Source organism: Zalophus californianus, chromosome 9, assembly GCF_009762305.2.
Source record: "Zalophus californianus isolate mZalCal1 chromosome 9, mZalCal1.pri.v2, whole genome shotgun sequence".
Lineage (NCBI taxonomy): Eukaryota > Metazoa > Chordata > Mammalia > Carnivora > Otariidae > Zalophus > Zalophus californianus.
In genome coordinates, this window is record NC_045603.1 from 96,696,055 (window position 1) to 96,840,233 (window position 144,179).

The following is a 144,179-nucleotide window of genomic DNA, read 5'->3' on the forward strand; positions in this document are numbered from 1 at the left end:
TACCTCTTACACCTGTCCTGTGGGACTCCCTCCTTAGCATCAGTCTTCTGGTAGGCAGTGTCCCTTTCAAGAGGGACTGCTAGAGTAGATGACCTGGGGAGGCCTAGAAAGCAACACTGTCATGACGGGCCAAATCCAAACCCTCTCATATGGTTATATGTATGGCTTCCCTACTCCTCATCAGCTTGTCAGTCAAGCCAGTACCAGCAAGACCTTCTCACCACCACGGACAGCTCCCAATCGTGCCTCTCAGACATTCTCAAGCTGAAGTCAGGTGCCAGTCCCTGTCTATTTCCAAACACAAAAGTCAAGCTCTATGAGGGACTATATGAGATAATCTCTTCACTTGACTGGGACTGACAAAGGGGCAAACCTTTCTTCCAGCAGAGTGAGAGACTGGTGTGTGGGATGGGGAAGGCTAGCACAGCCCAGCACCCACTCTCTTTAGAGAAATTTGATGACCTTTCTTGATCATTCTCTTTGCCTCAGATACACTTCAAGTGAGTGATAAGCTACTAATAGCAAAATCTGTTTCATAATCTCTTAGCATGTTTTACACAGAGCATCCTGTTCATAGTTTTGGGGGCCTCTAATAAAACTCCAAAGAAAGAAAGAAAGGAAAAGAAAAATCAGATTTGCATCTGATTACAATGTATATAGCATTACACCTTTAAATTTGCCACCTGAAAATGTTTTCACAAAATCTGTCACACATTCCAGACAAGTTTAGATTCCCTTTGATTTCATGTGCGCAAATGAGTACATAGAATTAACATTAAACACTAAAACTGCATACAGAGTACAATTCTGACACCAGTTCTGATGGGTGGGATTTTCCCCCCACACCAAGCAATTCTCTGAACACCAGATGGTTGTCCTATAATTCAACTTAATTCTGACACCATCTACCCAGATGTAGCATCTGATTCCACAAGTTAAGGACTCAGTCCCATAAGTCTGCCCCTCTTGCTAATGTCAATCACAAATCCAGGTTGTTACTTAAGCTTCTGAGGAACTGGCTACAAAAAGAGGCTCCCACGACCTCCTTTTTGGGTTCGATTAATTTGCTGGAGTAGCTCATAAAACTCAGAAAACCGCTTTATTTATTAGATTACTGGTTTATTACAAAGGATATTAAAGGATACAAATCAACAGCCAGAAGAGGAAATACAGATGGCAAGGCCCCAGATAAAGGAGCTTCTGTCCAATGGGTTTGGGGGCCAACACAGTGGCACGTGGTATGTTCTGGTTCACCAACCTGGAAGCTCGCCAAAACCTGTCTTTTAGGGTTTTTATGGATGCCTCATCACATAGGCATGATTGATTAAATCATTGGTCATTGATAATTGAACCAAATACTTACCATCTAAAATAACAAGCTGAAAGTAATTTTAACAATGTTTTAATTTGAGGGCATCTGGGTGGCTCAGTTGGGTAAGCGACTGCCTTCGGCTCAGGTCATGATCCTGGAGTCCCAGGATCGAGTCCCACATTGGGCTCCCTGCTTGGCAGGGAGTCTGTTTCTCCCTCTAACCCTACCCCCTCTTGTGCTCTCTTTCTCACGCTCTCTCTCTCTCAAATAAATACATTTTAGAAAATGATATTAATTTGAGCATAGTTGGCTTTTATTTTTTTAAAGATTTATTTATTTATTTGAGAGAGAGGGAGAGAGAACACATAGTGGGGAGGGGGAGAGGGAGAGGAACCCTCAAGCAGACTCCCTGCTGAGCGGGGAGCCAGTCTCGGGGCTCAATCCCAGGACCTTGAGATCATGATCTGAGTGAAAATCAAGAGTCCATCACTCAACTGACTGTGTCACCCAGGTGCCCCCCCAATTTTTTTATTTTTTTAAATTTATTTTTATTTTTATTTTAAGATTTTATTTATTTATTTGACAGAGTGAGACACAGAGAGAGCGGGAACACAAGCAGGGGGAGTGGGAGAGGGAGAAGAAGGCCTCCCGCCGAGCAGGGAGCCCGATGCGGGGCTCGATCCCAGGATCCCAGGATCACGATGCCAGCCGAAGACAGACACCCAACTACTGAGCCACCCAGGCGCCCCCCCCAATTTTTTTTTTAAGTGAACTATGCTATGGGGCAGACTCTCAACCAATTGAGCCACCCAGGCCCCTTGACATCAATATTTCTTTATTTTGGGGTGCCTGGGTGGCTCAGTCGTTAAGCGTCTGCCTCTAGCTCAGGTCATGGTCCCAGGGTCCTGGGATCGAGCCCAGCATCTGGCTCCCTGCTTGGCGGGAAGCCTGCTTCTCCCTCTCCCACTCCCCCTGCTTGTGTTCCCTCTCTCGCTGTGTCTCTCCCTGTCAAATAAATAAACAAAATCTTTAAAATATATATATATTTCTTTATTTTATTTTTTTATATTTCTCTAATATCTAAATTGTAATCCTGCTCTTCACATTTTTATTCCTCTCAATAAATAAATTCCTTTTCCTGGAAATCTCATCTGGGTATCAAATGTCCCACTTCTGACATTTTCCTAAGCTGGAAATAACCGTTGCCTTTAGTGAGAGAAAATACAGTGTAATCTTAAAAGCATAGGCACTGAAAGTAGACAGCTTGTCCTGAGGCCAACTCCATCACTTGCTCTCTATGTGATTTGAGTAAGTTACTCAATTTTTTTTTAAATTTAAATTCAATTAATTAACATATCATGTATTATTTGTTTCAGGGGTACAGGTCTGTGGTAAGTTACTCAATTTTTCTAAACCCTAGTTTACTCGTGTAAAATGGGTATAATGTCAGCCCACTGGGGATAATGTCAGCACAATGGGGATAATGTCACCAAGGGGCATATTAAATCCAAACTCTTAACTATGATGCTGGTGCCTACTAATGACTAAATATGATAATACTATTAATATGATAATTATTATAAACTTACCTTTGAATTATTTCCCAGAGATCAGAAAGTTTAGAGTTTCCATATTTCTCTGAGAGAATTCAGAAACAATAAAAGTCATTTAATTCCTACAGTCTTTACAGTGTGAGATTGGGTGGACTTCTGGAGGATTGTTTCTTCAAGCCAATGACCTGTGTGAACTCTATTCTATCCCTATAACCAATTCTTTCTGGATAGTTCCAATTCTTGATGCCTATTCTTCATAGAATAAACTTTTTTTTTCTTTTATTTTAAGTTTCAAATTTTCTCAGAAATATAGCCTAAGAATATCTTTATTTAAACACAGCACCCACGTCAGATACTTTCTCTTGATGTTTTAGGATTTGCTCTGTTGTAGGGAGGTTTAAAAATAGAATTCCAATTCTTACTCCAGATTTACTGAATAAGAATCTCTAAATTTAGGCACTCAACACCACTATCTTCTTCTTTTGACATTAATTCATGTTGTGGAGAAGTCTGGAATTATCATGAATTTAGCACCTTTTTAAAGTTAATTTAAATTTAATTTATATCTTTTTCCCATCAAAGATGTATTCCTAATTCTGCCCATTTTCTTGAATTTTAAGAATTCACCAGAATAGGGGCGCCAGGCTGACTCAGTCAGTAGAGCATGTGACTCTTGCTCTCAGGATCATGAGTTCGAGCCCCAGGTCGAGTGTAGAGATTACTTAAAAATAAATTAATTAATTGATCAAATAATTTTAAAAAAGAATTCACCAGAATATATATCAGCATAGATTATGTACCATTTTTTTTAAATGCACTGTAGCGGCAAATAACATAAACAAGAGCAAAAAATGTCTCATGATTTCACACGAGCTTTATCATCCCATTGTCCAAAGTGTAAAACTTTCAACTCTCTTTGCACTGTCAAATAATCTATACATCAGACACTCACTCTCCTTCCTTGTCTGAAACTTCTTACATAAGTACTATACTCCCAACACTATTTTTTTCTTTTCATTTGCTCAAGAAAAGAGAGGATGACATTAATTCCCAACGTTTACTTCACCTGGGCAGAGCGTACCAAACAGTTCACACTTACTATTTTTTAAATATATCAAACAGGCATAGATCCTTTATGAGAACCAGATTTATACCTGCCAAGAATTGTGTGCTGATAGAATCATCATTCTCAACACCTGTCTGTGATTTAATCGAAAGAGGATAGATGAGTGGAAGGCTGCGGTCATTCTTGATTGCACATTGGGATCACCTGAAGTACTTTATAAACTACTAATGCCTGAGCCCTGCTCTGATTAAATTGCTCTAAGATGTAGCCAAGCTCTCCCAGGTGATTCTAATGTGCATCAGGGGTTGAGAACCGCTGGTGTAAAGATGGTTTGTTGCTATAGGTGGGCGTCTAGGGTGGATATGAGGGAGTGGCTGTTGCTTGCATTACCCAGAAAGTCACTAGATAATTTGCACTAATGTTCACTGGATAATTTGTACAATGGCTGCATCTCCAATCAATACACTTTAAGAAGCTTCTGAGATTTCCGTACCACACAAAACAACTTAATTATATCCTTTGCTGGGAAACTAAGCTAAAGAAAAATCTAGGGGTGCCTGGGTGACACAGTCATTAGGCATCTGCCTTCGGCTCAGGTCACAGTCCCGGGGTCCTGGGATCGAGCCCCACATCGGGGTCCCTGCTCCGCAGGAAGCCTGCTTCTCCTTCCCCCACTCCCCCTGCTTGTGTCCCCTCTCTCGCTGTGCATCTCTCTGTCAAATGACCAAATAAAATCTTAAAAAGAAATCTAATCCTAGATAGTATTTTCATTCCTTGCCTTAAAATTCTCCAAGAATTAGATAAGTGGGTACGCTGGGTGGCCTAAATGTGTAGTATATTCTTTCTATTTATTTTTATTATACCAGTGGTCCTGCACATTACAGAAATTTTAATAACTAGAAACAAGCAAAACAAAAAAAAAATTAAAAGAATCACTTCCAGGGGCTCCTGCGTGGCTCAGTTGGTTAAGCATCTGACTCTTGGTTTTGGCTCAGGTCGTGATCTCATGGGTCCTGGGATCAAGCCCCGTGTCGGGCTCTCTGCTCAGCGGGAAGCCTGCTTCTCCCTCTGCCTCTGCTGCTCCCCCTGCTTGTACTCTCTCTCTCTCTCTCTCTCTATAATAAATAAATAAAATCTTTTATTTATTTTTTTAAAGATTTATTCATTTATTTATTTGAGAGAGCGAGAGAGTACATGAAATGGGGGAGGGTTAGAGGGAGAAGCAGGCTCCTCGCTGAGCAGGGAGCCCGATGTGGGACTCGATCCCGGGACTCCAGGATCATGACCCGAGCTGAAGGCAGTCCCTTAACCAACTGAGCCACCCAGGCGCCCCAAATAAATAAAATCTTTTTTAAAAAAAGCTAGATATATTTCATAACTCTCCTTTTGTCTTTGCCCTTCCCACCCCGTAGGCTGCTTCCAACATAGCAGAGTAGCCCTTTGAAATATAAATTAGATAATAACATTCCATTACTCAAAAGTTGACAATATCTATTCTTTTCAGAGTAAAAGCCAAAGACTTTACAATGGCTTACAAAATCCTGTAGGATTTGATCTCTGGCTACCTTTTGGATTTCTGCTAACACTTCCCTTCACTCTCTTTGCTCCATTCCCTCTGGTTGCCAGGCTTTTTAGTAAACAAGCCAATCACCGTTCCACTTTAGGGACTTTGCCTGTGCTACTTCCTCTGTCTAGAAACTTATTTCTCCAGATAAACGCATGGCTTGTTCTCTTACGTTCAGTTTACTCTCCACATCTCCAAGTACATTTATTGGTGAGGCAGTGACCAGCACTGGGGTTTGAGTCAGTATTTGATGAGATTAGGGTTTTTGGATTAGGGTCCAAGGGTAAATGGAAACTACAGGGAGTTTTAATCTGGGTTGTGATCAGGTAAAATTTCAATTGGAAAATTGGCGTGAGCCAAGCTACTCATGCTGTTTGACAAAGTCCAAGGATGAGGGACAATCCTGAAAATCAGGAGACTCCACAGCTGGCTCCTGCTACTTCCTTTTATTTTATTTGCGGCCATCTTTATAATCATGGGATTTTTTCTGGGGTTTCATGATAAAATGATTTATAAATTTAGTTATGCCTATGCAAGCAATCATAAAGAAACTGATTCCAAAAAGGCTGACGATGGGCCAAGAAGTAAAAATACCCAATGTCCTCCAATCTGTAAGGGAGCTGTTGGATCCAGGCCCAGTAAAAAAATTCCTATTGATGAGATTCCTCAGGCACCTCTGAAACATCAGGATTCTAGGAAAGGAAAATCTCATGTCATTCCCACAGTACAAGGACCTCCTTATGTTGCATACAAAATAGGAGGCCACCTTTGGTATGCCCCTCGAGGCAAGCCCTGGTGTACGAGTAACTTCCTTACCCCTACTCCTCCCATTCCTTGTAATGGAGTTGATAATGAGGACATGAACAAATAGTATAAGATTAAAGGAAAAAAGGGTGCGGGCATCATCTGTCAGCCTCTGGTTAAAGAATAAGAGGAGTAATCCTCCGTGGTGTCTATGGTAGGACAAGAGACATATAGAAATGGAATGAGTACTTTGATAAGATAGGGTGCACCCATTGTAAGCTGCCTTTGGAGAAAGAGTAAACTTTAGGTAAACCTTTAAGCAAGAGTAAAAATATACCTTCTTCGCTTTAGCACACAATAGTAGATAGGTCAGGCTTTGTCTCGCACTGTCACGCTCTGTTTAGCACCTTTGTTTTTAAATCCGGAATGGTTGCAATAAAATGTAAAAAACAAAATCACATGTTATGAAAGAATGGAAAAACAAGGGGATATTCTAATGAATAAAGAAAGTCCCTCCCAGGCTATCATGGGGGAGATGCTTACAACCCGATCCTGTGTCTGTGTCTCCTCACTCACCAACGCCATCCTTTCCTTCAAGGACCCTTTCCCCGCTGGAGCTGGACTCCGGCAAGTGGCGCCCGAACAGGGACCTGAAGGTAAGCCTTTCTACAGGGACCGATAGGACTCTGCTCGTGGGTACTGCAGGCCCCTCTGTGAAGGAATACAGAGTAAGAGTGGGCAGAAAGACAGAACTTTAGAGAAGCTATGGGCCATAACGAGTCGAAGGAACGACGACTCTTTATTGATATCATTAAGCATATGATAGAGAAAAGGTTGCCCCTGGTTTTCGAGAGATGGTAGTCTCGATATTAGAACATGGAACAAAATAGGAGAGGAAATGAGGCTGTATTAGTCTAACCATGGGCCTGAGAATGTGCCCGTAGAGGCATTCTCATTGTGGGCACTGCTGAGAGATATGTTAGACCCTTTACCCAGTTCACAAGTTTTAAATAAAAAATTAATGGAAACGCATGGTGCCACTCCAACTGAGGAAACTCCCGTACTGCGTAAATCAGCCTCCCCGGTGCTTGCCGTGGAGGAAATAGAATCAGAAAGTGAGGACAAAGATAATAGAAAGGTTGAAAATAGAGATGATCAACTTTCCTCCGAGGATAAGGCAGTTCTTGAGGAGGAAGCTGCTAAATATCATGAACAAGATTGGGACCTTTGGCAAATGCCAAGGCCCCTGATTATGGCTCTTTAACAAATCTACATAAACCGCAAAAAAACCCACAGAAGAAAACCTTTGCTCATAAAAAACCCTTACCGCCCGTTAAGAGTATTGGTTTTAAAGGAGCAATACAAGACGCCCTGCGAGATGGGGATCTAACCTTTAAATGCTTTCCTGTTACATTTGGTGATGAATGGGATGAACCTCAGTGGGAGCCACTTCCCTATACGGTTTTAAAAGAACTCAAAAAGGCAGTATCAGATTATGGTCCTACTTCCCCATCTACTATGCAATTAGTCGAGGCACTTGCCAGTCGGTGGATGACTCCTTATGATTGGCATCAGACTGCCAAATCCTGTCTTCCCGCAGGGATATACTTCTTTGGAAAACTGAATATGAGGAGTTGGCTAAACAACAGATTGCTATGAACAGAAAATCAGGACATCGCTCCATAACATTTGACGTGCTGATGGGTCTAGAGGAATGGTCGCAGGCCCGCGATCAGTTAAATCTATCCAAAGAGGCCTTAAGCCAGTATTCTAGCCTGGCTGTTAATGCATGGAGACACCTGCCCGCTGGTGAGATGAGAACTACAGGCTTGAATAACATTAAACAAAATCCAGAAGAATCTTATCAAGATTTTCTGGCAAAGCTTATTGATGCAGTTGAGAAGACCATAAAAAAACAATTGGCTTTTGAGAATGCTAATGTGGCCTGCCAAACTTTAATAAGACCCATTAGGAAAACTGGTACACTTAATGATTTCGTTAAAGTTTGCTCAGAAATCACACCATCCTATTTACAGGGCATAGCCATAGCAGCCGCCCTCCAAGGGCAAACAAATACTCAGTTCCTTGCCAATATAAACAACCCAAAGCCTCCTAAACCTAATGGGCCTAATACTGCTGCCTGTTTTTCCTGCGGACAAACGGGTCATCTCAGCAGAAACTGCCCCCAAAAGTTAGGGACTATCTCTGGTAGCACAATTCCTATCACTACTGTAGTGCCTCCTCGAACCTTATGCCCTCGCTGTAATAAGGATTTTCATTGGAGCAAGGAGTGCCGATCCAAATATCACAAGAATGGAAACTTGCTGCCACCTAATGGACAGAGATCCGAGAATAATCCTCCCAAACTACAGCCTATAATTCAAAATCATTCGGGAAACTAGGTAGGGGGCCCGCCTCAGGCCCCACAAATAACCGGGAACTCCAACAATCCATTCAACGCCGGAGGACGGTGTCAGACCTCTCAAAAGCCACCCGTGGGAGTGCAGGACTGGACCTGTGTTCCACCTCCTCAGCAATATTAACCCCTGATCAATCATACTCAACAGTAACCACAGGAATTTATGGGCCACTTCCGAATGGCACTGTGGGACTTATCTTAGGGAGAAGTTCCACTTCTTTACGAGGAATAAAAGTTATACCCGGTGTTGATTCTGACTATACAGGGGAAATTAAAATCATGTTGGAACCACCTATTAAAACCATTCAAATCCATCCAGGCCAAAGGATAGCACAGCTGCTCTTATTGCCTTCGATTTCTCTCAATAATCCTATGGCAACCGACGCCCCTAGAGGTGAAGCAGGATTTGGGTCCAGTGATATGGCCTTCTGGGTCCAAAAGGTAAAAACATCACGCCCCACCAAAACTCTTAAGATACAAGGGAAGCTCATTGAGGGACTATTGGATACTGGGGCAGATGTAACCTGCATTGCAGGCAAAGATTGGCCTAGTGCCTGGCCAACTACGAATACTCCCTCAACCTTGGTGGGCTTGGGGTCTGCTAGCAACGTAGCAAAAAGCTCCCAGACATTAATTTGGAATGATGAGGAGTCATCGGGGACTTGCCATCCATATGTCATTCCCTCCCTACCAATGACTCTATGGGGGAGACATCTTAGCTCAAATGGGAGTGGTACTCTTTAGCCCCAGTGATAAGGTAACTGCACAGATGCTACAAATGGGCTTAATCCCGGGAAGGTTTGGGCTGTCAAACTTATCTTAGGGGCCATTGCTAAGGTTACAGCCGATCCAATAGTTTGGAAGGATGATAACCCAGTATGGGTAGAGCAATGGCCCTTAACTGAAGACAAAAAAACAGGCTGTAACCGAATTAGTACAAGAACAGCTGACTAAGGGTCATATAGAACCCACAAATAGCCCCCTGGAATACTCCTATTTTTGTCATTAAAAAGAAATCTGGAAAATGGAGATTATTACAAGATCTGAGGGCTATAACTATTACCATGAAAACTATGGGAAGTCTACAACCAGGGTTGCCATCCCCTGTTGCTGTTCCCAAAGGAGATCATGTTATAGTCATAGATTTACAAGACTGTTTCTTTACCATTCCCTTGGCTTCCCAAGATTGCAAGAGATTTGCCTTTAGTATCCCTTCTCCAAATTTTAAACATCCCTATCAAAGATTTCAACGGATAGTACTGCCACAGGGAATGAAGAATAGCCCCACTTTATGTCAAAAATTTGTGGATCTGGCTTTATCCAGTTTCAGAGAAATGTATCCTCAGGTGTATTGCATTCATTATATGGATGATATATTGATAAGTCACTCTCAATATTCCCTGCTTGAAAAAGCCTTGAATACTTTAACTATGTCCTTACAAAAATTTTGGACTCATTATTGCACCAGAAAAAATCCAAGTTGATCCTCCAATAAATTATTTAGGACACATCATTAATACCTCATCCATATCTCCTCAACAACTACAATTACGAACTGATTCCCTATGTACTTTAAATGATTTTCAGAAGTTGTTGGGAGACATTAATTCGGTGAGACCCTACTTAAAACTAACTACCCATGATCTCCAGCCACTGTTTAATGTTCTGCGTGGAGATTCAAACCCTAACTCTATCAGGCAATTAACCCCCGAGGCTATGGAAGCTCTTTCTAAGGTAGAAATGGCTATTAACAATCAACAGTTGCAATGGTTAGACTATGCTGAAGTCTGGGAATTTATAATTTTACCTACTGCTCATACTCCAACTGGAGTGTTGTGGCAGGAAGGACTTTTGGAGTGGATTCATCTCCCAGTAGCCACAAAGAAAGTTGTCTGTGCTTATACCACCTTGGTAGCTCTCTTAATCATTAAGGGAAGAACTAGGAGTATTGAGCTGTTTGGAAAAGAGTTTTATTCATTAACCCTGCCATATAAAAAGAAACAACTCGGTCACCTACTCCAGTTGGATGATGACTGGCAAATTGCTATTCAGTCTTTTGCCGGGACTATTAAATATCATCTACCTTCCAACCCCTTGCTGCAGTTCATAAAAGAGCACTCATTCATCTTTCCCAAAATAGTCAACTCCTCTCCCTTATTTCACCCAGCCGCTCTCGTGTTTACAGACGGTTCCTCAACCGGAAAGGCTGCGTACATCATCAATGACCATAAAACAGTTGTTCAAACCGCAGAAACCTCAGCACAAAAAACTGAACTCTTTGCTGTAATTGAAGTCTTTAAAACTTTACATGACCAACCATTCAATCTTTTTACTGATTCTCGGTATGTGGCCAGGCTATTTCCGGTTATTGAAACTGCCATTATAGCTCAAAATAAAACTACTATTGCTCCTCGATTACAAGAGCTACAAGAGTTAGTAAGAACAAGGATACATAAAGTTTCTGTAGGTCATATTCGTGGCCATTCCAAATTGCCAGGACCTTTGGCAGTAGGAAATAGTATGGCTGATTTATTAACTAGAGAGACAGTTTTCACGATTGAGGAAGCCACTGCTAATCATGCTCTTCATCATCAAAATGCAGCTTCCTTGAGAAGGCAGTTTCACATAACAAGAGAAGCGGCTAGGGAAATAGTTCGAAAATGTTCTATATGTCTAACCACACAGCCCTCTCTGCCTATGGGAGTTAACCCTCGAGGCCTTAGACCTAATGATCTTTGGCAAATGGATGTGACTCATGTTCCTAGCTTTGGTAAGCTTAGCTATGTGCATGTCTCTGTAGATACTTTTACTCACTTAATCATGGCAAGAGCCTGTACAGGGGAAGCCTTTAAAGATGTATCTCAACATTAATGTTTTGCTTTGCTTATGCAGGAATGCCTAAAGCTATCAAAACAGACAATGCACCTGCGTACACCTCCTCTGCATTCAGAAAATTTTGTAATTCATTCAAAATCTCACATAGCACAGGAATTCCCTACAACCTGCAGGGACAAGCTATAGTGGAAAGAGCTCATCAAACCTTAAAGACTCAAATTTCCAAATTAAAAAACTCAGAGTACAGGTATAGCTCTGCACATCATGTGTTGAATCATGCGCTATCTGTCATCAACTACTTGAATTGTGAATCTCATGAAATTTCTCCCGTTATGAAACATCGTGAAACTGATGAATCCAAGCCTAAACCACTGCTTATGTGGAAGGATCTCTTGTCAGGATCTTGGAAAGGGTCAGATGCGTTATTAACGTGTGGGCAAAGCTATGCTTGTGTCTTTCCACAGGATGCTGACTCACCTATCTGGATCCCTGACAGACTAATTCGGCATCATGTCTCACGGATATCCTCCACTCCCACGAACAACACGTAGACCTTTACCCCCTTTAAATATTCCACTTAGAGAAAGTTCTGCCCAGTCTCCAGAAGCCGCTAATGCCCTGGTTCCACCCTTACGCCGGCTTGTGCCTTGAAGAACCACAGACCAGTCCTGTCGTGTCACCTACCCCTACTACACTGCGTAGCAACCTACCAACTTGGGAACAGCTGAAACAACTCTCCAATCAAGCACAGCGAGTCGTGGAGGGACAAGGTGTTAACGTAACTCCTGAGAACATGTTTGTGGCTATGCTTGCGATCATCTCATGTCAGGTGATATGTGTTTCTGCTTCTCAATATTGGGCTTATATTCCAGGCCCCCCAATATTACATCATCCTACACCTTGGGGGTCTTCTTCTATTCGTGTGTTCACTAACAATTCAGATCTTTTAGGAGGGGAGTCAAATTCATTTATCCTACATAAAACAGATTTAAACTTTTCCTTTCATGGAAGACTTGATAATCCTATTTGTTTCAGTACTAAAACAACAAATTTACCTGATGGTTGTCTTCCACTTAATTATAGGAGTCTATTAACCGATTCTCCTAATAGAAATCTGAAAACTAGGAATCTTTGGGTACTTAACTTGCAATATATTGGGAGTTATAATTACAAGGATACTGTGGTCCATGATAATCCACCTACGTCTATTCCTCTATGTGAGGCTTTATTAGGGAATTTAAATGATGCTTGGAATAATGTTGATAGATTTAAAGAATTTCCTCTGTGGCATGAATGTATGTTTCAATCTAAAGGATTACAATTTTTGGACACCTGGGTGGCTCAGGTGGTTGGGCGACTGCCTTCGGCTCAGGTCATGATCCTGGAGTCCCGGGATCGAGTCCCACATTGGGCTCCCTGCTCAGCGGGGAGTCTGCTTCTCCCTCTGATCCTCTTCCCTCTTGTGCTCTCTATCTCTCATTCTCTCTCTCTCAAATAAATAAATAAATAATCTTAAAAAAAATAAAGGATTACAATTTTCACCTCATAACTCCCATTTATCCGTTTTTGATTTTTCAATATCTAGTCCAGACTATGATTACAGAGAATACCTAAATAATCAATCAACAAGATATCACTGGAATGATAACCTAATAACTAAACCAGAAAAGGTGAACAGATGGTTTTCGCTAGGATGGGTTAGCCCTATATTCATTACTAAATCTCATAATGGTACTCAGATATGTCCTGAATTGTATAGGTTACTGGCTGCCATGGGAATGATATTTCTAAAAAGACCAAGGCATCCTGACCACATGGACGTAGTCACAGCTTGTGTGGGCCCCCCTCATGCCCTTTTAATACAGGGCCAAGGGCAGTTACATGTAAATAGAATCAATCATACCTATTATATATCTTTTTCAAGATGCATTTTAACTAACTGCACTGACCCAACTATCGATCCTACTGTCTTTATGATTGTCCATCAGCCTCCTTATGTGGTTCTGCCTGTGAATTTGGAAGAACAATGGTATGATGATCCTGGCATGTATGCAATTCAGCTTGTAGATAATGCTTTACGTCGACCAAAAAGATTTATTGCTGCTCTTGTTCTAGGCATTACTGCTCTTATAGTAATAATAAGTTCTTTTGCTATATCTACTACTGCCTTAGTACAAGAAATACATACTGCAAATCATGTAGATAAATTAACACAAAACATTTCCGCTGCATTATATTTACAAGAACAGATAGATAAAAAATTTGAAGCACGGTTAAATGTTCTTGAGGAAACTGTATTATATGTAGGTAACCAAATTCAAAATCTTAAAACCCGTTTGACTACTAGATGTCATGCACATTTTAAGTGGATCTGTGTAACCCCCCACCTCTATGATTCCTCATCTGTCCCTTGGGACAATGTCAAAAGCCATTTATTCGGAGTATGGGACAATAATAATGTGTCCCTAGATTTAGGTTCCTTACAACAAAAAATCAAAGAAATCAGTTTGGCACATGTTTCCTCTTCTACTGCTTCGGAGGTTGCCGATTCCTTTATTTCTACCTTACAAGGATATACTTCTACCACTGCCTGTTTCCCCTCCCTTATCAATCTGGGTATATCAGCACTAATTATAATTTCCCCTTTATTTCTCTTTCCAGTCTTCGTCAAATAACTAAATAAGGGAATAAAACAAACTCACTTGGAATTGAAGACCCTACAATTGAAGGCCAAAAATAGAAAAGGGGGAGATGGCGCGAGCCAAGCTACTCATGCTGTTTGACAAAGTCCAAGGATGAGGGACAATCCTGAAAATCAGGAGACTCCACAGCTGGCTCCTGCTACTTCCTTTTATTTTATTTGCGGCCATCTTTATAATCATGGGATTTTTTCTGGGGTTTCATGATAAAATGATTTATAAATTTAGTTATGCCTATGCAAGCAATCATAAAGAAACTGATTCCAAAAAGGCTGACGATGGGCCAAGAAGTAAAAATACCCAATGTCCTCCAATCTGTAAGGGAGCTGTTGGATCCAGGCCCAGTAAAAATTCCTATTGATGAGATTCCTCAGGCACCTCTGAAACATCAGGATTCTAGGAAAGGAAAATCTCATGTCATTCCCACAGTACAAGGACCTCCCTATGTTGCATACAAAATAGGAGGCCACCTTTGGTATGCCCCTCGAGGCAAGCCCCGGTGTACGAGTAACTTCCTTACCCCTACTCCTCCCATTCCTTGTAATGGAGTTGATAATGAGGACATGAACAAATAGTATAAGAAAGGAAAAAAGGGTGCGGGCATCATCTGTCAGCCTCTGGTTAAAGAATAAGAGGAGTAATCCTCCGTGGTGTCTATGGAGCAAGGACAAGAGACATATAGAAATGGAACGAGTACTTTGATAAGATAGGGTGCACCCATTGTAAGCTGCCTTTGGAGAAAGAGTAAACTTTAGGTAAACCTTTAAGCAAGAGTAAAAATATACCTTCTTCGCTTTAGCACACAATAGTAGATAGGTCAGGCTTTGTCTCGCACTGTCACGCTCTGTTTAGCACCTTTGTTTTTAAATCCGGAATGGTTGCAATAAAATGTAAAAAACAAAATCACATGTTATGAAAGAATGGAAAAACAAGGAGATATTCTAATGAATAAATAAAGTCCCTCCGAGGCTATCAGGCAGGAGATGCTTACAACCCGATCCTGTGTCTGTGTCTCCACTCGCCCACGCCGTCCTTTCCTTCGAGGAACACTTTCCTGCTGGAGCTGGACTCTGGCAACTTAAAGATTGGGTTTATTAGGTAGAGTGAAACAATGTAAAGAAGAGAGCAGCAGGAACAGACTTACAGGAGTATTAAGTGAAAACAGGTGAATGCCTCTCGGTTTGGATACACTCGAGTAAACATGAATAGACAATGGGTGAAGGGTAAAAACAGTGATAAATCAATAACCAATCTGACGATCCAACCAGCGATGAATCAATAATAAATTTGATAATGCCACATTTGATGTGTACACTCTGCCTGAAAATTGAGGGGCAGCGAAGTCTATAATAATACTCATGACAATTGTCGCTTCCTCCTTACCCTGACAGGTCAGCAAAATCTGATGCAAAGTTAGGACACCTGTGCTCTTAAAAGATCATGTTGCCTAACGTGCATTTCTTACCTTTAAGTGAGGAATAAATCTTTTCGGAAAAATATTTTTCATTTTTAATATTTAGCTTTTTTTCTTCTCCTTTCTGGCTGATGCTCCTAGGAAAACAAAATCTAAAATCACTTTTGCATGGGGCGCCTGGGTGGCTCAGTCATTAAGCGTATGCCTTCGGCTCAGGTCATGATCCCAGGGTCCTGGGATCGAGCCCCACATCGGGCTCCCTGCTCCGCGGGAAGCCTGCTTCTCCCTCTCCCACTCACCCTGCTTGTGTTCCCTCTCTCGCTGTGTCTCTCTCTGTCAAATAAATAAATAAAATCTTAAAAAAATAAAATAAAATCACTTTTGCAGTTGCAGCCCTGGACTCTAAGCACCTTGTAACACACCCCTCCTCCACCCACAGAGTCCACACCCCAACAAATCCAGGGTCTCAGACACCTTCCTAAGCATTCTCTCAACCTTATTCAAATTGCTTTCCAGGGCAAAGAATGTAGTAAGTTTGCCTTCTAGCTACCAGCCCCCTTCCCTTTGGTCTTCCACTCCAGAGGCTCTGACCCTAGATACAATGAGACACAGGTGGGGGATGGGGGAGAATTTGGCCCAGGTTTTCAGGCAAAGACCCCCATCAGCAAAGAACAAAGCCTCTGATACCTGCGGTCTAGAGAGCGGGCAAACTAAGGTCTTTGGTGGCCTTGACTGCACTCATTTACCAACTGTGCCAACTGAAAGCCAGGAAGTCAAGTTTTCTGCTTTTTAATTTACTTTTCCCCCAGTTTTATTGAGAAGTAATTGACATATGGCACTGTATTAGTTTAAGGTGCGCCAACACAATGGACTGATAGACGGAGATGTTGCAAAAGGATTACCACAGTAAGTTTAGTTCACTCCATCCATCACTCACGTTCTCCCTTTAAAGGACTCATACTCTGTAATGAGACGGAGACGGTCGGCCTGAGCGCAATGTATTTCCACCCACCTCTTCCTTGACACTCGTGTTCCTACTCTTTTCCCTTCCGGAATGATGGTCTGAGAAGACAAAGAAAAGACTACAAAGAATCGATCTCTGTGCTTTGGTCCCGGCAATCCTCCTATGCTCACGGATTGGCATCCTTAAGAACGAATATCTCTTTTCTAGAAGCAAAGCCAGCAGTTCTAGGTGGAGACCCAAGGAGCAGAGTGCATGGAGGATTAGTCAGGCTTGCATCTCCGGAAAATACACCGTTGGAATGTGCTAAGGGTTTACTTGGAGGAGTGGGAGACTGGAAAAGAGGAAGAAATCTTAGGTTTCTCGGATATTGAATTTGAGAGTGGGGAGGAAAATGGAAAGCTGCAGACTGTTATCTTTGTCTATACATACGTTCATGCTGAAACCAAACCATAAAAACTGGTCCTTTGGAAAACATACAGAAAAAAACAAAAACAAAAAACCAAATCTGAGAGCGGGGATGGAGTAGGGTTGCAGGACATGACAGAAATGCCAGGCCAGAGAAAGAAAAGTCGATTTAAAAGAGAGCCAGGTGGGGGTGGGGGAAGAAAGGCCAGAAGAAGAGGTTTGCTTAGGAAGAAGAGAGAGGAGGGCCCAACACGGATTCTAAAAGGAACTTGTCACAAACGCTTTGGCAAGACCCTTTACAGGAGTATCATTTGCTTAGGGGATGTTCTTCTTGACCTCCCTCTTTTCAACTGGGTTGGTTTACAGGTCAAGAAATTTCATTATTTTACATCTAGGAATGTCCCAGATAAAATTAGAAGGGGGTGCTCTCAATCTATCATGTTGTTCACTGGATTAAAATAGTAATCACAACAAAAGGCAATTTCAAACTTAGAGATCGTGAACGTAGGATAAAGAGACTTTTTCTTAACGGCCCTCATTTGTAGATCACTGGTGTTGTCAACTATTATGAGGATTTAGTCTTTATTTTCTTTACTTTTTAGAGCCACGCAGAAAGAGGTACAGATGAGGAAACTGAGCCAAGAGTCTATCCAGCAATGGGTATATAGAAACTACTAACAAATTTCCCATACTGATGGCAGAAGCATAGTTACCTGCAGGGCACAAAGTCAGCAGGTCAGCAGGCTGCCGCTCCTTTCCTCTGGCTTTTCTTAAAAAGGAGACCACAGTCCTGGGGGAAAGTCTTGTCTGTCTGTCTCTCTGAAAACTAAAAAACAGTAAGAGGATCTTGAAAACAAGTACTAGTTTTGATATCAACTGACACCTTAGCAACATACAACATGTGTCTTATTGTGACCTTAGGGGGACTTGAAGAGGAAAACAGAGCTACTGGTTCAAGTTTCCGCCAGCACCAGCTCAATTTTGAGACCCTAAGGGGACTTAAATCAAGAAATTAATTGTTCTAGTGGAAGGTTCAATCACCTGAGGTAGTCTCAGGTGCATCTTTGATTTGAAAAGATGGAAATGCAGTGAACCCAGAAATATGTAATTGTTGGGTTTACCTTTTCTTAAGGTTCTGTGGCCCCCGTTTCCCCGTTCCCCACCCAGTCTGGACTACCCGGCAGCTACCTTTTACATTACAATGGCCTTGGTGAGACTGGCAGACAGGATTAACTGAGAATTCCCAAGGGTGTGTGTGGGCATGGGGCTGCCAGGAGGGGCGGTCTGAGGATGGTGGAGCCTTCCTTATAAATCTAGAGCCTCCAAAATTTTCTCCTCTGGCTCCATTGGGCTGGTTGGCTCTTACTGTTGCAGTGGTGACGCACTTCATCCTGTCTTTCTCAGACTCCTAACATCTAGAGGTCTTCCTACTGTCCTCAGCTCTTCCACCTAGATCCATATGCCTGGGCCTTTCTTGCAATCTCGCTCTTTTTTTTTTTTTTTTTTTTCCCCCGTCTACCCTCAACTCACCAACATGAGTGCAGATCCAGCTCTGCCCCAATGCACGCCTGGCCCCAAAGCACCCAGTTCAAGGGACTCTTCTCCAATGCCTGAGATTTATGGGCCTGAAGAAAATTATGCGTCCCTGCAAATGTCATCTGTTCAGACACCCCACGCGGAGACCGATAAGGGGAAAGGAATCCTCAAAAAGCTGCTTTCCTTGAGGGAAAGTGAAAGGCGAAGGAGGGTCAGGGTCCTTCGTTTCCCTCGTGAGCAATTATAGTCCATTAATACGAGCGGGTGTCCTCAGTTAACCCTCTCAGCACCTGTCTCGGTTGTAAGTTGGTGGCGGGTGCCCGTTCACCTGTCCCAGATGTCAGTCAAGAGACAAGGGCCCCAGGATGCGGGCATTTCGGCTGTTCACTGGGTATGGGAGGGCTTACGTGCACAGGCGCTGTGGAAACGCAAATGTGATGTGATAAATGAGCTGATGTCTAAATCTTCACGCAGTGCTGAGGACACGGTAACGGTGTTAAGTGCTAAGCCAGAAATCCTAGCATCACAGCTGGCGTGGGGGATGCAGTGAGCATCCCCTTTTTGATTAGTCTTTTTTCACGGAATGCCAGAAATGGCGTGGCTAGTGATGAATCTCACCTTACTGAAACGTTTTGCCTTTGTACGACAGTAGTAACCGGCTCTGCTCCCACTCCTTGGCTCTGTGGGTGTTACTCACTGGGGCAGTTCTGAGTTTCTGGGAGCCTCCTATGCCCACGTCTCTCCTACATCCTGGGGAAATGTTCGTCCCATTTTATGGTAGATAATTCTAGAAGGTTTAATCTGCTGACACTCAAAGGGGCTAGAGCCCAAATTTGTGAAACCCAGTTTGGCTTCTAAATGGTAACCACAGGTGGGGGGTGGGGTGGGTGCTCAGGACACTGTAAAGGCAGTATATTTTTGTAAATCCGTCAGGCAGCAGTTGTTAAAAATGAAAATGTAAATTTAACCATTTCTTAAGATTTGTGGTAACTTTCATTTTTTTAAGATTTATGATAAAGATAAAGACTTAATTGTTTACATGATGATTACCTCTAAAACTAAGCTGTGGGGAAGGACTAAGTAAGCATCTACTTTATTGGAATGTTAGATTTTAATGTTACCCTGTTTTCCTAAACTTCATATTGATGGCCTTTCTTAATTTCAAACCTTGAATAATCAGCGCTGGATTGTGAGAAGTAGCTTGGGTATGAGCAAGTAGGCATAAGCAAGTGGGCACGCCCTCCTTAGCAAGCCAAGTGCAAGTTTTGTAGAGATCATTTTTAGGAGATGCTCCACTGTACTCCTTGGTCTAGCCCCATTTTCTTTCCTTCTAGGTCTACTCACAAGAAGCATAAAATTGTGAATTTTTGCCACGGAATACAGACTAGGGGAGAGCTGAAGTTGAGCGCGGGAAATAAATACCTCAGTGCTATTAAGAGTTTAAGTGGCTACCAAATCTAGGCAATATACAGAAAATGAATTTTTTTATTTTTTGTTTTTTATTTTTATATTTTTGTAGGAAATTAATTTTTAGTTAGACGGTAAATACGTGCCAGGTCCTGTGCTAGACAACTTTCTCTGTCACTTTGCTTTAATCAGTGAAGGAACTCCCTCTGTGAGGGAGAGAAATACTTTTGGAAACGGGGTCCCACAGCTAGTAAAGACAGAGTCTGAAACGAAAGCCTATCGGAATTCCCAGTTCGTGCTACTCCTGGTATTTGGAACTGGGCAGTAGTCAGCCGTGGATTTTAAAGGGTCCCCAGAATCTGATGTAGGTGAGGATTAATTTTACAAAAAGGAGTCCAGTGATCATTCCCACCTTTCTGAGCAGCCACAGTGTAGGCTCTTGAGCATCAATTTGCAGTAAAAATCTTTTGCCAAAGAGGTTCGAGGGGCACCTGGCTGGCTCAGTCGGTGGAGCATGTGACCCTTGATCTCGACAGTGTAAATTAGAGCCCCATGTTGGGTGGAGATTACTTAAAAATAAAGTCATAAAAAAAAAAAAAGAGGTTTGAGTCCCCTCTGCTTCCCAGCAGGTAGGCTGTTGGCCATGTCCATTGGATGTGAAATGGTGACAACTAGTACACTTAGTGGGTTGGCATCATCTGAAGATGAGCAAAGTGTGCAAGGTCCCAGAAGAGTTTTTACTACCTAATTCTGAGGTTGTGAGGACTTTAAAAATGCTGTGAAAACAATGAATTTGCGAATATGATTGAGCATCTGCAAAGTTTTAGAGAAAAGTGTTGTTTTATTTCCCACAGTCTCTCCTCTTCCTGCATCCATGGATCTGCGTATTCAGGACAGCCCCGACTCCTCCACCAGTCCCAGGGTAAAAGTACCACCCACTTCCGGGGAGGAGAGAACAGTGAGGAAGGAAGATACGGCCCAGGGCAAGAAACAGAAGATCAGGACCGTGTTCTTTCAGGCCCAACTCTATGTCCTCAATGGTCGATTTCAGAGACAGAAATACCTCAGTCTCCAGCAGATGCAAGAACTTTCCAACATTCTGAACCTTAGCTATAAGCAGGTAGGATGTGTTTTGTTCTCCTTGCAGTGACAAATGAAAAGCTCCTTTGCAGATGAGCATTACTAACATCTGTGTTTGTGTACCCGCTACAAATAATTTTAATATGAAAGTGGGTTCTTTGTAACATTTCATGACCATCTTTTTTTTTTCTTTTTCCTAAGCTTTTTATTTATTTGACAGAGAGAGGGCACAAGGAAGGGGGATCGGCGGGCAGGGGCGAGCGGATGAGGCAGGCTCCATCCCCGGACCCTGGGATCCTGACCTGAGCCCAAGGCAGACACTTGACGACAGAGCCACCCAGGTGCCCCTCGTGACCATCTTTAAATGTTCTCTTTAATTATGCCATAGTTTATTTAACCACTTCTCCCTGTTGCACAAGCTAAAATGCCAAAAAGGTTTCTGATTTCTCCTTGATCAGAGGAGTTCTATATATTTCCATCTTCCAGGTTAGGAGAGTCCTTAACCAACACTGCTTCTCATTAAAATAAAAAAATGGAATCATTTGTTTGTCTGTGTACAGTTGATTACTAATGAGGTTAATAATTTTTCATATTCTTGCCTAATAGATATTTTATGGTTTTCTATCACCAGTGTATACTTAGAGATAAGTCCTCCATTCCATAATTTTATAGTGTGTGGGTGTGTACACCTGTACATACATACATCTGGTCCTTCTTAATCTCATTTTCTAATTTATGGTTTATAAATCATCTGAAAATTGAAGTTTTGTGTGCTGTTATATAACTTGATAATATCTAAATAGTTCTAGTGGTGTATTTTATAATTCATGAGTTAAAATTACCACCATTATCCCATTAAATACAGAAGTGTGCTTAGGGGTGCCTGGGTGGCTCAGCTGGTTAAGCAACTGACTTGGGCTCAGGTCGTGATCCCAAAGTCCCGTGGTTGAGTCCCGCACTGGGATCCCTGCTCAGCAGGCAGTCTGCTTCTCCCTCTGACACTACCCCCTCTTGTGTTCTCTCTCACTCTGTCAAATAAATAAAATTTAAAAAAAAAGCAGTGTGCTTATGGGGGGAGGATTTTTACTGCAAAGTAACCTTTTAACTGTGACTAGCGGGATGGCTCAACTATGAAAAGGGGGATGGGTAGATATCTACACGTGAACTTTCTAGTGAGTAGATAAGTAGTATATCTTCTCTAACTGGTTAGCTGTATTAAAGCAGCCAGCTGACTTGAGGGGCTTTGAGATTCATTCACAGAAAATTGTTTCCAGATTGCAGAAAGGACTCTAGAAGGTTTCATCTTGTTCCTGAGCTTTAGATACTGTCAGGGGAAAAAAATGTTCACAATATTCTTTGATCCCTGGTACATCCACACGACTGGTATTTTATGTTTTCCTGTCACTTTTTTTTGATAGGTGAAGACCTGGTTCCAGAACCAGAGAATGAAATGTAAGAGGTGGCAGAAAAACCATTGGCCAAAGGAGAGCAAGAGTGTGACTCAGGTGATGGGAAGCTTTTATCTTTCTGCTTTCTTTTCACTGACTTCTTAGTTTTGTTCGTTGCTAAACCATACAACCCCAACCACACACGGTTCTGATTTTCCTCCGAGCTTTTCAGTTAATCTGCTATTCCTTTTCAGAACAGCACAGCAACCACACAATACCCAGGCTTCTATTCCTACCACCAGGGATACCTGAGGAACACTTCTGGAAACCTTCCACTATGGAGCAACCAGACCTGGAACAGCCAGTCTTGGAGCAACCACTCCTGGAACGGCCAGTCTTGGGGCAACCATTCCTGGGCCAGTCAGACCTGGTGCCCCCAAGCCTGGAACAATCAGCTCCAGAACTGTGGGGAGGAATCCCTGCAGCCCCAGATCCAGTTCCAGCAAAATTCCATCAGCGATTTGGAGTCCATCTTAGCAACTTCTGGGGAAAGCCATAGTGTAATACAACAATCCGCTAAGTATTTTAGTACCCAGCAAATAATGGATTTGTTCCCAAATTACTCTGTGAACATAGAGCCTGAAGATGTGTGACGATGAGTATATTATTCGATCTCAGTTTGGGTGGTGGCTGTATTACTTCTAGGCTTTGTCTTCTAGGGTCCTCTATAGATCTCGGCCTCGATAATCTGTTTCCCATTGTTCTTATTGTGTCCACTGAGGGGGTACGATTGGAGTCAAAGAGGTTTCAGGAGCGGTGGCTGCTCTGGACAACATGAGAAAAGGTGTTTCTGGCTATAGGTGACTAGATACAATCCTAATGTGGATCTCTTTAGGTTCTAGAATCTAACCTCAAGAATAGGAAGTGAAGATACAAAGACGTGTGATGAAGGATAATTTGTATTTTCTGAGATTGTGAGGCTTTTCTTGTTAATAACCTCAATTACTACCGGTGAGGGGTTAAGCTATCGTGTGCTTCATTGATTTCCTCTGTCCCTTGTGATGTTTTACTAGCACTGTTAATTTGTTCATTATTCTAGGATTTGTAGAAAGATGTTTTGTATTTTAATGTATCATGATAATAGTACCCGTTTGGCTGATTGGTTTATAGGTTTAAGTACAAATAAATAAAATACCCACTTTACCCTTTGTTGTCTCTACCCTGATTTCACCAGTAGTTCAGGGAATAAAAACTGATGCAGGACTCGATCCTGGGACTCCAGGAAACATGGGTTGTTTTGTTGTTAAAGATTTTATTTACTTGAAGAGACAGTACAGGCCGAGGGTAGAAGGAGAAGCCGTTTCCCCGCTGAGCAAGGAGCCCGCAGGTCTACCCATATCAGGCAGTAACCTTAACAAGGCAGGGTCCCCTGTCCCTTGCCACAGTGGTGTCCGAAAAAGCCAGCTAAAGGGCGCCTGGGTGGCTCAGTTGGTTGGGCAACTGCCTTCGGCTCAGATCATGACCCTGGAGTCCCAGGATCGAGTCCTGCATCGGGCTCCCTACTCCGCCGGGGAGTCGGCTTCTCCCTCTCACCCTCCTCCCTCTCATGCTCTCTCTCTAATAAATAAATTTCAAAAAAATCTTAAAAAAAAAAAGCCAGCTAAAACAGCAGGCTTAAAGATCCAGACTCCTAGCTATTACACAAAAATAACCTAGATTTCAATGGAAAATCACCCATCATACTATGAATTACAAATTTTCAAAATTAAAAAAAAAACTTACATGCCAATATCAAGATAAAAGAAATGTAAAATTATCTGACAGATTTTTAAAAGATCTTCTAACGATTTTATTCACTTGAGAGTGACAGAGCTAGTAAAACACACAAGCGGGGAGGAGAGGGAGAAACAGACTCCCCGCTGAGCAGCGAGCCCGATACAGGGCTCAATCCCAGGACCCTGGGATCATGAAGACGCTTAACCGACTGAGCCACCCAGTCACCCAACATGGGTCTTTATACCCTTTTAATGTGTGGGGGGGACAATTAACTGAAATTTCTCTAGCCACTGGGGAGGCTCCTATCTTAGAAATGAGGAAAGGAAAGGTAACTTAGTATATTTAGTTGCTAGGTGACTGATCAAATAAATCTGAGCTGATTTATTTCCCTTATGTGTGTAATAGTATTGAAACAACAAAATTTGTGGTTATTTGCAGTTAAAAGTAGGGGCAGGGAAGTGATAGACCTCTTAGGTTTCAAGAGTCTTAAATGTAGGGCAGCCAGGGATGAGGCAAATAACCGAAGGTAGAGGGCGCTAAAGAAGGGGGGGAAGGTCAGCTGATGTAACTCACATACAGGGAAGGTTATGTGTCCACCCTTGGGTACAATTGTACTCTGCCAGAAAGAACTATGTTGAAATAAGCTTATTTTAAGACAATTTTTATTTTTTAAAGACTTTATTTGACAGCGAGAGGGAACACAAGCAGGGGCAGTGGGAGAGGGAGCAGCAGGCTTCCTGCTGAGCAGGGAGCCCGATGCCGGGCTCGATCCCATGACCCTGAGATCATGACCTGAGCCAAAGGCAGACGCTTAACGACTGAGCCACCCAGGTGCCTGACATTTTTTATTTAAGACCTTTTGTAAATGCCAGGTTTTATTAAATAAATAAATAAATAAAAGGACCTTGTTAAATTTACAGACCAACTACAAAGCACAATTTAATGTTTTAAAGTATAAATCTATTAATATATTAATGTTAACATAAACTGGATCAGAGACAAATAGTAAGTTCTGAGGCAAGTTTGAAATAGGCTTTTTTGTCCAGGTAAGTTATGTTCTCACCTTAGAAGAGGCTGGCGAGCCAGGCATCTGTGAATGATAGGAATCCTTTTCTTCTACTATCTTCCCATCCTGGCTCGCCCCCAAATTGATCTGGTTGAGCGCACTTTCAGTCAGTCGGCCTTCCTGCCCCACAGGAACGTCCACTTTCCGAAGCAGCAGAGGGTAACCAACCAGGCAGTTTTTCTGGCCCTTTCCCTCATGGTTCCCCCAATTTTCCAATGTTGTGAAACCTCACCCAATCAAATTAGACATCTGACAGAAGAAATTGGGGATAATTTTTGCCAAGACCTAAGGACAACACAAAAGCCTATTCAACTGTCAGTTCTTTGAGTTTTGTGCAAAGCCCTTTATTATGAACAGATAGATAATAAAAACAGAAAGCATTGATCCAACAATTAAAATAGTATATGAAATCACTTCTAAATCCCCACATTTTAGTTTTATAATTCAACCAGATTTGAGTGTGACATTTTAAAAACGTAGCATCTCACTGTTCTGCCACCTGGCTTTTTCATTATGTTTTAAATGTATTGAGTGAAGGAAAAATTCCTTGAAGAGATTAGAGGGTTTTATTTATTTATTTATTTATTTTTATTATTATTTTTTTTAAGATTTATTAATTTATTTGACAGAAAGACACAGCCAGAGAGGGAACACAAGCAGGGGAGTGCAAGAGGGAGAAGCGGGCTTCCTGCCAAGCAGGGAGCCTGATGCGGAACTCGATCCCAGGACCCTGGGATCATGACCTGAGCTGAAGGCAGATGCTTAATGGCTGAGCCACCCAGGCACCCGTTTTTTTTTTTTTTAATTTTATGTCACTGGGGCGCCTGGCTTAGCTTAGTCGGTGGAACCCTGACCCTTGATCTCAAGAGTCATGAGTTAATACCCCACATTGGGCATAATGCTTATTTTTTATTTTATTTTTTATTTATTTATTTTTTTGCTTCACACATTTAAAGCTTTTATTTTGAAAAATAAAATACAAGTCATTAAGTTGTAAATGTACGGTAATTCCTCAACTTCTCAAAAACAATACAATGAATTATTTAAATAATTAAGGTATTTAATATTATCCACATCAATACATTTAAACAGGAAGTGTTGTACAAAACATTAGAACATGTACAGACAACCTATTCCAAGATGAAACTGCCCAATTTTGCTTATAGAATTCCATTTTAAAAACCCTCCCCTTGAAACAAAAGTTTGGAATCTGGTAAGAAAACATGAGGACCAGAGCAGTTTTAACAGAAAGCACATGCTCCCTCTGGGCTTCTTATCCACAGGGTTGTGCATGTAATTAGGATCAAGAGCACTGCAGTCAGGAAGATCACTCAGGAAGGCCCAAATGTATACTGACATCCCACCCTCGCAGTGGGAGGAGACCAGCAAGCCAACAGGAGATGCGGGCCATGGTACATACGCTCCACTGATCTCAGCGGGGGACAGCCAGTCCTAGAACTTTCCCTCCTGTTGAAAGGCAGCAGTCTTCCCTCATATACGTAAGTGGTTCCTGGCTCTGCTACTCCACTTCCTCAGTCTGAGGCTTTTCTTTAAGAAATTCAGGGAGCTGAAATTCTCCTTTATCGACCCTTCTAGTGTTTTCAAGGATTTTGGGATCAGGTTTTCCATAGTTAGGTGGATTGGCATATAGGTCATATCCAAGTTTGGCAATAATGCTTATTTTTTAAAAAATTTAAAAAGAAGTAATATGTCACAGTTTTACAAAATTCTTTTTTTTTTTACAAAATTCTTTGCACATAATGAATCGCCAACACATCTGAGGAAATACTAAATGGTGACCCAGAGCCTAGAAATGGGAAAATAGCTAGTATAAAAGTGACAGTCTTGGGCGCCTGGGTGGCTCAGTTGGTTCAGCGACTGCCTTCGGCTCAGGTCATGATCCTGGAGTCCCGGGATCGAGTTCCGCATCGGGCTCCCTGCTCAGCGGGGAGTCTGCTCCTCCCTCTGGCCCTCTTCCCTCTCGTGCTCTCTGTCTCTCACTCTCCCTCTCTCAAATAAATAAATGAAATCTTTAAAAAAAAAAAAAGTGACAGTCTTAGGGAAACTTCAAAGTTAGCTCTCCAGCACTGAACCTTCCTGTGTAACGGATGTCTTTACACACTTGATTTACTGCTTGTTTCTGCTTTGGATTAAGTTCAGCTATAAGACGATGGGGATAGGCAAGGAAATGGCTAAGAATTAAAGATTTAGAGTGGGAAAAATAACATCTATTGTATTTTTTTTAAGAATATTTATTTGAGGGCGCCTGGGTGGCTCAGTTGGTTGAGTGACTGCCTTTGGCTCAGGTCATGGTCCTGGAGTCCCGAGATCGAGTCCCGCATCAGGCTCCCTGTTCAGCGGGGAGTCGGCATCTCCCTCTGACCCTCCCCCAACTTGTGCTCTCTCTTTCTCAATTAAATAAATAAAATCTTTAAAAAAAAAAAAGAAAAAAAAGAATTTATTTATTTGAGAGAGAGTGAGCAAGAGAGAGAGCACAAGCTGGGGGAGGGGTGGAGGTAGAGGGAGAAGCAGACTCTCCGTGGAACAGGGAGCCCAAGATCATGACCTGAGCCAAAGGTAGATGCTTAACCAACTAAGCCACCCAGGCGCCCCAACACCTGTTTAAAACATGCTCGATACTGGAAAGGAAAAGAAGGGAAAAATAAAGATTGAAAGGGAAGAAGAAAAAAGGAGAAAGATGATTTCTGGTGTTCCACCTTGTCTTTTGGAGATAAGCCATTCTGGAAATGCCGTTCACTTACTCTTCTTCCCAACAGGTGAATGTTAGGGTAAAGACAAAACCCCAAAGGCGGAGGACAGTGAAACCCACGGTCATCAGGGAACCAGAGAGAGTCCGGATTTATCTTTTCAAAAGATGGGACCTCTTGGGGTAACTGGCTGACTCTGGGTTAAACGTCTGTCTTCCGCTCTGGTCCTGATCTCAGGGTCCTGAGATCAGCCCCCTATCAGGCACCCTGCCCAGCGGAGGGCCTGCTTCTCTCTCTGTCGGCAGCTCCACAAACACCGTCCCTCCCCTGCTCCTGTGCGCACTCTCTCACATTAATGAATAAAATATTAAAAATAAATAGATAGTGGTGCCTGGGTGGTCCAGTTGGTTAAGCATCTGCCTTCGGCTCAGGTCAGGATCTCAGGGTCCTGGGATTGAGCTCTCCATTGGGCTCCCTGCTCAGCGGGGAGCCTGCTTCTCTCTCTCCCTCTGCCCCTCCCCTCCCCCTTACTTGTGCTTTCTCTCAAATAAATAAAATTTTTAAAAGATATAATAAATTAATTCAAGTTTGCCCCCCCCCCCCCCCGTTAAAAAAGGTGTTTTTATGAAGGCACAGGGACAGAACCCACAGGCAGAAAGAAGATGCCTGGACTTTTTTTTTTTTTTTAAAGATTTTATTTATTCATTTGAGATAGAGAGAGCACACGTAGTGGGAGAGGCAGGGGGAGAGGGAGAGGGAGAAGCAGGCCTCCCGCGGGGAAGCAGGGAGCCCGACGTGGGGCTCGATCCCAGGACCCTGGGATCATGACCTGAGCCGAAGGCAGACACTTAACGACTGAGCCACCCAGGTGCCCCTGCCTGGACTTTTTTGATTGCAAAATTAAAACTTGCTATTGAGAGCAAATTTAAGCAATAGAGAAATGAATCATAAAGTGAATCTAGTAAGCACAGTTTATTTAATTTCTACAGCTATTTCAGTGCATATAATAGGGGTGGTTTTATGTGAATTCTTATGAATACTATACATTCTCTTCTAAAAGTTTGTGTATTTTCTCCACTTAGCATTATATCTTCAACCTCTTTGCAAGTCAGAATTTAGAGGTGCAGATCTATTTGGAAGAATCTTAAAAAGTGATATAATTACTTTTTGTTGTTCTTTATTTTTTTATTTATTTAAGGAATCTCTATACCCAATGTGAAGCCAAAACTCAACCCCGAGATCAAGAGTTACATACGCTTCCGATGAAGCCAGGCAGCCACCCTAATAATTATGTTTTTAAAAAGGACTTCTTATTTTCCTAAATGTATCGGCCAAGGTTGAGATGGTTTCTTTCTTGAATATTCTCCATCAAAATATTTTGATATGAACATAAAGGTGAAGTTCAGGTAGTTGAACTAAGGGAAGGATTAGGTCTTGGGACTCTTCCTAAGATCTCAGTGTGACCTTGTCATTCCCTTTAAAAAAAAAAGAAAACTACTTGTAGAATATTAAAACAAGACTACATAAAGTTAACTTTTTTCCTTAAAGATTTTATTTATTTATTTATTTGAGAGAGAGAGACACAGAGATGTGGAGAGAGAGCACAAGTGCAGAGGAGAGGGAGAAGCAGGCTCCCTGCTGAGCAAGGGGGCCAACATGGAGCTCAGATCCCAGGACCATGGGATCATGACCTGAGCGAAAGGCAGACGTTTAACCCACTGAGCCACCCAGGCGCCCCTAAAGTTAACTTTTTTAACATCACTGTTAACTTTGAAATTATCTTTGCAGACATTTCTATGTGTACACACAACACACAACAGAATTATACCACATTTTCCCAATCCAAATATGGAATTTCATCACGCATTTTGTTCTGCAACCTGCTTTTTCTACTTAAGAATATATCAGAAAAAAACTATATGTCATAGAGGGAGTGCCCAGCTGGCTCAGTCAGGAGAGCAAGTGACTCTTGATCTCCAGGGTTGTGAGTTCGAGCCCCATGTTGGGCAAAGAGCTTACTTAAAAATAAGTAAATGAGATCAAATGGATGGTGCACATGAACACAGAAACACGAGTGGGTTTTGTTTTTTGTTTTATGGGGTTTTTTTGTTGTTGTGTTGTTGTTTTTAGTAATCTTTACACCCAACATGGGGCTCGAACCCACTGACCCAGAGATAAAGACTAGCACACTCTTCCGACTGAGCCAGCCAGGTGTTTTTTGTTTGTTTTCTTCTTTTAAAAAATATATCATAAGGCGCCTGGGTGGCTCAGATGGTTGAGCTTCTGCCTTCGGCTCGGGTCATGATCCCAGGGTCCTGGGATCGAGTCCCACATCGGGCTCCCTGCTCAGTGGGGAGCCTGCTTCTCCCTCTGCCTCTCTCTCTCTCTCTCTCTATCTCTTATGGATAAATAAATAAAATCTTTAATAAAAAAAAGAATATATCATAGAGATCTTCCCACACAAGGAAATTAAGATCTGCCTCAAATATTATATAATATTACATATTACAGATGCACTACAACTTATTTAAAATTGCTTCTGTTTTGGTTATTTGCCACTATAAATTATGTTGCTATTAACATATATACATACATATGTTATATTTATGTTTACATATAACATATATATAACACATATATAAACATAACAATATATATAAACATTTATATATAACAATATATATAAACATATATAACATATATTTAAATATATAAACAGAAATATATATGTAAAACATATATATGGATGTATATATAAATAAGTACCTAGGAAGGTATAAGATTGCTGTTTGAGAATAAAGTCAGTAAACGCAAAATTGGGGGCGCCTGGGTGGTTCTGATTGTTGAGCGTCTGCCTTCGGCTCGGGTCATGATCTCGGGGTCCTGGGACCGAGCCCCATGTCGGGCTCCCCGCTCGTCAGGAAGCCTGCTTCTTCTTCTCCCTCTACTGCTACCCCTGCTTGCGCTCTCTCGCTCTCTCTGTCGAATAAATAAATAAAATCTTTAAAAAATAATAAAAGCAAAATTCACTATCTTCCTAAGTAAGCCACATAAAAGCTTGAAAAAGTTGCCAAGGCGCATTAGGAGAGGTGCAAACTCAATTTCAAGCCGTTCACTTATGCTTTTGGTCACAGACTCACCAAGACGATATCCTGGTAAAATAGAGATAAGGCAGAAAGGGAATTAATGATAAATTCACCTGCCAGCCAGCCCCTCCATCTTTTCACATCCCTTTCTTTTGAAAATCTTTCTCTCTCCATCTTCCAAAAGGAGGCGGTTGTTACCTCCGGTGTCCTATTTTAGTTTATCATATTTTAGTTTTTAAAGCTCACGTTTTCTTCATGTTCCCCTTGCATTTCCCTCCCAGTTTGTACCTGAAAGGAAGAAGCACACAGGGTTGATTTGCCAAGCTCTTCTGAATTTCACAGTCTGGATCCAAAGCTCTAAAGTGGGAGGATTAGAAGCCTTGCTTACTGAATTTCAAGCACCCGGTTCTCAGGGTAAAGGACACCTTTCATTCGTTTCTGAATAATCCTACTATTCACAAAAGCCGGTGTCTACAGGGAAAAAAACAGGCCATGACTGCAAACCTAAAGGTAAAGGCAGACAACCACCAGACGGGGGCAGGAAACTGGGAGAGGAACTTTAGTAAATATTGGAAGCCTCCTTGGGCCAAGTAAGCTTTGCCTCAAGCGGCAGATAAAGGGAATTTGTTAAATAAAGAAGCCAGGTGGGGCAGACAAAAGCTTCAGGCACAGGAAGTTAGTTCGACTAAGGATGCTGAAAGGTAGGCATTTGAATAGTTTCCTCTGTGTGAGGCTGAAGTGAAACCCGATTGAAAAAGACGAAGCGGCTGGTGGCCAGTCTCTCCTTAAAAGATTCTTGGGGGGCGCCTGGGTGGCTCAGTGGTTAAGCGTCTGCCTTCGGCTCAGGTCGTGATCCCAGGGTCCTGGAATCGGGCCCCGCATCGGGCTCCCTGCTCGGCGGGAAGCCTGCTTCTCCCTCTTCTACTCCCCCTGCTTGTGTTCCCTCTCTCGCTGTGTCTGTCAAACAAATAAATAAAATCTTAAAAAAAAAAAAAAGATTCTTGGTTTCTGGGTGGTTGACGGACAAGAATAAAGTGTTCTTGAGGATCTTAAAAGGTTAAGCTAAGAAATGACTTGAATGCCACGGTAGTGCTACCTCCACACATACTACCAAGCAAGCTATCAGAAAAGATCGTGGATCAAATAAAGACACTAGACTCGTATTAAATCCATCTCACTAAACTCTGATGGCGCAAAGTATGGGGAATGAGATGGGCATGCTCTTGTACTTAGGACAGGGTGCAAGTGATGCTCCTATGATAGGTCTCTGGTGCGTGATGCGGGTGCAAGGACGGGGGACGAGAACTTGAGACTGAAGGGCCAGGGTTCTGCAGAAGGAAGGTACCTGAACACAATCCCACGGGCTTCTTCTTTCCCAGATGCCGGGGTAACTACTTCTAGCCGCAGAAGCAGCTCTCCTTGGCTTGATGAGCAGCTATGGAATTTCTTTTCTTATTTTTTAAAAACTGTTTTATTTATTTATTTGACAGAGAGAGACACAGCGAGAGAGGGAACACAAGCAGGGGGAGTGGGAGAGGGAGAAGCAGGCTTCCCGCCAAGCAGGGAGCCCAATGTGGGTCTGGATCCCAGGACCCTGGGATCATGACCAGAGCCGAAGGCAGATGTTTAACGACTGAGCCACCCAGGCGCCCCTGGAATTTATTTTCACTACCTGAGCAGAATACATGTGGGGTGGAATGGGTGTCAGCGATGGGCGGCCCTGTTCAGAGTTGACTGAGTGCCTCAGCTAAGTAAGGATATTTAGCGTTAGGCTAAAGAAGAGTATCTGGTTCCCCCTTCCATTCCTCTCTGCATGTGTACTCTATCTAAATCTAATATGTCTTACTGGTTACTAAATTATCTATAATTTTTTTAAAAGATTTTTTTTTAAGTCATCTTCACAACCAGTGTAGGCATCACTCACAACCACGAGATCAAGAGTCACATGCTTCACCGACTGAGCCAGGGAGGAGCCCCTGACTTACCTATAATTAATGTGCCTCCTGTGTTACATAAATTCCAATTGTTTTCCACAGTTGAAGTGAACATTCTCAGACAAAATAGTAAGTGCACATTAAACCGGATTAGCCGCACAGTTCCTGTCCGTTTTGCAACCCTAGATCTTCCCTGATTCTCAGCCTCCCCTAGATGCCAGATCTCATTTCCTAAATCTCAAATCCTTCCTCAGCCACTTAATCCTACCATCATACTTAACATTCCCCAAACTGTGTAGGCTTTGCCTGTCCCTCGGGTGCTGCCTGATGAACCGTTCAGCACAAATACGCTAATTTCCACAGGTTCCCTGATTCTTATTCATTAGGTCAAGAAAAAGGGTTCTTTTTATCTATTGAGACTCGGCAGTCTTGGTCAGGATAAGAAATATGATTATTATTCTTAACTCCATCAATGGCTCTTTACTGTATCTTTCCTTATGCCACTTGCATTTTCCAAAAGAATAGTGAAAAATAAGCCAGTTTGGGGGCACCTGGGTGGCTCAGTCAGTTAAGCATCTGCCTTCGGCTCAGGTCATGGTCCCAGGGTGCCAGGATCCAGCCCGGGCATCGGGCTCCCTGCTCAGCGGGGAGTCTGCTTCTCCCCTTCCCTCTGCCCTTCCTCCTGCTTGTGCTCTCTCTCTAGCTGTCAAATAAATAAATAAAATCTTAAAAAAGAAAAACAAGCCAGTTTCAACTTGGAGGAAAATAACTATGAGTACATTTGTATAGCATTCCTTTTACATGGGAAAATATTTATAAATTTTATTTCACGTGATTCTTAAGCTGCACTCTGAGTTTAACTATCATTTATATGTAAAGAAACTAAAATTCTGGAAGTTTAGATTACCCATCCAAAGGTGTATTGCCTTCTCTTCACAGTTGGAGTTGATTATAACCCATCTCCACTGAGAAACTGCCCCGCATCCCTCTTCAATCCACTGTAATTAGGGGCACCTGGGTGGCTCAGTAGGTTAAGCATCTGCCTTCAGCTCAGGTCATGATCCCGGGGTCCTGGGATCCAGTCCCTCTTTGGGCTCCCTGCTCGGTGGGGAGCCGGCTCCTCCCTCTTCCTCTACCCCTCCCCCAGCTTGTGCTCTCTCTCTCTCTCTCAAATAAATAAATACATACACACATAAAATCTTTAAAACAAAAAAACCAATCCACTGTAATTTTCTGTCCTTCATGAGCCATTGTAATAGATCAAGCTAAAACGTAAAAAGCACCTCAAAATTCATTCTTCATTAACTCATTCAAGGAATATTTGTGGGGTTTTGTGTGTGTTTTAAGATTTTATTTATTTGAGAGAGAGAGCACGAGGGGGGTGGAGAGAAGCAGGCTCCCCACTGAGCAGGGAGCTTGACTCCATCCCAAGACTCTGGGATCAGGACCTGGGCCAAAGGTAGACACTCAACCGACTGAGCCACCCAGGTGCCCCTCAAGGAATATTTGTTAATACTTCCTAGGTATCAGGTATGTCCAAGATGTTGCAGGTGAGCAAACAGATATGGTGCCTGTCTTCTTAGAAGTAACATAGATGGTTAAGTGCTTTGACCTTAGATATTAGCTTACCTGACTCTTTCTTTTTTTTAAGATTTTATTTATTTATTCATGAGAGAGAGAGAGAAGCAGAGGGAGAACCAGGCTCCCCACTGAGCAGGGAGCCCGATGCAGGACTCGATCCCAGGATCCTGGAATCATGACCTGAGCCACAGGCATCTGGGCCACCCAGGCGCCCTACCTGACTCTTTCTAAACTTATGTTTGTAGCAACTATGTGCCCAGTACTGTGATAAATGCTTTATTTTGCGTGTGTGATAACTACTCTAAATGTATCTCTCATTTTTATAAAACAAGATGAGGTATTATTATCTTATTACAGATGATGAGGGTAATAACTTCCCAATGGACACACATGGAAGAAGAGCTGAGTCTAGAAGTCAGACCTGCTCTACTATCAGTCCTCATGCTTTACCCGTTTCTTTCCCTTAGCACCTTTACACCTCTAGGCTAACTGTGCTCAAATCTGGATCTTCAGTTTAAGAGTCTACAGCATCAAGTCTCAGACATATCTGCCTACTTGGTATCTCCATTTAGACTAACCTGATTCAGACACTCAGTTTCCTTCTCTGTAAAATACATAAATTGAAGTCATCATTTTCTTACTCAGGAATCACACTTCTCAGGGAAATTCTACAAATCTAATATGTCCCAAATCAAACCCATTATCTTCTTCCCACACTCCTTTTTCAGGATTTTCTGTGCTGGTTCCCGGCAATATAATCCACCCTATCAGAGCCAGAAGCCTGGCAGTTATCCTAGGATATTTACTTTCCTATACCTACCATATCCAAATAGTTACTAGTCAAGTCTACCTTTGTAATATATTCCAAACCAACCAACAGGTTCCCAGATTAGCTACTAGTATTGAGCAACAAGTGTGTAATAAGATTTTTAAATACTCTCTTGAATATTCATTTAAAGGAGATAATGTTATTATAACCATTTTATTTTATCTTATTTAAGATTTTATTTATTTATTTGACAGAGAGACACAGCGAGAGAGGGAACACAAGCAGGGGGAGTGGAAGAAGAAGCAGGCTTCCCACCAAGCAGCGAGCCTGATGTGGGGCTCGATCCCAGGACCCTGGGATCATAACCTGAGCCGAAGGCAGACGCTTAACCATCTGAGCCACCCAGGCGCCCCGTTTTATTTTATTTTAATAATAAGTTTTAATTAATTATTTTTCAAAAGTTTTATTTTTAACTAATCTCTACACCCAACATGGGGCTTGAACACACACCCCTGACATCAAAAGTTGCGTGCTCTACTAACTGAGCCAGCCAGGCACTCCATCACTATTTTTATATAAGGAAAAAGAAGTCACAGGCTTAATGTCCAGGGTGATTCTGACTGTATGCAGAAAAATCTATATTCAACCCCTGAACTGCCTGACTCCAAAGCCCCAGATGTTCTGCTCTGCTGTTTTCCAGTGGATCCTGATCTAGGCCCATATTGGTAGATCTAATCATTAAAATCTCTATTTCTGGTCTTTCCCACTTCCAAGTCTTTCCCCATAATACAGGGAGAATAATCTAAAATGTGAACGTGTTACTCCTGAAAACCTTTTAATGGCTCACATTTGCCTATTCTGTTGTGTTTTGTTAGTGTACCGTCCTAATTGAAAGGATCTTTGGAGTTTTTTAAAAATGCAGATTCCGGGAAATCATCACAAATGTACAGAATCAGAATCTCCGGGTTCAGGACCCAAAAATATGCATTTTTATTTTTTAAAAAAAGATTTTATTTGTCAGAGAGAAAGCGCACAAGCAGAGGGAGCGACAGGCTCCCCGCCGAGCAGGGAGAGCCTGATGAGGGACTGGATCCCAGGACCCTGGGATCATGACCCAAGTGGAAGGCAGACACTTAACCAACTGAGCCACGCAGTTGTCCCCCCCTGTATAGTGTTTTTCAAAAGGCCATTTCTTTGGGACACCTGGCTGGCTCAGTGGGTGGAGCATGCAAGTCTTGATCTTGGAGTTGTGAGTTCCGGCTCCACATTGGGTGTGGAGATTACTTAAAAAATAAATGAATAAAAGAACATTTCTTCATCACTGCTATCCACCATCCCTCTCTAACCCTCAGCCACAAGTCACTTTAGAATTTATGTGTACTGTATTCACAGATCCCTCTTCACAAATACGTGTTTGTGTGTGTGTGTGCGCCCTCACATGTGTATTAGTAATTCTGTCTCAGTTATTCAAATTATGAAACCATTTTGCAAAGAAAAAGAAAACTTGTAACGTCAGCTTTTATTGTATATGTGAAAAATTTTAACTTTATCAACTTGCATATCCTGGGTGAGCAAGCCTGATTCCCAAAGAGGGACAGAGCAACTTGCAGGGACAGTAAATATTTGACATCAAGACTCCTACAAGTCTTCAGATTATATTCTCCATATACTGCCTTTCTTTATCATAAACGGATTCCTTTGTAAATAATGCTGAGATTTTTGGAACTAGAGCACACTAAACCCCTGATAAACTACATGTGAAACCAAAATAAATTTAAAATGTATTAATAGGGGCACCTGGGTGGTTCAGTCATTAAGCATCTGCCTTCGGCTCAGGTCATGATCCCCGGGTCCTGGGATCGAGCCCCGCATCGGGCTCCCTGCTCAGCGGGGAGCCTGCTTCTCCCTCTCCCACTCCCCCTGCTTGTGTTCCCTCTCTCTCCGACAAATAAATAAATAAAATCTTCAAATAAATAAATAAATAAATAAAATACAAATAAAAATAAAAATGCAAAATAAAAACTTAATCATCAAGAAACTAGAAGAATATAATGAACAATTAGTTCAAATTTGGATGTTCTGTGCAGCCAGGAAACCTGTAACACAGAAGGCACATATTCTGACTCTCAAAATAATAGCCTATGTGCTGCCAAAGCGAGCACCTCAGTCTCAAAATAATAGCAAAGACTGAAAAATGTTTAGTACTAGGGGTGCGTGGGGGGCTCTGTCGGTGGAGCACCGGATTCGGGATTCTGGTTCAGGTCATGATCTCTGGGAGATGAGATCAAGTCCCATTTTAGGCTCCCTGCTCAGTTGGGAGTCCACATGAAATTCTCTCCCTCTCCCTCTGCCCTTCCTCCTGTTCATGCGTGCATGTGTACGCAGCGTTCTCTTTCAAATACATACATACATGCATAAATCTTTTCAAAAAATTGGTGTGATTAAAAAAGTAAGGGGTGTAGGACGGGTGGGTGCCTCAGTCGGTTAAGTGTCTGCCTTCAGCTCAGGTCATGATCCCAGGGTCTTGGGATCAAGTCCCGGATCAGGCTTCCTGCTCAGCAGAGGGTCTGCTTCTCTCTCTCTCTCTGCCTGCCCCTCCCCCTGCTTGTGCTGTGTATCTCTTTCTCTCTCTGAGAACTATATAAATAAAATCTTTAAAAAAAAAAAAATGACTGAAGGGAGAGTAATTTGGTATGGCCTTCTGAAACGCTGTCAGATAAAAGGGCCCAAACCAGGTTCTCTGAGTTAGAAAACACCCAAATTAAAATCCTAGCCCTACCATTTGTGACCTTGGACAGGTTACTTTGCCATCTTTTGGGTTTCAATTTTCTTTTATGTAATACTTGAAGCAATTTGTTTTTTTTTTTTTTTTTTAAAGATTTTATTTATTTATTTGACAGAGAGAGACACAGCGAGAGAAGGAACACAAGCAGGGGGAGTGGGAGAGGGAGAAGCAGGCTTCCCGCCGAGCAGGGAGCCCGATGCGGGGCTCGATCCCAGGACCCCGGGATCACGACCTGAGCCGAAGGCAGACGCTTAACGACTGAGCCACCCAGGCGCCCCACTTGAAGCAATTTGAAAAGGTTCCTGTGAGGATTTAATGAGAATATCATCTAATGTGATTTTTTTTTAGCTCATAAAATGTATGCAATAAATAATGTCAGTTATAGGCATGGAAATATAAAATATGGGGCGCCTGGGTGGCTCAGTTGGTTAAGGACAGCCTTCGGCTCAGGTCATGATCCTGGAGTCCCGGGATCGAGTCCCGCATCGGGCTTCCTGCTCAGCAGGGAGTCTGCTTCTCCCTCTGACCCTCTTCCCTCTCGTGCTTTCTATCTCTCATTCTCTCTCTCTCTCAAATAAATAAATAAAAATCTTTAGGAAAAAAAAAAGGAAATATAAAATATGAAAACCCTTTGATCCACTCCTAGGACTTTATGCTAAGTCATTATTCAGACAACTACACAATTATACTCATTGCAGCACTCTTGGAAATAGCCAAAAAAAAAAAAGTCTAAATGTCCATCAATAGGACTTTGCTTAAATATGCCCTGATACATCCATATGTTGGAGTATTTATGCAGCCATGAAAAGCAAAAAGGGGCACCTGGCTGGCTCAGTCGGAAGACCATGCAACTCTTGATCTCGGGGTCTTGCCCCATGTTGGGTGTCCCGGGATCGAGTCCCGCATCAGGCTCCCTCCCTGCTCAGTGGGGAGTCTGCTTCTCCCTCTGACCCTCTTCCCTCTCATGCTCTCTCTCTCTCATTCTCTCTCTCTCAAATAAATAAATTCTTTAAAAAAAAAAGAGATTACTTAAATAAATAAAGCTTTAAAAAACCTTTCTGAAGTTGGTAAATTGTATTTTCCCCCTTTATTTCTTAGTGTCCTTTTGTTATTGATTTACCAATTATATTAATCTTCAAAGAACTAATTTTTGACTTTGTTAATCTCTTTCTCTAGCCCATCTGTTTCTATTATATGGATTTCCACTGTTTTCATTATTATTTTCTTTCTTCTACTAACTTTGGGTTTAACTTGCTTGTCTGTTTTTTAGCTTCATAAGGAGAAAATGATATTTTGCTTTTATATATTTTTTATTATAACCATTTACAGCTGTAAATTTCCCTCAAAGCACGGATTTAGCTACATCCCACAATTTTTTTTAAAGATTTTATTTACTGGGGCTCCTGGGTGGCTCATTCACTAAGCTTCTGCCTTCGACTCTGGTTGTGGTCCTAGGGTTCTGGGATCAAGCCCCGCATGGGGCTCCCTACTCAGCGGGAAGCCTGCTTCTCCCTCTCCCTCTCCCACTCCCCCTGTTTCTGTTCCTGCTCTGGCTATCTCTCTCTCTGTCAAAGAAATAAATAAAATCTTAAAAAAAAAAAAGATTTTATTTATTTATTTATTTGAGACTCTCAGAGAGAGGGAGAGAGAGAGCACAAGCAGGGCAGAGGGAGAGGGACAAGCCAACTCTCAGCTGAGCCAGGAGCCCGACACTACTCGATTCTAGGACCATCCCATTCGGGATTCTGGTTCAGGGCATGATCTCTGGGACATGAGACCAAGTCCCATTTCAGGCTCCCTGCTCAGTTGGGAGTTCGCATGAAATTCTCTCCCTCTCCCTCTGCCCTTCCCCCTGTTCATCCGAGCATGTGTACGCAGCGTTCTCTTTCAAATACACAGATACATACATAAAACTTTTCAAAAAATTTGAAGCTGAAGGCAGACGTTCAACAGACTGAACCACCCAGGCGCCCGAAGAGTAAGTTTTATATTCAGGATCCTTCGCATCCCCGTCTCAAACTAAAACTGGAAAGAAGAGTCAAAAATATATCCTAGATAGAGACTTTTTTTTTAGATTTTATTTATTTATTTGAGAAAGAGCAAGAGAGAGCATAGAGGGAAAGGGTGAAGCAGACTCCCCATGGAGCAGGGAGCCCGATGTGGGGCTCGATCCCAGGACCTTGGGATCATGACCTGTGCCGAAGGCAGACGCTTAACAACTGAGCCACTAGGCGCCCTACTTCATGTATTCTTAAATTTTTGATCCAAGTTCATTTGGTCCAAGACTAAGGCATTAGGCCTTCCTGATATGGTGATTTATTTTGTCGATTCTTAAAAATCACTTTTATCATTCTATTATTCATTTTCTTTTAAAGATTTTATTTGGGGCACGTCTGCCTTTGGATCGGGTCATGATCCCGGGGTCCTGGGTTAGAGCCCCACCTTGGGCTCCCTGCTCAGCGCAGAGTCTGCTTCTCCCTCTCCCTCTGCCCGCTGCTCTGCCTCCTTGTGCTCTCGCTTTGTCAAATAAAATCTATTTTTAAAGATTGTATTTATTTATTTGAGAGAGAGAGAAGGAACAGTGGTGAGGGACAGAGGGAGAGAAAGAGAGAAGCAGACTCTGTGCTGAGCAGGAAACCTGACACAGGGCTGGATGGCAAGACCCAGATATCATGACCTCAGCCAAAGGCAACCAGCCTCTCAACCGACTGAGCCACCTAGGCGCCCCTCTATTATTCTCTTTTAATACTCTGTTTTCATGAAGTATATTTCGTCTGAAATCCTCCCATTCTATTTTGAACACACCACAATCAAATTTTCAACACCATCACTCCATCAAAATTGTTCCTCTCAAGATACTAATGATCTCTATATTGCTAAACACAATGTCAATTCTCAGCCCTTGTCTTACTGAACTATAGGGAGGAAATCAGCCTTTCCATAATAAAAAATAAGTCTAAGTCACATACTAAGATAAGCATTCTGGGGCGCCTGGGTGGCTCAGTCGGTTAAGTGGCTGCCTTCGGCTCGGGTTGCGCTCCCAGCGTCCTGGAATCGAGTCCTGCATCAGGCTCCTCGCTCAGCAGGGAGCCTGCTCCTCCGCTGCCTGCTGTTCCCCTGCTTGTGCTTGCTCTCTCTCTCTCTCTCTCGCTGTCAAATAAATAAAATCTTTAAAAAAAAAGAAAAGAGATAAGCCTTCAATTAACAGAAAAGATGGTTAATGTTTAACTCCATTGGACAAACATCATAGTACACTTATAGATATTAAATATTATACTTTTTTGTTATTCTAAATAGTGTTTTCAAACATATGATATCAGTACCTCTTTCACATGTATGTTATCAGTAAACCTTTTCAGTAACCTTTTTGGAGATTGCTAATTTACGGTAAGGTCCACATTTTCCTTACCTACTAAGTATCCAAAGTCTAATCTTCCATACAGGTGTCATGAAGCCCTTCCTTCTCTACTTAATCCCAGGCAAATCTTGAAGTGGGTCTTTGGTATATTAATATATATAAAGGAGACCCTATAATTCTAATTTTAAAGACTGGAGTTTTGGTACCTTGGTCCTGTTTAATAAGTATTTTGCTTACTTTCTACACTATAATTCTCATAAATTACAATGTTTTATTTCTAATTTGTTTCTGTGGTCTTTTTCTACAGAAAACTGGCATATTACTGCAAGGATCTGGATGGTAAGACCAGTATATGAGACCAGTATTGGTCCTTCAAAATTGAGGGGTCTTAAACAAACTTGCTTTATTTGTCCTAGTTTGGAGGAATTCAAGAAATTTGACCTCCAATTACCTGGGGTGATGTTCCTACAATTAATCAAAATAAGAAATGATGAGGGGGCCTAGGTTCTTTGACATGACCCCAGTTGGGGACCAAAAGGCATATGCACATAAATAGGTAAAATAGTCATTGAGTGGAGAAGTAACATTTCTAGGATCCTTGACGTGGCAGCCCCATGCACTGTGGTTCTAAAATCTGCTGCTGAAGTCCTAATGGGGGCTACAGTTCGGTTGGGAGGATATAAGAATTCAAGGGATGACATTAAGGTGAAAATTTGGAAAGAAATTGGTGCGTTTGAAGAGGCGTTATGTGCAATGGTTGAGTCTCCTTTACCTGAATATATTGATAGGAATGGATGGATATTGCATCTGCCTGGGAAATACTTCCCCGACTTAGCATTGAAAAACAGAAGGCATACAAATCCACCCTTCCACCCATATTGATTGGATACACCGGTGGACTAAAATAGTGGTTTTTAAAGATTTTATTTTTTATTTATTTGACAGAGAGAGACACAGCAGAAGCAGGAACACAAACAGGGGGAGCGGGAGAGGGAGCCGAGCGGGGAGCCTGACGCGGGGCTCGATCCCAGCATACTGAGATCATGACCTGAACTGAAGGCAGACGCTTAACGACTGAGCCACCCAGGTGCCCCTAAAATGTACTTTTTAAATAAAGATTGAATGATTGATTGATTTTTGAGAGAGAGATAGAGAGGAGCACGAGTGGAAGGGGCAGAGTAAGAGGATAAAAGAGAATCTCAAGCCGACTCTGTGCTGAGCGTGGAGCCCATCTCAGGACTTGATCTCATGACCCCAATCTCAGGACCTGGGCGTAAAGCAAGAGTCCGATGCTCAACTTACTGTGCTACCCTGGCACTCCTAAAATAGTATTTTAGGTTTGTTTTTTTTTAAGATTTTTAATTTATTTTTTGAGAGAGAGAGAATGAGAGCACAGAGGGAGAGTCATAGGGAGCAGACTCCCCACTAAGCAGAGAGTCCAATGTGGGGCTCAATCCCAGGACCAAGGTCATGACCTTAGCTGAAGGCAGATGCTTAACCAGCTGAGCTACCCAGGTGCCCCTAAAATAGTATTTTACTTATTTACTTATTTTTATTTGTTAACATATAATGTACTATTTGTCTCAGGGGTACAGGTCTGTGATTCATCAGTCTTACACAATTCACAGCGCTCACCACAGCACATACCCTCCCCAATGTCCATCACCCAGCCACCCCATCCCTCCCATCCCCCACCACTCCAGCAACCCTCAGTTTGTTTTCTGAGATGAAGAGTCCGTCATGGTTTCTCCCCCTCTCTGGTTTTGTCTTGTTTCATTTTCCCTCCCTTCCCTATGATGCTCTGTGTTGTTTCTCAAATTCCTCATATCAGTGAGATCATATGATAATTGTCTTTCTCTCATTGACTTATTTCACTTAGCATAATACCCTCTAGTTCCATCCATGTCATTGCAAATGGCAAGATTTCATTTTTGATGGCTACATAATATTCTTCTGCGTGTGTGTGTGTGTGTGCGCGCGCGCGCATGTGTATGTATCACATCTTCTTTATCCATTCATCTGTTGATGGACATCTAGGCTCTCTCCATAATTTGGCTATTGTAGACATTGCTGCTATATTGGGGTGCAGGGTGCCTTATATGGGGCTTGATCCCAGGACCCTGGGATCAGGACCCTAGCCAAAGCCAGACACTCATCACACTGAGCCACCCAGGAGCCCCGGGTTTCTTTTTGGAAGTTGAAAAAATTAATCTGGAAAATTCCAAAAAGAGAAAATGAGAAGGGAGTAGCCCAGCAGATATTTTTGAAATATGTAAGCAATTTGGTGCTGCAGAAAAAATAGATCAATGGGACAAAGATGGCCAAAAATAGCACAAATACATATGAAAATTTAATATACAGTAAAATTGGTATTTCAAATCAAAGAAGAAAAGGTGGGTTGTTGAATAAATGATATTGGCTAGGTATTGTGGAAAAAACCACAAAGATGAATCCTTATTTCACAGCATACCCACAAATAAATCCATAGAAATCAAAGATTTGAACATAAATGAAAGCTATAAAACTAGAAGAAACATTGATAAATATTTTTAATATTTAATACCTATAATACTGGGATGAAAAAGTCTTTTTTAAAGAAGGAATTAATACACAAAGTTTATAAAGGAAAAGATTGTTAAATTTGATTAATAATTTTTTAAAATATATATATTTAAAAATATATGACAAACAGGGGCGCCAGGGTGGCTCAGTCAGTTAGGTGTCTGCCTTCAGCTCAGGTCAGGATCCCAGGGTCCTGGGATTGAGCCCCGCATCGGGCTCCCTGCTTGGTGGGAAGCCTGCTTCCCCCTCCCCCACTCCCCCTGCTTGTGTTCCCTCTCTCGCTGTGTCTCTCTCTGTCAAATAAATAAATTAAAATCTTTAAAAAATATATATATATATGACAAACAAAATGTTACATTCTTTCATATACAGAGAAGAAGGACAGTCCATGGTAAAGAATTTGAGTATGCAGGTTTTGTACCTGCTTAATCTATGGTTAATTGAAATTGACATCTTGAATTCTCCAACTGTTACGGTTCATTCGCTAATTTTATCAGTCTTGCTTTTTATATATATATACTTTTTTAAGAGTTTATTTATTTGTCAGAGAGAGAAAGGGCACAAGCAGGGGGAGCAGCAGGCAGAGGGAGAGGGAGAAGCAGGCTCCTCGCCTGAGCAAGGAGCCCGATGTGGGACTCGATCCCAGGACCCTGGGATCATGACCTGAGCCTCCTGAGCAGATGCTTAACTGAGTGAGCCACCCAGGTGTCCCTGCTTTATATATTTTGATACCATTTTATTTGTTTTATACATATTTAAAACTTATATGTTCATGGTGAATTGGGTCTTTTGTCTTAATGAAGTGATCTTCCTCGAATCTTCATTATGATTTTGGTCTTAAGGTCTATTTTGGTTATCAAGATAGGTTGAATAATTCCCTCTTTTTTTTCTTTTTTAAGATTTTATTTTTAAGTATCTCTGTACCCAATGTGGAGCTTAAACTCACAACCCCAAGATCAAGAGTCCCATGTTCCACGGACTGGGCCAGCCTGGCGCCCCTAAATAACTCTCTTTAATTAAAGTTTGCCTGGCATATATTTTTTGATTCTTTTTCTTGTGGGTTTCCAGATTTTAGACTTGAGGTACATCTCCCATTAAAGCCCCCATAAAAAATTAGCTGTTTGCAAATTCTTCCAGCTCCACTGGTGCCAAGCCATAGTCACCTCTTATCTGGATAATTGCAGTAGCTTCTAACTGTCCCTCTACATCTATCCTTGCCTAAATTTCTTTCAGGTATATGACTAAGGATGGAATTATCAGAACATTAAGTAGTTGTATTTTACCAGTTACCTTTTTACTTATACAGCCCCCAACTTCACTAGCTTAAAATAACAATTATCATTATTATTATTGTTATTATTATAGATTTTATTTATTTATTTGACAGAGAGAGACACAGCGAGAGAGGGAACACAAGCAGGGGAGTGGGAGAGGGAGAAGCAGGCTTCCCATGGAGGAGGGAGCCTGATGTGGGGCTCGATCCCAGGACCCTGGGATCATGACCCCAGCTGAAGGCAGACGCTTAACGACTGAGCCACCCAGGTGCCCCGAAAGTAACAATTGTTTATTATAACTCCTGTATCTGTGAATAGGCTAGGAGGGGTCAGCAGATCCAGGCTGGGTTTGGCTAAGCCTCAAGCTACAGCTCAAGCTGAGTGAGGCTTCTCTCTGAGGTTTGGACTAACATATCACTGCCTGTTTATTTCCGAGGCCTGTCTGAGGTTGCAGCCGTTACCCAGGGAAGTTCTTTCCTGGCAATGGCAAATATGCCAGAGGGCAAATGGTAATTGGCATGATCTCTTAAGGCCTGGGCTCAGAACTGACACAGCACTTCTTCTGCCTTATTTTATTGGCCAAGTCATATCATACGGCTGAATCTAAAGTTAAAGGGAAGCATAAAAAAATAAAAAAGAAATAAATAGGGGCATCTGGGTGGCTCAGTCGTTAAGCGACTGCCTTCGCCTCAGGTCATGATCCCAGGGTCCTGGGATCGAGCCCCATGTCGGGCTCCCTGCTTGGCGGGAAGCATGCTTCTCCGTCTCCCACTTCCCCTGCTTGTGTTCCCTATCTCACTGTGTCTCTCTGTGTCAAATAAGTAAATAAAAATCTTTTATAAAAGAAAGGAAGGGAAGGAGGGAGGAAGGAAGGAAAGAAAGAGAGAGAGAGAGAAAGAAAGAAAGGAGAAGAGAAGAGAAGAGAAGAGAAGAGAAGAAAAGAAAAGAAAAGAAAAGAAAAGAAAAGAAAAGAAAAGAAAAGAAAAGAAAAGAAAAGAAAAAATGGGTGCCTGGCTGGCTCAGTGGAAGTACCTGCAACTCTTGATCTCGAGTTCAGACCCAAAGTTGGATGTAGAGAATATAAACAAACAAACAAATAAATGGAAGCAGACCCTTCTCTTTCAGTACAAGGAACTCATCTTAGTCTGTTTGGGTTGCTATAACAAAAATACCATACTAGGTGACTTATAAAGAATAGGAATTTATTTCTTACCGTTCTGGAGGCTGGGAGGTCCTAGATCAAGCCATCAGCAACTTCAGTATCTGATGAGAGCCAGCTTCCTGGTGCATGCACTGCCACCTTTTTGCTGTAATCTCACATAAGGGAAGGAGCAAGAAAGCTCAAGGGGTGGGGAGCCTCTCTAAGGGCAGTAATCCCATTCATGAGAGCTCCACCCTCATGATCGAATCATTTCCCAAAGGCCACAGCTCCTTGATGCCATCACCGTGGGGGTTAGGAGTTCAACATAGGAATTTGGGGTGGGGGGATACAAACATTCAGACCATAACAAAACTACAAAACCACTTGGCAGACAACATGGAATTGGGGGCGGGGTGGGGTAGATGAAGAACTGGGGCTATGCACATTCAACTTTCCTAGAAAGCCATTGCTATCTAAAGTGGTGGTACAGTTTTATACTCTTCCTAGCAGTTAAGACAGTTCCCATTTCTGCATTTCCACGCACATTTTGTGTTTACAGATATAGAAAGTTTTGCCAGTCTAGTAGGCATGAACAACAAAAAATAGATGACTTAAACTGAGTCAAATTAAAAGCATCTTAACTGCTACACTGTGAGTGTTTGTGTCCCCCTAAATTTATATGTTAAAATCCTAACACCGAACGTGACGGTATTAGTTGTGTGGTCTTTGGGAGATCATAAGGTCTTGAGGACAGAGCCCTCATGAATGAGATTAATGCTCTTAGAAAAGGAGTCCAACGGGGGCCTGGGTGGCTCAGTGATTAAGCGTCTGCCTTTGGCCGAGGTCATGATCCCAGGGTCCTGGGATCGAGCCCTGCATCGGGCTCCCCACTCTATGGGAAGCCTGCTTCTCCCTCTCCCACTCCCCCTGCTTGTGTTCCCTCTCTCGCTGTGTCTCTCTCTGTAAAATAAATAAATAAAATCTTAAAAAAAAAAGTTATATGACCCAGCACGTCCTCTCCTAGATACATTACCCAAGAAAAATGAAAACATACGTTCACACCAAAACATTTGTTCACAAATGTTCATAAGCAGCATTATTCACAATAATCCCAAATTGGCAACAACCCATATAGCCATAGACAGCTGAACGGATAATGAAAATGTGGTATGTCCACACCAGGCAATATTTGGCCATAAAAAAGGAGTCAAGTACTAAATAAATACTATAATATAGATGAACCTTGAAAACATTCGAATTTGTATGAAGCCAGTCTCAAAAGATCACATATTACATGATTCAATTTAGATGAAATTTTAAACATAGGCAAATCTGTAGAGAAGAAGAAAGTAGATAAGTGGTTGCCTAGAACCAAGAGGAGGAAAATCAAAGAGGGTAGGGACAGAGGAATAGGGAATGACTTCTAATGGGTACAAGTTTCTTTCTAGGGTGATTTCAGGAGTAGTTGAACAAATCTGTGAAAATCATTGAATTGTACCCTTTCAATGAGTGAACTTTGTAATATATGAATTATGGTTTAAGAGACTGGCTTAAAAAAACGGTTTAATAAAAAGAAAATGAGGGGCACCTGGGTGGCTCAATCAGACTCTTGACTTTGGCTCAGGTCATGATCTCAGGGTCATGAGATCTAACCCCAAGTTGGGCTCTTCACTCAGTAGGGTGTCTGCTTCTCTCCCTCTCCCTTTGCCTCTCCCCACCCCACCCCACCCTCGAGGCACATTCTATCTCTCTAAAATAAATAAATCTTTTGAAAAAGTTAAATAAGGGCGCCTGGGTGGCTCAGTTGGTTAAGCAACTGCCTTCGGGTCACGTCATGATTCTGGAGTCCTGGGATCGAGTCCCACATCGGGCTCCCTGCTCAGCAGGGAGTCTGCTTCTCCCTCTGACCCTCTTCCCTCTCATGCTCTCTCTCATTCTCTCTCAAATAAATAAAATCTTTAAAAAAAAAGTTAAATAAATTTGAAACATCCTTAATGGATTATTAGGCAGATATCCAACATAATTCAACAGGCAGATATTTGATTTGTATTTCCCTAAGGATTAATGACGCTGAATTTCTTTTTATGTGCTTACTGGCCATTTGTTTTTTTTTTTAAGATTTTATTGATTTATTTGAGAGAGAGAATCAGAAAGAGAGAGCACGAGAGCGGGGAGGGTCAGAGGGAGAAGCCGACTCGCCCTTGAGCAGGGAGCCCGATGTGGGACTCGATCCCGGTACTCCAGGATCATGACCTGAGCCGAAAGCAGTTGCTCAAACAACTGAGCCACCCAGGCGCCCTGTGCTTATTGGCCATTTGCGTATCTTCTTTAGTGAAATGTTTATTGAAGTCTTTGCCTGTGTTTTAATTGGATCACTTGAGTTTTAATTTTTTAGCACTTTTATTGCATTATAAGAGTTCTTTAAAGAGTCCAGATAGGAATCTCTTACCAGATTTATGATTTGCAATTCCCATTCTGTACGTTGTTTTTTCACTTTCTTGATAATGTGCTTTGAAGCACAAAAGTTTTTAATTTTGTTTGTGGGCTTGTAAAATAGTACAACCACTATGGAAAAATAGTATGGAGGTTCCCCCAAAATTTTAAAATACAACAGTATATGATCCAGCAATCCCAGTTATGATATATATCCAAAAGAACTGAAAACAGGTTCTTGAAGAGATTTTTGCACACCCATGTTCATTAGCAGCACTATTCACAAAAGCCAATAAGCGGAAGGAACCCAAATATCCATCAATGTCTCAATAGATAAACAGAATGTGGTATATATATCCGAGGGAATATTATTCAGCCTTAAAAAGGAAGGGAATCCTATCATAGCCTACATCATGGATGAACTGTGAGGACATTATGCTAAGTGACATAAGCCAGGCACAAAAAGACAAATACTGTATGATTCTACTTGTATGAGGTATCTAAAGTAGTAGAATACAGGGCGCCTGGGTGGCTCAGTGGGTTAAGCATCTGACTCTTCTTTTCTTTAACTTTATTTATTTGACGGAGAGAGACACAGTGAGAGAGGGAACACAAGCAGGGGGAGTGGAAGAGGGAGAAGCAGTCTTCTGCCGAGCAGGGAGACAGATGGGGCTCTATCCCAGGACCCTGGGATCATGACCTGAGCCTAAGGCAGGCCTTAACAACTGAGCTACCCAGGCGCCCCATGCGGTAACTATCTTACTTATAAACTCTACGTTTATTTATTTTGTCTTGTTTCTTCGTCAGCAAACATGTTCTTTTCAAAATGGTTTTCCTCTGATACATACAAACGGTTTACAGATAAGGAAATGCAAAGAGCTAACAAGCAAAAAAATGCTCAATGTCATAATACAATGTAAACTTAGAAGTATAGGATCCCTTTCTCACTTCAGATTGATAAAGATTAAATACTTGTCGGGATGCCTGAGTGGCTAAGTGAGTCAGGGGTCTCCCTTCAGCCCAGGTCATGATCCCAGGGTCCTGGGGTGGACCAGCCATGGCCCCGCCGTCGCCCACCCACCAGCAGGAGCCTGCTTCTCCCTCTCCCTCTGCCCCTCTCCCCGCCCATGCTCTCTCTTCTCAAATAAATAAATAAAATCTTGAAAAAAAAATTAAACACCTTTGGGACGCCTGAGTGGCTCAGTCGGTTAAGCGGCTGCCTTAGGCTGAGGTCATGATTCCAGGGTCCTGGGATCCAGTCCCACATCCGGCTCCCCGCTCAGCGTGAAGCTTGCTTCTCCCTCTGCCTGCCACTCCCCCTGCTTGTGCTTTCTCTCTCTCTCCTTAATAACTACATAAAATCTTTTTTTTAAAAAAAGACTAAACACAGGGGCGCCTGGGTGGCTCAGTTGGTTAAGGGACTGCCTTCGGCTCAGGTCATGATCCCAGGGTCCTGGGATCGAGCCCCGCATTGGGCTCCCTGCTCGGCGGGAAGTCGGCTTCTCCCTCTCCCACTCCCCCCGCTTGTGTTCCCTCTCTCTCTCTCTCTCTGTCAATTAAATCAATAAAATCTTTAAAAAAAAGATCAAACACCTTTTAATAAAATATTTTGGTAAATATACGTAGAAACTGGCACCTTACACCTTATTGGCTCCTTTATTCCAGTTCTTGAGTATAAAGACACAGAGGTACCATGCCAGCTCCAGTTTTGCCAATTCATTCATTGGTCTCAACTTCCTCATTTAAAAAAATGAGATTTGGATTTAATTTCTGAAATATATCTCATGCAACTCACATGATTCAGTTTTATCAATTAAGTCACTAAGCCGAGAGTAATCCAGGAAAGGTAGTTAGATCCACTTCATAATAAGACAGGTGAGAAACACCTGCACTGGAAGGTTGGCTGGGTTATGATCCGCACTAGAACCAGAAATCGTTGCGAGGATCTTGAACAAAACGCAGTACAGACGACGGGTTTGCGGCCGTCCGCGCCTGCGTAGTGAACGCGCGGCCGAAGCCCCGCCTCCCGCGGGGTCTGCGGTTTCCCGGGCGCCAGGCGGGCCTCCAGCCACGCCGCAGGGGAGGGCTGGGGGAAGGGCGGAGGAAGTGGGCGGTGGGGGCCGCAGGGCCACGCCTGGGGCCGGAGAGGCTCAGGCCGGAAACCTGCGTGCTGGGTGCTCGCTGCGGGCTGCTGTCACGGAGGGAGCGGGGCGGCGACACGAGGGAGGAAGGTGGGCGCTTGGCGCGACCGTGGTCGCCCCTGTGCCGCCGCAACCAGGGCCCGGATCCAGGACACAGAGGTGATACGAGGGGATTCGTTGGGGTCACTCTGGGAGTCGACACTCAAGGAGTTTTCCCTGGTGATAGGATGGCGTAAGGAAGCCCCGGAACGGAGAGCCAGAGCTGGGGGACTGGGGCTCGTCTGCGGCCTGGTCCCCACCTGCGGCCTGGTCCTCAGCATCTCGCAGCGCCAGGCTCCAGGCCCAGGGGCACTCCTACTTCTCCCCTCCTCCCTTTCCCTTTCCTGGCCGGCGGCCACTAGCCCAACTTAAGCCGCAGCCATCCAGTTGGAACCTTGGCGAAAGGTTCGGCATTACGCTCAAAAGAAAAAAAAAAAAGTGGGACGTTTCAACTTGAATTTTATCGAAAGCGCAGGTAGGCTTTGGGAGGTGTGGAAAGAGTAAATTCTCCCAACCCGGGACCACTTCAGCCAGCCAGCCACCTAACATTTATTGTGTCAGTTACTGATTTTTTGCCTCTCGGCTCCAAATTCATCCTTCAGTACCTTTTGATAATGGATGGCATTCCTTTAAATCATTTCTTCTTGAGTGTTAAGCACAGTGAAGTTTTCTCAGTAGATGGTGCTGTCAGGATACTGTAGGAAGAAGGGGGCGTGTCCTGCTCTTTCCAATGGCCACACCATAGATGACAAAGCATCTGGTGGCACCCTGCCACAGGCATGCACCCAGAAGGCTAGCTCCATCAGTCACCTCACAGCCCCAGCCCATGTCTGGCAATCACCTCCCACAAGGCCCCAAGTACAGCACCCCTTTCCCCCCATATTGGTGCCCCGACTCCCTCTGTACACTCACATAGCTGGCCACCAGCTGTAGCTCACCTGCACTTGTCTCCTGCTCCCCAGACCACAGCAGCTCTGGCTTGTGCAATCCAGCAAATTTCTCTGCTATCCGGTAGACTGCAACTATGTCTTTTCCAATAAGATCTGAACCTCAGGGGCACCTGCGTGGCTCAGTCGGTAAAGCGTCTGCCTTCGGGGGTCCGGGGACTGAGTTCTGCATTGGGCCACCTGCTCAGGAGGAGCCTGCCTCGCCGTCTCCTTCTGCTGCTTGCACTCTTATCTCTCCCTCTCAAATAAATAAAATCTTAAAAAAAAAAAAAAGAACTGAGCCTCAGCTTTGGGGAGATGGCCTCTCTCCCAGGTGTGTCTCTCCTTGGATACTCTCCCTCAGCTTTAGGATATCATATTGAGTTCGCCTATCTATGATTTCTATTCTTTTTTTTTTATTTAAACACAATTTTTTTTAAAGTAGCCTCCATGCCCAAAGTAGGGCTCGAAATTATAACCCCAAGATCAAGAGTCACAAGCTCTTCTGACTGAGTCAGCCAGGCGCCCCAGCTTGACATTCTTTGTTTCACTTTCTCTGTTTAAAGCATTGTGTAGTTTCTGTCTTTTTTTTTTTTTTAAGATTTTATTTATTTGAGAGAGAGAGACACGGTGAGAGAGGGAACACAAGCAGGGTGAGTGGGAGAGGGAGAAGCAGGCCTCCCAGCGAGCAGGGAGCCCAACGCGGGGCTCGATCCCAAGTCCCTAGGATCATGACCCGAGCCGAAGGCACATGCTTAACGACTGAGCCACCCAGGTGCCCATAGTTTCTGTCTTCTGATAGGAACCAGCCAGACTGATGACACTTAATCAATTGTATGTCCTGCAGTGTTCGAGGCAGGAGTGAGTCAGACAAGGTACTTGCTTTTGAGCTTATAGTCTACAGAGGTTGGTAACTAAGACCTAACTCACAAGACAGACTGAGCCATACAAAATTTTGAGGCAGAATATTCTAAACACAAGGCGACAAGTGCAAAGAACCTATTGAAAATGAATTTGATATATTTGAGAAACAGAAGGCCCAGTGGGGCTAGACTTCTGTGAGCAAAGAGTAATGAGAGATGAAGTTGAAGAAGCAAACCTTTTAGGTAGAGTAACCAGAAGATATTTTTAGAGGGGTTTTGATAATGAAAGCAATGTTACACCAGGGTAATAGGAGTCATCTGGGATGTATGGTTACCGAATTTACAGGTCCCAGTAAAGGAGTCTGGATGCTATTTTAAGTGTGAGAAGATGTAATCAGAAGGCTTTAAGCAGGGGAGTGACATGATCTTTTTGACTACTCTGGTTATTGGAGAATGGATTAAAAGAAACAAAGATGGAAAAAGGGATCTAATATCCCCAGAGTTAAGGAGAATATGGTTCAGTCACCAAGCTCTTTCAGGACATTCGGGTTTCATTGTCATTCCTAACATAAGAGTACCAGTGTGAGGATTATGTTTGCCGATATGGAAGGCTTTATGGAGCTCATGCCTGTGCTAAATAGAAATAAAAAGTAGCCGCTTTTGGCTTTCAGCTCGGGGAGGCAAAGGTGCAACTTCCCTCGGTCGTCCCGAATCCGGGTTCATCCGACACCAGCCACATCTGCCATGCTGCCTAAGTTTGACCCCAATGAGATCAAAGTCGTGTACCTGAGGTGCCCCCGTGGCGAAGTCGATGCCACGTCTGCCCTGCCCCGAAGATCGGCCGGCTGGGTCTGTCTCCAAAAAAGGTTGGTGATGACATCGCCACGGCAACCAGTGATTGGAAGGGTCTAAGGATTACAGTGAAACTGACCCCTCAGAACAGACAGGCCCAGATTGAAGTGGGACCTTCTGCCTCTGCCCTGATTATCAAAGCCCTCGAGGAACCACCAAGAGACAGAAAGAAGCAGAAAAACATTAAGCACAGTGAAACTATCACTTTTGATGAGATCGTCAGTATTGCCTGACAGATGCGACACCGATCCTTAGACAGAGAACTCTCTGGAACCATTAAAGAAATCCTGGGGACTGCCCAGTCTGTGGGTTGCAATGTTGATGGCCACCACCCTCATGACATCACAGATGACATCAACAGTGGTGCGGTGAAATGCCCAGCTAGTCAACTACAAAGGAAAATGTTTCAATAAAGGATCATTTGATAACCAAAAAATAAAATTAAAAAAGTAGCCATTCAAATAGCTGTAGTAAGGATAGGGAAACGTAGGGGAGGGAATATCAGAAGTCCATAAATGTAAAGTCCATAAATGAAGGCATGAAGGTGGTAAAGAGTGATGAAGTGGGTGTGGGTGTTTTCTTGTCTAAATGGGAGCTAAGAAATGATAACCTAAACAGGTAACAGGGACCTTGTCCTGGGGTGGGCTGTGTGTGTGAGATCGGTAGGAGGCTTAAGTTTTATTTTCTGTAGTTGACTGGAGGCTACTGAAGGATCTTAAGTAGGATGGTGATAGAAGTGTATTATGGGGGCACCTGGCTGGCTCAGTTGGAGGGACGTGCAGCTCTTGATCTTGGGGTTGTAGGTTCCAGCCCTACGTCGGGTGTAGAGATTACTCAAAAATAAAATCTTAAATACATGTAATATGGATATCCTGACATCAGCATAGGATGAGTTTCAGAGAGCAAAGACCAGAGGGGTAAGGAAGTGAGAGAAAAGAATTCTCACTGGGGAAAGAAAGCAACACACTAAGGCTGTTCATCTCATCTGCATCATGAACAAGTACCACTATTTTCATATGTATTAGACTTTTAGGAAGCTTACTCCAGGTAACAGGTACTGAGTGGTCAAACCGGGATTTAAAGCTAATTTTGTTGTTACAGGAAGGACAAAAAAAAAAAAAACAAAACCAAAATCAGCAAGCCCATGATGTCATATGTACATTCAGAATTTTTATTTCGAAACAAAGAACCACAGTAACATTAATAATAGAAAACCCATTTGGAAATATTCACAATCTGGTCTCTGAGAAAGGGGGAAAACTTCCCCACAGCATTACTGCCAACCCACTGGTTTTGAGGAGCCGGAGGTAGAGGTGCAGTTAAAGTCATCTGTTGAACCAAGCCCCATTCCATATAAGCTGTTTTTTTCCCCAAAACGCTCAATGACCAGGGGCAACAGTGAGAACTGGTGACTAAAATACTGTCATAGGCAAGGGTTTGGCTAAAGGGTCTGAAGTATGTAAGCACCAAGGAGAGAAAGGGTGGTCAAGCAACATATGAAAGAAGGAAGACAGAGTAGGTGTCATGGGGCCCAATCTCCATTTATCAAAATACTGGGAAACTAGATGATTGTACTGGTGTCCGTGACCTGGGCCAAGTGTACATCCCTCCACCTCATCTGGCTCCCTAAAATGCTCCCGAGTTAGAAGTCTTCAGTTTGTTTCTCACCCCTTAAAAGAAAGGCTCCTTCTCCCCTATGACTCCCCTCCAGGAGGCCACATGTTCTGATCTCACATTCTCCTTTCACCATTGTCTGGGTCTAGGGGGAGGCAGAGTCCTCCACCCTCAATCTGAAGATTTAAGGAGTTCTCCCCCCAGTTGTCCAACAAGGAAAGGTAGCCAGATGCCACTGAACTCTGAAGTCTGGACCAAACCGTAGATGCAAATTCCACCCAGCAGAGGCAGTGTTCTTTATATATAGAGAGAGGACTTTGAACACATTCTATTCAAAAGGGGGCTGTAGGTACATAAAGGACACAAGTTACCAGTCATCTACTTCCACCAGAGCAAAAGTGACAGTGCACATACATTCATACTCTCTCAAGTGTGGGCTACACTGCACATTTACTCGTATTGTCCCAAATGTATGGTCCCCTAAGGGCGCTTGACGTCATACTATGCGAATATGGCAACAGAACAAGCATGCGATGACCCTTAGCGACAACATACTTCAACTAGATAATAATCGTTCAGGAAAAATCCTCTCCCAGAGCTGAGGTTACAAATTCCAAGTTAGTTGATGAACATTCTCCTCTGAATTCTTTTAAAGCTATGGCTTAAAACAAAATAACAACTAAAATCTCCTAAAGAACAAAATGGAGAAATACAGAACCTCTACCAAGAACCACTATTTTGGGTTCCTTATTTGGAAGGTTCTCCCACCAGGCGGGTATTAGGAATACTTTAACCCCCACCCCCCACAGTGAGTCCACTATAAGGGGAAGAAGTTGTTTTGTCCAGTGAGGGGAGAAAGGATATCTAGAAATAACCTTCCCTTCTCTGGACTCCAACCAAAATTAGAACCCATCCACCACCATTAGCTATAATGCCCATCTTAATAACCCTAGATTTCAAGTAACACTACGTATTATTTTAAACAAAGAAAAAAGTTCTAAAGGTAACCAGTAGCTTCTTAAAACAGGCACATCACTTTTCTCAGAAATTAAACTTGAGAATTTCCACCTGAAGGTTAAGAGGCAATGTGCAAACTTCACACACCCCATCATGTACCCTCTGAGAACACGTTATACTTCTCCCTGAATCTTCCCCTTATTGCACCTCGACCGCTCCAGTATCAAATCTTCTACCCTAGAACCTCTCTTCAAGCGCCTCCCTCCATCCTCAATTTCCTTCTGTTTTATTTCATAAAATTATTTTACACTTAAAAAAATAAATATTTATGCAATAAAACCAGAAGATAAAATAAATAAAACTCAAGTTAATTTGCTCTGCAGAGCTGTATGGAAGCGAGGGAGGTGCTCTTATGTAATCCCTCTCTGCCCTCCACACTCATAGATCTGCTTCCTGGGAAGTCGGGGGTCGGGGAAACTGCACCTCACTCTTACTCCCCTCCACTACTGGCCCTGGTGAGGCCCTATTAGAACCCAAGGGAGGAAGAGACGACAATGCTGTCAGATGGCAAGTGGCCAATGCCTCCTGAAATGAGGGTAGGTTTGCTTGGTCTCTCCTAAACAGAAGAGAATGTCCAAGAAATGAAAAGTTTTGAAAGCCATTGAAGATACAACTAACTCCTGCACTGGGTTCCTCTGTGGGATGAGAAAGGAATCAAGTAGCAGCATTCAGAAACAGTCCTGGGTTACAAGCTGATGAGGTCTCTCCCTCATCTGGGGAGAGGTTGCTTTTCCATGTTGGGAGGGAGGCGGGAAGGAGGCATGGCTTAGACGGTGGGGTTTACTTCATGGGCTGGATCCTGTTCATCTCCACGGTGGGGACATTCTCAGCTCTGTTAGCCTCCCGAGCCTGCCCCTCGAAGGCTCGTGTGATTTCCTCAAAAGTCCTGCCACGAGTCTCAGGGACTTTGAAGAAGGTCAAGACCAAGAAGACAATGAGGAAGCCAGTGAAGATGATAAAAACATAGGCTCCTAAATAGAACTAGTGAAAAGATAAAGAAAAAGGAGTGTCAGTGTAAATTCTGGTCATTGCCAAACCCCTTCCCTTCCCATCCATTTCTAGTAGGCTTCGGGACACAACCCTTCCACATTTAACAACAACATGTAGTCTTCCCCGGTATTTTTTTTAAAAAGATTTCATTTATTTATTTGACAGAGAGAGACACAGTGAGAGAGGGAACACAAGCAGGGGGAGCGGGAGAGGGAGTGGCAGGCTTCCCTCTGGGCAGGAATCCTGAGCGGGGCTCGATCCCAGGACCCTGGGATCATGACCTGAGCCGAGGGCAGACACCTAAAGACTGAACCACCCAGGCGCCCCTACCTTGGATGTTTATTATGCCATTGCTCACTTACTGTATTTCCCTGCAATTTTGCATCATTCCTTTTCCTATTCGTTAAAGATCCCTGATTCCAAATACCTATTGAGTATTTTAGGACTTTTTTTTTTTCCTTTATTTTATTTATTTGTCAGAGATAGAGCACAAGCAGGGGGAGAAACAGGCTCCCCACTGAACAAGGAACCACATGTGGGGCGCAATCCCAGGACCTTGGGATCAAGACCTGAGCTGAAGGCAGACGCTTAACCGACTGAGCTACCCAGGCGCCCCTAGGACTTTTGATGATTATTTTTAAAATCCAGGTTTCTGAAAGACTCACAGAAATAGGAAATGCATTCTAGAAGTCCACTGCAAGTGCCTTTATTTAAGGAACCAGCTCCGGGTCATTTTATATAATAGGACCTACCTCACTCATTCATTAACATCCTATGATTATTAGGCAGCCTTTAAGGTCACAAACTCACTAATGCCAGCTCATTCAAATTGTGGATTTTACATGTTGGTCTGGAATCCTTTGGCATTCATCACGATCATTGTATCTAGGCAGAACTATGCCTGTAATCACCTCAGACCAGTGCTCTTTTTTTTTTTTTTAAGATTTTATTTATTTATTTGAGAGAGAGAGAATGAGAGATAGAGAGCACGAGAGGGAAGAGGGTCAGAGGGAGAAGCAGACTCCCCGCTGAGCAGGGAGCCCGATGTGGGACTCGATCCCGGGACTCCAGGATCATGTTCTGAGCCGAAGGCAGTCGCTTAACCAACTGAGCCACCCAGGCGCCCAGACCAGTGGTCTTTTAAAAGTTCCCAGTTTTGGGGTACCCGGCTGCCTCAGTCAGTAGAACATGCGACCTCTCATCTCCTCCAGGTCTTGAGTTTGAGCCCCATGTTGGGGGTAGAGTTTACTTTAAAAAAATAAAAGTTCCCAGTTTTGCCCTCCTGCTTCAATCTTTTTTTTGCTACCATTCCTTCTTTTTCTATATGCCACTGAAAATAAAAAAAAAATCTGGTTTAAAACACTAGATATCTGGGGGGGCGCCTGGGTGCTTCAGTTGCTTGAGCGTCTGCCTTCGGCTTTGGTAATGATCCCAGGGTCCTGGGATCGAGCTCCTCATCCAGCTCTCTGCTCAACGGGGAGCTTGCTTCTCCATCTCCTGCCTGCTGCTCTGCCTACTTGTGGTTACACTCTCTCGGTCTCTGTCTTTCTGCCAAATAAATAAATAAAATCTTAAAAAAAAAAAAAAACACTTGATATCTGGGGCGCCTGGGTGGCTGTTGGTTGAGCGTCCGACTCTTGGTTTCGTCTGAGGAGATCAAGCCGTGGGTCAGGTTTCGTGCTTAGTGCAGTGTCTGCTTGAGATTCTCTCTCTCCCTCTCCCTCTGCTCCTCCCCCTGTCACATTCAATCTCTCTCTCTCTAAAATAAGTAAAATGTTTAAAAAAAAAAAACCCCACAAAAACAATCTCCACTTGATATCTAACTCTCTGTGGTGTCAGTTACCAAATTTTAAACCTGTCGGCTTAAGTGAGCTGCTTTTGAGATGGACTCGGTGAGTTTTGTTTGAATTTACTTACTGCAGCTGAAGGGAACAGGAGCCCGACCAGGAAGTTGGAGGTCCAGTTGGAACAACCAGCCACTGCCATCGCGGCCGGGCGGGGTCCTTGGCTGAAGAGTTCGGCCACGATAAACCAGGGAATGGGGCCTGGGCCAATTTCAAAGAAGGCCACAAAGACCAGGGTAGCCCCGATGCAAAAAAAGCTCATCCAATTATACTCATCCTAAATGAGGAGGAACAAAGGAAAGCTAGTAGTCAAGACAGCTTGACCTGGATAGATCTAGCCTCCCAGTGAGGAGGACTGACTGATAACGGAAGCTCCCTCTGTCTGGGGTACAATGGAGTTCTTTGACTTAAGAGTCAAAAGGCCTGGGTTTTTGAATCGTAGCCTTGTGCTCACACCATCTGTCATTTTGCACCAAGATCATTTCATCACCTGTAAAATGGGAATAATTCCCTCAAGAATACTTGAAGAATTAAATTACATGAGGTATTTTATAAACTCGATGTGATATATATGTTAAGAATTACAGCAGTTTAGTTACCGATCTCTGAGGATTCATTTTTCTTAAATCTCTGGGCATGGGACTTTACGGGTCTCCCACTCACCTCTCCCACCCACGTCAGCGTCACCTGTGACCTATTCTCCCTCCTTCCCCTCCGTTTCCTTCACTCAAAGAGCACGCACCTTTAGTAACAATGAGATGGTCATAAAGATGGAACAAACAGCCATCCCTCCAAGGCCAGTCATATGGAGAGTCCTCCTCCCTGCCCTTTCCACAAGAAACAGCTAAAAGAAGAATAACATAACATAAAATTTCTGCTTTCCCTTTCCTGAAAACTGTATGAACTACCGGAATGTGCCGTACCAATGGCAGGATACTTGGTAGAGTCATACGTCCCCTTTTAGTTGAGTTTCAAGCATCCTACAAATCCCTTTTATACCTCTCTCTTTCCCACCCACTTCATATTTGCTTGAGAGTGAAGACTACTCATACCCATCATTCAATCGCTCTTCTTTCCCAAAGAAGAACGAAACAACCACAACTGCTAAATGATGGTAGGGAGGGAGATGGAAGGACACAAACCCCATCTTTGAACATGTGTAGGAAGAACGCCCCTCCCCCTGCCCCCAAACTATCACAGCATCCAACTTACAGAGACAACAGTGAAGATGGTATTCACTACACCCGTGCCGATGGTGGCATAGATTGGCTCCTCAATACCTGCATCTCTGAAGATTCCAGTTGAATAATAGAACACCTAATAGGAAACAAAAGATGATGCAACTCTGAAACAGCAGCTGGGCACCGCAGTTAAAGAGAACCCTTGGAAAAATACACTCAAAGTCCCAGGAGCTTAAGGAGTCCTTTCTGGGTTTTTCATTCAATCAGTGTCTTTTCTGCAAAGAAATCTTCTCTATCTTATCTCTATTCTCTTCTTAGTTCTCAGTTCTACCTACTGTTTCCGCTTCTTCTTCAATGTTTATTCCTCCTGTTCATTGAAGTCTCCTCCTTACATCTATTCTATTAACTTAGATATAAAGATTTTTTTCGGTTTGTTGTAAAGTTCGGTGGTGGTTTTTTGGTTTTTTGTTTTTTTGAAAGTAATCTCTACACCCAACATGGGGCTGGAACTCAAGACACCCCAAGATCAAGAGTCACGTGATCTTCCAACAAAGCCAGCCAGCAGCAAGTTCCTCAATTAAGCTTCTTCAATGGACAATTCCTCTAACCTTAAAACAGTGATAGGCACACACCGATATCCTACTTCGACAGCGAAGCCAACTGAGGAGGAACCTCAGCCTGCTCATGTTATTAGAAACAGAACTTGGGCTGGAATCCCTAGCCCCAGGTCCTCTCCAAGTGTTCTAGGAAATGACAGCAGCTATCATCTTAATGTAATATGTACTATTAAGTAAGCTACTGTTTATACTATTTTTTATTATTTGCTCGTCAGCATGCTGACATGTAGGGTTGCTACAGCTACCACAGTCAAAGGGATGTCAAAATATTGAACTCAGACCTCAAGGTAATAAGGGAACAGGATCTAGATCCTCTAGGTTCAGTTCCTCAGGTTTGGGTCAAGAGTTTATTATTTCATCCAGAGTGTTTGCCTCTACAGCCGTATGCATCAGACTTTTTGATCAATATATGCGTCGACTCTGGGTTACGTTCTCAAGAAACAACTCTTCAGATACCTACAACCTCGGATAGAAACGATGGATACTTCTGTTTTCTAAAATAAGACTAATAAGGCTGTGCTTTTTCTGGTTTAAAATTATTTTTGGGGTGCCTGGGCTGCTCATTTGGTTAAGCGTCTACCTTCGGCTCAGGTCATGATCCCGGGGTCCTGGTATAGAGCCCCACATTGGGCTCCCTGCTCAATGAGGAGTCTGCTTCTCCCTCTCCTTCTGCCCCCACCCCCGCTCGTGTTCTGTCTCAAATGAATACATGAGATTTTTTATTTTTAAGTAATCCCTATACCCAATGTGGGGATCGAACTCACAACCCCAAGATCAAGAGTCGCATGCTCTCTTGACTAAGCCAGCTAGGCACCCCACAGTGATTCTTAAAATGACAAAATTGGAAACTGGGATCCACCAAAATCATCTCAGAGGTTTTTTTAAAACTATTTTTCCTCCCAATTTCTGATATCACAGCCTCTAACCCTTTATGAAAAGCACTGCTTTTTCAAATACAAATAACCTTCTTGTGTGTTAGGGAGAAATGGCCAAGGACCAACTTACTATTTTGAGCATCAAGTGTGTTTGGCAAATGCTATGCTACAGAATGACCTAATCATATTGATCAAGACTGATGATGGAATAATATTATGCAGCCATCAAAAGGAATGAGATCTTGCCATTTGCAACGACGTGGATGGAACTGGAGGGGATTATGCTGAGTGAAATAAGTCAATCAGAGAAAGACATGTATCATATGACCTCACTGATATGAGGAATTCTTAACCTCAGGAAACAAACTGAGGGTTGCTTGAATGGTGAGGGGGTGGGAGGAATGGGGTGGCTGGGTGATAGACATTGGGGAGGCTTTGTGCTATGGCGAGTGCTGTGAATTGTGCAAGATTGTTGAATCACAGATCTGTACCTCTGAAACAAACGATGCAATATATGTTAAGACAAAAAAAAAGAAGATAGCAGGAGGGGAAGAATGAAGGGGGGGAAATCGGAGGGGGAGATGACCCTTGAGAGACTATGGACTCTGAGAAACAAACTGAGGGTTCTAGAGGGGAGGGGGATGGGAGGATGGGTTAGCCTGGTGATGGGTATTAAAGAGGGCACGTTCTGCGTGGAGCACTGGGTGTTATGCACAAACAATGAAACATGGAACATTACATCCAAAACTAATGATGTGATATATGGTGATTAACATAACAATAAAAATTAAAAAAAAAAGACTGATGAGAAACCCTCTGGGCATGAATCGGATCAAGAGTATGCTTCATATCCAAAAATTTTATCTGCAAATGGACAGAAGGTATAGGAATATTCTCTCTTACCACCACTAGGATCCAAAAGCTGGAAGGTAATATCTGCATAGAATTCAAGCTACCTGCCATATGTCACCTTCCATTTTGCTCCCCACTTCCAACTATCAGAGTCACTATTCTGGTTGTAACAACACAGACAGACTAGGAAGGCCCGCTCTATCTGAAGTTCCCAGTGTATCCCCAGACCTCTTGAATTCATTGCCTACTTATTCCCCAGGGCTTTACAATGATATTTTTTAGACTGTGAAGTCCTGGAAAAAAGCCACAGCATGTAAACTCTTGGATCTACTTTAGTTGTATGGCCTGCCTTATCACTGATGACATCAGAAAAGACTGATCAGATTTGTAAAAGACAACTGGAAATAAAAAATGAGTGGTCAGAAGGAGGAATAATGAAAAGCAGATAAATATGTCGCGTCCTACATACTGAAAAAAGTTTGAAAGAGGACAATGTTAACCATAAGGTCCAAGACAAAAGGTGATGAATTTTTCGTTTTATCATTTATTTTCTTATTTTCCCACATGGAAAACATGTACTGAAGATAGAATTTTAAAGAAATAAAAACAGGGGTACCCGTCCGGCTCAGTAGGAAGAGCATGCGACTCTTGATCTCGGGGTTGTGAGTCCGAGCCCCAGGTTGCGAGTAGAGATTATGTAAATAAACTTAAAATACGAAACCATGTCAAAACCTGGATAATCAGTATTTCTGGAGTGGCTGCTGCGGGGCGAGCATCGTGGGGACTCTGCAGGTGTAAGGAGGTGAGCAGGCCCCTCGGGCAGGTGCGTGAACTGTGTGCGGGACCCCCTGGGACACAGAGTAGCTACTCACAGCATTGATTCCAGACAGCTGCTGGGACAGCTGGAGCATGATGGAAATCATAATGGGCTGCTGGTAGCTGCGTGACCTGAAGAGCTCCAGCACCGTGGCTTGCTTCTCTTGTGCCATCCTGGTGCTCTCATCTTTCATCTCCTGGATGTCCTGAGTCACGTCCTGGGTGCCCCACAATCGCTGGAGGACTGGTCAAACAGACAGACAAAGAAAGGAGAAAGATAAGGTGCTGTCCCAACTTCATTTTCCCTATAACACAGCTGGGAAGAAGCCACACTTAGATGAGCCCCGGATATGGCTCATCCATTAGCATCTGTGCCTTAACCTGCTTCTCACTCCACTCTTTAGGGGTAGAAAGTTTCTCACTCCAGAGCAATCAGGAAAGTCTCCAGCTTGGATCCAGAGGGGCCAGGAAAGGAGCGGACAAAACCAGATCCAATGCCCTCATCCTGAAACAAACCACAACCCCCAAATTCCCACAGCGAAGGTGTGAAGGATACTCACTGTCCCTAGCACTCTCCTCTTCCTTTCTGTTGATGAGCAAAAATCTAGGACTCTCGGGGCAAAACGGAAGGGCTGCGCTTTGCAGGACAGCTGGAATGATGGTGAAGCCCAAAAGCAGGGGCCAAAGCTCTTCAGTCCCCATGATGACTTTCAGACCAAAGATCTAGAAACCAGATAAAGACGATACTTTATAAAGCTCATACTTTATATAAGCCACAAGTCACTTTAAAAAAACTGGGGGGCTCAGTCGGTTATGCATCTGCCGTTGGCTCAGGTCAGGATCCCAGGGTCCTGGGATACAGTCTGCACTGGGCTCTCTGCTCAGCAGGGCGTCTGCTTCTCCCTCCGCCCCTAGCCCTCCTCCCCTTACGCGTGCGCTCTGTCTCTCTCAAATGGCTTCCCAGGGGAATTCTATCAGACCTTTCAAGAAGAATTAATACCTATTCTCCTGAAACTGTTCCAAAAAATAGAAATGGAAGGGAAACTTCCAAACTCATTTTATGAGGCCAGCATTACCTTGATCCCAAAACCAGACAAAGACCCCATCAAAAAAGAGAATTACAGACCCATATCCTTGATGAACATGGATGCAAAAATTCTCACCAAAATACTAGCCAATAGGATCCAACAGTACATTAAAAGGATTATTCACCACGACCAAGTGGGATTTATCCCTGGGCTGCAAGGCTGGTTCAACATCCGCAAATCAATCAACGTGATACAATACATTAACAAAAGAAAGAACAAGAATCATATGATCCTCTCAATAGATGCAGAAAAAGCATTTGACAAAGTACAACATCCTTTCTTGATCAAAACTCTTCAGAGTATAGGGATAGAGGGTACATACCTCAATATCATAAAAGCCATCTACGAAAAACCTACAGCGAATATCATTCTCAATGGGGAAAGGCTGAGAGCTTTTCCCCTAAGGTCAGGAACGCGGCAGGGATGTCCACTCTCACCACTGCTATTCAACATAGTATTAGAAGTCCTAGCCACAGCAATCAGACAACAAAAAGAAATCAAAGGCATCCAAATCGGCAAAGAGGAAGTCAAACTCTCACTCTTTGCAGATGATATGATACTGTATGTGGAAAACCCAAAAGACTCCACCCCAAAACTGCTAGAACTCATCCAGGAATTCAGTAAAGTAGCAGGATATAAAATCAATGCACAGAAATCAGTGGCATTCCTATACACCAACAACAAGACAGAAGAGAGACAAATCAAGGAGTCTATCCCATTTACAATTGCACCCAAAACCATTAGATACCTAGGAATAAATCTAACCAAAGAGGCAAAGGATCTGTACTCAGAAAACTATAAAATACTCAGGAAAGAAATTGAAGAAGACACAAAGAAATGGAAAAACGTTCCATGCTCATGGATTGGGAGAATCAACATTGTGAAGATGTCAATGCTACCTAGAGCAATCTACACATTCAATGCAATCCCCATCAAAATACCATCCACTTTTTTCAAAGAAATGGAACAAATAATCCTAAAATTTGTATGGAACCAGAAGAGACCCAGAATAGCCAGAGGAATACTGAAAAAGAAAAGCAAAGCTGGCGGCATCACAATTCCGGACTTCCAGCTCTATTACAAAGCTGTCATCATCAAGACAGTATGGTACTGGCACAAAAACAGACACATAGATCAATGGAACAGAATTGAGAGCCCAGAAATGGACCCTCAACTCTATGGTCAACTTATTTTTGACAAAGCAGGAAAGAATGTCCAATGGCAAAAAGACAGTCTCTTCAACAAATGGTGTTGGGAAAATTGGACAGCCACATGCAGAAGAATGAAACTGGACCATTTCCTTACACCACACACAAAAATAGACTCAAAATGGTTGAAAGACCTAAACGTGAGACAGGAGTCCATCCAAATCCTAAAGGAGAACACAGGTAGCAACCTTTTCGACCTTAGCCGCAGCAACTTCTTCCTAGAAACATCGCCAAAGGCACGGGAAGCCAGGGCAAAAATGAACTATTGGGATTTCATCAAGATAAAAAGCTTCTGCACAGCAAAAGAAACAGTCCACAAAACCAAAAGACAACCGACAGAATGGGAGAAAATATTTGCAAATGACATATCAGATAAAGGGCTAGTATCCAAAATCTATAAAGAACTTATCAAACTCAACACCCAAAGAACAAATAATCCAATCAAGAAATGGGCAGAAGACATGAACAGACATTTCTCCAAAGAAGACATCCAAATGGCCAACAGGCACATGAAAAAGTGCTCAACATCGCTTGGCATCAGGGAAATCCAAATCAAAACCTCCATGAGATACCACCTCACACCCGTCAGAATGGCTAAAATTAACAAGTCAGGGAACGACAGATGTTGGCGGGGATGTGGAGAAAGGGGAACCCTCCTACACTGTTGGTGGGAATGCAAGCTGGTGCAACCACTCTGGAAAACAGTATGGAGGTTCCTCAAACAGTTGAAATTAGAGCTACCGTTCGATCCAGCAATAGCACTACTGGGTATTTACCCCAAAGATACAAATGTAGGGACCCGAAGGGGTACGTGTACCCCAATGTTTATAGCAGCAATGTCCACCATAGCCAAACTGTGGAAAGAGCCAAGATGCCCATCGACAGATGAATGGATAAAGAAGATGTGGTATATATACACAATGGAATATTATGCAGCCATCAAAAGGAATGAGATCTTGCCATTTGCAACGACGTGGATGGAACTGGAGGGTGTTATGCTGAGTGAAATAAGTCAATCAGAGAAAGACATGTATCACATGACCTCACTGATATGAGGAATTCTTAATCTCAGGAAACAAACTGAGTGTTACTGGAGTGGTCGGGGGTGGGAGGGATGGGGTGGCTGGGTGATAGATATTGGGGAGGGTATGTGCTACGGTGAGCGCTGTGAATTGTGCAAGACTGTTGAATCACAGATCTGTACTTCTGAAACAAATAACGCAACATATTTTAAGAAAAAAGAAAAAGAAGAAGATAACAGAAGAGGAAGAAAAGGGGAGTATGTCAGAGGGGGAGACGAACCATGAGAGATGATGGACTCTGAAAAAGAAACTGAGGGTTCTAGAGGGGAGGGGGGTAGGGGGATGGGTTAGCCTGGTGATGGGTATTGAGGAGGGCACGTTCTGCATGGAGCACTGGGTGTTATGAACAAACAATGAATCATGGAACACTGCACCAAAAACTAATGATGTAATATATGGTGATTAACATAACAATAAAAATTTAAAAAAAAAAAAAAAGAGATAAACATATCAAAAAAAAAAAAAAAAATAAAGCAGAAAAAATTTTCAGAAAATCATCCCTTCTTTTACCACAGGAAAAGATAAATTCTGTTTCTTCTCCTTTCTCTACCCTGCCTGCTTCTTTAGCCACCTGTGAGCTATAGTAATAATACCTGAAACTGACATATACTTGAATATAGGTCAGATGTTCCTGCCCAGAAACTGACACGCATTCAGTATGAGGTCTAGAGTACCTGAGCCACCAGGATCCCGATGACGATGCCCAGCTGGTTGAGAGTGCCAAAGGCCCCCCGGAGGCCAGTGGGAGAGACCTCGCCGATGTACATGGGCACAAAACCTGTGCAGAGGCCGCAGAAGAGGCCAATAACCAAGCGGCCCAGGATCAGCATTTCAACCGACCGGGCTATTTTGCAGAACCCCATAAGGCAGCCACCAGCGACAGCCAAGAGGTTGACAATGAGCATTGAATTGCGCCTGAAAAGGTTAAAAAACAAGAGAAGTTAGCAACATAGGCCAGGCCGAAACTTCTCTCTTTCCTGATCTCTCTACCCTTCTCCAGGCTCATGTTATCTGCTCTTCCGGTTTGAAGTTCTCCTCTTTCTGTTATCAGAACATTTCCAGTTGGGCTAAGATCAATGGTTCTTACACCTCTGTAGGCATAAAACTCACCTAGAGAACTTGTTGAAGATTCTTTTAATTCCCAGCGGTAGCCAGGGTGGTAGCAAGCACAAAGGCCAGTAGTTCTCAAAGTTGTCCACAAACTAAGAGCATCAGCTAGAAATGGGCAAGAAATTAAAACTGTCCCACCCCACCCCAATTTAGTAAATCATTAGGTTTGACTCTGGGACGGAGCAATCTGTTCCCAAAAGCCGTCCTGGTGATCTGATTCTAGCTAAGGTCCGAGAACCACTGCCCTGGGCAATTCTCATACAGCTGGTCCACGAACACACTCAAGAGAAATTTCCGGACCCGTGCTGAAATTTTGATGCTTCTTACTGCATTTTGTTGCAATATAGTTGCTTAGATGGCACCAACATACTAATGAGAACAGATTTCAGACAAAAGCTTTCTATGCGCAGAAAGGTAGACAGCTTCAGCTCTCCGGCTCTCGGCTACCCTGTGGTGACAGCCACTTACAGTAAGTATTGATAGCCAGTAGAAAATAATAAATTACTGAATCTATGTGTTAAACGTGGGAGGCAAAGCCACGGAAACAACTAGAGGAAGACGGAAGAGATTAACAGTGAAAAATCACTGCAGATGTTTGGAAGATACTTCTGGGATTCTGCCCTTGGGTGGCCTGCTGGAATTACCCGGGGAGTCCTGAAACGCTGGTACTTTTTTTAATTGGGTTATGTTAATCACCATATATTACATCATTAGTTTTTGATGTAGTGTTCCATGATTCATTATTTGCGTATAACACCCAGAGCTCCATGCAGAACGTGCCCTCCTTAATACCCAGCACCGGGCTAACCCATCCTCCCACCCCCCCTTCCCCTCTAGAACCCTCAGTATGTTTTTCAGAGTCCATCGTCTCTCATGGTTCATCTCCCCCTCCGATTTCCCCCCTTCATTCTTTTCCTCCTTTTATTTTCTTCTTTTTTAACATAGAGTGTATTATTTGAGAAACGCTGGTACTTTTAAAAGCTCCCTGGGAGATCCTAAACGTGCAGCCAAAGGAGAGAACCTGCTGTTAAGAGAAAAATTTCATCCCTCATGCTCACTTTTACCTTTCTCTGCATTCCTTTCCTGGTTTCCCTACTTCCTCTATCAGGTTCTTTTGCTAATAAAATAAAGATAGGAAGAAAGTCACTGAATTATGGGAGGGCCACCTTAAAATGTCAATGACTTTAGTAGACACAAGGTGCCTCAAAAATGCAAACACAATTGGGCGCGTGGGTGCCTCAGTTGGTTAAGCGACTGCCTTAGGCTCAGGTCATGATCCTGGAGTCCCGGGATCGAGTCCCGCATCGGGCTCCCTGCTCAGCAGGGAGTCTGCTTCTCCCTCTGGCCCTCTTCACTCTCATGCTCTCTGTCTCTCATTCTCTCTCTCTCTCAAATAAATAAATAAAATCTTTAAAAAAAAAATGCAAACAGAACAAACACCAAACATTATCAAATAAAATGGGTTGCTTTTAAATTTTTTTAGACGGTGAATTCTATTTGTGTTTCCAGAACGTCTAAATTAGCAAATGAAATGGTTTCTTCACCAGCCATTACTGAAAGTATTCTGCTAAGACATTTTATTAAGTCAGCAAGAATGAGAAGATTCAATTTTCTTTTGGGGGCGAAAAATGTCAGGTATTTGGCCATTATCCACATTTGCCACAGGCCAAGGATTATAAAATGTTTCCTCCCAATCCTGGCTTGTAAACACAAGCATGAAATCCCAAATTTTTCAAGAAAGGCAAACAACTTCTGACCTTGTAAATCAAGTAGGCTTCTGGGAAATTCCATAGTGCACTTTATTGCAGAGAGTACTGAATTAGCTTCAGCTGCACTCAAAGGTAATCTCTTGATGGGCAGCCGAGCTCCAAGCAGCCCTTTTCAGTACCAGTTGGCCCAAATTTGCCTCCATGGGAATTTGGGACGCTCTCATTCAAATGCATCATCACCTCTCCATCCTAATTCTCAATACCTGTTCTCAATGCAACCAGCATAGCCCCCCTCCTTGCCCAGTTTCTGGTCGATACCTGCCAAAGCGGTTGACAAAGAGTCCAACGGAGAAGGAGCCAATCATACCACCAACGGAGAAGATGGCCACAGACAAGGACCAGAGGGAAGTGAGTAACACCTCAGTGGGACGGTCGCTCAACGTCTCCTCCAGGGTGTAATTGAGAAAGTCCTTTATGATCTGCCAATTAAAATGACTGGTGGGCAGACTGTTACAGCTGAATGAGAAGGGGCAAATATCGGGGATCTTCCCCTCCCTAAGAAAACAGCATTACAATGACTGGTAGAGAATCAAGTAAATGAACGGGTGGGGATGGAAGAGATAGAGAACCTTTGGAGGTTCATGGTAGCTCTGAAAAGAACAATTTTGATTTGTCCTGAAAATCCCAGTAGGTGGTTAGCACTGATGTTCAGTGACTACCCCAGTCCTCCCCTAAGACCCTCCCACCCTCCTTGTAACTAACCCCTGAGGCATAATAAAGGAAGTGTATCACGATAGCGTGAGGGGAAGCATGGATACAGTCCAGTCAAGGGTATGGGGAGCAAGTGAGCTTTTTGCTTTTAATGATTCACTTAGACTTCCCCACCAATGTTATTCTGCCTCTTCAGCCTTCACCAAGCGAGATACCAAGTTTGTCTGAAATTCTTCGTTCTTGAAACCCTACTTAAAGGAATAATTTACCTATTCCAAATTCTAACTCTGGTCACCTGGCACTCACCATCTCAGGAGCATTGATGACTCCGGTGTTGTAGCCAAACTGGAAAGAGCCTATTGTAGCAATGGAGATGGCAAAGATCAGAGGCGCTGTGACCTGGGGTTGGGGGGGAGAAGGGAAGAAACAGTCCTTAAAGCTCTCGGCTGATGATTGTCTCTTATTAATTAAGGAGAGATATTAGGAGCACTCGGCCTATGAGTGGTATGAAAAGAACAAAAACTTAACGAAATTTAGGTAACGAATGGGGGAACACAAAAGACAGGTTATACTGAAGAACTTCTCCGGAGATATACAGACAACCACGTAAACTTGGGAAAGCGGCAAGAAAATTTGGGAAGAAAGTTAAGAGGAACTGGGTTAACTCGTTTCAAACTATTAAAAAAAAGTTGCCCCATATAAAAGCAAGCTTAAAACTGCAGGGAAAGAGCCTTGGGATTCCTAAAAATGGATTCTTTTGGAAACAGCTAGATCCAGTGCTGTCTCCTCCTGTACCCCAGATCCCACTGAAGCCCAGAGTGGTGGTGGTGGTCTCTGCACCACTGGGCTGTTGTAGCGCTCTGGATAATGTAATCTACAAAATCTACCCAGGGTATCCTGGTCCCATTTGAAATTCTTCCTGTTTACTTCGTTTTGTACCACTACGCCCACCCAGCAGGGGGAGAGCACAAGCTCACACCCAACCTAACAGACCGGAGATGTGGTGGGGAGAAGGGAGTCATCTCTCACCCTGCTGGGAATAATTCAAGTGTGTGTTTATCTTAGATTTCCAGCTCAAGGTAAGCTCAATTTTTACGGCTGAGGACATCCCTCCTTACCTTAAACTCCCTCCCCCTTTTAGGTTAGACGGACTGGCCAGCCAGAAGTTTCAGTTCTCCATGTTGACCTCCCACCCCAGACAACTTGGCCTTAAGTACCCGAGTGGCCCCCGCCTGCACACAGCTCTTTCTGTTTAATCCCTTTCTCATCAGTAATGACCTCTTCCTTCTGCCTCGCCTCATCCTTTACTATTCTTGAGGGCCTTTTTCTCCTCCCTGTTTTTTCATCCCTTCTCTTACCTTCCTTCATTTTCAAGTAAGTTGACCTTGGTGACAAATGACTTTCTCCCAGCAAATACACTGCATACGTAACACACAGTAACACATTAATGTATCGTGCACTCACAATCACAACCACAATTGGTACAACTGGGATTCTCTCTTAGGCTCCACAGACTTGTATACGTTATAGAATAGATGGCTGGACACTGGCCCATTCCCTCAAACAAATCCCAGGTCCTTTCAAGGTTTAATGCTTCCAGAGGAATCTTCCTGCAGGCTCACGAGACCCACACTTGTAATCAACACAGCCAAGCAGCCTGGAACACTCAACCATCTCACCCCCAGATCCTCAGTAGCATGTGATTATGCTAAAAAACAAAACAAAACGAAACCACCAACAACCCTGAGAAACACACCAAACTTCTCCAGGTGACTCTCCCTGTGACAGGAAGGTGAGTGGGACTGGGAGAAGTCCTTTATAGGCTGTGACATCCAAAGAAAACTGGAGGAACCACGGCATCACAGGCTGGAGAAGAAATGAGAAGGCCTGAAGGTGGCTAGATGACTTAGAATAAAACAGAGCGCAGCAATCTCCATTAAGGTCGGCCTTTCTGAGTGTACCCCAAACAAGCAAAAGTAACTGGAATTGTATCAACCTTGCATTCTGTGTCCCCATGGCCCTAATTCAATTCTTTTCATCTTCAACAAAGATCTAGGAGTGGGAATCCCAGAGACACCTCTTCCAGTCAACAAAGCCCCCCAAATGTCCTTCTCGGCAGCAAGTTTTATTCCCAGGGCCCAGCACCGATGCACATCTCACCCTCAGTCACCTTTAGTGCGCTCCAGCCAAGTATTTATAATCTCTGTAAAGGGTGGAGCCTGCAAGGGAGACAAGCCTCCGCCCCCCCAGCCACCCGCTTAAAGGATCCCTTGACCTCTCCGAATTTTGTGACCTCAACTCGGCCCCCGCCCTAGGCAACAACTCCCTCCCCGACCCCCGCCCCTTTATAAAACCACAGCCTATACCCTGTCCACTCTGGGTTTTTGGGTTTTTTTTAAGCTCCTCCTCCTTCTCTCTTGTGATAGCCGCGATAGCCTCTTAGTTTCACAGATACAATGCTACCAGAAAAGCCTGGAGGGAGGGCAAATTCACTTCAAGTTTTGTTCTCACATCAGCTGGGAATTAAGGCAATCTATAAAGAGATGAGACTAAATGCTGTTTATATAAGATAAAGTTGACTGGGTGCTACTCTCTGAGAGTTAAGATTGTTTGAAGGAGTGTAAGTAGAAAGATTCACAATGCTATGAATTTATCAGCTGCTTTTTGATTATAGGCTGGGTCTACAATCTTGAAGGGAAAGGAAGGGCAGTTTGGAGAAGAAAAGCTAGCAAGGGAAGAATTGGGCCAGTTTTTGGCTCTCCTTGTCCTCTGATGAGCACAATCTCTCCTGGGAGAAAGAAAACCTCAGTATCTGGGAGCCAGACCAACTCTCCTGGGCTGCAGGAAGGAGAGAATCAACTGCTTATGGGATACAATCCAAACTCCTTAATATGGCATTCACCCTACCACCTCTTCTGACCCTACCCATTCTGCAATATTTTGCCTCTAGTCTCAGGTTTATAGCATCTAGAGATGGCACCATGACCAAATTCAGTTAAACAGGTGTTTGCTGCGTGCACACTACATGTCAGTTACTCTCCATGAAGTTGGGGATTCATCAGTAGGTAGGACAAAAAATATCCTGGCTTTTAGGGAATGTATAGCATTTCCCTTCTCATTCTGTTAGGAGTTAGTTGGACAGTTAGGTGGTCAGGGTCCCCAACAAGAAAATACGGGGTCAGGGCAGCTAAAATAAAATTGCACTGACATCCCATTCTGCAGCTTAGACAGGACTAACACTATTTTGCTTTGCAGCCTTTGCAGAAATGACTTCTGCAAAATGTTCTAAAATAAGACAATTAACCACAAAGCACTTGTCCCTATCACGGGCAAGGGACAGTTAAGACATAAGCCCCCAGACATCAAAAAAGACTATCAGCATAGAGACCTTAACCTAATAGGTAGACAGATTTCCTGACCATAGCCCTACCTGGCACGACTCAGCACACCCTAATTGCCTAAGATAATTCCGCAAAAGAGCTTACAAAAACCCCTAAACTTAGACACTCTGGGGGCAACCCATTTAGGGCCCATCCCCCTCCCTCCCCGGGAGGTCTATACTCTTACTCAATAAACGTTTCTTTGCTGCCCACCAGTCTTCATCTTCGAAGCTGCATGACCAAGGACCTCAGGCACTGGGGACAAAAATCCTGTAACACTTCTACTTACAAAATCAAAAAGGGACAAGCCCAGCTGATTCTTAACACAACTGGAGAGAATGATCAATAGCCTATTAATTACGGACTGTGAATTTCTTGAAAGAAGTGTGAGATAAGTATTTGATTACTCAGCCTTACAAGAAGATTGAGCAAGATGAGTAGGAAAAACAGGTAAGAAAAATGTGAACTGAGGAAGATGAAGGATAATGAAAGGAGAGAGAGGGAGAAGGCCCCAGGGTGAGAGTAAATGAAGAAAACAATTTAGTTCTGATTAAAGATTTGAAAGTGAGAGATAGTATCAAGGCTTTGCTGGGGGGGCGCGGGAGGTGGGGAGGGTTGGGGGAGTGGAGGCAGGGGGAGGGAATTTCAATGGTCAATTTCCTAACGCCATTAATTTGTAGCCTAGCAACAACTTCACTATGTGGCAAGAGGATGAGCAGCGACCCAGCACAGAAATGGGACCGAATTTTCCTAGTCGATAAACTGGTGGAAGAAGTGCATCTTTCTTTTGGGTTTTGGTTGCGGGCCTAAAATTCAAACTGATGCTACTGGACCTGAAACGAACCAGATTATGCTGTCTCTCTCACTTAAAAAAATAAATGAGGATATTTTCTAAATCTGTTAGTTGAGAGAACTAAGTATGAGTGAAACGTGACATCCAAGAAAACCTTCCCTGAGGTCACACCTCCCCTCCCCCACCTCATTCCTGTCCTTCCAGGACACACTGAGCCTAGAGGCCCCTTAGTTACCACAGCAACTGAATTTAGAGGCCAAAGGACAAAGAATATCCTGTATGGCTGTGAGGTCCAACAGAAATATAATCCAAGCTATTTATGTAATATAAAATGTGCTAGTAGCCACATTAAAAATTTTAAAAGAAACAAGAGAGGTTAGTTTAAATAATTATTTTATTTGACCCACTAAAGCCCAAATAATATCATTTCAGTATGACATCAATATAACAATTATTACTAAGGTAGTTTATTCCCCCCCACTAAGTCTTTGAAATTCAGTGTATATTTCACATTTATTAACACATCTCCATTTTTAGACTCTAAGTTTTCTACAGTTCAATATGCCATCTATCAAAACAAAGTTGTGTTTGATGGGAAAATATTTTAAATTGCTCTGATTTTAAATTCATAAAAGCCAACAATTCAGTTTCTCAGTGGTACTAACCACATGTAAGTACTCAGCAGCCACATGAAACTCGTGGCTGGACCTTGCTTAGAGTAAGAAGACCATGATGCTCTGTTTTCCTCCGGTCTTTTCTAGGTCCTTTCTTATCTTTGCTTTTATTTATGACTTGTCTCACAGTGTCACTCTTGGCTCTAAATCACTTTATCTTTTCTTCCTCCCTCTTCCTAGGTTTAGTAGAATTAGTCTTTATGGTTTGCAAGAGCAAATTACATGAGTAAAAGTACAAAGTTGGTCTGTATTACCCCCTTCATTTGCTCCGAGCAGGCTCCAATGTAATTCGAGAACACAGTATCTGCCCCAGGAATTATTTGCCCAATGGTTAATGAAAGAATACATGTAATTGTGAAGACGCAGAATTTATGTGTCCCAAATTAATTTGTGTAAAACAGCTATGGAGAAAGACAACACTGAAGGTAAAGGTTTAGATGTGTGAATTCTGTCGAATATTTTCTTCTTTAAAAAAAAATTTTTTTTTTAAAGATTTTATTTATTTATCTGAGAGAGAGAGAATGAGAGATAGAGAGCACGAGAGGGAAGAGGGTCAGAGGGAGAAGCTGACTCCCCCCGAGCAGGGAGCCCGATGCGGGACTCGATCCTGGGACTCCAGGATCATGACCTGAGCCGAAGGCAGTTGCTCAACCAACTGAACCACCCAGGCGCCCTCGGATATTTTCTTCCTGGTGAAAAAGGAGGGAGGGCGAAAGGGAGACAGATCTGAAATATATTTTGTCTGGCCAACTCAGCCTGAGAAAATTACCTTTCAAAAAGTTAAGCAAGTTAATAGGGACAGCAGTCTACTTCTAGCAATATATGTACTTTTAAAGGTTACAACTGGAATTCAACTTTGAATCTCAAGCATCTAAAAGCATGCTGAATGTGGTGCGATAAATCCTTCTTGAGTAAGAGGGATCTGATAAAGTGCTGACCAGAAACCAGTCAGTGTTGGGCTTTATCCCCAGAGTAAGAGACGCCCAAGTTAAGCAATCCTCACCCTGGGCAATATGTAACAGTTGTGCAATACAACTGATGTTTTAGGGAGATCAGTTGGTTGATTGGGGTCTTCGAGGCACTTTGAGAGCAGGTCTCACTAGAATCCCGGCTCCAGTCAGCCTGGGATTACAACTCTGGTGATTAATCTGGTGATTATGCTACGGGAAGGCCAGCAAGGTAAAGGTCCTACAACATGGGGGTCCTGTATCATTTGAGTCCGGTGAGGTGTTCTTCCATCTTTACTGAAAACAAAAGAAGAAATGTGGTGGATACATTCAAAAATGGAATAGATTGGGAAGAAATGTTATGAAATTCCCACCTAATAGTTTAATGTAGGTTTGCTAAGAAAAAAAGTCATGAATGAATAATGGTCTGAAATCTCTTAGGTCCAAACACAGGTATCTGCAGACCATACATCTCAATCCTAGCTTCTTGCTGCTCTGTGGGAGGATGTTTGCTACTGTGATAATTGAGTAGGAAAACAAACAAACCAAAAAATCCCCAAATCAAGGAATACAGGACTTTAAACACGGAGAGTTAAAGACAGAGAAAACTGCCTCTTTCATAGAACATTGTAATGGCATTTCAAGGCACACACAAAAAAGCTCATGCCTACTTTAAAAACTGCCAGAGTTAATTCTACTCTTTGCTCGCATTTGTAATTTTTCTCATAAAGAACAACTTTTGTTGCATGTTATTTACTAATCTTCCTCTACTGGGTTTGGTGTAGTCAAAATTCATCTTGAATGTGAAAACACCAGGGTAAAGAAAGAAAAAATTTTGAGAAATGTTGATTTTCCTGTCTAAATTGGGTTTCAACCGTTCATCACTCCAGTTGATCCTGAAGCTCTCAGACCCGTATCACTTTCTAAGGGGCTCTCCCTCCTCCAATTTCCTTCAAAAATCAATCTATCACGTACCAGTGCTAGATGAATTACACTACATCAAAATCACTATCATATCATTCTCCTACTCATATATCTTCAATGGTTATTTTTTTAAAATATTTTATTTAATTATTTGGCAAAGAGAGACACAGTGAGAGAGGGAACACAAGCAGAGACAGAGGGAGAGGGAGAAGCAGACTCCCCACTGAGCAGGGAGCCCGATGCAGGCCTCGATCCCAGGACACTGGGATCATGACCTGAGCCGAAGGCAGACGCTTCGCTTAACGACTGAGCCACCCAGGCGCCCCTTCAATGGTTACTGAATAAAGTCTACCTCAGTGCCGTCCAACAGAAACAATGTGAGCCACATCAGAAATTTAAAATTTTCCAGTAGTCACATTTTAACAGAGTGAAAAGAAAGGAGTTCATTTCAATATTATAATTTATTTAAACTAATATATACCAAATATTGTCCTTTCAACCTGTACATAATATAAAAGTTATTAATGAGAGATTTCTCTCTCTCTTTTTTTTTTTTTGGTACTAGATCTTAAAAATTCCATCTGTATTTTATACTTACAGCACCTCTTAACTGGGACACTAAATTTTCAATATTTAAGGTGAAATGTAGTCTGATTAAAACAATGAAGTTGTGTTTAACAAAAACACTTTATAGTACTTCTAATTTTTTTACACTGCTTCAATTTTTTTTAAATCACTTCTGTCATTTTCCTTCTCTTTCCTCCTTCCTTTTCTTTCTTTCCTTTCCTCCTTCCCCCACGTCCTCCCTCCCTCCCTCTTTCCCTTCCTTCCTCTCTCTCTCTCTCCCTCTCTTCCTTCTGTCCTTCTTTCTTCTTCTTTATGTAAGCTCTATGCCCAACACGGGACTCGAATTTAACACCCCACGATCAACAGTCGCATGCTCTACCGACGGAGCCAGCCAGGTGCCCCAACACTGCTTCAATTTTTAAAGTAAACGGATTAAAATAAACTAAATGAATTAAAATGGGATGCAATTTATAATTAAACTCCTCAGTCACACTAGTCACATTTTAGGTATATCTCTCTCCTTTGTCCAAGCCAAACTAAAGCAATTGTCAGTGTTCAAACACTGTGCTCAAACAGCCCTATGTACCTCTACATCTGTATGCTTTATTATATCCTTTATAATAAACTCAGAAATGTGAGTAGTGTTTCTTTGAGTTCTGTCAGCTGCTCTAGCAAATTAATCAAACCCCAGGACGGGGTTGTTGGAACCTCTAATCTCCAGTGGTTGATAACCTGGGCTTGCCACTGGCCGCTGAAGTGGAGGGAGAGGGAGGCAGTCTTGTGGGGCTGGGCCCTTAACCTGAGACACCTGACGCTATCTCAGGGTAGATAGAATTGAGTTGAATTGAGAGGGTATTCGGTTATCACCAGCTGAGAATTGAGGAATTGCTTGGTGGTGTGAAAAAAGACACACTGAAGGCTGCCATAACAATACACCACAGACTGGATGGCTTAAACAACAGAAATTTATTTTCTTAACAATGCTGGAGTCTGGGCATCCAAGATCAAGGTGTTGGCAGGTTTGGTTTCTCCTAAGGATTTTCTCCTTGACTTAGAGATGGTCTTTTTCTCTGTGTGCCTGCATCCCTGGTGTCTCTTGAATAAGGACACCAGTAGGATTGGATTAGGGCCCACCTAAAGGCCTCATTTTAACTTCATCACTTCTTTAAAGGCCCTGTCTCCTAATACAATCACATTCTGAGGAACTGGGGATTAAGCCTCCCATAGAAATTTGGGGGAACACAAGTCAGCCCATAATACCATGTTATTAAAGACTCATTCTTTTGTACTCTTTCATCGTAAATATCCTTCCCAGCGGACTAACTCCTAGTCATGCATACAATAACCAGTATCTCTTCCCGTTTGTGAAACATTCCCAGATAAACCTAAGAAGGTATGGTTTCCTTTGGGCCACAATCTGTCTCAAACATACCTATATTATAGGTACTTACTAAATCCCATCGCAATTATTTGTTTTGTTTTTAAGATTATTTATTTATTTATTTGACACACAAACAGAGAGAGAGAGAGGACAAGTAGGCAGAGCAGAGGGCAGAGGGAGAGGGAGAAGCAGGCTTCCCGCTGAGCAGGGAGCCCGATGCGGGGCTCGATTCGAAGACTCTGGGATCATGACCTGAGCCGAAGGCAGACGCCTAATGACTGAGCCACCCAGGTGCCCCAATAGCAATTATTTGTTAACATATTTGCCTACCTTTCTAAATTCTGAGTACTCTGAGGGCAGAGATTTTATGATATCCACAGCGCCCAACAAATGGGTGAACAAAGAATGTTGGTTAAATTAGCGGAATAAGGGCGCCTGGGTGGCTCAGTTGGTTAAGGGACTGCCTTCAGCTCAGGTCATGATCCTGGAGTCCCGGGATAGAGTCCCACATTGGGCTCCCTGTTCCGTGGGGAGTCTGCTTCTCCCTCTGACCCTCCCCCTCCATGCTCTCTCTCATTCTCTCTCAAATAAATAAATAATCTTAAAAAAAATTAGCTGAGGGGCACTGGGTGGCTCAGTTGGTTGAGCGACTGCCTTTGGCTCAGGTCATGATCCCAGGGTCCTGGGATCGAGCCCCGCATCAGGCTCCCTGTTTGGCCAGAAGTCTGCTTCTCCCTCTCTCACTACCCGTGTTTGTGTTCCCCTTCACGCTGTTTCTCTCTCTGTCAATTAAATAAATAAATAAAATCTTTAAAAAAAAAACTAGCTGAGGGGCGCCTGGGTGGCTCAGTCGTTAGGCGACTGCCTTCGGCTCAGGTCATGATCCCAGAGTCCCAGCATCCAGTCCCGCACCGGGCTCCCTGCTCGGCAGGCAGTCTGCTTCTCCCTCTATCCTCCCCACCTCTCATGCTCTCTCTCAAATAAATAAATAAAATATTTTTTTAAATGGTTAAGATGGTAAATTTTATATTATGTGCTTTAAACCACAATAAGAAAGAATGAAAAAAACGAATGGGATTTACCTTGCTATGTTTCAGACTTGTTTGGTACTTGTCATCCCTTTCTTCTTTCCAATTTCTCCCTAGGAAAGAGAATGTCTGACACCTGTCCCACTATTGTAGTTTGGAAGCACATAACTTGTTTGGTTTCACAGGTTCATATCTGGAGAGAAATTCTGCCTTAGGATGAATGTATTTGTGTTTTCAAAAAAGTGTTTGCTCTTGAATAGAGGAGATGTCGGCGGAGAGCAAGAGGGGAAACCCATTAGGAAGCTACTGGGCCAGGTGAGAAATGGTGAGGACTTGAAGTTGGTAGGACGTGAAGGAGGGTAGTAGTAGTAGTGGAAGCAGTAAGTTGTTGGATTTGAAAGGTATTTTCCAGATAGGGCCAACCAGGGGGCGCCTGGGTGGCTCAGTTGGTTAAGCATAGGACATCGGCTCAGGTCATGATCTCAGGGTCCTAGAATCGAGCCTGGTTTCAAAGCCCAGCAGTGGGCTCTGGGCTCAGCGGGGAGAGTGCGTGCCTTTCTGCCCCCACCCCACTCATGCCCTCTCTCTTTCTCTCTCTCTCCCTCAAATAAATAAAAATCTTAAAAAAAAAAAAACAATGAAGGGGCGCCTGGGTGGCTCAGTCGTTAAGCATCTGCCTGTGGCTCAGGTCATGATCCCAGGGTCCTGGGATCGAGCCCCGCGTTGGGCTCCCTGCTCAACGGGAACCTGCTTCTCCCTCTCCCGCTCCGCCTGCTTATATTCCCTCTCTTGCTGTGTCTCTCTCTGTCAAATAAATAAATAAAATCTTCCAAAAAAAAAAGTCTAGATCCAACAGGGTTAACTGATAGTCTACATGTTGGGTATGAGAGACGAAAAAAAGGAGTAAAAAATGATCTTCAGGGTTTTGGCCTGATCAACTGGGGAATTGGGGTTGCCAATTACTCAATTAGGAAGGCACAGAGAGGAGCAGGTTTGAGGAGTCAAATCAAGAGTTTGTTTTAGACATGTGAAGTCCGAGATATTTTTTTCCTTAAAGATTTTATTTATTTGTCAGAGAGAGAGGGCACATGCAGGGGGAGCGGCAGGCAGAGGGAGAAGCAGGCTCCCCACTGGGCAAGGAGCCCAACGTGGGGCTCGATCCCAGAACCCCGCATCACGACCCGAGCCGAAGGCAGACACCTAACCTACTGAGCCACCCAGGCGTCCCTGAAGTCTGAGATATTGTTAAAAATATCTAACAATAGGGCACTCTCCTCTCAGCCTAACATGCTGGGGTTATGAGGACACAAAAGATAGGGTTTCTGTCTTTAAGGTCCCATGGGAGGGGGTGGAGAGAAACCTATAAACCAGTGTTTGGGGGCTTTATTATTAATGTTATTATTAATAGACTTTATTATAGGGAGAGCAATTTTAAATTTACAGATAAACAGAGAAGAAAGTACATACAGGGGCACCTGGTGGCTCAGCCGGTTAAGCGTCTGCCTTCAGCTCAGGTCATGATCCCAGCGTCCTGGGATGGAGCCCTACATAGGGCTCCCTGCTCAGTGGGAAGCCTGCTTCTCCCTCTGCCCCTCCCCCTGCCCATGCTCTCTGTCTCTGTCTCTCTCTCTCTCTCTCAAATAAATAAATAAATAAATAAATAAATAAATAAAATCTTTGGGGGGAAAAAACTACATAGAGTTCCCATATACCATAGGAGCTTCACTATTATTAACATCTTGCACGAGTGTAGTAATATTTGTACAACTGATAAACCTACACTAACACCTCAGAGTTACCCAGAGTCCACACACTACATTAAGGTTCACTCGTGGTATTGTAAATTTTATGGGTTTGGACAAAGGTATAATGACATGTGTCCATCATTGCACTAGCATAATGAATAATTTCACTGTCCTAAAAATACCTCTGTGCTTTGCCTCTTCATCCATCCTCCCTGCAATACCCCAAATCCCTGGCAACCAGTGTTTTTACTATTTCCATAGTTTTGCCTTTTGCAGAATGCCATATATAGGCATACCTCAGTGATACTAGTTTTGGTCCCAGACCACTGCAATAAAGCATTTAGCATAATAAATCTACTCAAATGAATTTTTTTTTTGGTTTCCTGCTACTCATAAAGTTATGTGTACACTATAGTGTAGTCTATTAAATGTTCAATAGCGGTGCCTTGGGTGGATCAGTCCGTTAAGCACTGGACTCTTGATTTTGGCTCAGGTCATGGTTTCAGGGTCCTGGGATCAAGTCCCCTGTCCAGTTCCACACTCAGCATGGTGTCTGTCTACTTGAGATTCTCTCCCTCTCCATTCTCCCTCACTGCCCCTCCTCCGGCTCACACTCTCTCTCTAAAATAAATAAATAAATCTTTAAATGTGCAATAAGACTATGTCTAAAAAACAATGTACATCCATTAATGAAAAAAATATTTCGGGGCGCCTGGGTGGCTCAGTTGGTTAAGTGATTGCCTTCAGCTCAGGTCATGATCCTAGAGTCCCAGGATCGAGTCCTGCATCAGGCTCCCTGCTCAGCAGGGAGTCTGCTTCTCCCTCTGCCCCCCCACCCTCTCATGTGCTCTATTTCTCTCTCTCAAATAAATGGATAGAATCTTTAAAAAATATGTATTGCTTAAAAATGCTAACCATTATCTGAGCTTTCAGTGAGTGGTACTCTTTTTGCTGGTAGAGGGTCTTGCCGTGATGTTGATGGCTGATCACTGATTAGGGTGGTGGTTGCTAAAGACTGGGGTGGTTGTGGCAACTTCTCTTTCTTTCTTTCTCTCTCTCTCTCTCTTTCTTCAGTAAGCTCTAGGCCCTACATGGGGCTTGAACCCAAGACCCCAGATCAAGAGTCCCATGCTCTACCAACTGTGCCAGCCAGGCACCGCAGGACAATTTCTTAAAATAAGAAAACAGTGAAGTTTGCCCCCCGTTGATCGACTCTTCCTTTCACAAATGATTTCTCTGCAGTGTGCAATGCTGTTCGATAGCATTTCACTCACAGTAGAACTTCTTTCAAAATTGGAGTCAGTCGAGGCGCCCGGGTGGCTCAGTCAGTTAAGTGTCGGCCTTCGGCTCGGGTCATGATCCCAGGGTCCTGGGATCGAGCTCTGCATCGGGGTCCCTGCTCGGCGGGGAGCCTGCTGTTCCCTCTCCCTCTGCCTGCCTCTCTGCCTACTTGTTCTCTCTCTCTATCTCTCTGTCAAATAAATAAATAAAATCTTTAAAAAAATAATTGGAGTCAATCCTCTCAAACCCTGCTGCTGTATTTATCAGCTAAGATTATGTAATATTCTAAATCCTTTGATGTCATTTCTACACTCTTCACAGCATCTTCAACAGGAGTAGATTCCATCTCAAGAAACCACTTTCTTTGCTCCTCCATAAGAAACAAGTCCTCATCTGTTCAAGTTTGATCATGTGATTGGAGCAATTCAGTCATATCTTCAGGCTCCAATTCCGACTGCAATTCTCTTGCTGTTTCCATCCCATCTGCAGTTCCTTCTCCACTGAGATCGGGAACTTCTCAAAGTCATCAATGAGAGCTGGAATCACCTTCTTCCAAACCCCTGTTCATGTCAATACTGTGACCTCTTCCCGTGAATCACGAATGTTCTTAATGGCATCTAAAATGGTGAATCCCTTCCAGAAGGTTTTTGATTTACTTTGCCCAGATGCATCAGAGAAATCACTATCTATGTTAGCTATAGCCTCACAAAATATATTTTTAAATAATAAAACTTGAAGTAGACTTCTTCTTTGAGCCACAGGCTACAGAATGGATGGTGTATTAGCAGTAATGAAAACAGTGTGAATCTCACCGAACATCTCCATCAGAGCTCTTGGGTGATCAGATGCATTGTCAATGAGCAGTCATACACGAAAGGAATCTTTTCTTCTGGGCAGTAGGTCTCAACAGTGGGCTTAAAATACTCAGTAAACCATGTTGTAAACAGATGTGCTGTCATCCAGGCTTTGCTGTTCCATTTAGAGAGCACAGGCAGAGTAGATTTAGCAAAATTCTTGAGCATTGTTTGTTCAGATGGTGAATGAGCACTGGCTTCAGCTTACTCACCAGCTGCATTACCCTTACAAGAGAGTCAGCCTGTCCTCTGAAACGTTGAAGCCAGGCACTGACTTCTCCTTTCTAGCTATGAAAGTCCTAGCTTTTAAAGAAGACACCTTCTTTCAACAGAAAGCTGTCTGTCTACATTGAACATCGGTTGTTTAGTGTGGCCACCTTCATTAATGATCTGAGCTTGATCTTCTGGAGAACTTGATGCAGCTTCTTCTCCTTTTTTTTTTTTGATCTTCATGTCTTGCTGCAGCTTCTACATCAGCAGTTGCTCTTCACCTTCCACTTGTATGTTCTAGAGACAGCTTCTTTCCTTTAACCCCATGAACCAACATCCATTTAGGTTCAAACTTTTCTTCTGCAGCTTTCTCGCCTCTCAGCCTCCATAGAATTAAGGAGAGTTGTGGTCTCGTTCTGGATTAGGCTTTGGTGTAAGGGAATATTGTAGCTGGTTTGATCTTCTATCCAGATGACTAAAACGTTTTCTGTATCAGTAATAAGGCTGTTTCACTTTCTTTCTTTCTTCTTTTTTTTTAAGATTTTATTCATTTGGAGAGAGAGAGAGAGCACGCGCAAAAGCTGGGGTAGTGGCAGAGGGAGAGGCAGAACCAGGCTCCCTGCTGTGGGATTCCATCCCAGGACCCTGGGACCATCACCTGAGCCCAAGGCAGACGCTTAACCAACTGAGCCACCCAGGTGCCCCCCATTTCACTTTCTTATCATTTCTGTGTTCACTGGAATAATACTTGCATTTCCTTCAAGAACTTTTCCTTTGTACTCATAATTTGGGTAACTGGTGCAAGAGACATGGCTTTCAGGCCAGTTTGGTTCTCAACATGCCTTCTTCACTAAATGTATTCATTTCTAGCTTTCAATCTAAAGTGAGGGACATATGATGCTTCTTTTCTCTTGAACACTTACAGGTCATTGCAAGGTTATTAAGTGGCCTAATTTCAATATTGGTGGTCCCCTGGAAAAGGGAGGTCTGCGGAGAGAGTAAGCAGAATGAATGGCCAGCTGGTAGAGCAATCAGAACCCACACAACATTTATCAAGTTTGCCATCTGGTATAGGTGTGGTTTGTGGCACCTGAAAACAATTACGATAGTAATAATCAGGGGCGGGCGGTTGGGTGCCTCAGTTGGTTAAACGTCCAAGTCTTCATTTGGGCTCAGGTCATGATCTCAGGGTCATGAGATCAAGCCCCACTTCGGGCTCTGTGCTGGGCGTGGAGGTGTGGAGCGTGCTCAAGACTCTCTCTCCCTCTCACTCTGCCCCTCCCCACTCACACTTGTGCTCTCTCACTCTCTCTAATAGAATGATAATAAGAAAAAGAAAAATAGTGGGCACCTGGGTGGCTCAGTCGTTAAGCGTCTGCCTTCGGCTCAGGTCATGATCCCAGGGTCCTGGGATCGAGCCCCACATTGGACTTCCTGCTCAGCGGGGAGTCTCCTTCTCCCTCTCCTGCTCCCCCTGCTTGTGCTCTCTCTCTGTGTCAAATAAATAAATAAAATCTTAAAAAAAAAAGAAAAAGAAAAATAGTAACAGCAGAGATCACCGATCACAGATCACCATAACAAATGTACCATCCATGAATAAGTTTGAAATACTGTGACAATTACCGAAACGAGACATAGAGACACCAAATGAGCGAATGGTTGCCAATAGATTTGAATGACCCAGGATTGCTACAATTTGTAAAAAGAAAAATGCAGTATCTGTGAAGAGCAATGAAGGGAAGATCAAGAAAATAAAGTATGCCTGCCGTTGGAGTCATAGAGTATGCAGCCTTTTCAGATTGGCTACTTTTACTTAGTAATATGCATTTAAAGTTCCTCCATGTGTTTTCGTGGCCGATACATCATTTTTCTTTTCTTTCCTTTTCTTTTTAATAGCTCATTTCTTTCTTTTCTTTTTAAGATTTTATTTATTTATTTCACAGACAGACGGACACATACACAGTGAGAGAGGGAACACAAGCAGGGGGCCTGGGAGAGGGAGAAGCAGGCTTCCCGCTGAGCAGGGAGCCCGATGTGGGGCTCCATCCCAGGACCCTGGGATCATGACCCGAGGCAAAGGCAGACGCTGAACAACTGAGCCACCCGGGCACTGCAATAGCTCATTTCTTTTTAGCACTGTATAATATTCCACTGGACGAACCACATCTTGTTATCATTTATCTACTGAAGGACATCTTGGTTGCTTCCAAGTTTGGGCAATTGTGAATAAAGCCGCTATAAACATTCATGCACAGCTGTGTGGGTGGATGTCAACTTTCAGTTCATTTGGGTAAATAACAAGGAGTGTGACTGCTGGATCATAAACAAGTATTTTACATGCCAACTTCTAATCAATTGTTGATAGAGAACATAGACTTTTGTTTGCAAGAAGCACAGGGCTTTCTTTAAGTTCCTTAAGTTTACTCTGACGGTGCTCTAAGACCATAAATGTCCTTCGTTGTGTTTTTGTGGCTATTAGTCTGACACTATCACCAGGATACCCCTGTCTGGCTCATTTACGGGAAGACAACTACGGAATACTGATAACTGAACTGACTCATATCCACCCTTTAAAAAAACCATAAGCAAGTGCCAATCTCTGGATGACGATATGGGCAATGCCACTACTGTTCAATACAATGTTTCATATTTAGAGGTTTGCGTTCTTTTAGTAGAGCACTTCCCCAACTTTGGCGACCCTCCCGCCCAGAACAAGCCACCTCCTCAGAAAAAAAAAAACCCATCAAATTCTCTACGAAAAGGCTGTTGAAGCTCTAGGGTGGTGTTTATTAATATGGGGTTCTAAGATGGACTAGACAGGACACAGATGCCCTGAGAGTCAATGCAAATGTTGTCTTCCATGTGCTCTTCTGCGGGGGCAGGGGGACCACAAGCTCTTGTCACAGTCTCAGAAAGGAGCACAGGACCCAGAAAACAGCCCAAGGGGCTGTCAAAGCTTGGGTGTGGTAGGAAGGGGGAGGAGAAAGAATCTGACCTCTCCCGGGTCATCAGTGGAATTATAGTATGGAAACTGCAGGAGTGGTCGGCCTTCAAGTTAGTTCCCCACCCACTCTTAGCGAGGGTCTGAGCTCCAGGTGGCATCACAAAGAACCAGCCCTTTTGAAGCCAGAGGCTCTAATTCCCTCCCAGCAGGAGGAAGATTAAGAGGCAGCATTCACAGAGCCATTTATTAGTAGGGGACTTTAGTGAGAAGTACAGCCAACTTCATCACAGGACAGAGTTGGAGGAGACTAAAATTCTTTTTTTTTAATTATTTATTTGACAGAGAGAGACACAGCGAGAGAGGGAACACAAGCAGGGGGAGTGGGAGACGGAGAAGCAGGCTTCCCGCCGAGCAGGGAGCTCGATGCGGGGTTCGATCCCAGGACCCTGGGACCATGACCCGAGCTGAAGGCAGACGCTTAACGAACTGAGCCACCCAAGCGCCCCGAGACTAAAATTCTTCACCCTAACTCATCCAGATGGCCACTGTGATATTTTAGCTTTTTACCTTTAGCAACTCGAAAAGGAAGAGATGTGAAGCAGCACAGGTAAAACTCTCTGGAGCTAAAGAGAACCGTGTTTTCTCCTTATTAAAACTGTCCATGTACTATGTGCACTCAACACATTTTATCCTGTGTCTATTATGTGCTATACAGTCTTCTAGCCACTGTACTTATAATCATTTTATGTCTCCTATACATGCTTCATTTACAAGTGCATTGTAATCTTTCTGTGTAGTGAAAAACCAGCTTCCCTAACTTACAGCTTTTTTTTTTTTTTTTTTTTTTTTTTTACAAATAGTCGAGGCCATTGGCCTTCTTTTCAGCCTCAAATTGAATCAGGAAGTCACTGGAATATTTGGATGAGGCGGGCCGAGAAACCCAAGAATCTCCTCTCCTCTGAGCTACCCCGTAGCTTAAGCCCCGCCTGCCTGCGTTTTTAGGAGGCTACGTCACCGAGTGAGGACCTGCTTTGTAGACCGTCTGTAATTTACCTCTGAGCATATATAGTCAACTGTGAAATTTGGTAGATATGTCTGTTTCTTTTTTCTTTTTAGACAGACACTTAAATGACAGTACTGGGAAGTGTTCTAAGTGCTTTACACATATTAACTGATTTAATTTAATCCTCATAACAATCTTATGAAGTAGATTTGTTATGAGGATTAAATTACGTATGTTGTTATATATCACTCAGGCCGACCAAAGGTTCCTCTTTTGTACTCTTCTGCTTCTCCCCTCCTCCCGCGTAATTTATTTTCATGCTGATGCTACCCAGGGACGCAGGCAGTATCTGTATCTCCCTTACTGTCCTGTTTTTTCCTCCTTTTTGGTTGTCCTCTATTTGACGTGAATCTGTACAATCTCATGGGTGTGTAAAACCCTGAATTCTTCTTGAATGGGTGGATGCAGATTTGCTGATCGAATTTGTACCTATTTAAAAAATGTGTGGAAGGAATGTTGACTTTGATAGTCTGTCCCTCTAATACCGTAAGTTTTTATGTTCAAATGTGGGAGAGGTACTCTGACTAAAATCACAATCTAAAGTTTTTTTTTTTTTTAAAGATTTTATTTATTTATTTGAGAGAGAGAATGAGATAGAGAGAGCATGTGAGGGGGTAGGGTCAGAGGGAGAAGCAGACTCCCTGTTGAGCAGGGAGCCCGATGCGGGACTCGATCCCAGGAGCCTGGGATCATGACCTGAGCCGAAGGCAGTCGCTTAACCAGCTGAGCCACCCAGGCGCCCAACAATCTAAAGTTCTTAAATATTAGGTTCCAGGGGGCTTTTTAACCCAATTTGATTCCAATTAAATGTAGATGGCTATTTTAAGATAATTGGAAATCAACAACTTTAGACACATTTTTTACAAAATTAAAGGACAAGAGGTAGTCCATTCAATCTCATCCTCTTGACTTGTGGCCCTTTAAGGGCTTTGGGCCTTAACTTGCTATTCTCTGGCTTTCTCCCCCCTAATACTATGAATAAGCAACAACAGATAAACACACTGACAGCAAAAGACTGAAGAAGAAAGACAAATACCTGGAAAATCGACAATGGGATATGGCTCTGAATTAATTCATTTATTCATTCATACAGATCTACTATGTTGCCAGGCCCAGTTTTAGATATTGGGGATACTGTGGTGAAGGTGGTAGGAGAACTCCATTTTTTGCTTTCAAGGAGCTCAAATTCAAGTGCAGTGGAGTGATGCACATATATTTACTTTTTATGTCTATGCCTTAAAATATTTTTCTTTTTTTAATATTTTAGTCTTAAGTAATCTCTACACCCAACATAGGGCTCCAACCCATAACCCCAAGATCAAGGGTCACATGCTCCACCGACTGAGTCAGCCAGCTGTCCCTAAAAAATTATTTTAAAGCAAGCATAGCTAAGACCACAGATTCTGGACTCAGACATCCTGGGTTTGAGTCCTCGCACTGCTTGCTACTTAACGCTGTGTGATCTTGGGAAAGTCTTTTAGTGTCACTGTGCTTCCATTTCCTTATACGTAATATGAAGGTAATAATAGAGTCTACTTCATAAGACTTCTTATGAGGATTAAATTAAATCAGTTAATATGTGTAAAGCACTTAGAACAGTTCCCAGTATTGTCATATAAGTGTCTGTCTAAACAGAAAAAAGAAACAGACATATCTTCCTAATTTCACAGTTGAATATATATGCTCAGAGAAAATTACTGTAGGTCTTGGGTTAAAATCTAGATTCCTGGGGCACCTGGGTGGCTGAGTGGGTTAAGTGTCTGACTTCAGCTAGGGTTATGATCTCAGGGTGCTAGAATTGAGTCTCCACACTGAGCCCCAGCTCCCCACTCAGCAGGGAGTCTGCTTTTCCCCCTTCAGCTTCCAGCCAGCTGTGTTTGCACGCACTCTTTCTCACATAAACAAAATCTTTTTTTTAAAGATTTTATTTATTTATTTGAGAGAGAGAGAATGAGAAATAGAGAGCACGAGAGGGAAGAGGGTCAGAGGGAGAAGCAGACTCCCTGGTGAGCAGGGAGCCCGATGTGGGACTCGATCCCGGGACTCCAGGATCATGACCTTGAGCCGAAGGCAGTCGCTTAACCAGCTGAGCCACCCAGGCGCCCAACAATAAAATCTTTTTTTAGAAAAAGTCTAGGTTCTGGGCGCCTGGGTAGCTCAGTCATGAAGCGTCCACCTTGGGCTCATGTCATGATCCCTGGGTCCTGGGATTGAGTCCCACATTGGGGTTCCTTCTCAGTGGGGAGCCTTCTTCTCCCTCTCCCACTCACCCTGATTGTGTTCCCTCTCTCTCTGTGTCACTCTCTGTCAAATAAATAAAATCTTGGAAAATAAAAGTTGGATGCTTAACCAACTGCGCCACTGAGGCGCCCTGTCATCACTTAAAAAAAAAAAGTCTAGATTCTCATTCTTTTTAAGGACCTAAAGACGACTTCCAAAGATTCTCCAGTTGCATGTGAGAAACTCGAATAGTCTTCTCTCTAGTCACTGAAGCTGTATTTATTAAGTGCCAGATTCTTATCATGTTCCCTCATTTACAATTCACAACAGTACTTTAAATTTAGTATTACCATTCTGATTTCCCAAGAGAAATCTGTAAGTAATTAGCTTACAGACCACGGTTTGGGGCAGAACTAGTTGTCCGAATGTACTTTTACAATCTGTTGCTGTATATTCCGAGAAAGATATAGGCAATCTTGGTTTAGAAAGAAGTGTCTGCGAAAGCCAGTGTTTCCCCATCCGCACCCCCCACCTCTTTCCTCCTAGAAATGGAGCCTGTTTTTGCTCCCTTCTGCAGCCACCGGTCATAAACAGAAAGCATGGCTGGGGTGCAGTAAATCTGGAGGCTGATGATACGTGGCTGTTCAAGAGTTGTGGGAAAGGGAGCCAACCTCCCCTACTGCTGCAGTAAAGATCCTTATTTTGAGGCTTTGGCGAGAAGAGCCTCATAGGTGGAGGGGAGATGAGGAGAGCAGGGAAGGAGGCTCTGTGAGGGAGAGAAAGCTCTTGCTTCTTCTCAGTGCTGTCCCTGCCTACAAATATACCAAAGCGGGGAAAAAGGCCGCACTTACTTCAGGAATAATGGAATTGGAGAGCCTGTTTTTGTACTACCCGTAAAGTAGGAATAGTTTTTACATTTTTGAGTGGTTGCAAACAAATGTAAAAGAATAGTATTTTGTGACTTGTAAAAATTATATTAAATTCTGGGGCGCCTGGCTGGCTTAGTCAGTGGAGCATGCGACTCCTGATCCTGGGGACGTGAGTTTGAGCCCCGTGTCGGGCACAGAGATTACTTCAAAAAAATGATATGAAATTCAAATCTCAGTGTCCACAAGTAAAATTTTGCTGGTACACAGCCACACGCATTCATTTATATATTGTCAATGGCTGCTTTTGCACTATAATGTCAGAGTTGAATAGTTATATCAAGAGAGTACAGGGCCCTAGCAAGACTAAAATATTTAGTATCTGACCTTTTGTTTTGTTTTAAAGATTTTATTTATTTGACAGAGAGAGCGAGCTAGCGTGCACAAGTAGGAGAGCAGCAGGCAGAGGGAGAAGCAGGCTCCCTGCTGAGCAAGGAGCCTGATGCAGGACTCGATCCCAGGACTCTGGGATCATGACCTGAGCTAAAGGCAGATGCTTAACTGACTGAGCCACCCAGGGACTCATAGTATCTGACCTTTTTTTAAAGTCTTCTTATTTATTTTTATTTATTTAATTTACTTGACAGAGACACAGCAAGAGAGGGAACACAAGTAGCGGGAGTGGGAGAGGGAGAAGCAGGCTTCCCGCTGAGCAGAGAGCCCGATGTGGGGCTCGATCCCAGGTCCCTGAGCCAAAGGTGGAAGCTTAACGACTGAGCCACCCGGGCGCCCCTATCCATTCTCCTTTTGATGAACACATTACTGTTTCTAGTTTTGAGCTATCACAAACATTCTTGGCATTTGCCATAAGTATGAATTCTGTTCTCTTGGTTATATACTTAGGAACAGGATTGCTGGGTTGTATTTTTGGTCAATAAGTAATCAATTCTAAATAAAAACAAGTGAGCTACATCTGTGTCTTAATATGTATATGGTATTTTAATAAACAATTTTTATACACATTGTTTCAATTGATCTTCAAAACATTTTTGTGAAGTAAGTGGAATAGGTCATATTATCTCCATTTTACAGGTGTAGAAACTGAAACAAGGACAATTTAAATGTCCCGTTTAAAGTCATAAAATTAACACATTCTGAATTAGGACAAGAAACAACATTTTCTGATTCCTAGTCAAATTCATTTTTCTTTTTATATTCCTCTTACTTCACTGGCCTCATGTGAAGGGAGAGGTCACCCAAATGGCGCTCTGCCCTGGACTGTCCCAATTTTAGCTCCAAAAGGGCCTGGGCAAGTGGGGGACGGTTGGTCACTCTACAGAACAAAGAAAGTTGTCAAACGGATATCACACACAGCTCGCAAAGGAAAAAACAAACCTGTCTGAGTCAGCTCAATTGTCCTCTTCCAGTCCCAGAGAAAAGATATTTTTAATCCGAGAGTAATGCAGTTTCCACACATTTATGTCCTACGTATGTCAACTCTTTTCCTTGACTTTGGAAATCATCTAGACTAGTGCTACTCAAATGTGGTCCATGGATCAGCAGCATCATCTCCAGGGAGCCTGCTGGAAATACAGATTCATACCCCTTCCCCAGCCCTCCCCGCAACCCCAGGACTATCCCAGTCTCTATGGGTAGGGCTCAGGAATTTGTGTTTAACAAGCTCTCCAGGTTAGGGTCAAGGGAAGCTATAGGAAAAGGGAGCTTAAAAGTTTGAGAAGCCCTGATCTAGCAAATTTCCTTTAAAGATATACAGATACCTATTTGGTTTTAAAGATCTCTGGGCAGAATGATTCTACTACCTCACATTGTTAGTAAAACAAATTCCATTGTTTGTAAATCCTTCTTTCTTTAAGTTTTGTTTTTTTTTAAGATCCATTTATTCACTTGAGAGAGTGGGGAGGAGCAGAGGGAGATGGGAGAGAGAAAGAATCTCCAGAAGACTCCCCACCGAGTGTGGAGCTGGACATGGGGCTCAATCCCAGGACCCCAAGACCAAGAGACCAAGACCTGAGCCGAAATCAAGAGTAGGATGCTTAACGGACCGAGCCACACAGGCGCCCCTGTAACACTTTCTTGCTTGCTTATTAAATCTCATATCTAACATTCCGGTCCTACATGAGAGTGCGCAATATCATTAAAATATTTGTTGTCCTTTTTGTATTAAGATTTTATTTATTTGACACAGAGAGAGAAAGAGAGAGAGGGAGAGAGCAAGCACAAGCAGGGGAGGGACAGGCAGAGGGAGAAGGAGGTTCTCCACTGAGCAAGGAACACAATGTGGGACTCGATCCCAGGACCACGAGATCATGACCTGATCCGAAGCCAGACACTTAACCAATGGAGCCACCCAGGCACCCCGTTCTTGTCCTTTTTTAAAAAAGATTTTATTTATTTATTTGAGAGAGAGAGAGAGCGTCTGTGCTCGGGAACAGGGGGTGGGGGTGGGGGGAGAGAGAGAAACAGACTTCCCGCTGAACAGGGAGCCTGATGCCAGACTCAATCCCAGGACCTTGGGATCATGACCTGAGCGAAGGGCAGGGTATCGATTTAACCACCTTTTTTATTTGTCCTTTTCTAAAAAGGCGATTCCAAGTGTTCTTCATTATTGCTTAATGACCACTTAATGTCCAGAATGAATCCTAGGGAAAAACTATAGTACATCTAAAGAAAGACCTTTTGGGCGCCTGGGTGGCTCCGTTGGTTAAGCATCTGCCTTCAGCTCAGGTCATGATCCCAAGGTCCTGGGATCCAGTGTGGCATCAGGCTCCCTGCTCAGCAGGAAGTCTACTTCTCTCTCTTCCCGTTTCTCCACTGCTCCTGCTCTCTCTCAGACATATAAATAAAATCTTGATTTTATTTATTTATTTATTTGACACAGAGAGAAAGAGCACAAGCAGGGGGAATGGCAGAGGGAGAGGGAGAAGCAGGCTCCCCGCTGAGCAGGAACCTGAAGTGGGGTTTGATCATGATCTGAGCCGAAAGCAGGTGCTTAACTGAACCACACAGGTGCTCCTAAATAAAATCTTTAAAAAATAAAAATTAATAAATAAAGACCTTGTGGTTCCAATGGGAATATTCATGAATCTTTAAGAAAATCACATTTCAAGTTTAACATTATCAGAAACTATACATGTGTAAGAACTATAAAGCCTAGAAACAGAGAAAGAAAGACTAGTTAATTTGAATCACTGGGGAGGGATAAACAGATGATGGCTTAGCATAAATAGAAGGAATCTGCTGAATGAGTATGTTAGCAAGGGCTGGGCTTGGTCCCCCAATTTGTGTTCCCTTAGGTTTTTGTGTGACTTTGCTGGAATCCACCCACATAGTTTGTTTCTACTCTGTTCCAGGACAGTTGTCCTCAACTCCAATCCACTTTCTCCTTGTCCATCTATTCTAGGCTCTCTCTTCCTTCCCTTTCCCTTCATTCTTCCCCATGGAGGGGTTGCTGTGGAGATGAAATCATAGTAAGCCAGCTGGTAAGAAAAACTGTGACAGAAGCAGAATGGGAGAGAGGGCAGAGAGGCAAATACAAGATTAAGACAAAAGAAAAAGACACAGACACAGATGAGACTTGAGGCATAGGTAATAAGATGCCATCAACCACTTACTTACAGAGATGGATGGGGACATACTGCCCACAGTTAGAGGTGCACAGCCATAAGCAAAGCCAGGAACCTGAAATACATGTGGAGACGCAGGAGGGGAGACACAGAGTCAGGGGCCGAACCAGATCACACCGAATCCTGGTGAAAACAGCCTCACACAGAACGTCACCGAGAAGAGCGGCAGTTGGACGGGTGTTTCTTTATCCTCCTATGCCTTCCTGAGTCATTCTTATTTCCAAGGAAGGGTCCAGTGGGAGGTTATACAGAGGGTAACCTGACTTCTGTGTTGTTTTTCATTGCCTTTTCTTGCTTGTGGTCTTCTGTGAGGCATCTCCCAAAGACAACAAAGGCTAAGTCAGACCTTTCCCTTAGACCTAACCCTTTTGGTCTCTCGACTGTTCCTCCTTCCCTCTTTTCAATATTTGTATCTCAAAATTTCTACAGTTCTTTGTCTTTCTTGCTCTTTCTTCTTTTCTTTCCATATCTCCCAGGTTACAAGCCACCATCTTTTTTTTTTTAATATTTTATTTATTGATTTGAGAGAGAGAATGAGATAGAGTACATGAGAGTGGGGAGGGTCAGAGGGAGAAGCAGACTCCCTGCTCAGCCGGGAGCCCGATGCGGGACTCGATCCCGGGACTCCAGGATCATGACCCGAGCCGAAGGCTGTTGCTTAACCAACTGAGCCACCCAGGCACCCACAAGCCACCATCTTAATGCTCATTTTGTCTATCCCATTCTCTTTTCCAATATCTCCCTTTTCCTAAAGTCAGGTTTGTCCCCACACCCTAGCCAGAAACTTGGCTTCTTTCAATTACATTTTACGTTTTCACCTAGAGCTGCATGCTTACCTGGACCCCTTCATCTTTGGATAAGATAACATCTAATAAAAACAATAAGAAACGATGGTTTTCTGAATACAGAATTTTTTTTTTTAAAGATTTCATTTATTTATTTCACAGAGAGAGAGAGAGCACAAGCAGGGGGAGTGGGAGAGGGAGAAGGAGTTTCCCTGCTGAGCAGGGAGCCCGATGTGGGGCTTGATCCCAGGATCCTGGGATCATGACCTGAACCAAAGGCAAATGCTCAACCAACTGAGCCACCCCGGTGCCCCATGGATACAGAAAAATTTTTTTTAAGATTTTATTTATTTGACAGAGAGAGGCAGCGAGAGGCAACACAAGCAGGGAGAGTGGAAGAGAGAGAAGCAGGCTTCCCGCCAAGCAGGGAGCCTAATGCAGGGCTCAATTCCAGGACCCTGGGGTCATGACCTGAGCCGAAGGCAGATGCTTAACGACTGAGCCACCCAGGAGCTCCTGAATACAGAAAAATTTTAATGAGTTTTTAAAAAGGCAATGTTGAGAAAAATGAAGATACATACATAAATATGTATTCAGAGAGCCTACAAAATGCACAGCATTCTACTAAATAATGCAGAAGACCCAAAGTCCCTCCCCTCAAGTTGGTTACAATCTGGCCATTGAGGGGACAAGACAAAAAAGTTCTGAAGGAAGCCAAAGTGTTAAGAGATTCTGTTCACGTGGGAAGAATCCAGAGAGCCTTCATGAAGAGAGAATTTGGACTAGGTCTGGACAGGTGACTGAGAGAGGAGAGAAGAGAGGCAGAGATTACAGAAGGGCATTTCAGGAAAATGGAATGGCCCCGGCAAAGGTATGGTGGTAGGAAGTTTGGGTAGAAGGTCGGGAAATAGGGCTTTGACCAATTTAGCTGAAGAGCAGGGTGCCCATAGGAGTCTAGGGAGAGACAATGCTGGAAAAGCAAGTTCAGGCGATGCTGCCGCACTCTTTAAATACCACACATGCTACTCTGACTCTATGCCCTTAGGTGGGTAATGAAGTAAAATCTTAACGCATTTTTTCCTGTTTTACAGGACTATTTGTCCTCCAGAGATACCAGACGTGTCACTTTTAGCTTACATGCTTTGTAACTAAACTACGCTCTCTTCGTTCTGAGCTTTTTCTAATCCCCTCCTTCCGTTGCTTCGCCCAACCGTACCCCTGAACCCCAAACTCTGTTCTTTCATTTCACTATCCTATCCACTATTTGTCAGAAGGCTTTCTGGAGAGAAACCAACCTGGTGCGGTGGTGGTGGAAAGCACTTTCTGCAATCCATCTTCTCTCACTTCTATTTTTAGAACAAAGACAAGGTTGAAAATTAGAAAACCCAGGTAACCGCAACTCAGACTATGGTCCCGACCTGCTCTGCTACAAACTAGCTAGTGATTAGTTACGTCGTTCAACCTGTGTCTCCGACCGCTCATTCTAAAAGGTGGTCTTTTTTAAATTTATTTTTATTTATTTTTTTAAAGATTTTATTTATTTACTTATTTGACAGAGAGAGACACAGTGAGAGAGGGAACACAAGCAGGGGGAGTGGGGGAGGGAGAAGCAGGCCTCCCGCCGAGCTGGGAGCCCGATGCAGGGCTGCATCCCAGGACCCTGGGATCATGACCTGAGCCGAAGGCAGACGCTTAACATCTGAGCCAGCCAGGCACCCCTAAAGATTTTATTTATTTACTTGTCAGAGACAGAGAGAGAGAGCACGAGCGGGGAGATGGACACAGGGAGAGGGGGAGAGGGAGAAGCAGACTCCATGCTGAGCAGGGAGCCCGATGCAGGGCTCGATCCCAGGACCCTGCGATGATGACCTGAGCTCAAGGCAGACACTTAACCGACTGAGCCACCCAGGCATCCCTAAAAGGTGGTCTTAAGGCTGAAGGAGAAAGACCTAGCTGTGGTATTCTCTGCAATCTCAAGAGTTCCACAAATATACCGCCCATAAAAATACTTAGTGATGTGTTACCCCGAGGAAGAAAGGTGACAAATTACGGAAATGTTTTGACTATTAATTAGGTATTCACTTATCATCCCCTTTCAAATATACACTTGAAATTTCCAGGTTTTTAGAAGCTTCCCTGGTTCATTTATGTGCCTGGTATATATAGATACATTCAATAAATATCTGAACGAATGTATGAATGAATCAATTGCCAGCTCTGAACATAAAGGTATAAGGGGAAGGATTATTTTTACCACCAGATTCTGAGTGGTGACACAGTTGTAATTTGAAAAATTAGAAGCATCTGAAGAGAGCTACCTGGTTGATCTTTTGGGGCATGGCTGAGGAAAGAATTTATTTCTTCCAGGTGCCTGGGTGGCTCAGTTGGTTAAGCGACTGCCTTCAGTTCAGGTCATGATCCTAGAGTCCCGGGATCGAGTCCCACATCGGGCTCCCTGCTCAGCGGGGAGTCTGCTTCTCCCTCTGACCTTCCCCCTCTCATGCTCTCTCTCTCATTCTCTCTCTCAAATAAATAAATAAAATCTTTTAAAAAAAAGTATTTATTTCTTCCCTTTTGCTTTTTAGTTTCCATTAGCCCTCACTCCTTTCAGGTACTCGGAGAATGAAGCTCTTTACTCCTGTCTCATTATTTCCTCTTTGATCTTGACACCTGGGGTCCATACCAAGAAACGAAACATCCCCAGGAAAAGACAAGCATGTTCCCACCGTAGAGGACGTGCAGTGAAGAGCATTCTTTTGGCTCCCACACCTCTGCCTCGAAGTACAAACAGTGATGGGACAGTGACTTCTGCCCCGCCTGTCTCACCAGTAACACACTAGGGAGCTTGATGAGCATAGCCGCATCCCAAAATACCTGCATGCCTCACTGGGGCACCTGAAAGAGGAGGGCCACAAAGCTTCCGGTTTACCTTGTATTGTATTTATCTAATATTGAGAGGTGACCGAAGAAAAGCAGGATTATCCTCTTCTCAAGAAGCATGACCTTTCTACTGGAAAAAATGAATGAGATATGGGGAAGAGAAACTAAAGGCCAGGAAGGGCAATGAGAAAAGTGAGAGTAAATTTTTCCTTTAAATAAAAAGCATAAAAAATGCCCAAATTTGATCACTGAACACTACTTAATATTCTCTTTTTTTTTACACTTGTTAATATTCTAACAATTATGGAGCCTGGGAGACAAAAGATTATAGGAGCACCAGGCTAGCTCACTTGGAAGAGCATGTGACTCTTGGTCTTGGGGTCATAAGTTTGAGTTCCATGTTGGCTGTAGAGATGACTAAAAAGACAAATAAATAAACATAAAAAGCAAAACAAAACAAAGAAAAACCTGGGAGGAACGAAAATTTTTCAAAGTGAGAAAAAGTAGTGCTTCATTATTTTCCCATTAAGTTCTAGAAAGATTACTAATAGATGGTTGGCATACAATAAAAGGAAAGAGGAGTGATTAATTGGATGCAGAATTAATTCATTAAGTTTACATCGTGTCAATTTTTCACCTAAAGTCTTACTAACCTTTTCTCCAATACGGTTAGCCAAAAAAAGAAAAAAAAATCAGAGAAATACCACAGACCAAGGTTTTAAAATCTAGGGTGTTATGGGTGCCTGGGTGGCTCAGTTGGTTAAGCGACTGCCTTCGGCTCAGGTCATGATCCTGGAGTCCCAGGATCGAGTCCCGCATCAGGCTCCCTGCTTGGTGGAGAGCCTGCTTCTGCCTCTCCCTCTGCCTGCCTCTCTGCCTACTTGTGCTCTCTATCTCTGTCAAATAAATAAATAAAATCTTTAAAAAAAGTAAAATAAAATAAAATCTAGGGTGTTATACGCAAATAATGAGTCATGGAACACTGCATCAAAAACTAATGATGTAATGTATGGTGATTAACATTATAATTAAAAAAATAGGAAAAAAAATATAGGTACTATTGTGGGCCAGATAATTCTCTGTTATTGGGGTTAGCCTGTGCCCTGTGAGACGTTTAGCAGCATTCCTGGTCTCTACTCACTAGATGCCAGTAGCATTTTCTTTGCCACAGTCACAGCAACCAAATATGTCCCTAGAAAAATGCCAAGGGTCCCTGGGGAGCAAAATCACTGCTGAGTGAGAACCATTCCCTTAGGAAATCTCTCATGAGATCCTTGTGTAAAAGACTGCAAGACCTCACCCATTTGGAACTCAACTATTTGGAAAACGAACTTATTTCGTTTTCGTTTTTAAAGGTTTCATTGATTGATCAGAGAGAGCGAGCGTGCGCATGCACGTGCACGCGCAGGAGTGCACGCCCAGGAGTGCACACGCAGCGGGAGGAGCAGGCAGAGGGAGAAGCCTCCGCAGGACTCCATCCCAGGACCCTGGGATCATGACCTGAGCCAGAGGCTGACGCTTAACCCTCTGAGTCGCCCAGGCGTCCCAAACTAACCTATTTTGAATGTAAGCTATGAAAAACAAAGGAAAAAAGGTTTGTTTCACTAGAGTGCAAAGCCTTCTTCATAGGAGGGCTCTATTGGCCCCTCTAAGAAACCATACCTTTTCTCTCTTTCTAAATGACTATAAAATATTCCCAACATACAATACAAAATGTTAATAACTGATACAGAGCATAAGTTCGTTATCTGATTTCCAAATCAGCAACACTGTATTAAAAGAAAATTAGAAGAGATGTCTTATGCCACATGCAGGGGCCCTAACACACTAATGACAGCAAGAAAGGAAACTGACAAATTATAAAAGGTGAACAAACATCGGGGCGCCTGGGTGGCTCAGTTGGTTAAGTGTCTGCCTTTGGCTCAGGTCATGATCGCAGGGTCCTGGGATTGAGCTCCCTGCTCAGCGGGGAGTCTACTTCACCCTCTCCCTCTGTGCCTCCCCCTTACTCTTGATTTCTATCTCTCTCTCAAATAAATAAATAGCATCTTTTTAAGAAAAAGTGAACAAACATGTTTTTGAAAGAATAACAAATCAGAGGGATATTAGTCCTGTGTAGGGGATATGTTCTCCGGATCACTTTAGTCCTTGACATCCTACTTTACAAAAGACATGACTCTCCCTCTCTCGCTGTGTCTCTTTCTGCCAAATAAATGAAGAAAATCTTAAAAAAAAAAATGACATGACTAGGATGATGAAGTATCTTGAAACAAGGTAATGAAGAGCAGCTGAGGGAACTAGTGTTATTTAGCTTAGAGAATCAGAGTATGGCAGACGACATGATAACTTTCTTCACATATTTGTTGTGCTTCCCAAAATACGCATTTTTCAGTAATCCCAAATTGAAGTAGGTATCCCATTTATATTACATTTTTAATCATCTCAATGTCATAGAAAGAAGTTCCTAGTAATTAAAGCTCTCCAAAAACGGGCTGCCTTGTAAGGTAATGAGTTTCTCACTGCTGATCTGATTGCCAGAGTCATCCGTCTATTGCCTGTCTGCTCGCTCTACTTCACTGGCTAAAAGGCATCTCAAACTAAGCATGGCCAAAAGAGAAGCACTGATTCCTCTTCCAAATCCTCAGATCGCTTCCTTCCTTCCTTAGTCTTCTCCATTTTTGTAAACACTATCACCATTCACCCTTTTGCAAAAGCCAAAATGCTAGGAGCTCTTCAGGATTTCTCTTTCTCCTACCTTCCACATTTAACACAGCAGGAAGTATGGTCAGTTTTACCTCCAAAATATACCCAGATTTCTTCCACTCTCTACGGCCTCACCCTTGTCAAAACCATCATAATTTGTCACTTCATCTATTGCAGTATGTCTCTCTCTTTTTTTAAATTATTTACTTGGGCGCCTGGGTGGCTCACTCGGTTAAGCGACTGCCTTTGTCTCAGGTCATGATCCTGGAGTCCTGGGATCCAGTTCCATGTCCGGCTCCCTGCTCAGCGGGAAGCCTGCCTCTCCCTCTGACCTTCCCCACTTCTCATGCCCTGTCTCTCTCAAATACACAAATAAAACTTAAAAAGAAAAAGATCTTAGGGGCGCCTGGGTGGCTCAGTCGTTATGCGTCTGCCTTCGGCTCAGGTCATGATCCCAGGGCACTGGAATTGAGCCCCGAATTGGGCTCCCTGCTCAGTGGGAAGCCTGCTTCCCCTGCTTGTGTTCCTTCTGGAGTGGGGAGCCCGATTCTTCCCCTCCCACTCCCCCTGCTTGTGTTCTTTCTCTCGCTGTCTTTCTCTGTCAATAATAAATAAAATCTTTAAAAAAATAAATAAATAAAAAATAAAAAAAGATTTCATTTGCTTTTTTCAAGTGATCTCTCCACCCAACATGGGGCTCGAAATCACAACGCCAAGATGAAGGGTCACATGCTTTACTGACTGAGTCAGCCTGGTACCCCAGCTTATTGTCTCTTAATCGGTCTTACTGATTCATTCTTACTGTACAATTCATTCTTCACACAAGTATCAAAACTATATCTGGCGCCTATCTCTCCCTCTTTCCTGCCTTCTTTCTACCACTATTCCCCTGATTCACTAAGCTCCAGCCATATTAGGTCATTTTTCTGTCCCTCTATTATATTAATTTTATTTCTGCTGCAGGGCCTACCTGCAGATGTCTTCAAATGCCAGATTCCTTCTTGTCATTCAGGTCTGAGCTCAAAGCCTGTTCTTCAGAGAGGCTTCCTTCGAGCAGGCTGTCTATGTTGCCCTTCTCCCCCTCCATCATTTACCATACCTCCCTGTTTTAATTTCTCTCATACTCTTATCATTATCTGAAATTATTTCTTTGGTTCTTGTCTGTCCCCATTTCAACAGGGACCTTGTCTATCAATATTATTTGACCCATACTCTTAATGTCTAGAAGGAACTTGATATATACTGGATGCTCAATTAATATTTGTTGAATAAATGGATAATCAAATAATAATATAGATGAACTGAATTAATTTCAGGTATTTGGTAGAAAATTGCACTGGATAATTACAGATTGCTGAGCATTATTAATAACTCGGTAAGATTGATGACTGTGAATTTATTTATTATTTTTACATTTTTTTAAAAAAGATTTTATTTATTTTAGTGAGACAGCAAGAGAGAGAGTGAGAGAGAGACAGAGAGAGAGAGAGAGAGAGAGCATGAGCAGGGTGAGGGGCAGGGGGAGGAGCAGGATCTCCGCTGAGCAGGGAGTCCGATGCGGGGCTCAATCCCGGGACTCCGGGACCCTTACTTGAGCCAAAGGCAGACGCCCAACTGACTGAGCCACCCAGGCGCCCCTTTTAAAAAATTTTTTTAAAGATTCTATTTATTCATTTATTCGAGAGAGAGAGAACACGAGTGATGGGGGAGCGAGAGAACTCAAGCAGGCTCTGCACGGAGCTCGGAGCCTCACATGGAGCTCAGTCCCACGACTCCATTGCAACCTGAGCAGAAATCAAGAGTCGGACACGTAACCAAGTGAGCCACCCAGGTGCCCCAATGACTGTGCATTTATAACAGTATCAATCCTCTTTCTAGTTTGTTCACTTTTTTCAGCATGCAGGGTGGAGTATCAGAGAAGCCTAAACCAATCCTGGGAGTTTTTCATCAGGTGGGTGAAACAGTCCTACTGCACAAGAGGCTCAGGAATCTGGCATTTGAAGGCATCTCCAGGCTGGGCCTGCGGCAGAAATGAAATTTATATAATAGAGGGACAGAAAAAAGATTCAGACAACCAACTAGTTATCTTCAGAGGGTTAATGTGCAGGAAATGACATCTCTCTACAGGAGTATTGCTCAAGATTCTAAGGTATGGAGAAAATACTTCATCAGAGAAACAAACCTTTGCCAGCCTTTTCCAAGCTCCAATCTCATCGCTGTTTCCCCCATTTTCCCAGATGACCGGACCTCATGCTGTTTTAGAAAACGGGTTTTGTTAACTTTCATTCCTTACCCTCACCTCACCCTTAATCCATTCATTCTAAAATCCGCTTATTTTAGAAATTTTTATCTTCTATATCTTATCCTATCTAGGGTCCAGGACACTGTTCCATCTATTATTCCCAGTTCTGCCTTAAATTTCTCACTTTCTGCTTGTCTTTTCCTGCTGCCAATGAAATTCTAAAGTACCTCCATCCTGAAATACTTTCATTCTTCCTATACCTCAGCTTCTCTAAAGTACTCTGTCAAGGTACTCTTCACTGTTGACTTCCTCCAAAAAGTGATTTATACTCCCTGTTTCTATTTCTTTCCCTCCTATTCAGCATCAACATATTTCAGAATAGCTAGCGGTCTGCACAGAAGTGCAGACCTCTATATGAAATTACATACCTGTCACTAGCAATATCTTTGAAATGACTAGAATTTTATTTATTTTATGAAATAAGGCTATCACCTATACCTATGGCTACATGCTTGTGGGAAGGTATGGTTTCCCTCCAAAAAAGTAGACTTTCTTTCATCTGGAGAAAAGAGGTAGGTCCATAAAAAGGAAACCAGAACTCTTACACATATGTATAAGGAAACTGAACCTTGTTCCCTTAGACTTTGATGTGTTTGAAGACCCTCCCAAGAGGTACTAGGTTGGCCTCTGATAAGTGGAACTAGGCCAAGAGCTTCTCAGCAAGATAGGTCTTCCATGAACCAGTTCACTGAAAGAGAAGTACCTATTAATCCTAAATTTTGTAATGTTCTTTTTTCTTCTTTTATCTCCTTGTCTTTGGAAAGTCTTGCTACGACATTCCAGGCTTCTCTCAGTTGTATTAAGTATTGGAGGGCAGAGACAGAATTAGAGGAAAAGAAAAGCACGCTGCCCTCCTTGTGCTCCTTTCTTGAGGTTACCAAGATGGTAGGTACAGTCTTTAGCAATAATTTCCGAAGAAAAAATGTTTTTGCTTGAAGGTGCAAGCATTCTTCTCCACATTCCATTGCAACCTCTCTGCTGAAGCTTCCGTTTCAATAAAGACATGAATGACCTAACTGTAAAACGAGTGACCTTCTTAGCTGTTGTCCAATGGAAAGTTTTTTCATCATTTAAACTGTTATGAGCCCCCCAATCTCTCTCAGTTCCCACACCATTTTCTAGGTAGTCTTCAAATCTTCTAATTCTTAGTTCTATTTTTTTCCCCCTTGGTTCTTCTTCTTCAATGACTCTTAAACACCAGGTTCATCTTTGAACAGCTTCTCGTGTTCTCAACCTCTCTCACAGAAGAAGGGACTTCTAAATTTCGTTTTCACTCCAAACATTTTTTTTTAAGATTTTATTGATTGATTGATTTGAGAGAGAGAGAGAGAGCACAAGACAGGGGAGGGTCAGAGACAGAAGCAGACTCTCCACCGTCCCACTGTGCAGGGAGCCCGACATAGGGCTCGATCCTGGGACTCTGGGATCATGACCTGAGCCGAAGGCAGATGTTTAACAGACTGAGCCACTCAGGCACCCTAAACAAACTTTTGAATTCCAGACGAAATTTATAATTGCCTCCTATGAATCTCTAACTGGATATCCTATAAGTACCTCAAGCTCAACATGCTCAAAACTGATCTTCCAAATCTGCTTGTGCTTTACCTCCCCTAATTGATTTCTCCACTTGGATTAATGGCATTACTAATTATCTAGTTCCTAAACTAAAAATTCTGATGCTTCTATCTCTCTCACTTTCAAGCCATCAAGTACTTTCAAATCTGCTTTCAGAAAATATCCCTTAATACTGGACTAGGTAGGGGCACCTGGGTGGCTCAGTCGTTCAGTGTCTGCCTTTGGCTCAGGTCATGGTCCCAGGGTCCTGGGATCAAGCCCCGCGTCGGGTTCCCCGCTCAGCGGGGAGCCTGCTTCTCTCTCTCCCTCTGCCTACCTCTCTCCATATTTGTGCTCTCTCTCTATGTGTCAAATAAATAAATAAAATCTTAAAAAAAATACTGGACTAGTTATTGAACAAGATCAAATTTTATTTTTTTATTTTTTTTAAAGATTTTGTTCATTTATTTGGCAGAGAGAGAGAGAGTACAAGCAGGGGGGCAGCAGGCAGAGGGAGATGGAGAAGGAGAAGCAGGTTCCCCGCTGAACAGGGAGCCTGATGCGGGGTTCGATCCCAGGACCCCGGGATCATGACCTGAGCTGAAGGCAGATGCATAATCAACTGAGCCACCCAGGTGCCCAAGATCAAATTTTATTTTGAAAATGGTGTTGTTTTGGGCGCCTGGATGGCTCAGTTCGTTAAGCATCTGCCTTTGGTTCAGGTCATGATCCCGGGGTCCAGGGATAGAATCCCATGCTGGGCTCCCTGCTCATCGGGGAGCTTGCTTCTCCCTCTCCATCTGCCCCTCCCCCTGCTTGTGTTCCCTGTCTCGCTGTCAAATAAATAAATAAATAAAATCTTAAAAAAAAGGAACGAAAGAAAAGTGTGATGTTTACAACTGGATATCCATGAACATAAGAATGAAGCTGGACCCCTTCCTCACACTATACACAAAAATTAACTCAAAATGGTTCACAGATCCAAATGTAAACCTTTTTGACCTGGGTCAGATGAAGCTTTTTATAATATCAAAAGTACAAGTAAGGAAAGAAAAATGAGATAAATTGGACTTCATCAACATAAAAATTTATGTTTGAAAGGATACCATCAATAAAGTAAAAGAACCATCTATATAGTGTGAGAAAATACAATTCATGTATCTGATAAAGAACGTATCTAGAATATATAAGAATTTACAAGTCGGGGGGCACCTGGGTGGCTTAGTCGGTTGAGCGTCTGACTCTTGACCTCAGCTCACTCAGGTCTTGACTCAGGGTTGTGAGGTCAAGCCCCACGTTGCTCCATGTCCAGCATGGAGCCTACTTAAAAAAAAAACCCAAAAAACAGAATGTATAACTTGGGGCACCTGGCTGGCTCAGTCAGTAGAGCATGTGACTCGTGATCATGGGGTTGTGAGTTTGAGCCCCACATTGGGATAGAGCTCACTAAAAAAAAAAAAAAAAAAAAAATTTACAACTTAAGAAAAAGATAATCCAATTTAAAAATGAGCAAAGGACTTGAATAGACATGTCTCCAAAGAAGATACACAAATGGCCAATACGCAAAAAACATCTTTAGTGTTTGAGGAAATGCAAATTGAACTCATACTGACATACTGAGATGCCAATTTACATGGACCAGCATAGCCATACGAAAAAAAAATAACAATTGTTATTCCAAGGGTATGGAGAAATGAGAACTTTCACAATTACTGGTGGGTATGTAGAATGGTGTGGTGCTTTGGAAAACAGTTAAATACAGAGTTACTCTATGACCTAGCAATTTCACTCCAATGTATATTCCCAAGGGAATTGAAAACCTATGTCCACATAAAAACATGCACAAGAATGTTCATAACAGCATTATTCATTATAGTCAAAAATGGAAGAAACCTTGGGGCGCCTGGGTGGCTCAATCGTTAAGCGTCTGCCTTCGGCTCAGGTCATGATCCCAGGAGGCTGGGATCAAGCCCCACATTAGTCTCCCTGCTCCGCCAGGAGCCTGCTTCTCCCTCTCCCACTTCCCCTTCTTGTGTACCCTCTCTCGCAGTCTCTCGCCCTGTGTCAAATAAATAAATAAAGTCTTTAAGAAAAAAAAAAGGAACCTAAAAAAAAAAAAGGAAGAAACCCAAATGTTCATTAAGTGATCAATGGATAAATAAATGCAGTATAATCATCACATAATTAAATATTATTTACTCATAGAAAGGGATGAAGTACATGTTACAACATGGATGAACCTTCAAGCATCATGCTCAGTAAAAGAGGCCAGTCACAAAAGGTCATATATTTTATGATTCCCTTCATGAAATGTCCAGAATAGGCAAATCCACAGGGACAGAAAGTAGAGTACCGGTTGCCAACGGCTGGGAGAGGTTAAGGAGGAATGCAGAGAGACTGCTAATGATTATGGGGCTTCTTCTTGGGTGATAAAATGTTCTAAATTTGATTAACGGATGCAGATCCCTGTGAGTATATTAAAAACCCTTGAATTGTAACGCTTTAGGTGAATTCTATGCCCCATGCTCATAGTCATTGCCTTAATTTGCGGTGAATACTAACTAGTCTCATTTTCTTCAATTTCCCCAGGTATAATCATAAACGTCACAACACTATAGATGCCTTTTTAAAAAGATTTTATGTATTTATTTATTTGAGAGAGAGAGCTTTGGCGGGAGGGGGGGCGAGGAGCAGAGGGAGAGGGACAAGCGGACTGAGCTGAGCGCAGAGCCCGACTCGGCCTTGATCCCATGATCCTGAGATCATGACCTGAGCCAAAATCAAGAGTCAGACACTTAACCCCTTGAGCCACCCACGTGCCTCTATAGCTGCTTTTTAAAATACAAATCTGTTGGGGCACCTGGGTGGCTCAGTTGTTAAGCGTCCGCCTTCGGCTCAGCTCATGATCCCAGGGTCCTGGGATCGAGCCCCACATCCGGCTCTGTGCTCCGCGGGAAGCCTGCCTCTCCCTCTCCTACTCACCCTGCTTGTGTTCCCTCTCCTGTTGTGTCTCTCTCTCTCTCTGTCAAATTAAAAAACAAAAAAAAATTCTTGCCTTTTTTACAAAGATGCTCCTGAAAGTGAAGAAGGAAGCCCCTGACCCTCCCAAAGCTGAAGCCAAAAGCAAAGGTTTTAAAGGCCAAAAAAGCAGTGCTAAAAGGTGCCACACACCACGACTCCAAAGGCAGCCCAAACATCCTCAGAAGAGCATCCCCAGGAGAAACAAACTTGACCACTATGACATCATCAACTCCCCCCGACCACTGACTCAGCCATGAAGAAAGAAGACCACAGTACTCTTGCATTCACTGTGGAGTGGATGTCAAAGCCACCAAGCAGCAGACCGAATGGGCTGTGAGGAAGCTCTGTGACACGGACACAGCCAAAGCCAATACCCAGATCAGGCCTAATGGAGAGAAGGTATGTGTTCAACTGCCTCTTGACTGTGATGCTTTGGATGTTACCAAAGAAACTGGGATCATCTAAACTGAGTCCAGCTGGCTAATTCTAAATATAGTTTTTTAACCATAAAAAATTCTTTTTTTTCTTAAGATTTTCATTTATTTATTTGGCAGAGAGAGACAAAGCGAGAGAGAGAACACAAGCAGGGGGAGTGGGAGAGGGAGAAGCAGGCTTCCTGCAGAGCAGGGAGCCCGACGCGGGGCTGGATCCCATGACCCTGGGATCGTGACCTGAGCAGAAGGCCGACGCTCAACGACTGAGCCATCCAGGCGCCTCTACCATAAAAAATTCTTAAAACACATATATTCCTTTATAGAAAGGAAAGAATTCTTCTCTCTCTATAGGAAGGAAGGAAGTCCCTCTCAAGATGAGCACCCCATATCTGGGCTCCCTTTAAAGTAAAATTCTTCCCATTCCTTAAGTCATCTCTATTAAACCTACTCCAGTAGGCTTTTGTCCCTCCTGTTCTATCTGAACAACTTCTGTCAAGGTCATCAACAAACTCAATCTTATCAAATCCAATGGCCAATTCTCTCTTTCCTTCCCAACCACTCAAAAACCTCTGACAAAACTAATCACTCAAATAAGTTTCTTCCCTTGACTTTTGATACATCTGTCTGTCCTGGTTTCTAGTTCCTGCCTTTTCTCACCATTTCTAAATGCTGGACTGTCTCCAGTGTCCAGTCCTTAAAACCCTTTTCTACATACACTCATGCCCTGGCTTGTCACCTCCAGACCCGTGGCTTTAAATACCATTTATATCAAATTTCAATCTCCAGTTGGGACCCGGTCTCTAAGCTACAGAATTGGATGTCTCGACAAGGAGGGCTAATGGGAATCTGAAACCCGGGAGTGCTCCATGCTCTTGCTCACTTCTCCACTGACTTGTGCTTCCTCCAGTTTTCCTACCTCAATCACTTAAGCTAAAAACAAAGGAACTAGGATTGAGTTCTGTATTACATTCTCACCCTCTGCCCAATTCATCAGCAAGTCCTGCCTGCCGAACTCACTGCTTTTACTACCGGTTACTACCATCTGTACTCAAGCCAACATGATCTCTACCAATAGGCCAGTAACAGATCTGTCTGCTTCTATACAGTTTATTGTCCAACCAACAGGTTTTAGTGGCCTCTTAAAAACATAAATCTGACTTATTTCTCCCCTGGTGAAAACCCTTCCAGTGGCCTTTTATCATATTAAAAAAAAAAACAACTCAAACATCTCACCACGGTCCACTAGGCCCTAGGTGATCCAGCCCTGGGCTGCCGCCCCAATCTTATTTCCTACTCTTCTCCTTGATGCACTACCCTCCTTCCTTGCAGTTCTTATAATGGTCTTTGGGCCAAATGCGGCCTACCACCTGTTTCTTGTATTTTGTTTTTGTAGTTCGTTTTCTTAACTTTTTGAGGTAATTATAGATTCACACTTAGTTGAAAGAAAAAATACTCAGATCCCATATATTCCTTACCCCATTTCCCCTAATGGCAACATCTTGCATAACATAGTGCAATATCACGACCAGGGAACTGATACTGATAAATCTACTCACCCTACGGCCAGTTATCACTCTCCCGATCCCAACCAGCAGTAACCATTAGTCTGTCCTCCACCTCCATATTTTTATCATTTATTTTTTTAAAAGATTTTAGTTATTTATTCATGAGAGACACAGAGAGAGAGAGACAGAGGCAGAGGGAGAAGCAGGCTCCCCAAGGAGCAGGGAGCCCGATGCGGCACTCGATCCCAGGACCCTGGGATCATGACCTGAGCCGAAGGCAGACGCTTAACCATCTGAGCCACTCAGGCGCCCTATATTTTTATCATTTAAAAAAATGTTCTATAAATGGGACCTATTTTAGTTTGGGCTGCTATAACAGAGCACCATAGACCGGGTGCCTTAAACAACAATTTATTTCTCAGTTCTGAAGGCTGGAAGTCTAAGATTAGGGTGCCAGCATGGTTGGGTTCTGGTGAAGGTCTTCTTCCTCGTTTACAGATAGTCACGTTCTCGTTGTAGCCTCACATGGCAGACAGAAAGCACACAAAGTAGCTCTCTGGCCTCTTCTTACAAAGGCACAAATCCCGTTCATGAGGGCTCCACCCTTATAACCTAATAGCCTCTCATAGGCCCCACCTCCAAGTGCCATCACACTGGGGATTAGATTTCAACATAATGAATCTGGGGGGGGGGATACAAACATTCAATCCACAACAAGAAAATATCATATATAACCTTTTAAAATTGCCTCTTTTCACTCAGTATAATTCCCTTGAGATCCATCCAAGTTGTTGTATGTAGCAATAGTTTATTCCTTTTTTTTTTTTCTAAGTAATCTCTATGCACCCAACATGGGGCTCGAACTCACAATCCCGAGATCAAGAGTTTCATACTCTACCAACGGAGCCAGCCAGGTACCCCTTTTGCTCATTCTTTAGAAAACGGTTGAGGCTTTTTAAATAACAGTTTTATTGACATAAAACTCACATATTATACAATTTACCATCAAAGTGTACAATTCAGTGGTTTCTAGTATATTCAGAGTTGTTTTTGCCTTCATAGATTTGTGTATTCTAGACGTTTCATATAAATGGAATTATACAATATGTGGACTTTTTCACTGGCTTCATAAACTCAGTACAATGTTTTCAAGGTTCATCCATATTGTAGCATGTATCAGCACTCTGTTTCCTTTTATTATTAAATAATATTCCATTGTACGGATATACCACATTTTATTTATCCAATCATCAATTGATGGACATTTGGGTTGTTTCCACTATCGTGAATAATGCTACTATGAACACTCAAGTTTAAGTTTTTGTGTAAACATACATTTTCAATTCTCTTGGGTATATAGCTAGGAGCGGCATTGCTGGGGCATATGGTGATTCTACGTTTAATGTTTTGAGGAACTGCTAGCCTATTTTCCAAAACAGCTATACCATTTTATATTCCTACCAGCAATGTATAAAGGGTTTCAATTTCTTCATCCTTGCCAACACTTTTCAGTGTCTGTATTTTAAATTATAGACAACTGGTGAGCGTGAAATAATATCTCACTGTGGATGTGATTTGCGTTTCCCTAAGGGCTAGTGATATTGAGCATCTTTTCATGTGCTTATTAGTTCTTTATCTTCTGAGAAATGTCCACACAGATCATTGGCCATTTTTTAATTGCATTATTTGTCTTTTTATTATTGAATTGTAATTAGTTTTTGTATATTCTAGATACAAGTCCCTTTACCGTACACATGATTTGCAAATATTATCTCCCATTCTGAGAGTTGTCTTTTCACTTTCTTGATGGTGTCCTTTGAAGCACAAGTGTTTAACCTTGATTACATCCAATATATCTATTTTTTCATTTGTTATTCATGATTTTGCTACCTTATCTAAGAAACCATAGCCTAATGGAAGATCACAAAGGTTTACATATATGTTTTCTTCTAAAAATTTTATGGTTTTAGGGGTGCCTGGGTGGCTCAGTCCATGGAGCGGCCAACTCTTGATTTCGGCTCAGGTCCAGGTGTCACTCTTGATCTCAGGGTCCGGGGATCTGTGCTCAGTAGGGAATCTGCTTAAGGACTCCCCCCCTCCCTCTCCCTCTGCTCCTTGCTCACCTCTCTCTCTCTCTCTCAAATAAATAAATAAATCTTTAAAAAAAAGTTTTATGGTTTCAGATCTTACATTTAGGTGTGTGATCCATTTTGAGTTAATTTTTGTAAGTGGTGTGAGGTAAGGGTCTAACTTCACTCTTTGGCACGTGGCTATCCAGTTGTCCCTGCACCATTTGTTGAAAAGCCTATTCTTTCCTCACTGAATGCTCCTGGCATCCTTGTTGAAAGTTGAACAGAGGCATATGGGAGTTTCCTTCAGGACTCTCAATTCTATTTTATTCAGCTATGTCTAATGTTATACCAATACCACTCTGTTTTGACTATAGTTACTGTTGAGTTTTGAGAGGGCTTTTTGTCAATACGTGGTTTGCAAATATCTTCTCTGTAGCCTGTCTCTTTACCATCTTCACTGGGTGTTTTGCAGAACAGAAGCTTTTAATTTTGGTCAGGCCGAAATTATCTTTTTTTTTTTTTATGCTTTATGCTTTTGATGTCAAGCCTCTTCCTGTGTTTATAAATAGTTTCATTATAACACACCCATGCTCATTTGTTTACATAATGTCTGTGGCTGCTTTAACATATGACAGCAGAGTTGAATAGTTGTTAACAGAGACATAGGACCTACAAAGCCTAAAATACTACCTGGCTCCTTACAGAAAACTTTGTGGACTCCTTGCTCTAATCTGCTAAGCCTTTCTACCAAGCACCTTTACATCTACTCTTCCCTCTATCGGAAACACTTTCTTCAGATCTTCTCATGGCTGGCTCTTTATTGTCACTCAGGTTCCTGCTCAAATTCATGTTGCACAGGCCTTCTTTGACCACATTATTTATGCAACCCTACCTTCCCATCCCAACATGTATGCCTTTAACTTGCTTTATTTTTCTTAATAGAATGTATCACTTCCTTTGCCAGAATATAAGCTACTTGAGGTGAGTCCTTGGCACCAACAGTACCTACCATAGGCACTATTTGAAATATTTGAATGAATAACTGAATCACAGAGAACTACCCATTTTTGAGAAAAACAATCCTGTTACTCCATAAATTATTTCCTTAGGGGAGCAATACTTGAATAAAAGAACTATGTATCTGATTCCCATCATAATTTGTATAAGTGATGTTTGTGTGTCATTTTACCTCTGTGGTATTCCCTAACATAGCAAGCTAAGGAGTTACAGAGGGCTAGAGGGCAAGGATCTTCGGATGTCTTTAGATTTAGTTTTTTTTCTTTTTTTTAAGATTTTATTTATTTATTTGTCAGAGAGAGAGAGAGAGAGCATGAGCAGGGGGAGCGGCAGACAGAGGGAGAAGCAGGCTCCCCGCTGAGCAGGGAGCCCGATGCTGGGCTCGATCTCAAGACCCCGGGATCATGACCTGAGCCTAAGGCAGAAGCTCACCAGACTGAGCCACCCAGGTGCCCCTAGATTTAATTTTCTAACTCTATATTCCTTCCTGATCTCCTCTCGAACCTAAACTACAATTTAACAGGTGAATACTAATGTAGGTTATCTTTTTCATACTGTGATTGCTTTCTCCCCATTGTTTTTGAATTCTGAACCTCTTGATCTGTCTACTACAAGGACCATGCAAAACAAAAGAAAAGAAAGAGGGCTTTGGTATAAAGATATTGATCACAGGCCAGCTCCAGCATGCTCTAGCTGTGTGACCTTGAAAATTTATCTCAAGATCTTAAACCTTGAATTCAGTCCCCCTCACAAATCAATGTATGTAAATAACTGGAAGTTCCCAATTATTTAATATTTTCTATATGCCTAGCTTCTGGCACAAAGCTCCTAAAACCCTTGTGATTTTCTAAGGGATAAGAACACTAGGAGCTTCTCTTGTTCTATTATTTGTCTTTGACCCCGTCCCTGACACAGAGATCCTAAGACCCTTATAAATTCCTAAGTGATGAGAGGGCTAGGAGCATCTTTTGTTCTAATCAGGTGACTCATTACATTAATGAGAGGACTCCTGGATGGGGGCTGGTCACCAGAAAGACCAAGCCATGGTTAGAAGCTTGGCGATTCAGCCCCACGTCCTCACCCTCCAGAGCAGGGAGAGGGGCAAGAAATTGATCATACCTACGTGAGGAAGCTCCATAAAATCCCAATAGTAGGGCTTTCAGAGAGCTTTCAGGCTGGTGAACACATGCATCCTGGGAGGGTGACTCACCCCAAGTCCAGGAGGATAGAAGCTCCTGCACTTGGAAGCCCCCAGACTTACCCTACGTATCTCTTATCTGACTGTTCATCTGCACCCTTTATCGTAGTCTTTAATAAGCTGGTAAATATAAGTAACTGTTCCTGCGTTCTTTGAGCCACTCCAGCAAAGTAGTCAAACCCAAAGGAGGGGTTGTTGGAATCCCTGATCTAGGGCCAGCTGGTCAGAAGTATGGGTAAAACTGGGGCTTGCAACTGGTATCTGAAGTGTGTGAGTGTGTTGGGGGGAGGGTCAGTCTAGTAGGACCGAGCCCCTAACCTGTGGAATCTGATTCTATCTCCAGGTAGATAGTGTCCTAATTGAATAAAATTATAGGACAACTAAGTGGTGTTACAGAAGATTGCTTGGTGTGAGGAAAAACCTTGACACATTTGGTGACTAGAACTGAAGTGTTTTGTGTGAGTAGGAAACAAGACCCAAAGGAAAGAATCACAGTAGGGAAGAACTGGATTTTTCCCTACATAGCCAAATACTCGGCCAAGTGCTTAGAATATATGATCTAATTTAATTGTTACAATAATAGGCAAAGAGACACGTCATGCAAAAAGCTAATTATACTGTGGCTAATAGATATGAAATAGGACAAACTTTCATAGCCATTTGTATCTGGCTATGTCAAAATGACCTTGTCAAAAGTAACGACAGCAACAACCATCTTAAACCTTTACTTATCCTTAATTACTACCAAGATTCAGGAGACTTTGTATTATTGGGATGTTTCATAGATATGGACTTCTTTTAAAATAAAAACGATATATTGGTATCTTAACAACGATTGGTCGGCATAATTAGAAGCTCACAAATAACAGAGGTAGGCAATTCTGTGATTTTTGAAATGGAAAACAAAGTACAGGGTCTAATCTAATTATTAAATAAATATACAGCAGGGGGGACTAGATAGGGGTCTGGGATGGCAGGGGCACGGTGGCTTTGTGTTTCATATCTTGCTCTTATAGTGCTTCCTCTAACATCTTTCCAAAATAGTCTTAACAATTGTCATGTAAATGTATCATCTTTTAAAATATACTGACTTTTAAATTTTTCCAAAATGTTCATCTTTTGGAAAATATGCTAAGGAAGAGCAATTGCTCCCCCAGCTTTTCTTCCCTTAGTATGACCATTAAACATTTCAGGAAAAAAATCGGGCAGCCAGCCATTCAAGATACCAGTGATTTCCCAGAAACAACTTTATTTAAAGTTTTTCTGGATGTGATCACATGTGGTAAACCACTGACTTCAGGCAACATGTGATTTTAGCCACCCAATGATGTCTACCCTACCCTATCTCATTCCAAAGGGTTAACGCCTTTTGGGAGATTCTTATCACAATGCTTCTAAGGTAATAGGGACTCAGTTACACTCTAGAGTCTGCTCTATAAGAAGACTTCTTCCTATTGGAATTCATCTATTACTCTGTATTACTCTTCACACCTACACAGCCATGCTTCTTTTCGAGGATGTTCCCCCAAGACCAGTTATGTATAATTTTACCAAGACCTGTTTGCAATTACAATGCTGAACACGGCTATTTTATCATTCTTATTACTCTTGATGATATGAAAGCACAAAACACCCTAAGGGGCAAATACTAGTTAATTGTGAAAAGACAACGTGAGAATGTACCAAGTCCACTGGCTGCAATATGTCTCTCCCACCACCACTTATGTATGGCATACATGATCAAGATAACAAAAGTTTAGGAAGATGACAGGTATCATGATTATTAACACAACCATGACAAAACAGTTTGATACCAATCTGACATAAATTCTTAATACTCACAACCTGTTCGTTGCGCTCCATCTCTCTGCTATACTAAGAATTGACTCTCCCTCCAAATCCTCTTCAAGGTACTGCTTCCTGTAAATTGTAATTGGCTAGTTATTTATTCGCTCTATCTACTTAAACTCTTCAAGAGCTTAAGTATGACTTAGCCCACCAGTGGGCACACTAATAAATACTTGTGGAAGAATGTGAAACCTTCAGAATTCTAATGATGTCTTAGATTAACTCAATTCTGGGGTCGTCAACAAAGCTCTTTCCACTTGTTCAGTAGCCAGTGGGAAGAATTTTATCAAGTTAAGGGTTCTGGGGAGAGAAAAGGGACAGAGCTGGATATGGTGAAAATGGAACCCCTATATTTGGAGTCATTGCTCTTCATCAACTAGTGGTTTCCCCATTAGCAAAATAAGCAGGGGTTAGGTAATCTTGCTGTTACAAAATTCTGGGCCTTAATGTGGCTTATTTTGCCATATAAAATTTAAAATATTGGAAATAAGCCACCTTTGGCCTAAAGTGCTTCAGTGAGCTGTAGTGGAGTCCGAAATCATGATTCTGCTTAACCAGTTATCAAGTCCTGAATCTGTTCCCTCCTCTCCTGAAGTGGATGCACGGTTGTGGGGATCAGCTGAGATGTTGTATGCTGAAGCACCAGTGTTATTTCCTGAGTTTATCAGGAGGAGGCAGAGTATTAGAACAGACCATTCCTCTGACTATTGCACAGACTCTGTTACTCCTCCTTTCCATTTCTCTCTTCAAACTTCTCACCCCAGTCTCATCTCCCTCCTTTCCTGTCTGCAACTCCTTGTCTTCTAAGTCATCCTCATTTAGGAGATGGGGGGAGGGGACAAATCGAGAAACAAACAAAAACAGTCCATAACTCTTTAAACTCGAGTAAATATACTTTTGTTAAAAAGGGAGATGCTACTTGGTTATTTATGAAATTAATTCAGATAAGTTCTTCTTGAAAACAAGTGGAAATTCTCAATTTAGTCTATGTATTGAACTGGGACAAAATTAATAACAGTATTTTGCCAAGGACACCGGGCCTTACTCCCCTTCTCTTACACTCAGGAATAAAGCATTAAATGAATGGATGATCCATAACTTTCTAAGAAAATTCCAGTTTTCATCTTGCAAAAACCTACAAAACTAATCTCATCTGCTTAACAGTTAACCCGTGCTAGACATCCTTCAAGTTCCCTCCGCCTGGACCATTCTTCATGGCTTCCTCACTTCTGTCAGGTCTCTGGTCAAGACACTTCCTGGGAAAGCACTTCTCAGACCCACCCCATCCCTCTCGCCCACCCCCACCCCCGATTTAATATACCATTCCTTCTCCCTCGCCCACCTTAATACACCAGTCGCCTCCCCATCTCTTACTGTGTATTCTCTTCATAAGATTTATCACCGTTTGGCATTTTATTATCTATCCGTGTGTTTTCCTTGCTGTCTCTTCGCTAGAGTATAAGCTCCGGGAGGGCAGGGCCACTGTCTGGTACGCAGTGGGATCCCCAGCATTTAGAGCAGGGACTGAGGCACAATAGGTGCTCGGGAAATAACCAATATTGTCTCCAGTACTCAGAGGCGACGTGCCGGTTTCTCCAGAGCCGCAGGACCCGCTCTCCCTCAGCCCAGCCCAACTCTGGGTCTCCACCCACCTGGACCCGATCCCAGCTCGCGGGCTGGTCCTCCCACCTGCCGGCCACTGGGACAGCTCAGCGTGTCCACCACCCGGACCCGGCAACTGCAGTTGGGCCCTGCGGCTCCGCTCAACCGTCCGTCTCCGGGGCCCCCCACGCTTCTCCGCTGTCCCAGGTCGCCGCGCCCGGGAGTGGCAATAACGGCGCCACTGCCTTCCGCGGGGCTCGCTCCGCAGCCGTTAGGGCCCCGCGCTGCGCCAAATGCCAAGGATTCTTTTGGAACGGATCCGCTGATGTGGTCGTAAAACGTGACTCGTTTATCCGGCTCCCTCCGGAAGGGAGACGCGCGCTCCCCCCGACCACGGCGACCCCAGCCCCACTTCTCACCCACACACCAGACTGAACCCCGCGGGCGGCCGCCGCACGACCCCTCCGGCGTCTTCGGACGCAGGCGGCTGGGAACCCTTTACGGGGAAACAGCGCTGGGCCCCACAATCCTCAAAGTCGCCGTTAGGAGGGTGTTAACATTTCTGCTTTAAGAGATACCCGTCCCCCTCACCGCCCTCTCGCCCCCGAGAAGGTGCCCCCAGATAGCCCCGCGGGGCGGGCCGGAGTGGGTGCCGGGAAGGCGGACGGGGGTGCGGGGGGAGCAATTCCTGGTAGTTCTTTAGGCCCCTGTGGCTGTTTTCTGATGAAAAACCCAACTGTCTTTCTTTCCACCTCCCAGAAAGGACTCTTTCGAATTTCTATTAAAAGTCGTCCCCTGCCGCCCTGTTGGTGCTCTCCAGGGGAGGGGAGGGCCCAAGAGAACACAAAAGTGTTTTGGAGAGATTGCTCTTCTCCGAACCTAACTTGGAATTATTTGGAGCCTCACCATGATGGCTTGGCCTTTAGTAAAGAGGCGAGGCCATAGTGACGGTTTTTTGTTGTTTTTTGTTTTTGTTTTTGTTTTTTAAAGATCTACACTGAACTTCTCAAAAGAGAACCTCCCAGTGAACAATAAACACATGAAAAGGTATGCAATTGAATTGGTCATCAGGGAACTCCAAATTAAAACTACATGAGATTGCACAGCAGGCCCACCGGAATGGTTAAAAGGAAGGAGGAGGAAAAGGAGAGAAAGAAGGAATGCCAAACGTGGGAGGGGATACGAGGCACCCAAGACTCATACACTGTTAATTAGGGGTATACATTGATAAATTGGTGTCATCACTTGGGAAAACTAGCAATCTTTATTAAAACAAAACCTAGGCCTACCCTGTGACCCAACAATTTCATTCCAAGCTATTTCAACAAAAATGCATATACATGTTCACCAAAACATAGGTACTAGCATGTTCATCTCAGCAGTATTCCTAATAGCTCCAAAACTGGAAATACATAATCCAATGTTCATTGAAAGAAGAATGGATGAATACACGGTGGTATATTCACTCAACGAAATAGGATACAGCAATGAGAGCAGATGTATTAAGGTGATATGCAACGATATGGATGAATTTCAATTTTAGTGAAAGAAACCAGGGTGCAAAAGAGAATGTATTGAAAGATTCTATTTATATAAAGGTCAAAAACAGCAAAACTAATCTGTGGTGTCATAAATCCAGATTGTGCTTACCCGTTGGGAGACTGTGACTGGAAGGGACAGCAGGGCTTCTGGGGTGTGTTCTGTCACTTGGTCTGGGTGCTGTTAACTTTATAAAAATAACCATCCGATAAAACATTTTTCCTGATGTGTTTTACCTTAAATGTTTTCAGTTAAGAACAAAAAAGACTGGGGCGCCTGGGAGGCTCAGTCGTTAAGCGTCTGCCTTCGGCTCGCGTCGTGATCCCAGGGTCCTGGGGTCGAGCCCCGCATTGGGCTCCCTGCTCCATGGGAGGCCTGCTTCTCCCTCTACCACTCCCTCTGCTTGTGTTTCCTCTCTCACTATCCCTCTGTCTGTCAAATAAATAAATAAAATCTTTAAAAAAAAAACAAACACTGACATATTAATTTGTCCAACTTCTCTGCTCAATTCAACCTGCATCCCTTTGACAATCATTATAAGGCTCTAGTAGGTACTGTGAGGTCCGGGAAAGATATATCTGCCTTCCAGGATTTTATAAGCACATAAAAGTCATTGCTGGGGAATAGTCTATGATACTATGCTAATTTTTAGGGAAATCCAAAATAATTATTCTGGAAGAAAGTTGGGGAAAAGTATATGCATCTAGGCAGAGTTTCTGAGTTAGAAGGGATCTTAAGATCCTTATAATTTCTTGTCAACAGGTGCTAGCGTGATCAACTATCTCAGTTATCCCAGGACTAGGGTTTCCCTGGGACAGTCCTGGGCAACCTGGGATGGGTAGTCACTCTAACAGGGGCTGAGCCTGATTCATCTTTGTTTTTTTGTTTTATTTTGTTTCATCTTCTTTTTCTTTTTTTTTTTTTTTAAGATTTTATCCATTTCTTAGAGAGCACAAGCACGGTAAGTGGCAGGCAGAGGGAGAGGGAGAAGCCGACTCCCTGATGAGCAGGGAGCCCGATGCAGGGCTCCATCTCAGGATCCCGGGATCATGACCTGAGCTGAAGGCAGATATTCAATGGACTGACCACCCAGGTGCCCCTATTTTGTTTTGTTTCTTGAGAAGGGAGGAGGACCAGGAGGAGAGGGAGAGAGAGAATCTTCAAGAAAACTCCCCACTGAGCTTGGAGCCCCACCAGCGTTCGATTTCACGACCCTGAGATCATGACCTGATCCAAAATCAAGAGTTGAAAGCTTAACTGACTATACCACCCAGGCGCCCCCTGATTCATCTTTGAACCTGAAGTTTCTAACACAGAGTCTGGCACATAGAAGATGCTCAATAAGCTCAATGAATATTTGTTGAAATAAAGTGGAGGGAAATGGTAAATAAAGGCACCGTATCAGGTGATACCAGTTATTTTGTGAATGGCAGGTAATTGCAGGTCAGGTAGGGATTAGGACTGAGGAGGGCCTTGAATGCCACACTGAATAGTTTGGATTATATTTTATTGACAATTGGTAGCCATGGAATGCTTTTGAACAAAAAGAGTGACATGAAAAAAAAAATCTGTGCTTTATTCAATGTGGGCCACTGAAGGGGATGAGTTGACATAAGTAGACTCCAGAAGCCAAAGTCCAGGTCGAGGGTTATTAGGAGTCCAGAAAAAAAGATGAATACTAGACTTTTAGGACTGTAAGAGAACTAAGAGTTCTTAGTCTAATGCCTTTTTAAATAAGTTTTTTTTCTAGTCTATGTTCCTTTTAGAAACTGTTTCTTCCACACCTTCTCTTCTCCTTTCTTAAATGTTAACATTTGTTTCTAATATTAATTTCAGTTAGCAGTAGATGAGGGCCCAGTGGTAAAGCGACCTGTTCAAGGCTATTTGGCAAGTCTGAAACAGACTGGACAAGAAGCTGAGTTTCTTCCCCGCTATGGCTGTGACCTTATAATACTTCGTGGTTTCAGAGCGATGCCACACTGAAACAGTGTTTCCTCGGGAAAGGAAAGAACAAGGTCGTATTTTTTTTTTTTTTTTGAAATGAAATGTATCCAGCTCTTAAATTCTGAGAGTATAACCTTCCCATCGTTTTGGTATTAAAAATGTTCATTCTCAGGGCACTTGGGCGGCTCAGTCAGTTAAGCGTCTGCCTTCGGCTTAGGTCATGATCCCAGGGTCCTGGGATCAAGTCCTACGTCGGCTCTCCGCTCAGCTGGGAGCCTGCTTCTCTCTGCCTGCCGCTCTGCCTGCTCGAGCTCTCTCTGTCAAAAAAATAGATAAAATCTTTAAAAATAAAATTCCTTTAAAAAATGTTAATTCTCCAATAAAATGATGGTTATAGTAGATGGTAGCTGGTAATGTCTTCATGTGACTATATAAAAAATTCTCTGCTCCACATTATATCTCTATTGGTTTATAAAATAAAAAAGTGTGAAACAGACTTTTTCTTCCATTCTTGTGCTGCTTCTGGCTCAGAATCCTTTCATTCTACTTATTACCAAGGACATTTTATTTTATTTTATTTTATTAAGATTTTATTTATTTATTTAACAGAAACACAGCAAGAGAGGGAACACAAGCAGGGGGGAGTGGGAGAGGGAGAAGCAGACTTTGGGAGGAGCAGGGAGCCTGATGTGGGGCTCTATCCCAGAACCCTGGGATCATGACCTGAGCTGAAGGCAGACGCTTAACGACTGAGCCACCCAGGTGCCCCTATTTTTTCTTTTTAAGATTTTTAATTTATTTGAGACAGAAAGAGTGCACACACATGAGCGTGGAGAAGGGCAGAGAGACAAGCAGACTCCTTGATGAGTGTGGAGCCCAATGCAGGACTTGCTCCCAGGACCCCAAGTTCATGACATGAGCGGAAGTCAGATGCTTAACCAACTGAGCCACCCAGGTGCCCCTTTTTATTATTTTTAAAGATTTTATTTTTGGAGCTCCTGGGTGGCTCAGTTGGTTAAGCGTCTGCCTTCCACTCAGGTTGTGATCCTAGGGTCCTGGGATCGAGTCCCCGGTCAGGCTCCCTGCCCAGCGGGGGGGTCTGCTTCTCCCCCTCCCTCTGCTGTTCCCCCCACTCATGCTCTCTCTCTCAAATAAATAAAATCTTAAAAAAAATAAAAATGAAGATTTTATTTTTAAGTAATCTCTACACCCAGTGTTGGGTTTGAACTCACAACTCTGTGATCCAGAGTCACTGCTCCACTGACTGATCCCTGGGGGGATGGGAGGTGGGGGGTGAGGGGTGGGTAGAGCATGAGGTGGGCAAGGGCAGAGGGAGAGGAAGAAGTAGGCTCCCCTCTGATCAGGGAGCCTGACACAGTGCTCGATCCCAAGACCCAGGGCCATGAACTGAGCCAAAGGCAGCCACCTAACCCACTGAGCCACCCAGGTGCCCCTCCCTCCTTTTTATATACTTTCCTCTCCTTAGAGAGGCTGGAAAACCAAAACCTCAATTTCCTAAATTTTTTTGGAGCTAGGATTGTAGTTGTGAGTTTTGATTTATCAATAATGTGCACATCCAAGAGACCTGAGAAATGGAAGTGAGGCAGGGGCCCTCTCCTGGCTGCTTTGGTAGCTGCTGCTGGCCAGCATGGTCATGGGACGTCGGGGTTTTCGGCAGCCTTGTCCCAGCAACCATTTACAAGCTTCGTGGCCACTGAAGGCTGCTGAGGCAGTGTTAGCAACAGTAGCTTCCTGATACCCGGATCTTGAGGAAGGCACTGTGTTCTTGAACTCGCCAGTTTCAGCAACAGTCTTGTTTCCTCCCCTTTCTGTAGCTTCCCCTGGTGGGTGAGTTTAGTAGTCTTTTTTGTGTGTGTGTGTGGTTTATTTTGATCTTTTTTTTTAAGCTTTTTTAATTTATTTGACGGAGAGAGACACAGTGAGAGAGGGAACACAAGCAGGGGGAGTAGGAGAGGGAGAAGCAGGCTTCCCGCGGAGCAGGGAGCCGGATGCGGGGCTCGATCCCAGGACCCCGGGATCATGACCTGAGCCGAAGGCAGACGTTTAACCGACTGAGCCACCCAGGCACCCGGCAATGTATACCTTATTATGCAGAATTATTTGTAGCTTAGAAATAACTTTCCTATGATACTTTTATTATTGCAAATAGAGCTGCCCCCTGCTCCTCCCCTTATTTCAAACTATTCTCATAATTATACTGAAGAGCCAGTATGATATACTCTCTCATAAACTATCTGGCCTAGAAGATTCTAGAAAATTATAAAGGGGGAATCATTCTGGATGAATAAAAGGTACTTGAATCTTAACCAACAGCCCGTGCAGTGTCCTGCAGTGGGAATAGTTACAACACTTTTGGGAAGTTTTTGCACTGTTTCCTCAATTTCAGAGCAGTTTTTAGACCATGTTAAAGCATTGGTGAAATCTTGCTGGAAAGCAAGTGATTCTGTAATTTCTGGTATAGCTGATTATCTCTCAGTACTCTCAAATAGTTAAGTTCTTCCCTACCCTTGACTCTCAGATTGTAGGTGAAACAACTTATTTTCCATTCATTGGATGTAGAGGTCATCTTTTGTTACTAATCCCTTCTAACTTTTCAATTTTTTCTAGGAATGTAGGTTAAGGGGAAATCTTGCAAATTTTAAAGGCCTCAGGGTGGTAAGGGGAAAATGGTAGGTTTGGGAAGCAGATCTACCTCTCATTTAATGGCTGGATTAACCCAGGTGGTAAGTAAGTGTGAAACATTTTCCAGGATTATGAAATTGACATAGATACTTTATTTTTTAAATATTTATTTATAGATACTGTATTTTTTTTAAGATTTCATTTATTTATTTGCGATAGAGCACAAGGGGGATAGGGGTGGGGCACAGGAAGAGGGAGAAGCAGGAGATTGGTCCAGGAGGTGGTAGTACCGTGTAGTGGTTAGATCAAGGTTCGGCTCTTCCACCGGCTGTGACCTTTTAGCAACACAGTTTCTACATCTGTACAACAGTGATCATAATGTGATCCATCACAAGCTGTTTATCTTGAGTGCTCATCTGATTCCTTTTTCTCCAGATTAGAACTCAACATCATAAGCCCATCGGAATTTCTTAAATAAAAAGGCTATGAAAAATCACAAAAGCAAGAGCAGAAATAAATAAAATAGAGATTAGAAAAACAAAAATGATTAACAAAACTAAGAGCTACTTAAAAAAAAAGATAAATACAATTGACAGAACCTTAGCTAGACTAAGAAAAAAGGGAAGGATGACTCACTGACTCTGTCTGTAGAGCGTGTGACTCTTTTTTTTTTTTTAAAGATTTATTTATTTATTTGAGAGAGTGAGAATGAGAGAGAGAGTACGTGAGAGGGGTGAGGGCCAGAGGGAGAAGCAGGCTCCTTGCCGAGCAGGGAGCCTGATGTGGGACTCGATCCCAGGACTCCAGGATCATGACCTGAGCCGAAGGCAGTTGCTTAACCAACTGAGCCACCCAGGCGCCCTAGAGCATGTGACTCTTGATCTCTGCTCTCGGGGTTGTGGGTTCAAGCCCCATACTGGGTGTAGAGGTTACTTAAAAATACAATCTTAAAAAAAGTTCCTATTGTTTTGGTGAATGGATAAAAAGCAGCCTGCAATCACGCGGGTTAGCAAACAGTAGGCTTCATTACTTCCTTCCTCTCTGGGCCCCACTTTTTTTTTTTAAGATTTTATTTTTAAGTAATCTCTGCAACCAATGTGGGGGCTTGAACTTACAACCCCAAGATCAAGAGTCGCATGCTCTTCTGACAGAGCCGGCCAGGCACCCCTGGGCCCTGTTTTCTGATAGACTTCTAGTTCACCAGTACAGAGGAAGTACACAGAGTGAGAAGTCACATCGGGTCAGATTTCTCCGTAGTTTTAATCTGTCCTGGAAAATCTCTAACGGGCCTGGGTGGAGGCAGCTTTGCTTTCTCTTCTGGCAGCTCTTCCGGCCTCAGTTGCCCCGTCTGCTGCTGGGGATGGGGGTTGCCTCCACGACAGCTCGCTCTGGAGGCAGAAAGAAACTCAGCAACTACTCTAAAGTACCTGCCCCATTTGGCTGCTGTTTAATGGAAGCCCCTTGAATTGTATAACTGTTATTTGTGGTCAATAGTTTGCTGTTTGTTTGCTGTTGTTTTGATATTTCTCAGGCTATTTTTAGTACTGAAATCTGGATGGTTATGGGTTCAGAGCAGTCATGCCGTAGTATAAGGTACGGTACAAGGACACGGTCCATGGGCACGGTCATGTGCATGTCTGTGTGTGGGGGGGATGACTTAACAATCAAGTGGCAGTTATATGGGCTGTTTTACTGCACTGAGATATGTTTATATTTTGTCCAAACGGTCCTTCCAAACTGCAATACCTATTTATCAGAAGCGGTAGCACTAATATCAATCAATAAGCCATAGCCTTAAAATTAAAACAAAACAAAACAGTATTTTCTCTTAACTTTGAAAGTATTACATTTTCATCACAGAGAATTTAAATAATACATAAAGTAAAAAGAAAAAAGAAAAATCACCTGCAATTGAATTACTCAGAATGAACCAGCCTGAATATTTTTGTTGTGTTTCTCCCCAGGCTTTTTTTTTTTTTTTTTTACAAGAGAACAAATCTACACCTTTATTTACTTTTCATTAAATTTAAATCCTTGAGGGGTAGAGCATCACATGGATTCTGCAGCCAATGGCTTTAGCAGGAAGGTTGCTTTGGAATTCGGCACGAACCATGCCACTGTTTCCATGAGCTCAAGTTACTTTTCCCCAGATTACACTGGTTCTGTCTGGTTTGCCACCAGGAGTCACTGTGTTGTTCTTTGCTTTGTACACATAAGCACATCTCTTGCCTAGATAGAATTCCGTTTCATCTCGAGCATAAACACCTTCGATTTTAAGAAAAGCTGTGTGCTCCCTCTGGTTCCGGAGACCCTGCTTATAGCCAGCAAAAAAGGCCTTGGACCACAGCTTTCCAGACATTATTTGGCGTTATAGGAATCCTGTTCCCAGCAGGCCTCCACAGACTCCAAGGGGGCCCTCCCCAGTCTTATTATCCGTAAATATACAATGTAATGTTTATAGCATCTCATACTTCTTAGAGCTTTCAAGGGAGGCATGCAGTCAGAAATGAGCTTGGCCCCAGGCAAGAGGGCTAGAGTCCAGGCTGGACAATCCACGTGTACCCGAGACAGAAACAGGAAGTTAGAAGCTTCTGCAGCAGATGGGTCCCAAGGTGGAAAAAGAGCATTATATTTGTTCCTGCGGATTTGAAAAGAACCGTGTATTTGGCATTCAGATGATAGGCCGGTGCCTTTTACCTAACAACAGAGGATTTTTCCGAAGGAACAAGTTGATAACATTCTTCCCCATCCACTCCCCTCTCCTTTTTTTTTTTTTTTTTTTTTTATTAATCTCAGATATTAGATTATCCTCTATGGCAAAGTTTACATCTCCATTAAAAAACAATATTATAGCTCTTTCCTTCACGGTGCTCAGAAAAGCCAACCTTTCCAACTCCTTGATTTTTTTCTCCTAGCCTCCAGATCTATGATTCGTAAATGTTGTCTACACTCAGGTTGTGATACTTTGTTACAGCATCCCTACCTGATTCATACACAAACCAAGTTTAACTTTACTGAAAAGAGGTGAAAAATATGTCTCAGGTCTTAACCTATTCTTGTTTTTAATCATACTTTGAAAATAAATAATACTATAGGCCCTCTTAAAAATATTTTGAAAGTCTGATATAAAGATACTGTGAGTGCCTCTCTACGAATGGATCTCTAGGAATTTATACTTCATATTTTAAAACTGCCAGCATCTAAAACACGAGGACATTTTTTCAAGTCCAGATAAAATATATTATCACCGTTATTTGAATTTTTTTAAAAAACAACAATACTTTTACCGGAATTGGAGCTGCTGACAGAATGCTTGAAAAAAATTTCCATCAGAAGCATCGGGTGGTGCTGAAGTGTTTTACTCTGATCGTCTCTTGGCATAAAGCACCAAGTTTTCCTAAAACTTGTTTTGTAGAGAATACCTAAACAGCAGGTTTTATGATTCTTACAGACATTATTGCCCTGGTGCAAGAGAATACTGTAGTAAAAACGTGCTGCTTTCAGTTGGTTAAAATTTAAATGAGCTCAATTCTCTGCTGTCTGTGTAATCCCTATTATGTTTTAGCTGCTATTACTCCGAAAGTTATAATTTTTTGCGTTTTGTCCCCTGAAGCAAACTATAGGTAGTCCCTTGTGGTGAGCCGGAGGGGCCGCTCTCCTTCAGGCATTAGCTTGTGTGCTAGGACTTCCAATCTAACCCAAGGATCTACCCTTCGTAATACTCTGGATAAGCATGTGATGTGAAGCAAGCCAGAGTGGTGATTGTCAAAGTGTGCTCCCCGATGAACAGCTTGGCATCACCAGGGAGTTTGTCAAACATGCACATTTTTGAGCTCTGGGGGTGAATCCCAGGAGCCTCTGTTTTAGCAAGACCTCCTGGGGATTATTACGCAGGCAAAAGTTTGAGAACCACTGGCTGGGTGGAGGTGGAAGGTGCGGTGGAGGGGGAGGGCGGCTAGGGAATGTTGCCAAAGGGGTTTTGCTAATCTCATTTCATATGCCTGTTCTTCTCCAGTAGAATAGCTTCAGGGAGCGTTTGTAAGAAGGAAAATACACTAGAACCTCTGTACAAAACCTCTGCACCACACCACCGTCTAACCATGTTAAGCAGATACGTCCTTGGATAAATGTGCCCTACACAGATTTCAGAAGATTTCCTGATCTGCACTTTGGCTGCAAAGGTTCTGACATGTCTCTTTTTATCACTTACCTTCACTGTTGTTCTTTTTCACACTGGAAACTCAAGCCTTCTGTTCATGTTTTAAGTACAGACGGTTATTATTTCAAGCAGCTAGGTAGATCAGAACAGAAATACCTCACGTCATTATTCTCAGATCCCCTAGGGATGATCCCTTTAGATTTCCTGGATGGCATCCGGACTTTGGCGATTTGGAGCCAGACAGCCCTTCTTTCTCTCCAGGCCCCACCGCTTATTAAACTGTGATTTAAGACCAGCTACTGACCTGCTCTAAGCGGCAACTTCCTCATTCATAAAATGAGGATTAGAGTAGGTTCTATCCCATAGGGTTGTTTTAAGTGTGAATAAAATTATTTAATATTCTTAATAGCATATTATTAAATAGAAAGCATTCACTAAACAGTTCCTATTGTTGTTATTTATGAATCTTCGTATCACCCATGGAACCCTGCCCCCCTTTCTTTTTTTTTTTAAGATTTTATTTATTTATTTGAGAGAGAGATTGAGAGAGAGAGAGAGCACATGAGAGGGGATAGGGTCAGAGGGAGAAGCGGGCTCCCTGCTCGGCAGGGAGTCCCGATGCGGGACTCGATCCCGGGACTCCAAGACCATGACCTGAGCCGAAGGCAGTCGCTTAACCAACTGAGCCACCCAGGCGCCCCCTGCCCCCCTTTCTATAGGCAGATATCCGCTCTCCTAACTCACTGACAAATCTAAGGCCATTAAATGTGACTTTCTTCAGTCTCCTCCCTGCTCTTCCAACCCTCCGCCGCCAGCATCTCACAAAGTTACCTGGTATCTGTCACTGTCACTTCTGGGGTCTAAGAATAAACGCTGAGGGACTCTTTTCCTTCCTTCTGTTCCAGGCCAACCACTCAACTGAACACTTAACTCTTTCCCTTTTGCCGGGTCAGAAACATTTTCTGCCTTTTCCTCTGTCCTTTAAACTTGGTCTAACAATAGCTTCACCCATCTCTCTCCTTTTTCCATTCAAACTTCTGACAAGGGTTATCCATATTTCCCTGTCCATTTTCCCCCAATGCCACAGAAAATGTTTACATTAAGACTGTCAGAGGGGCACCTGGCTGCCTCAGTAAGAAGAGCATACGACTCTTGATCTTGGGATTGTGAGTTCGAGCCCCAAGTTGGGTGTACAGGTTATTTAAATAAATTTAAAAAAAAAAGATTGTCAGTGATTATCATCATACAGCTGATTGATTTTTCCCCTTTAATTTTGTTGTTCCCAAAATATTCATCTTCTGAGCAATCAGGGTTTCATACGAGGTTGGAGGGACAAATTTTGGCCTTGAAAATATAATTTGAAGAAAACAACTGCCTAGACAGGAAAAAACAAAAAAAGGAAGTCATTGGCTAGTTGAGGCAGAGACGGTGGTGATTCATCACTTTTTTCTACCCTGAGGTAACTTCTGAAAAACCATTTGCCATTTTAAGCAATCTCTGGATGTGTCTCATCCCAAATTAATCATTTCATCACCATGCTGATGGCTCCCAAGTCCACTGTCTGACTTTGACCTTTCTGGGGTCTTTAAAGTCATATCTTCAACTGCGGGGAAGGGTATATGTGTTCGTCTGAATCTGCAAACTAGTAACATCTGAAACTAACTCACACACCCACCTATTTCTATCCAAAATGTTCTGTTTCTGCTGTTGTTATCATTACTCATCAAGCTAGAAACCAAAGAATTCCATCCTTAACTCCACTGAGGTAGGAAAATAGGAGGATAATCCTTAACTCCACTGAGGTAGGATAATTCCGCAAAAAATTAACAGATGGGTCCCTTCTGTGGATTCCTTCAGCACCAATTCATTTGCTTCTTTCTACTCATGCATGGCAAAAATGAGACGACAAAAGTGTCCAGGTTCTTGGGTTCAAGTCTACAATGTACCGTCTGGTTTAAGATACAAAAGATTTTCGAGAAAAAAAATTAAACGGAACTAGATTTGCTCCCCTCTCCTTCTTTACTACTTGTAGATCAAAGACCCTTTCACATATCAGAAGGAGTTTGCGATCTAAATTTATAGAGTATAGGGGAGGAAAAAGTTTTCCTTAACTCGTTTACGATCCCTGGCTGGGTCTGAAAATTAAAGTAACAAGTCAGATTAACGGGAAAAAAAAGGATACAGATTTATTTAATATAAGTTTGACATGACCCTGGAGACTTCGTAGGAAAAGAAGAACCAAAGAAATGGTTAAACTTTAGTATTTTTATGCTAGGTGTGATGAAGAGCAGAGGGTTGAGAAGAAATACTTTGAGAAGAAATACAATATGTCACAGAGTATGAGATAATTATAGTAAACTAGGAGAAACCCAGCCAGGCCTGTTTGTTAGGATTCTTCTTGGCGTCTCTTTGTCTTCAGAGATAAGGATGTTTTCTTTTCCTCTGGGTATAGGGAGGGCACCTTTCCCATGAGGGTTTTATGGCCTATTTCTGGGAACAAGGGGAGTGGGGGGGTCAGGTGACATTCCTGCTCCTGCAGTTTTCTCAAACACCTTCAGCTTAGAATAGTCAATATACCAAAGTGCCATATTGTGGAGTACCATCTCCTGAACCACATCGAGAGGATAATGTGAGTGAAGGAGACCCTGCATCTAGACTCTGCCTTAAACAAAGTCCAAGACTTGGTAATAGGAGAGAATACCCCTTTTTACGAGATCTGAGAGTAGAGACAACGCCATGTCCCACGTTCTAAGTAAGTTCTCCGATATGGCAAACCATTAAGTAGAACTGGGTTTATTCAGTGTCTGTACCTGAGAGGCCTAAGATAGTCCCCAACGTTTCCCTAGAAGATAAAAATAGATATTTTAAATTAAACGCATGATAAAGAGGAGTGCCTGGGTGCCTCAGTTGATTAAGCATCTGCCTTCAGCTAAGGTCATGATCCCAGGGTCCTGGGATCGAGTCCCACGTGGGGCTCCTTGCTCAGTGGGGAATCTGCTTCTCCCTCTGCCTGCTGCTACCCCTGCTTGTGTTCTCTCTTCCTGTCTGACAAATAAATAAAAAAAATTTTTTTTAAATAATTAGTTAAAAAGTAAAAGAAAATATAATTTCAAAAAAATAACTGCCTAGCTAGGAAAAAGAAGAAGAACAAGAACAAGAACAAGAAGAACAAGAAGGAAGAAGAAGAAGAAGAAGAAGAAGAAGAAGAAGAAGAAGAAGCCACTGCCATTGGCTAGTTGAGGTAGAGATGGGGATGATTCATTACTTTTTCCCCCATGAAGTAACTCCTGAAAATCCAGAATTTCTATTGGCTTTTACAGGTTTGTCAGTACACAATTAAGTTTCAGCGTAATTGACAAAGGGTAAAATATGTGAAGTTAGTTGATTCATTAATCCTACCACGTAGCATAGATGGCTGTTGGAAGATCACAAGCATATGGACAGCACCGGAGAGGGAAACACTGCTGAATATGTTGTCCAGTTGTGTTCCCAAAGATTTTGGACCTCAAACTTTGGACTTTTAAGGAACTGTCATTTAAATCAGTGGCTTAAGATTGTGAAAAGAGTTTTCTGTCTAGGATTTCACATGTTCTTCAAATACTAGACTGGTCAGCCATGGGGTGAAACTCCTTTTCTTTTCTTTTTTTTAAGATTTGATTTATTTATTTGACAGAGAGAGAGATGGTGAGAGAGGGCACACAAGCAGGGGAGTGGGAGAGGGAGAAGCAGGCTTCCCATGGAGCCGGGAGCCCGATGGGGGCTCGAGCCCGATGTGGGGCTCAATCCCAGGACCCTGGGATCATGACTCAAGACAAAGGCAAATGCTTAATGACTGAGCTACCCAGGCACCCCTGAAACTAATCTTTTCTAATTAAAAACTATTTCTTTTTGTTTTTTAAGATTTTATTTATTTATTTGAGAGAGAGAAAGCACGAGCAGTGAGAAGGGGCAGAGGGAGAGGAAGAAAAAGACTCCCCGCTGAGCAGGGAGCCAGATGCGGGGTTTGACCCCAGGACCCTGAGATCATGACCTGAGCTGAAGGCAGACGCTTAACTGACTGAACCATCCAGGCGGCCCCCAAAACAATTTCAAATATATCCCTGGAAATTCTTAAAAAATTATGAGAGAGTTTGCACCTCCCCAGCCTAACAGGGTCTGACTCAGCTAGATGATAGGCAGATTGAATTAAAAGGACAAAGTCCTACATTACTGGTGTGATGGTAACTCTGCTAAGTGTGCCCTTCAGGCATGGCAGAGATCATGCTTCTGGACTGTATACCTAAGTCACTTTCTGTTGTCTTTTAAGGTATCTCTGCCCTAGGTGTCTTTTTCATGAATTTTCTATATGAGGGCTATACCTCTTATACCTGTCCTGTGGGACTCCCTCCTTAGCAACAGTCTTCTGGTAGGCAGTGTCCCTTTCAAGAGGGACTGCTAGAGTGGATGACCTGGGGAGGCCTAGAAAGCAACACTGTCATGACGGGCCAAATCCAAACCCTCTCATATGGTTATATGTATGGCTTCCCTACTCCTCATCAGCTTGTCAGTCAAGCCAGTACCAGCAAGACCTTCTCACCACCATGGACAGCTCCCAATTGTGCCTCTCAGACATTCTCAAGCTTAAGTCAGGTGCCAGTCCCTGTCTATTTCCAAACACAAGTCAAGCTCTATGAGGGACTATATGAGATAATCTCTTCACTTGACTGAGACTGACAAAGGGGCAAACCTTTCTTCCAGCAGAGTGTGAGACTGGTGTGTGGGATGGGGAAGGCTAGCACAGCCCAGCACCCACTCTCTTTAGAGAAATTTGATGACCTTTCTTGATCATTCTCTTTGCCTCAGATACACTTCAAGTGAGTGATAAGCTACTAATAGCAAAATCTGTTTCATAATCTCTTAGCATGTTTTACACAGAGCATCCTGTTCATAGTTTTGGGGGCCTCTAATAAAACTCCAAAGAAAGAAAGAAAGAAAAAGAAAAATCAGATTTGCATCTGATTACAATGTATTTAGCATTATACCCTTAAACTTGCCACCTGAAAATGTTCTCACAAAATCTGTCACACATTCCAGAGGAGTTTAGATTCCCTTTGATTTCATGTGCGCAAATGAGAACGTAGAATTAACATTACACACTAAAAATGTATACATAGTACAATTCTGACACCAGTTCTGATGGGTGGGATTTTCCCCCCACACCAAGCAATTCTCTGAACACCAGATGGTTGTCCTATAATTCAACTTAATTCTGACACCATCTACCCAGATGTAGCATCTGATTCCACAAGTTAAGGACTCAGTCCCATAAGTCTGCCCCTCTTGCTAATGTCAATCACAAATCCAGTTGTTACTTACGCTTCTGAGGAACTGGCTACAAAAAGAGGCTCCCACGACCTCCTTTTTGGGTTCGATTAATTTGCTGGAGTAGCTCATAAAACTCAGAAAACCGCTTTATTTATTAGATTACTGGTTTATTACAAAGGATATTAAAGGATAAAAATCAACAGCCAGAAGAGGAAATACAGATGGCAAGGCCCCAGACAAAGGAGCTTCTGTCCAATGGGTTTGGGGGCCAATACAGTGGCACATGGTATGTTCTGGTTCACCAACCTGGAAGCTCGCCAAACCTGTCTTTTAGGGTTTTTATGGATGCCTCATCACATAGGCATGATTGATTAAATCATTGGTCATTGATAATTGAACCAAATACTTACCATCTAAAATAACAAGCTGAAAGTAATTTTAACAATATTTTAATTTGAGGGCATCTGGGTGGCTCAGTTGGGTAAGCGACTGCCTTCGGCTCAGGTCATGATCCTGGAGTCCCAGGATCGAGTCCCACATTGGGCTCCCTGCTTGGCAGGGAGTCTGCTTCTCCCTCTAACCCTACCCCCTCTTGTGCTCTCTTTCTCACGCTCTCTCTCTCTCAAATAAATACATTTTAAAAAATGATATTAATTTGAGCATAGTTGAGTTTTACTTTTTTAAAGATTTCTTTATTTATTTGAGAGAGAACACATAGTGGGGAGGGGCAGAGGAGAGGGAGAGAAACCCTCAAGCAGACACCCTGCTGAGTGGGGAGCCAGTCTTGGGGCTCAATCCCAGGACCTTGAGATCATGATCTGAGTCAAAATCAAGAGTCGATCACTCAACTGACTGTGTCACCCAGGTGCCCCCCCCAATTTTTTTTAAGGTGAACTATGCTATGGGGCAGACTCTCAACCAATTGAGCCACCCAGGCCCCTTGACATCAATATTTCTTTACTTTGAGGTGCCTGGGTGGCTCAGTCGTTAAGCGTCTGCCTCCAGCTCAGGTCTTGGTCCCAGGGTCCTGGGATCGAGCCCAGCATCGGGCTCCCTGCTCTGCGGGAAGCCTGCTTCTCCCTCTCCCGCTCGCCCTGCTTGTGTTCCCTCTCTTGCTGTGTCTCTCTCTGTCAAATAAATAAATAAAATCTTTAAAATATATATATTTCTTTATTTTTTATTTTTTTATCAATATTTCTCTAATGTCTAAATTGTGATCGTGCTCTTCACATTTTTATTCCTCTCAATAAATAATTTCCTTTTCCTGGAAATCTCATCTCGGTATCAAATGTCCCACTTCTGCCCTTCTCCAAAGCTGGAAATAACCGTTGCCTTTAGTGAGAGAAAATACAGTGTAATCTTAAAAGCATAGGCACTGAGGGCGCCTGCGTGGCTCAGTTGGTTAAGCGACTGCCTTTGGCTCAGGTCATGGTCCTGGAGTCCCGGGATCGAGTCCTACATCGGGCTCCCTGCTCAGCAGGTGATCTACTTCTCCCTCTGACCCTCCCCCCTCTCGTGCTTTCTATCTCTCATTCTCTCTCCCTCTCAAATAAATAAATAAAATTTAAAAAAAAAAAAAGCATAGGCACCGAAAGTAGACAGCTTGTCCTGAGGCCAACTCCATCACTTGCTCTCTATGTGATTTGAGCAAGTTACTCAATTTTTCTTTTTTTTAATTTAAATTCAATTAATTACATAATGTATTATTTGTTTCAAGGGTACAGATCTGTGATAAGTTACTCAATTTTTCTAAACCCTAGGTTACTCTTGTGTAAAATGGGTATAATGTCAGCCCACTGGGGATAATGTCAGCACAATGGGGATAATGTCACCAAGGGGTATATTAAATCCAAACTCTTAACTATGATACTGGTGCCTACTAATGACTACATATGATAATATTATTAATATGATAATTATTTCAAACTTACCTTTCAATCATTTCCCAGAGATCAGAAAGTTTAGAGTTTCCATATTTCTCTGAGAGAATTCAGAAACAATAAAAGTCATTTAATTCCTACAGTCTTTACAGTGTGAGATTGGGTGGACTTCTGGAGGATTGTTTCTTCAAGCCAATGACCTGTGTGAACTCTATTCTATCCCTATAACCAATGCCTTCTGGATAGTTCCAATTCTCGATGCCTATTCTTCATAGAATAAACTTTTTTTTTTCTTTTATTGTATCTTGAGTTTCAAATTTTCTCAGAAATATAGACCTAAGAATATCTTCTTAATTATTTAAACACAGCATCCGCATCAGGTAATTTCTCTTGATGTTTTAGGATTTGCTTTGTTGTAGGGAGGTTTAAAAATAGAATTCCAATTCTCCAGATTTTCTGAGTAAGAATCTCTAAATCTAGAGATCTCTAAATTTAGGCACTCAACACCACTATCTTCTTCTTTTGACATTAATTCATGTTGTGGAGAAGTCTGGAATTATCATGAATTTAGCGCCTTTTTAAAATTAATTTAAATTTAATTTATGTCTTTTTCCCATCAAAGATGTATTCTTAATTCTGCCCATTTTCTTGAATTTTAAGAATTCACCAGAATAGGGGCGCCTGGCTGACTCAGTCAGTAGAGCATGCGACTCTTCCTCTCAGGATCATGAGTTCGAGCCCCAGGTTGAGTGTAGAGATTACTTAAAAATAAATTAATTAATTGATCGATTACTTTTAAAAAAGAATTCACCAGAATATATATCAGCATAGATTATGTACCATTTTTTTAAATGCTCTGTAGCGGCAAATAACATAAACAAGAGCAAAAAATGTCTCATGATTTCACACGAGCTTTATCATCCCATTGTCCAAAGTGCAAAACTTTCAACTCTCTTTGCACTGTCAAATAATCTATACATCAGAAACTCACTCTCCTTCCTTGTCTGAAAGTTCTTACAAAAGTACTATACTCCCAACACTATTTTTTCTTTTCATTTGCTCAAGAAAAGAGAGGATGACATTAATTCCCAACGTTTACTTCACCTGGGCAGAGCGTACCAAACAGTTCACACTTACTATTTTTTAAATATATCAAACAGGCATAGATCCTTTATGAGAACCAGATTTATACCTGCCAAGAATTGTGTGCTGATAGAATCATCATTCTCAACACCTGTCTGTGATTTAATCGAAAGAGGATAGATGAGTGGAAGGCTGCGGTCATTCTTGATTGCACATTGGGATCACTTGAAGTACTTTATAAACTACTAATGCCTGAGCCCTGCTCTGATTAAATTGCTCTAAGGGGCAGCCAAGCTCTCCCAGGTGATTCTAATGTGCATCAGGGGTTGAGAACCGCTGGTGTAAAGATGGTTTGTTGCTATAGGTGGGCGTCTAGGGTGGATATGAGGGAGTGGCTGTTGCTTGCATTACCCAGAAAGTCACCAGATAATTTGCACTAATGTTCACTGGATAATTTGTACAATGGCTGCATCTCCAATCAATACACTTTAAGAAGCTTCTGAGATTTCCGTACCACACAAAACAACTTAATTATATCCTTTGCTGGGAAACTAACTTAGCTAAACAAAAATCTAGGGGCGCCTGGGTGACACAGTCATTAGGCATCTGCCTTCATCTCAGGTCACGGTCCCGGGATCCTGGGATCGAGCCCCACATCGGGCTCCCTGCTCCGCAGGAAGCCTGCTTCTCCTTCCCCCACTCCCCCTGCTTGTGTTCCCTCTCCCAATGTGTCTCTCTCTGTCAAATGACCAAATAAAATCTTAAAAAGAAATCTAATTCTAGATATTATTTACATTCCTTCCCTTAAAATTCTCCAAGAATTGGATAAGTGGGTATGCTGGGTGGCCTACATGCATAGTATATTCTTTCTATTTATTTTTATTATACCAGTGATCCTGCACATTACAGAAATTTTAATAACTAGAAACAAGCAATACAAAAAAAATTAAAAGAATCACTTCCACGGGCTCCTGCGTGGCTCAGTTGGTTAAGCATCTGACTCTTGGTTTTGGCTCACGTCGTGATCTCATGGGTCCTGGGATCAAGCCCCGTGTGGGGCTCTCTGCTCAGCGGGAAGCCTGCTTCTCCCTCTGCCTCTGCTGCTCCCCCTGCTTGTACTCTCTCTCTCTCCCTCTCTCTGTATAATAAATAAATAAAATCTTTTATTTATTTTTTTAAAGATTTATTCATTTATTTATTTGAGAGAGCGAGAGAGTACATGAGATGGGGGAGGGTTAGAGGGAGAAGCAGGCTCCTCGCTGAGCAGGGAGCCCGATGCGAGACTCGATCCCGACAGGATCATGACCCGAGCTGAAGGCAGTCGCTTAACCAACTGAGCCACCCAGGCGCCCCAAATAAATAAAATCTTTTTTTTAAAAAGCTAGATATATTTCATAACTCTCTCCTTTTGGCTTTGCCCTTCCCACCCCATAGTCTGCTTCTAACATAGCAGAGTAGCCCTTTGAAATATAAATTAGATAATAACATTCCATTACCCAAAAGTGGACAATAATCTCTTCTTTTCAGAGTAAAAGCCAAAGACTTTACAATGGCTTACAAAATCCTGTAGGATTTCATGTCTTGCTACCTTTTGGATTTCTGCTAACCCTTCCCTTCACACTCTTTGCTCCATTCCCTCTGGTTGCCAGGCTTTTTAGTAAACAAGCCAAGCACCGTCCCAGTTCAGGGACTTTGCCTGTGCTACTTCCTCTGTCTAGAAAGTTATTTCTCCAGATAAACGCATGACTTGTTCTCTTACCTTCAGTTTACTCTCCACGTCTCCAAGTACATTTATTGGTGAGGCAGTGACCAGCACTGGGGTTTGAGTCAGTATTTGATGGGATTAGGGTTTTGGGATTAGGGTACAAGGGTAAATGGAAACTACGGGGAGTTTTAATCTGGGTTGTGATCAGGTAAAATTTCAATTGGAAAATGAATTAGAGGTGTTCTAATCTGGATGTCAGTCAGGAGGCTGAAGGCTTTTCCAACTCAGGCTAAGGATTTTGTGCTAAATATTTAAAACAACACCACTGAAGGGTTGTTAAGTGATGAGATAAACTATGGAGTAAAGAATAGATTGGACTAAGGACAATTAGAGACTAACTGTTTCCTGGTGGTAGAGATTACAGTGATAATGGTGACCAGAATTAAGGTAGGTGTCATCTGTATCTTGGATGTCAATGGGCCACAAAAATGAGCAGCTAGTGATAGAGTGGGTAAAGTACATATACAAGTTAAAAACTGAATGGATTTCCAGGAGGTTTATGAAAAACGTTCAATTTAATCAAGATGCAAAGCAACTAAATCTTAAATAATGGGATGTATGTATATAGATATGAAAAATATTATTAGCAGTTTGATGCAATTTTTATAAAAAGTTTATATTAATATAAATGTTTATTGACCACCAACCATGTAGATGGCAAACATATGTATGGGCAATCTAAAATACGTGCCAAAATGTTAAAATAGGTTTTTCTCGGGCAGATGTGAATGGAAGTCATTGTTTTAAAAGATTTGTTTATTGATTTTAAAGAGACAGAGAGCCTGAGAGAGAAGGGGGCGGGGCAGAGGGAGAGAATCTACCACTTCTTTTTTTTTTTTAAAGATTTTATTTGTTTGACAGAGACACAGCGAGAGAGGGAACACAAGCAGGGGGAGTAGAAGAGGGAGAAGCAGGCTTCCCGCTGAGCAGGGAGCCCGATGCAGGGCTCGATCCGAGGACCCTGGGATCATGACCTGAGCTGAAGGCAGATGCTTAATGACTGAGCCACCCAGGTGCCCATTCTTTTTTCTTTTTTTAAAGATTTTATTTACTTATTTGACAGAGAGAGACACAGCAAGAGAGGGAACACTAGCAGGGGGAGTGGGAGAGAGAGAAGCAGGCTTCCCGCCGAGCACAGAGCCCGATGTGGGGCTCGATCCCAGGACCTTGGGACCATGACCTGAGTGGAAGGCAGACGCTTAACGACTGAGCCACCCAAGCACCCCGAGAATCTACCACTTCTTAACTGACTGAGCCACCCAGGTGCCCCATGAAATATATCTAGTTTAGAGATAATGGTGGTTAAGAAGTGGTAGTATTCTGAGAATTTTGAAAGAAGAAAAGCAAGATTTTCCGACAGATTGAGTTTCGACTATGAGAAAAAGAGAAGAGTCAAAGATGCTACCAAGGTTTTTAACTCAATCACCTGGATGAATGCAGTTGGCATTGCTCAGGTGGGGTCACTGAGAGTGGGGGTTCAGTGAAAAGGATTGTGACTGAGTCTGGGAATTTTTTTTTTAATTTAATTAATTATTTGAGAGACAGAGAAAGAACCCGCAGAGGGGAGGGGCAGAATGAGAGAGAGACCCGAGCCGACTCCATGCTCAGCACAGAGCCCGAGCGGGGCTTGATCTCATGACTGAGATCACAACCTGAGCCGAAACCAAGAGTCAGATGCTTAACTGACTTCACCACCCAGGTACCCCTGAGTCTGGGAGTTTTAAGCTTGACTTAAGTTACCTAGAGGACATCCAGGCAGAGATACTGAATCAGGAGTTGGATATATGAGCCTAGAGATAAAAATCTGCAAGTAGTCACCCTTTGGGTGGTATTAAATCCTTCAGATTGGATTACCAAGGCTAGGACCATGTGTATATAGTAGAGAAGAGATGCAGGGATTTTGCCTTGAGAAACTGGGCAGGACCAAGGCTGGGGAAAGGTGGGAGGAAAGAGAAGGAACAAAGAAAACCTTGTTCCTTTATTTTAAAGTTTATTTATTTACAATCTCTAACTCAATGCAGAGCTCAAACTCACCATCCTGAGACCAAGAGTTGCTTCTTCTACCGACTGAGCCAGCCAGGTGCCCCAGAGAAAACTGTGAAGGAGCAGCCATTGATGTAGACGGAAAGTCAGGAATGGACGGTATCCTGGAAGCGATGAGAAGAAAGCTTTTCAAGATGGAGAGCTCCTGATACTTCAAGTTAAGGTAGGGATTGGGGCGGGGGCACCAGAGTGACACAGTCGGTTGGGTGTCTGACTCTTGGTTTAGGCTCAGGTCGTGGTCTCAGGGTTGTGAGATGGAACCTTGCTTCCAGCTCTGAGCTCAGTAGGTTGTCCGCTTGGCATTCTCTCCCTCTCCCTCTGCCCCTCCCGCTCGTGACCATGCACTCCCTCTCTCTCAAATGAATAATCTTAAAAAAAAAAAAGATAGGGACAGGGAATTGATCATTAGATTTTTGCAATGTTAGCATTATTAACTTGTGACTTTGACAAGAGGAGTATCTGTGGAGGTTGGATGTGAAAGTCTGATTGGAGTATTCAAGAGAGAAAGAGGAGGGAAAAATCACCAGCATGCAAATGGCAAATACAGAGAAATCTTTCAAAGAGTTTTGCTGTGAAAGAAAATACAGACGTGGGGTGGAAGCAGTAGAGGGATGTGTGATTCAAGAGAGATGTGTTTTTGTTTTTGTAACCTGATCCTAATTACAGTATGTTTATATCATGTGCAGAAATGATAGAGGGTAAATGATGTAACTAATGAATTGAATTCCACAAATTTGAAATTGAAAATTTGAAAATAGAGTTAACTACTTGAAATTAAATTTCAATTATTTTTTAATACATCTATGCAATTTCACCGTACTGGGGTGTGAAATCCTACGTCACGTGAGTGCTTTACAAAATTGAGATATAAACTAGAAACCATAGAATTCACTCTTTTAAAATATAAAATTTAAAAATAGGTAAAATCCCCAATTTTTAAAGATAACATTCACAATGTTGTACAACCATCACCACTATTTCATTCCAGAACATTTTTGTCACCCTTAAAAAGAAGCCTATTAGGGGGCAGCTGGGTGGCTCAGTCGGTTGAGCCTCTGCCCCTCAGTCTCTCTCTCTCTCTCAAATAAGTAAATAAATCTTTAAAAAATATAGTTTTCTTTTCTGGAACTATTTGTCTGGTTTTGGCATCGGGGTGTGATGGTCCGTCTCAGGTGCAGCTTGCCTAGGCTAGAGACTCAGTTACTCAACCACTAATAGAGGTATTGCTGATATTTTTAAGGTATCTTTTAGATGCAAGTAAAATCCTTATCAGTTGACTTGAAGTAGGGGAGATTATCGTAGATAGCCTCAGTAAGCCTAATTCAATCAATTAAGGCTTGAAGAGTAGAGCTGAGGCTTCTCTGAAGAGAACAAATTCGGCCTGTGGAGAGCAGCTTCACCGGGTGCCCAAGAACGCCAGCCTCCCTTTTCTCCCGGCTGCCCTAGGATTCGGACTTGCCTGGACCGTTCCCACAACCGCGTAAGCCAATTGCAATAAATCTCTTAGTACCTATCTCCTCCTGGTTCTGTTTGTCTAGTTGAACCCTGACTGGTAACACGGGATAATTAATACTGGCCTCAGAGAATGACTTGGGAAGTGTTCTTTTCTCTTCCATTTTTTGGGAAGAGTTTGTGAAGTGTTTAATTATTATTTAAATGTTGGTAGATTTCCCCAGTGAAGCCATCTGACTATGTGAACATTGATAAGATTTGTTTTTCTGTCCAAGAAATTTGTTCTACTGTATGTGCTAATTTGAAGTGGTTCTTTTATTTCAAAAAAATCTGGGACATCCATCTTTCCATGTTAGTATTCATTGATGTACTTACTATTTTTTTTCAAGATTTTATTTATTTATTTGACAGAGAGCACATGCAGAGAGAATGGCAGAGGAAGAGGGAGAAGCAGGCACCCCGGTGAGCAGGGAGCCCCAGGTGGGGCTGGATCTCAGGACCCTGGGATCATGACCCGAGCCAAAGGCAGATGCTTAACTGGCTGAGCCACCCAAGCGCCCCTGAGTTTAAATCCTGAGTATAGATCTTACTGACAGTGCAAGTTCGGGCTGCTCCTCTATCTCTCTCCCTCTCTCTAGCTATCTCTCTATCTATCCATCCATCCATCTACTTATCTATCTGAGGGCCTAGGATAGAACTCTGGAAAAAAGCTGGGATTTATGTGCTTGTGTTCTTTCAGTGATGCTCCCTATTCTCCGACATCTGTCTGATCCACATCCCGCTGCATGTTCTCAAGTCTTCTGTTTTTGTTTTGTTTTCTCTGTTCGGTCTCCCCAAAGGTAAACCTTGATTTTAGAAGTTTATTGAGGAAAAGTAAGTGAAAACAAAACACAAATCTCCATGATTTTATTGGCCTGAACATAGTATTCCCTATTGCAGTAATTTGTAGGCAGGGATCCTCAGTGAAAAGTAAGTTTTGTCTAATACTTATGGATTTTCTTTTTTTTTTTTTTTGAAAGACACAGAGAAAGAGAGCACAAGCAGAGGGAGCGGCAGGCAGAGGGAGAGGGAGAAGCAGGCTCCCCGCTGAGCAGGGAGCCCCATGTGGGGCTGGATCCCAGGACCCTGGGATCATGACCCGAGCCAAAGGCAGACGAGTAACCCACAGAGCCACCCAGGTGCCCTTCCAATAGTTACGGATTTTAATAATAACAGAGTATAAGTTTGACCACAGCAGAGCTGAACAATTAAATGGGAATTGAGCTTTTATTATAGAAAGAATATAAAGAATATATAATGTTGTGAGTCAGAAATGGAGAATGAGGGGGTATGCGTGTTATTTTTTTCTTCCTGCCAGTGGTTGGCAGGTGAAATTAAGCTGGCTGTGTGGACTCCAGCTAGTTAGAGAAAGCAGACTCCATCCAAAGAGGACAAGATCCAGCCAATTTTTGATTCCATGAGAATTTAGTACCACCAATTTCAGATTTTTTTTTAATCTGGAAATTGAATTTTGATGTTAAGCCTCTTGATTTTTTAAAAGATTTTATTTATTTATTTCAGAGAGAGAGAGCACAAGCAGTGGGGAGCAGCAGGGAGAGAGAGAAGCAGGCTCTTTGCTGAGCAGGGAGCCCGACTCTGGGCTCGATCCCAGAACACCGGGATCATGACCTGAGCTGAAGGCAGCCATTTAACTGAGTGAGCCACCCCGGTAATCTCTACCCCTGACATGAGGCTCGAATTCACAACCCTGGGATCAAGAGCTATGCGCTCTATCAAGTGAGCCAACCAAGTGCCCCAACTCTTTCAATTTTTTAAAATATTGGCCATAAAAATCAAAATTTTCTTTTAAAAAAGGGCGCCTGGCTAGCTTAGTCAGTAAAGCATGTGACTCTTTTTTTTTTAGATTTTATTTATTCATTTGACACAGAGAGAGAGACAGCAAGAGAGGGAACACAAGCAGGGGGAGTGGGAGAGGGAGAAGCAGACTTCCCGCGGAGCAGGGAGCCCGATGCGGCGCTCGATCCCAGGACCCTGGGATCATGACCCGAGCCGAAGGCAGATGCTTAATGACTGAGCCACCCAGGCGCCCCTAAAGCATGTGACTCTTGATCTTGTGGTTATAAGTTGGAGCCGCACGTTGGGTATAGAGATTACTTTTTAAAAGATTATATGTAATATTTGAGATATGCAAAAACATATTTGATACATAATTAATTTATAAGCAAATCAATCACATGAACATGCAAGGACCAACCAACCAACTCAAAAAACAATGTATGTCTTTTAAAAAATATAAAACTACATTAATATACACTATACATTAAATAACAATAATATAACATTACCAATATAAGTTAGCACTACATACATTTCATCTACTTATCTGTATGCCTCCTCTATCCTTTCCTGTTTTTCCAACCATCTTCCTCAATTTTATTATTGCCTTAGTTTTATAGTTTTTATCACATATTTATGCACTCTTCAATAATATTATTTGGTTTTTGAGCTTCTAAAAATTTTATTTATTTAGA

At 42.8% G+C, this 144,179-nt stretch overlaps 2 protein-coding genes across 13 annotated transcripts; one reads left to right on the top strand and one right to left on the bottom strand.

The window, feature by feature from the left end:
- The first annotated feature begins 18,509 nt into the window (after window positions 1-18,509).
- Window positions 18,510-23,568, top strand: LOC113922640 (homeobox protein NANOG). Of its 2 annotated transcripts, none has more exons than XM_035729362.1 (4): window positions 18,510-18,656; window positions 20,769-21,038; window positions 22,417-22,503; window positions 22,641-23,568. In XM_035729362.1, exons 1-4 carry the CDS (start codon window positions 18,510-18,512, stop codon window positions 23,037-23,039), a joined length of 903 nt encoding a protein of 300 aa, XP_035585255.1. In that variant the 3' UTR covers window positions 23,040-23,568. The 2 variants fall into 2 exon arrangements, with proteins under 2 accessions (XP_035585255.1, XP_035585256.1); XM_035729363.1 differs by having other exon boundaries at window positions 22,689-23,568.
- Window positions 23,569-56,545: 32,977 nt separating this feature from the next.
- On the bottom strand, window positions 56,546-118,059 carry LOC118355969 (solute carrier family 2, facilitated glucose transporter member 3-like). Of its 11 annotated transcripts, none has more exons than XM_035721823.1 (12): window positions 117,924-118,059; window positions 116,229-116,306; window positions 94,908-94,970; window positions 70,701-70,793; window positions 70,002-70,162; window positions 67,539-67,779; window positions 64,047-64,209; window positions 63,543-63,730; window positions 60,358-60,462; window positions 59,888-59,989; window positions 59,219-59,422; window positions 56,546-57,292 (listed from the first exon to the last, which is right to left on the bottom strand). In XM_035721823.1, the coding sequence occupies exons 2-12, from the start codon at window positions 116,247-116,249 to the stop codon at window positions 57,092-57,094; spliced, it is 1,542 nt and encodes a 513-aa protein (XP_035577716.1). In that variant the 5' UTR covers window positions 116,250-116,306; window positions 117,924-118,059; the 3' UTR covers window positions 56,546-57,091. The 11 variants fall into 11 exon arrangements, with proteins under 11 accessions (XP_035577716.1, XP_035577715.1, XP_035577717.1 ...); XM_035721822.1 differs by having other exon boundaries at window positions 117,887-118,020; XM_035721824.1 differs by lacking the exon at window positions 117,924-118,059 and adding an exon at window positions 117,577-117,647.
- Between the last annotated feature and the right edge of the window lie 26,120 nt (window positions 118,060-144,179).

Bases quoted from the DNA above. Each gene is read 5' to 3' on its own strand.
- LOC113922640 (XM_035729362.1), top strand. From the start codon at position 18,510: ATGAGTGCAGATCCAGCTCTGCCCCAATGCACGCCTGGCCCCAAAGCA. The intron at 18,657-20,768 runs ACCGATAAGGGG...GTTTTATTTCCC, and splicing joins TTCAGACACCCCACGCGGAG to ACAGTCTCTCCTCTTCCTGC. The intron at 21,039-22,416 runs GTAGGATGTGTT...TTTTTTTGATAG, and splicing joins TGAACCTTAGCTATAAGCAG to GTGAAGACCTGGTTCCAGAA.
- LOC118355969 (XM_035721823.1), bottom strand. From the start codon at position 116,249: ATGGAGCGCAACGAACAGGTT. The intron at 70,163-70,700 runs GTGAGTGCCAGG...TTTAATTGGCAG, and splicing joins TCATCAATGCTCCTGAGATG to ATCATAAAGGACTTTCTCAA. The intron at 67,780-70,001 runs GTATCGACCAGA...TAACCTTTTCAG, and splicing joins TTTGTCAACCGCTTTGGCAG to GCGCAATTCAATGCTCATTG.